Below are 121892 nucleotides of genomic sequence, written 5' to 3'. Positions count from 1 at the left end.
GGGGGGGGTGGAGAGGCAGTTCAATCATGTATTTAAGTTACAATCGGGGCAGGAGACTGGTGCTCAAGGCCGGGCACTCCGTAAATATTTAAAAAGGTTTTGGGAGGAGGGTTAGAGTACGGCCTGTGGGCCTTTGTGTTATGCTTTGGGAGGGGAGGAAGGGGATTGGCCCTCTGAGCCTTTAATTTGTTTACGAATGCCATGCATCTTTTAAACATATCCAGTTAAGTAGCATGTTATCTGGCCATGCTGCATAACTTTAGGTTGGTATATTCAGTGGGATGTTTATCCCACTGAATATATGGGACAAGTTATCAAACTAGCCAGCCTACTGAATATAGACCTCTATAAGATGTAATGGGGTAGGGAGGCCAGAGGAAGGTAAAACCAGGACCTGGAATTGGCAATGATCCAGTCTTAACCCCACGATCCCCTCCTGCTTAAGTAAGTCTTGACCAGACAGTACATTCATAGCAGGCGAGCTTGACTGAATCTGGGGCTGTGATAGCTTTTCCATTTAGTCAGGTGAATCCACTCCCTCACTCCTGCTTACCTTGCTGCTCTTTATCAATAGGTTGATGGATAACAAAAACAGAGAATGTGAGTTTATATACAATATCATTAAGTTTATTAAATCCTCTGATTGCGTTTACAGTGTCTTACTCATGCAGATCCATTCCAATTAATATATTAAGAGTTATAATAAATACAAACATATATTCCCTTAAAGTGTACAAATAATATTAAATATAGCAACAATAAAAGGAATATTTAAGAATAATTTTAAGTTAAAATAGTGCAAACTTTCTAAGTTGAGCTGATTGTATCATATGGCTTCAAGCTCCATCCTTATTAACCAATAAGAACAGACAATGATAATACAAGGCTTGGGATCCCCCAATCTGGCCAGTCCAAAGACTAAATCTATAGTGCACCACTGCCTAGGGATTCAGCTCCTTGTTGTTCATCTTACACTACATCTCGTTTGTGGAAAGGCTTTGATTGGTTTCAGGAAAGCAAGGGGCTCAGCAGAGATGGTGATAGTGTTGATTTGGAAGTTGGAGGAGTGGGAAGAGAAAGAAATACACACAGGAATAGTGGCTGGCTAGAGAAGTTACAGATGTCAAGGCTTCTAATTAAGTTATATTGGGTGTTTTTTAAATTTTTCCTTACAAATATATATAATAGTGCTCAGACCTTCTGAATGTTGGTATACGGGGTAGTGTGGATTTTAACTTCAGTTCCTCTCTTGTGGCAAGAAACTGCAATCTCAATTGGTGACTTGGCATATATTGCCAGGCATCAGGAGGTGTTAGTACTCCAGTACAGGAATTGCAGCATTTTATAGAATTAGTAATGTCATGTCTACTTCACAAGGTAAGTAATGTTATAATTGCAAAATGATTAAGGTAATGTGGACAAGTGCAAGGTGTTGCATATAGGGAAAAATAACCCTTGCTGTAGTTACATGATGTTAGGTTCCATATTAGGAGCTACCACCCAGGAAAAAGATCTAGGCATCATAGTGGATAATACTTTAAAATCGTCAGCTCAGTGTGCTGCAGCAGTCAAAAAAGCAAACAATGTTAGGAATTATTAGGAAGGGAATGGTTAATAAAACGGAAAATGTCATAATGCCTCTATATTGCTCCATGGTGAGACCGCACCTTGAATACTGCATACAATTCTGGACTATGCATCTCAAAAAAGATATAGTTGCGATGGAGAAGGTACAGAGAAGGGCAACCAAAATGATAAAGGGGATGGAACAGCTCCCCTATGAGGAAAGGCTGAAGAGGTTAGGGCTGTTCAGCTTAGAGAAGAGACGGCTGAGGGGGGATATGATAGAGGTCTTTAAGATCATGAGAGGTCTTGAACGAGTAGGTGTGACTCGGTTATTTACACTTTCGAATAATAGAAGGATTAGGGGGCATTCCATGAAGTTAGCAAGTAGCACATTTAAGACTAATCGGAGAAAATTCTTTTTCACTCAACGCACACTAAAGCTCGAATTTGTTGCCAGAGGATGTAGTTAGTGTAGCTGGGTTCAAAAAAGGTTTGGATAAGTTCTTGGAGGAGAAGCCATTAACGGCTATTAATCAAGTTGACTTAGGGAATAGCCACTGCTATTAATTGCATCAATAGCATGGGATCTTCTTAGTGTTTGGGTAATTGCCAGGTTCTTGTGGCCTGGTTTGGCCTCTGTTGGAAACAGGATGCTGGGCTTGATGGACCCTTGGTCTGACCCAGCATGGCAATTTCTTATGTTCTTATGTTCTTAACAGGGTAAAGATCCTGTAAGAGACTAAATGCACAGTAGAATAATTATGGGTAGAAATCCAATGTGTGTTGGGGAAGAATATAGCGATAAAATATTTTTATCACGCACTCCATTCGAACTGTCAGCATCTATTATAACTTCAGTGGTTAAACCAAAATCTAAATGGAGTCCGCCACCACCGGGAGATCCGGCGATAAACACTTTCCAAATGCTTGTCCTTCATGAAGTAGAGAAGATTGAAAAATCTAAATCCCATGTCTTTTACAATCTGACCCGTGAGGAGTCACAAGCCTTGCATAATTTGCAAAGTCGACAAGACATCGTCATTAAACCAGCGGATAAAGGCGGTGCTGTGGTAATCATGAACATTCAAGCATACTTGCAAGAAGCACACTGCCAGCTTTCCAACACCGCATTCTACCGTGAACTTATGATTAAGTTCATCTGGCGGCATAAACAGGCAAGAATTAAGCTGAGCCATTTATGGTTGGTTAAAGCACAGCGGGGCCTAACCTTGCCCAATCTTCGTGTACATTACGAGGCAACGTGGCTTGTTTGTATAAAAACTTGGCTCGAGAACAAAGAAATGAGTTAGCTGCCCTTAGACAAAGAGCAGGCTTCATTTGTTGAGCTCCCCATCTTGTCGTTTTTACTGCCTTGCTCCCCTTTGAGTCATTGGGGGGTCAGAGAATGTCCCATCATAGCGCACACACACTGGGAATCTAGAGGTATGTTCATAGGTTTATGAAACCTTCTAAGGAAAGACTATCACCGATTTCTCCTTTATATAAAAACCCTCTTCTGGCTACTTGTATTTTTTATCCAGTCTATAAGACTTGGACAGATGTGGGCCTAAGTACGTGGTGTAGCTTTGGGATGATAGAAGATTTAGGACTTTCCAGAGCCTTCAGCTGGAATTGGACTTACCTGCAGGCTCACATGACCCTTACTGTACTTGCAAGTGAGGGAAGTGCTGGGGAAGTCTTTTGATTTGCAAAGACCCCTGCAGCAACTGAATGGACTAGAGGAATTTCTGTGTGAGGCCGAATCTTCGGCTAAGAGCATCTCTCTATCTTATGGGAGTATAATGAATGCTGCTGCTAAAGCTGGTAAAGTTACCTTGTGAACTTTAATAGATAAATGGAATACAGGCCTTGACCTACATTTGGATGAAAACATGTAACACATGGTTAAATGTATTGGGTTAAAAATATATATTAATTATTGCTAACATAACCAGACCTCATAGTATTGGAGAGTATATTTTGTGCTGACTCTCGGTATATGTGGTATATCTGATTGTGAGAGTTAGCACAAAATATACTCTCCAATACTATGAGGTCTGGTTATGTTAGCAATAATTAATATATATTTTTAACCCAATACATTTAACCATGTGTTACATGTTTTGATGTAATAGTTTACACGGGTTAGCAGTTCAGTGGAGATTCTACATTTGGATGAGGCAGCCTGGAAAAGTATCTGGATCTCTATATGTAGCAGATGAGTAGAACCTATGATTAAGCTGCTACACAGAACTTATTATACCCCAGTTCACTTTTCTAAACTATTTTCGACCGCTAATGCCCTCTGCTGGTGAGACTGTTGTGAGCAAGGTACTTTTATATACATATGTGGAGGCATTGCCCGAGGGTGAAAGTTCTGGTCTGATTTTAACCATTTGATTGCTTATATTATTGATGCCCCAATATACCTGACTACCCTTTTGGGCTTGTTGGGGAGGGGGGAGGATTCTTTGATTCTCATTGGCAGCTGAACTCCTCTTTCAGCTGGATTCACAATTACCACTTTTTGGAAATTTCACTCAAATACAAACCTGAGACATAGCTGATCTGGAATTGTTGCGATTAAAATGAAAGGCAAGAGTTCAGGTAGGAACGTATACGGGGATGCTATCAGATGTATTATAGATTGGATACATAATATTGTCACCTGAGAGCTGTGCTTTACTCTTTGTATATTAACCTCTCTGTTGGCACATTTCTTGGTTTATTTGTATTGAGCTATACTGTTGCTTTTTTGATAAAATCTGTTTATAAATATAAAATAAAAAAAAAATAATGGAACCATTTATTTCACTTTAACTGTGAATGTGATTCCATATTATCCAGTGGTGGCTCTTAAAAATGTAAGAGCTTGTTTCTGAGAACATGTGTAGTCGTGCATATCTCTTCTTCCTTGAGAATGTAATCCTGCATGAGCCCTGGAGTGTGCTAATTATTGAGCAGCATGCAGGACACACACAGGGGTGGATTTTCAGAGCCCTGCTCGCGTAAATCCGCCCAAAACCGGGTGGATTTACGCGAGCAGGGCCCTGCGCGCCGGGAAGCCTATTTTACATAGGCCTCCCGGCGCGCGCAGAGCCCCGGGACTCGCGTAAGTCCCGGGGTTCTCGGAGGGGGGCGTGTCGGGGGGCGGGCCCGGTCGTCGCGGCGTTTCGGGGGCATGTCCGCAGCGTTTTGGGGGCGGGTATGGGGGCGTGGCTACGGCCCGGGGGCGTGGCCGCGCCCTCCGTACCCGCCCCCAGGTCGCGGCCCGGCGCGCGGGGATTTACGCCTCCCTCCGGGAGGCGTAAATCCCCCGACAAAGGTAAGGGGGGGGTTTAGACAGGGCCGGGCGGGTGGGTTAGGTAGGGGAAGGGAGGGGAAGGTGAGGGGAGGGCAAAGGAAAGTTCCCTCCGAGGCCGCTCCGATTTCGGAGCGGCCTTGGAGGGAACGGGGTAGGCTGCGCGGCTCGGCGCGCGCCGGCTATACAAAATTCATAGCCTTGCGCGCGCCGATCCAGGATTTTAGTGGATACGCGCGGCTCCGCGCGTATCTACTAAAATCCAGCGTACTTTTGTTTGCGCCTGGAGCGCAAACAAAAGTAGGCTGTTCGCGCTCGTTTTAAAATCCGCCCCACAGTGTATAGAGCCTCTTTTCCTCTTCCCCCTTCCTGAGCATCCTCCTTGGAGCCATTCTAGCCTCTGTCTTATCCGCAGGCTGAGTGAGACTGAGAGTGTGACGGAGAGTCCTGGATGTGACTCACACCGACAGTTGGGAACAGCAGCAGTGGAGGAGTCCTGGCAGCCAAGGTAATTAACCAAGCCAGCTGCCTGCATCACACTGACTTCTCCTTTTTCCTGCATTTTGTATACAGAGGGAAGTGGTCCAGTCTGACAGGTTCATGAACGTCTCTACCTCTTCTCTTCCTTTGTTTTAAAATTTGGAAGACAGAGTGAGGGTGCTTTGAGTGCTTCTCTAGCTCTTCTTTTGACCATACAAGTCCTCTATGTCTGTATTGCTTGCCTCATTGAGGCTGGTGTGCCACTCATCATTTTTGATAATACAGGTGTGCCTTGGACTTGAAAAAGCTGGGAAGTGCTGCCTTAGCATTTACTCTGGTTACTTTTGTTTTCCCTTCCTCCCAGCAGTTCCTATATCTCTGCATATTGCCTCTCTCTCTCTTCTCTCAATAGTTCTGTATCCGTGTTTACTGCTCCTGCTTTTCCCCAGTTCTCATTAGAAGTCCCTGCTTCCCCTCTTTACACTACCAGGGCATTTCATTGAGGGCTCTCTTCTTTTTACCTATAAGAATGAAGTCAGGCCAGTTCTCTCTTGTATAATGGGAACACCTGGGCAAACATGGCTGGAGAGGGAAGCATTTACTGCTGAATTGTTTGTTCAAGCTGGCTGCATTCATCCATTCACAGAATAGTCTTAATACTTAGAATCATTCAAGGATGCTTACAGCTACTCCACAACTTTTCCAAGAAAATTGGTTCCATGGTTTTCTTAGGACTTAGTTGATGATAAACAAAGATTACATTGTGTTGAAAGACGCTGGTGTACAAATAAGTCTATTGTGGCAAGAGAAGAGTATATTTCATTGCGGAATACCTTTAAAAAGGTTTTTTTGATTCTGCAAGCAAAAATGATTCCACTCTTTTGCAAGGGTCTTTAAATTGTCCTTTGGAGTTTTTTCACATTGTAAATGTGTTTATCACTTCAATTAAAGGATCCTTAGATTCAGAAGTTTTGGACTGTGATAAATTTGTCGATTATTGTCAGGATAAAGTTAAGAACTTGCAGGTTGGTTTAGCTCAGAATCCACTTTGTTCTGGTATTATAGCTCCCTTGTTGGGTTGATCTTGCCCCAGTTGCCTTTACTGAGGTTGAAAGTGTGTTGGCTGGTCTTAAAAGCTCTCGCTGTTCCCTTGACCCTTGTCCCACATGAGTCTATTGGCATTTTGGTGAGACTTTCACAACGTAGGTCAACTTTGGAGACTTTAACAGATTTGGTGTAGTTGTGGCTGAGTTTTTAAGGCATTGGATTTAAAATCCATTGGGGTTGCCCTGTACAGGCTTGAGTCCTGCTGACTACAGTTTCCAAGCTTCGACTCGCACAGCCCCAGCTTCCACAGTCCCCTGCACACTTCCAGCCTCATCACCCCTTACTATAAATTTACAACAGCCAGGTTGAAATACTAAACAGGGAATCATTTCAAAACAAGAGTCGATAAGGTCCTTCTCAATTCTTTCAACAGGTACCCGAAGCTAGCAACAACTGACCAATGGCTGGGAAACATCAAACCACCAAAGTTGTTGCTGCTCTTAAAGCTTCTATGTCCAGATAGATGTCCTGATCCATGGTGAGGAAACGGTTCAGTGGAAAACTGTCTGCAGATTGACTCCCTCAGGAAACACGTGATGGAAATTAGAAAGGAGGTGGTGAGACTGAGAAGCATTCTGGAGAATAAGGACTAAATTGATAAAATGCTTAATGAGGCATCAAAGATGGAGAACTCGAGCAGAGGGGAAGGTGTAACTGGACCACAATTACTATGGCCACTAGACCTTACACCCTGACTCCAATTTCCTTTGAGCTGAAGAACCGGTATGCAGCTCTGAAAGTTTAGGAGGAGAAACCATCCCAGGATGAGGAGGAACCTGGTGCTTACCAATGGGGACAGTATCTCTGATGTTGTAGTTGATGATCATCTGGGATCCAGTGATTACCAGATGGTGTGATTCAGTAACAGAGCACAAGAGATGAAGGGTTATTAAAAGGCAAGGGTCCTAGACTTCAGGAAAAATAATTTTGTTAAAATGGGGGAATACCTCAAGGAATTGTTAGCTGGCTGGGAAAATCTAGGGGAAGTAGACAAAACTAAAAGGAGATATTATAAGGGCAACTAACCTTTTTGTTAGGAAAGAGGAAAAAGAGGCCATTAGGGTTTTCTGAAGAAACAGCTGAAGATGTAAGGAAAAAAGTTAGTATTCATAAACTACAACAGATCACAGAAAGTGGAAGACAGACAACAATATCTGGAAAAGCTAAGAGAAGCTGGGAAAATAGGAATACAAAAAGTAAAATGGAAGAAAAAATAGTAAATGTAGTAAACGGGTGTAAGACTTTTTTTTTTTTTTTTTTAGATACATTAGTGATAGAAGGAAGTGAAAGAAAAGTGAAATTGCTTCACAAATATTTCTGTTCGGTGTTCACTGTGGAAGGGCCTGGAAAAGGACACATAAAACAAACACAATTAATGGTCAGCGGCCCAGGCCTAGTTCATCTAGTGCTTCCACCGGCTCTGAGCAGATGTGGTTTCTATTCATAAATATGGAAGTAAAAGGGAGGCTGGGAATTACAGGCTGGTTAGTCTCTTTAGTGAGCAAATTAATGGAATCACTGCTAAAACAGAGGTTAATGCAGTTTCTGGAATCTAATGGACTACATTCAAGGCAGCATGATTTTACTAGAGGTAAATCTTGTCAGACAAATCTGATCTATGTTTTTGATTGGGTGACCAAAGAGTTGGATCAAGGGAGCGCACTCAATGTAGTGTTCTTGGATTTCAGTAAGCCTTTGACATGGTTCTGCACAGGAAATTTATAAATAAATTGAGCATCCTTGGTATGGAACTTAGAGTGACTGACTGGGTTACAAACTGGCTGAGTGGGAGGCGATAAAGGTTAATGGTAAATGGAGTTTACTAAAAGGAGGGGGGACGTTATAATGCCTCAAGGATCAATCCTGGTTTTCAACATTTTCATGAGTAACATAGCAGAAAGATTGTCAGGAACGGTTTGTCTTTTTGCCGATGATCCCAAAATTGGCAAAAGGGTGGACAGCCAGAAAAGAGTGGAAAACATTAGGAGGGATCTGGCAAAGCTTGAGAAATGATCCAGAGACTGGCAGCTAAGATTTAAGACTAAAAAAATGCAGAGTAATGTATTTATAGTACAACAGCCCAAGGGAGAGGTACAGTATTGGAGGCGAAATTCTTCAAGGCACAATAGAAGAGTGGCATCTAGGCAGTGGTAATGAGGGTGTCCAGCCGCTCTAGGTGATGATATATTCCGGCTGTTATGTGATCTCTCTTGCTATTGCTCTGTGATTTACATGGCCCGTATCTCCACGTGATTCACACGGCCTGCATTTCTCTCCATACGATTCATAGCACACGCATCTCCAGAGTCCCATTTCCCTCACCTCCATGTTTCAGCGCACATGTTTTGCTTTCAAAAATCGCACCCTGCCATCCCGCTCACTTTCGGTACCTTAGGTAGCCGCCTAGTCTGCCTAATGCCTCCCATCGGCCCTGGATCTGGGCGTGGTTATATCTCATATTCTTAAGGTGTCCAAACAGGTGGATAAAGAAATGGCGAAAGCCAGAAAGTTACTTAGCTGCATAAGGAAGAGGTATGGTCAGCAGATAAACAGAGATGATATTGCCCCTGTATAGATCTGTGGTGAGCCCTCATTAGAATACTGTTTAAAATTCTGGAGACTGCACCATCAAAAGGATATAAACCAGTTGGAATCAGTCTCGTGAGTGGGTACTAAAACGATCAGTGGTCTTTGTTCTAAAGCATATGGGGATAGACAAAGATCTAATCATATATACTCTAGAGAAAAGAAAAGATAAGAGAGATATGATAGAGACATTTAAATATCTCCAAGGTTTCCAGACATAGAAGACTAACCCCTTTCAATGGAAAAAAGGTTCTAGAACAAGGGGGTCATAGAAACATAGAAATGACGGCAGAAGAAGACCAAACGGCCCATCCAGTCTGCCCAGCAAGCTTCACATTTTTTTCTCATACTTATCTGTTTCTCTTAGCTCTTTGGTTCTATTTCCCTTCCACCCCCACCATTAATGTAGAGAGCAGTGATGGAGCTGCAACCAAGTGAAATATCAAGCTTGATTAGTTATGGGTAGTAGGGGAAGTCATGGGATAAGGATGAAAGGATGTGTATACTCAGAAGTAATCTTTAGGAAATATTTCTTTACAGAGAGAGTAGTGGATGAATGGAACAGCCTCCCAGTGGAGGTAATGGACAAAAATGGTATCTGAATTCAAGAAAGCATGGGATAAATGCGGGGGATCTCTGAGGGAGTGATGGAAATTGTAAGAGTTATATAAATTGGACTGACAGGCAAACTAGATGGGCCTTATGGTTGTTTTCTACCATCATGTTTCTATGTTTCTAAGCTTTCTTTGGGAGCAAAGTTGTTGGCTTTACCTGCCTTGGGGAACTTTAGATTGCAGAAGACATGGGAGAGGGCGCTGTCTTATGTAGGTCCTAAATTATGGAACACCCTTCCATCGAGGCTTCGAGAAAGGAAAGACGTTAAAGGCCTGGTTGTTCAAGAAAGCATAATTGTAATTCTAAAATGCTGATGATTTTATGTAATGTTTTATTTGATTTGTCTTATGTTTTATGAATGTTTTTATTGTGATCTGCACTGAACTCTTATTGTGGAAGTAGTGGAATATAAGTTTACGTAAATAAACAAATAACTAATGATGGAATAGTTCCATAGTTAAAATGTGCTGTGATGCATCCTATTCCTAAGAAAGGAACTTTAGGACCTGGCAATCATACAGGTTATAGGCTTAGCTTTAATTTACCTGTTTTGAGTAAGTTCATTGAAAAGGTGGTCTTAGGTCAACTAATAGAATATTTAAAGGAAAAGGCTATTTTGACCTCTTGGAAAGGAAACAGTATGCCTACTTCATTAGTATTGATTGCTGAGGATATTGACACAAGGGTTATTATATTTTTAGATATCTTAAGGCCTTTGATATGGTCAGCCACTCCTTGCTATTAGATAGACTCTGAGGTCTGATCCTCCAGTGGCTCCAAAACCTTTTGTCCCGTTGACAGCAGCAGGTTTCATTTAATGGACAAGTTTCCACTTGGTGTAATTCTCATGCAGGGGTCCCTTGCGGTTCTGCTATTTCTCCCACTCTTTTCAATATTTATATGCTACCTCTACGTTCGTTATTAGCTAAATGGGGGTTGCAGTTTAAGGTCTAGGCTGACGATGTTCAGATAATCTGTCCGATAGGTAAACATGTTGCCAACTCGGTTACTAAATTGCAGAACTGTCTTCAGGAAGTACATGTTTGGTTGAGTCATATTTATTTAGCATTGACAGTGGCAAAATCTGAAGCTCTGCTGGTATGTCATCCCACTCTTTCTATTGCAGGGGTTTCTCTCACTTTTTCATAATGTGTTCGAGATTTGGGGTTTATCTTACGTTAAAACTTCAAATTCAGTCAGTTGTAAAATCTGTCTTCTATGTTATGATTAGTTGGGCATCTGAAATATGTACTTTCTAAGCAAGATTTTTGCTCTGTAGCTCAAGTGTTTATCATCACGTTGCTTGATTACAACAATACATTGGACTCCCTAAGTCTCAAATTCAGCTACTGCAGCTTATTCAAAATTTGACAGCTTGGTTAATTTCATCTTATTCCTATTTTGATAATTTAACTCCTCTCTTAAAAGAATTGCATTGGTTACTAGTGCATTACAGGATTATATTTAAAGTGCTGATATAGTTTTTAAGGCTGTGCATGAAGGACCATATTATTAAAAATAATGTTTTACACTATTATTCACCTGGATGAACATTATGCTGTTCAGATCAAAGTGTTTTATCTATTCCTTTTATTAAGGATGCAAGATTTACTGTCACACAGCAATGGGCCTTTTCCATCATTGGATCCCCAATGTGGAATAATCTGTCAACTGAGATTTGTGCCATTACTGATTTAAAGCTTTTCTGTAAGAGGTAGAAACATTTATTTGAATTAGCTTATGTTTGATTTTACAGTTTTGTTTTGGTTTTTTTTACTATTTTTATATGTTTATTATGCTGTTGTATTATGTTTTTTGGTTGCCTTTTTTTTATGTTTAATTATGTTTATGTGATTTTGTAAATCACCTAGAATGGTTGGAGCTGTGATAGGCAGGATAGAACTATTATGAATAAATAAATGAGGGCCTATTGCATCAAACTTGTTCCTGAAAAGTTTAGTCCCAATAAATCAGTAAAGTGATTAGTAAACACATTTACCATTTATTGAGATGATACTGAAGTGTGACCTTTGGCAGAGGAGTTTGAATGTACCAGAATTAACAAAAGCCTGAGACAACTAAAGGATCCTTGACAATGGCGGAATAAGGGTTAAACCTGGGATGAAAACAGAGGGTCCTCAGTGGTGAGAGATGAGTAAATCCTGGGATACTCACAGGATCCTCACTTGTGGGATAGCAAGTGGGAAAGCCAATGATAGGCACAGAGTATCTTCAGAGGTGGGCAAAGCCAGAGATCAAGTTGTGTCCACAGTATTTCAGCAGGAAGGGAGAATGACCCGAAGGTCGATTATCTGCTATTATAGTCTATGTTGAAGAGGACACATAGAAAAGGCTGCACTAAAGTCTAAAATGTGCTTTGAAATAAATTATTTTCAGACAGTTTGGCTTTGGACTCATCCATCATGGTACTTGGATGTAAAATGGACATAGTCTTAACTGATGATAACAGGAATGGGTGCAGGGATATGCAAAGAGTAAACTCGGCAACCAATGTTAGAAAAACTTGAAAGTGATGGAAAACATCAGCCTTCAGCCTGAAAACTCTTATTTATGTTGCTTGGTAAATGACTGGAGCTTGCCTCCAAGGTGGAATAACCAATTGACTGCAGATCATCAGGGCCAGGCCTGGGTTTGTCCCCATTGCACCTATGAACCTGAAGGCCCTACTTTTCTTGTAGAATTTGGAAGTAGGTGGGGTGGGAAAGTAGATGGACTGGGGTGGGAAAAAGCAGACTGGATTCATCTGTTCTTGATGATCTAGAGCCAACTTGTTCCCTAATGTATAGGAAATCCAGGAAACTCTGAAGCCATAAGCCCTAGACTACAGTATATTTGCAAATCATGCCATAGAAACTTACATTTTTTGGGGTTTTATGTACAGTTTAAAAGGATGTGTCCCCTCTTTCCAAGCAAGAAAAACACAGAGATAATTAAAATAATACAGAGCAGAGACATAAGTGCCAACGCCATGGATGTTTGAGCACCTCCAATATCAGATCTACCTCCTATGTCATCTTTTCATTCTCCTGAACTGTAGTAGCTAAGAGCAGAGGAGAGATTGAAAAGATTATATGGGGGGGGAGGGGGAGATCTGATATTGTGGGTGCTCAGGCACCTATGGAACTGGCTCCTATAAGCAAAGAAGAGTGTTCTAGCATCCCCCTCCTCCAGGTGATTTGCACTCATTTGTGCGTTTTTTTTGTTAATGTTTTTTTTTTATATCAGTGCTTTTGGACCGAGCACAAAACCAGGCCTTGGAATCAAAGGGTTGAGAAAAGGGCTGACCACACCATCCTTTTAAGAGTCTTCATTTAAAGGAATGAAGAGTGGGTGGCTACTGGTTTCTATCCAGCCAGACAAAGAATATGTATACTTTGCTGAAGATTTGGCAACAAACACTCTAACCTGGGAGGTGCACACTGTGGGCAAAAGCTATTATCTTACAGCGACCTTCCTTCCTTTTGGGGAGTGGTGAAAGAGAGAGAGAGAAATACTTACGAGTTTAGGGGAGATGTGAATGGAAGCCTTAGGCCATTTACATCACAGTTATTTTTGTGGAGGACAATTTTTAAAGGCATTTACCAGGTAACTACGTAAGTATATTTTCCAAGGTAGATTTCCCTGGCTGAAAACAGTTCCCCTCAAAGTGGCTAGACATGCACCTGATTTTTCACAATATACAAACTGTAGGAATTTCCAGAAAAAAACAACTCGGGTATATTTGATTTTCAAGTGTACATACACAGTTTTACCCCCAATTGACTGCTCGCTGAAACAGCAGGTGCAGAATAATCATGCCATTTACATGTGTGTACTTGCATCTCATTTTCAAAGGGAAAATTACCTGGGTAGTTTCTCTTTCAATGTTAGCTACCAGGTCCATGTGCACAAATATGCAACCACGCAAGCCACTAAAGACTGCCCCCTATGTGACTAGAGTAAGGGTTTTGAACTGATAACAGGTACTCATCAACTAGACCACCAGGCTTCAAAGAGTTAATGGGATGGGACTGGTGATGCTAACCAGATGACCCCAAGTCATTAGGCATTGGTAGAATTTAAGGTAACTTTTGCCCTAGTATGGACAGGTAGTACCACTTTCTTTTAAGAAAAACAAACATTACAAGTCCGTAGGTGCACTGGGAGTAAAGCAAGGCCCAACTCAGCCTGTCCCTGATGATACAGAGCTATCTGGGCACTTCAGATTTGCAGCTGGCTTTGTCTGGAGAGAGTAACCTCTGCATGTGATAACAGCAGGGGAGAGGTATAGGAAGAAAAAATCCAGTGAAAGAGCTGTCAACTGATCCAGTTCAAGGAGAGAGACGTATGGCCTGGTCTTGTTTTCTGAACCTAGATACCAATGTATTGTGGTATTTGTGGTTCCTGCTACCATTTGACATCAGCGCTGCAAGCACCAGGACTCAGCTACAAGAAATCCAGAACCAGCCTAAAATCTCTCTTCTTGAACATGTTTACTTGGCATCTCTGTCATAGGTTTTATTACCATGCGCTGTCAGTGTTCTCTGAAAGCTGTGCACAGGAAAACACAGCTCGCCCAAGAAGAGGAAAAGAGAACACTGCCCCAAACTGGTACACTACATACAAAAAATTAAAGGAAACATTGATTCCTGTCTACATTGTCTCTGTGGGGGCAGTTTTCAAACAGCCCGTGTTGTTGCAGAGTAGATGGCACTTGTAATATGCATAGTTTTTGCAAATTTTCAAAATGAAACTACCCACATTCGGGGTTTTTTTGTAAATTAGCAAGTACAAAGTGCACATGTTGATAATGTCCACTAATGGTGCTGTGCCTGCTATTAGTGCAGGTGGCTGAGGAGCGGCAAATAGTGTGCATACCTTGAAAATCAAATGTGCATGTGCTGTTGTCCTTTGCAATCTAAACACGTCCACTGCAGCACCTCTCTTTAATGCAGCTGAAAGTACATGTGCTGTGCAACTTGCATACTTTTAGCCATAAGAAGTCAGATCTATTTACCCAGGTAAATGCCTTTGAAAACTGCGCTCTCCCCGTGCACAGAGAATATCGGATTTGTTGATAAGATGACCCCTGACCCCCCCCCCCACACACACACATCCCTTTTCTCCTGCCTTCTTTTCCATTCATTGGCAGTAGAATAGACCCACGTCTTCCAAGATTTCTGTCAAAGAGATTTCTATTACAGTGGAGGCCAAGAGTGGTGGGAAAGTATCAATATCTGTGTTTCTGCCTTCTACCAGAAAAGTAATGGAAATCCTTTCTCTGTGCTGTTTTCCTATTTTCTCCTTTCCTCTCCATCTAGAGGTAACACTCTTCCCTGCCCTCGCCCTGCTTAAATACACAAATAAACCTCATTTCAAGTTGAGACTCAGCCAATGCAAATGGAAGTCATCTTGCTGACCTGGACTTCCTGTGTTCAAAAAATCTGCATTCAGGCCAGCTGTGAACTTGATCAGTGGCACAGCAGGAGCCCCTTTCCCATGCAAGTGTGCAGTTCATGCCAGGGGTGTTATAGTGAGGTACTGCAGTCCCTCTCTCAGCGGTTCCACTTGCATCTCTTTTCCTGCCACTCACGATCAATCCAGGAAGCTGTTGGTTGGGATGATCTTGGGGTTGCAGTAGCCAGCACAAAGGAGCAGGTATCCTTCACGGGCAACATGGGGCCTAGGAGCCTGCAGGGAGAAAGCAGCATAGGCAAGATGAGAAAGTAAATACAGCAATGGAAGAGGCTAGTTCTGGGATCAACTCCTCCACCAGAGAGTCCGCCACCAACTCCACGAGCAGGAGGGAGGGGAAACAGAAATGTATTTACAAATGCGGTACAATAATATCTTGTCCAATTGAGAAGAATCATTCACTGAGTCATGTTTGTGCAAGATGAATTCTAGTCATCACAGGGGGCTGAGCTGGGCCTGGTTTTACCTTCAGAGGATCAGTGGACTTCTTGCTTTTCATGATGGAATTGGCACTATAAGTCCACAAATGCACTAGGGTAAAATTAGGGCTGACTCAGCCTGGCTCTGGCAACCTCAAGCCATCTGATCGCCTTACAGAGATGGCAGCAGAAAAGAAAGGCTTGAGGTAGGCTAGCCTGGTTGCTCAGTGGCAGTGTTTTGTACTACCATGCAGAGGGAGTTGGGCTTTATTCTCAGATCAGATCTACTCCCTGAGTTGGCCAGGAATGGGGATGCTATAGAGGCAGCGTTCACAGGCCCTGTATGGTGAAAGAGTCATAGGCATAGCACAATGGTGGCATCTAGTGAATGGATTTTGAACCTGGAAAGAACCCAGGTGCCTGGTTCCTGGCCGAGGATTATCGCTGCAATGACAGGATTAAAATAATTTAGGAGGGGATGAAAAACGGGGGGAAAAAAATCCTTGGATAGTTGCGAGTTGAAGGCTCGTGATGCCAGATTCTGGCTCTGGTTCTTAATGAGCTGGAAGTTCAAAGGATAGGCAGAGACTTCCAGGTTAAAAAAAAAAAAGGTGAAAGGATTGAGGGATTCTAACTGCACATAACACCAATCTTTATTTAGACCAGAAGTCAATGAAAAACATGTACTAGCAGGGCATTGGCTAATGTTACTTTCTACAACCTGCAAACATACTCTATTGGCTTCATTCTATGTGACTCACATGAGTCTCGCTCAGTGCCTCTGGATAGTCTTCCCTGAACTAGGATAACAATGAGCATCAGATGATTGTTTGGATCGAGAAGCTTGAACTGTCCCTTTCCAGAAAGCTTACAATCTATGAAGGGCTATCTTAGAAAAGAGAAATGTAGTGCAGAAGAAATGCCATCACCTTTAGAAAAAAGGAAACATAATCAGGAAACCATTTTACAACCTCCAAATTCTTCCCTTTTAAAAGGGTGACTTCAATAGAACCCCAGATTGCACAGGTATGCAGGGTTAGAAAGCTGGGACTATGAGCGCCAGAATGCATTGGGATGCAGGGTTAGAAGGTCAGGGCTACAAGCCATAGAATGCATTGTGATTCAGTTAGAAAATCAAGACTCACTCATAGTTTCTAGAATGTTGTGTGGTTGCTGGGTCAAGGTCTTAAAGATTTGTTAGAGGCAAGTTCTGAAAAGCGAGGTGAGAAGAAAACTCCACTCAGCTGTATCAGCACTACAGATCCCACAATGCACCATGAGGGGGTTTCTTGGAGCTAAAGCCTCCCTCCAGGAACTGAGTCACCTGAGAGCTCTTAGCCCAGACTTTACTGGCATTCTAACATCTGTTTCCATGTCATCTGGACAGTCTGAATCTGTTCTGGTTTTGCTTCCAGTGCCTCCCTGTATTTATAGCTTCTGCTTTTCTTGGAAAAGTAAAAGGAACCATGAATTCGTAGAGGTAATGGTGTAAAACCAACCCTGTCTCAGTGTATCCAGATGGCATGAAGCCAGTTGACAGTCTGCAGGATGAGAGGAGTTTTCTGGGAGGGGGGTTGGTGAGCAGGACAGGTCAGCGTGGGCTGCAGCCTCTCACATACCCTGGAGAAGAGCAGCAAGTGCCGATGCAGTGGTATCACCAGTGGGTATTCACAGAGTGGTGTTGCCAGAGCCATGGCGCCATCTGGCTAGAGAGAGAAAGCAGATGTTACTTTCATTCCATAGCTGCCTGGGATGGTGGGGCATAGGCGTAAAAGGGCAGAAAGAGTGGCATGAAATTCTTGGTGGAAAAGTAAAGGTTATGGTAAAGTTCATGCAAATAATGAAGACATATCTACCTACTTATATTTCTATCTTCTTGTCTATCATTGTAAAAATGTCTATATCCATCGATTTCATTACAACGTATAAATATATTAATGGACTATACAGTGCACATAACGTTTTACCCCAGCAGCAACAAACCATCCATCTATCCAGTCCTTCCATCTCACCTTTTCCTTTCTCCATCCATATCACCTCTTCATCTCATCCTTCCATTTTTACAACCATCTCATCTCTCCATCTCTTCGTCCATTTCTTTTTATTAATTGTATTTATTAGATTTGTTCATAGCTATACACCCTAATAATTTTCATATTGATCATTTCTCTAATTCTTCCATTCATCATTTCATTTCTCTTTCCATCTAATCTGTCCATCATCTAATCCTTTCATTTATCCATCTACCATGTAGTATAGTAAGGAGCATATATTGTATATACAGATGTCTAGTAATAGTCTAGTAATTCCTAATGAGCATCCTCTGTTTTTATTTTCCACAGGATCAGTTAAAAATCACTGGTGGGGGAATCCCTTTGGATTGGGAGTTGGGGGAGGGTATGTACTCAAAATTCTTTACATTTCATTTCAAAATATGTTGAGGTCAATATTCCAAAGCTATGTTTAAATTATGCGACTAAGTAGCGATTTTCAAACTTACCCCCTCATTTATCAAAATGTGCTAAGGTGTTTTTGCATGTGTTAAGGGCTTATCGCATGCGAAAAGCCCCGTTAACACAGGTTTTGGTAGTTTGAAGCTTGTGGTAGTGGTAGAGAGAGAACCTAGCCATAATGCCCTCACACTAGATAGGTATTTATATCCCTATGGGAGGCCCACCTAGTAACTCGAGGTGAGGTTTAGGTATTAGTGTAGGGGTTAGGGGCCACTTTGACATTCAAAGTGAGACGTACGAACAGAACAGTGCTCTCTAGTGAAGATTTTTGATGATCCTTGGAGTGAGGACACTCACCCAAAGATGAGATTTGTGCACTGTTCTCTCAACCTAGCTTGATGGACTCTCTACCTGATAATATCAAGCTAGGTTGAGAGAAATTGCACAAATCAAGCGAGATAAGTGCCAGAATGTGGTATTTCCTACATACAACCACAAGAGAGAGAGAGAGAGAGACTAGCCATAATGCCCTCACACTAGGTAGGTATTTATATCCCTAGGTTACTAGGTGGGCCCCAGAGAAAAACCAGGTGACTAGGTGGGCCCTAGAGAAAAACTCCTAAAACACAGTAACACGAATGAAAGAGAAAAAAAACTCCTAAAAAACAGTTAAAAGTCTCCGAATAACAAATATGTTTTATTTTTCGCATACTTAAGTATTAATTTAAGAACATACAGTATATCTCATGTTTGATGGAAGTTCAATCCACTTTCCATATAGCAATATTATTTGAATCATGTAACCGAAAAATTTATTGGCACCTACTAGATAATTTAGAAACCAATACAAACTTATTTTACATGCCTATCTGTGAACCGTTGTGATGGTATATCACTATACGATGGTATAGAAAAGTTTTTAAATAAATAAATAACTCTCAGGTTTGGGTGAGTGTCCTCACTCTGAGGACACTCTCTCTCTCACTCACTCATTCTCTCTCTCTCTCTCTCTGTTGTATGTAGGAATTACCACATTCTGGCACTTATCTCAAAGTGCATTAACATGCCCCTTTTTCTATCACAGGCGATATTTAGTGCATTTTGATAAATCCAGGCCTTAGCCAGATAAGACTTATCCAGCTAAATAGCGATTTATCTGGGGATATTCAACTCCATAGCCTTGCAGCTGAATATCCCATCTAAGTTACAGGCCGATACAGTACAGTGCGCTCCAAAGAGCACATTCACTACCCCTGCTGGATACAGGGAAGAGTGGTGCTGAGAGAATTAATTTTAAACTTCTCCCGGTGCAGGCAGCTATTCAGGTGCCTCAGATCTAGGGTGGGTCTCAATCCCCCTGACTTCCTGGGAATTAGGAAATAGCAGATATAGAAGCCCTGCTCTGTCGTGTGTTTGTACCTCCATTTGAAGTTGAGGCAATCCTGGAAGGAGAGTTCTGAGAAGGGAGCTGAGAAAAATGCAAATGGTATCCATGCTGTAAAATCCTGAGGACCCACTTTTTCTTCATGATTTGGCACCACATTCCCAGGAAGGATTGTTTCTGCTTCCTACTGAGTTCCCTGGATAGCTGGGATCAGAAACTGGGCCCAGCTTTGCCATCCTTGATAGATAGGTCTGGAAGGTTATTGGGCTATAGAGTCAATATTACTAAATCGGAAATCTTTCCTATTGATCCCAAAATGCTCGTCCCAGATTGCTTTCATGAGTTTTGCAAGGTGCTAGCTGGCTTTACTATTTAGGTATTTACTTCCTGAGAAACTTTCACAATATCTTTACTTCAAATTACTTGGACATTTTGCGGAAAATTAAACGAAGTTTTCACATATGAGATGATCTCCCTATTATTTGGGTGGGTCGTATTAATTTGTTAAAAATGAATATCTTACCTAAACTTATACTTTTTTCAGCATGTTCCCTGTGTGGTCCCGGTACAGGTCTTCACGGATTTGCATTGCCTAATTGGTAAATTCATATGGCATTCTAGGCCTGCTCGTATTAAACTAAGTCAGTTGTGACTTGATTCACGGCAAGGCGGCATGGCCCTACCTAATCTTCGGGTTTATTATTGGGTGGCCAGGTTGGTCTGTTTGCAGCATTGGATTTGTGAAACTTCTAGTTCATGGTTAGCCCTGGAAAAAGAACAGGCTGATGTGATAGATTAAGCAATGCTCCCTTTTTTGCCTCCGTCTTCACTCCACATTTGTAGGAATAGTCCCATCTTAGCACACACTTTGTGAGTATGGCAGCAGGTGCTTAGGTTTCTCAATAAAACAAGGGAAGATCTTCTCCCTATTTCTTCCATATATGGCAATTTGAACATATCAAGTTCTACTTTCTCCCCGGTGATTAAGAGTTGGAAGGAGTGGGGTTTGATTACTATAGCACAGCTGTGGGGTGATGAAGGCATGGAGACTTATTCACTTGTGGAAGACTATGATCTTAGTCCTGATGGACTTGCCCTCTACTTGCAGGTGCGGCAAGCTCTGTCTGAGCGGTTGTGTTTATCTGGTCCACTATAGATGATGAATGAAAAGTTCATTAGTACTCCAGGTGTTCACAAGCGGAGGGTGGCTTTAGTCTATAAGGGTTTGCTTGTCAGTAAATTTGGGAGTCAAACTTCGCAGTCCCTTTTTGATGCTTGGAATAGTGATCTAAATCTCCATCTGATGGATAGAGACTGGAAATATATTTGGCGGGATGCACACCAAAGCTCTATCTGTGCTAAACAGGTAGCCTTAATGATCTGATTTCTACACAGAACGTACATAACCCTGGTGTCTTATGCTAAAATCTTTCCAGGGGTAGGTAATGATTGTCGGAGGGGGGTGTGGAGAAGTGGGGTCCAATTACCTATGTGATGGCACTGCCAAAGTGTACGCTATTTTTGAGGTGAGGTTACGCAAGAGGTTGCTAATATTTTAGGATATGCAGTCTTTATTGGATCTGAGTTGGGGTTGTTGGGTAAATGGTTGGGTTCTGGTGTTTCCTTGAAAACCCAAAAGTTAGTGGGACATCTTTTATTGGCTGCCAGATTCACTATAGCTACATTTTGGAAAGCTAGCCCCCTGTTGTTATTGGAGACAACAAGTGAAGGACATTGCAGATATTGAATTTTTGAGACATGACTTGCAGAATACACATTATAAATACACAGTAGTGTGGAATCCCTTCCTGGAATATTGTACTGCTAACTCTGTGTAAAGCCAATTTAACGTTGTCATTGCTGTAAGAGACTGCCTCTGTTAAATGTTCTGCACTTACCATTGCTTATGGATTCCTATGCATTATTGCTTATGATTGTTTAATGTTTGGTTAAAATTGTTAAATAAAGAGTTTAAAAAAAAAAAAGCCGGGCCCAGAATTTGGCTGAGTCTGTTGGTTTGTCTTTGGCTACCAGTGTTCACTGTTGTGAGACTTAGCTGGAAGCTGTTGGTGCTGTTCTCTTTGCACCAATAAGGGTAGAAGACAATAATGATAGAAAGAATGGTAAGGACATCGCTGATAGTAAGGTCTCTTGAATGAGAAGAAGGACCATCTGAATGTAGCCAAAGATTCTGGTACTGTGGATAAAGACCAAACGGCCACATTCTGTTTATTCTGAGAAACTCTCTCTCTAGGTTTCCCCCCCAAAAGATTATCTCCTAAGCAAGGAAGGTCTGCAAGTTTCTCATGAACATGCACCTGGATGTTGCTGCTCAAAGCCAAACTTTGCATCTGGTTATGATGAAGGCTGCCGAATTTCTTGCAACAGAATCAAATGAAAGATAAACAGAATTTATTTATTTATTTACATTTATAGGCTGCTAATATAATAAGTGACAGATAGCTTCTTCCATATCTAGTAATGGTTGTGGGAAGAAGTTTTTGCCAGTTCAGATCATATGAATGGTTTCAAGTTTTGTATGAATTCGTAAATATACTGTACCATGTAAATCTGATGATGAGCCTATTTGGGCAGTTAACATGGAGCCCTGAAATACCTTCTTTTCGAAATTATTCAGTATTCTGTGGTAGTTTCCCAGAGGGGAGTTAGATGGAAGTCTAATTTTCTTCGCTTTCTTAATCTTCGACTCCACTACCATCGATTGGAGTGGGTGCTGAATAATTCCATACCCGGGAGACTTCTGCATCCTATATTCTAGGTCCAGCTTCCTGGCTGTTGTAATTCCAGAAATGGGCATTTCTCATATTTTCTGCTATTATTATTGAAACATTGGTTAGACAAAAGTTCAACTTAGAAATGAAGTATGTTGTATTTTATGTATTTGATTTTATACCTGTGAACCACTGTGATGTTTGTTTGAGTATGCATTATAAAAGTAATTTTAATATATAAAATAAATAAATAAATAAATCTGTAGCATATCCAAGATGACATGCTTTTTTGGGATGTCCAAAATTTGTAGCAGCCCCATGACCTAAGAGCGAGCACTTTGCCCAATTTCTCGATAAACTTATAGGAAAGATCTTTCGGAGGAAACATGTGATCTGGGGAATCCAGAAGTGGATCAAAGGGAATTCCTGTTGAGCTCCTGGGTGAATACATTGGGGATGGTACTCTAGGCAAAGATCACGAAGATGACTGCAGCAATAGAGATGGCTCCTCCAGATGTCTTGGTGAAGGAAAAGGTTGATGTACAACTTCTGAACAATATTTATTTATTTAAAATTGTTTATATACTGCTTTTACAATTAGAGTTGGTCAAAACGGTTACAGAGAATATATATATAATAATAAAAGCATAAGCTAATACAAATTAAAACTAATACAATACTAATAATCAAGACAAATTTATAATACTAAAATTAAAATAAAGCCTCAACATGCCTGTGATTACTTAGTTTAAGAATTAAGTGGTTGGGTCGGAACCGAAGGCAATGGAGAACAGGTAGGTTTTTAACTTTTGCTTGAAATCTTTTGACTCTGTGGCAGATGAACCTCAAAGTGGAGATTCCAAGGAGACATGAACTGGTGGCAATGTGGGGGAAAAAAAAGGAAGCAATGGTAGAAATGATCCTGCAGGTTCTTCTGAGAGTGATGTGAAAGATTCTCACCATTTCTGTCACCTGCTTGATAGACTGTTGACTCTCTGAGCTGGTGTGGGAGAAGGACATCCTCCTCTGATACCAGGACTGGTTCCTCCTCAATGACTGAAGGCCAGAAGGAAGAAAGTGGAATAATCGAGCAGACAGGATCCGGTGTCTCCAAACACAAGCCTTGTGCCAGCAGCTGTGAGACTGGGAGAGCCCTTGTTACTGGAGGAGGCAGATGGAGCAAATCATCAGATGCCAGCAGCCTGGGCCACATAGTATAAAACTGAGTGGGCAAGGCAGCCTACAGAATTTGAAGTAGAAGACTTCTTGTAGGCCTGCGTGTCTTTGGAAGAATGTGGAGCAGAGAGGGAATGCTTTCCAGATTTGGTTAGTTTACGGCTGTGATGAGAGGAGGACCCAGAGTGCATCGATGATATCCAGAGTGGGTAGGCTTTAGACCCTTCCTGCATCACATGCTTCAATTGAAGAGGGGTAAAATGAATCACTTGTAACTGGTGAAGTGTTGGTGCATCGTGTGTTGATGCATCAGCACATCATACGTTGGGTGCGTCAATGCACTGTGTACTGTGAAGCCAGACTTCTTTTGTGCCGTTACTCAATGTATCAATGGTGCCAATGCATCTTGATGCTGTTGCTTCTTGGGCACATGGGGAGGCTCTGCTGAATGGTGCTGCTTTGACACAGGGTGGTCATTTTCACTCAACCTCATGGCTTCCATCTCCACTGAAGGGGCAGTCTTAAAGGTGTTATGGCTCAGCTTCCTACCTGGTGAGACAGGGGAAACTGCACTCTGGTATAAAGATTTGTTGCAGATTCATATTGACTGACTGGAGTGCTGAGACTGCGAGGACATCCGACCATAGGCCTGGAAATTTGCTTGCTCATGACTGGGCCTCAAGCAGCATTAACATAGTTTGTGTCCATCAGTTATGGACATAACCTGACCATAAATGCAGTTTTTGAAACCACTGATTGTGGTCTTCTTTCTTGAGCTGACAGAGACGGCAGGAAGAGGGAAAGTTGTTCCAGAAGTGTCTATCCCCTGCCTCTTCTCTTTCTTTTTTGTACTAGCAATGCCTTTGGGAGTGTTGCTGAGGCAGTGAGGCAACAAAATTGAAGAAAAAATGTTAAGAAGAGATTGAGTACATGTCCATGCTTCAGCTTGGACAAAAACAAGACCGAGGAGAGTCTCAAGGCAAAGCCTATGTGGGAACGTCCACACATGCTCAGGCGAGCTCAAAGCTTTACTAGCTTGGAGAGACAGCATTGGCTCACACTGGTTTTGTTGTGCCTCTACCAACCTACGTGCACCCTTAGATGATATAAAGAGGATTGTTGGACATCTCTTCAGTAAAGGAGTTTCAGCATGCAGACACAAGGGAGTGCACATTTTCAGTGGTAGCTCCAACATTATGGAACTCACTACCTGAGGCAATTCAGCAGACTGAGTCCCTAAAATGTTTTAAATCATTGCTTAAAACTTATTTGTGTAGACAGGTATATTTAAGATAGAATGGGGTCTTTACACTCTAATGTGTTGGCTGAGCAGATGATATGTGTGTGTTTTATGTTCAGATTGTTTTATGTTGACCTTTTATGTTAATTTTTATCCCATGCATGTCAATTTTGTACATCACTTAGGGGGTCATTTTCAAAAGGGATCGGGGAGGGTTCTGGGCGGTGTCCGCACGGGAAGGGGAGGAGTCGGGGCGGATGCCGCAAAGACATCATTGACGGCAAAAAGGTAAGGGTTCTTTTCGCCGCCAGCTTTGTGCCCAATAGCACCACTTTTTACGATGGCGCTATTGGGTGCGAAAGCCGGCAGCGATTGTACCGCGGAGGTGCGATCGCTGCCGGCTTTCGCAGGCCCGCCCCCTGCTTCGCCATCCCAGCCCCCCGTTACCACCGGATTTTCTAAGGTCTGCAACCTTAGAAAATCCAGCCTTAGTGAGTCAGCTTAAGCAATTAATAAATTTTAATACAGATAAAGATACGTAGCATGTACTCTCGCACCTGCTATTTTATAAACATCGAGTGTATGAGGGTATTTTCCATTTTGTGTGTACATTTTTCTGGCAAAGAAAGAGGGTGGTCTGAAGCATTCTGGGGTAGGGTTCAGATTCTGCGTCAGAATATATATGGTAATTTTTATAAACAAATGTCTGTACGGTAGTTACTATATTGTAAGAGATATACATATATACATTACTGAACTTATATGGAAACTTTTATACCTGCTAATTGATTTGCGCAAGTGAAATGGGACTTATCTGTTGTCTGCAACTTTTGGGTGGGAGGCCTGGGTGAATTGGTGGGGGATCAGGGTGAAGGGCTAGAGAGTCTGGGTAAACTGGAGAAGGACTGAGTGAACTGGTGGAGGGATTGGTGAACTCGTCATTTCAAATACATACACATGGAAGTATTTTCCAATCAGTATATGTCCATACTTTATAAAATACCTGCCTTCATGTATAAATCAGAATTATTATGTGTACATGTTATATTTTTTTATGCACTTAAAATATACACACATATGTCTATAAAACAAGGTAAAGTATGCATATTCTTGCTTTGGAATTATTTGTGTGTTTTGAAAAACATGCACATGCTTCTGGAGCAGAAACAAGCTCCCGTTGCACAGTTTGTAAAATACTAGCATTAATTGCCTTTTCATCTGCTTAGGCATGCAAATGCTGTACCACAGATAGACCTGAAAGTTAGGCTCCCTGGTAGCATACACAGTTTTGCTTCAGGGCATGCATTTAATATTTAACAATGCTGGAATATAACAAATTGAGATCCCAATGGGTGATGCAGATGTACAGCAGCATCCTGATATTAATTGTGTGGGTGATTTTTCAATCTTGGCAAGTATTTATTGACCCAGAAGGGATAGCGTTTTGGGACCTTTGTTGGGAGAATTACTGGTATGTGTTCTTGTTTCCTACTATGGTTCCTATTCAGATCAGCTACCCTCCCTACCCCACACACACACTGAGATATCTGTTTAGGATGCTTAAAAATATTAATTGCACGAACATTATCATGGGACTTTAATCTAGTGCTAGTCTCTTTTGTTGACAAATTTGGTTAGGTTACAGTGACATCATATTTCAAGTAGGATATTGCAAGAAATGACCATGTTAACTTTGAATTATATGTGGAGGCTGCACCACCTGACACAAAGGGAATATACCTTTTTCTCAGGGAGGCATACATCTTTTTCAAGTATTGATAAGCGTATGGCATCTGAATCAATTCTGGGGACTGGAGAGGGGATTAAAACTGAAGCAGAGGGAATATCAGATCATGCTTTGTTTCCTATGTATTGGTGTTCACATCTTCTACCTCCTACTACCAGAAGATGGTGCCTTAATACCAGTCTATTAAAAATGTCAAGTGTGCTTAGTGCAGTGACTCATTCACTAGATAATTATTTTAAAGAAAATTATTCAAAAGACTGTAGTTCATAGGCCATTTGGGAAGTAGCTAAGGCAGTCATTCGTGGAGCAGTTAATATCTCAAGCTTTAGTTATACTGCAGAAGGACAAAGGGCATATTTTAAACTTGACAAGGGAAATAAAGGATATTGAGCAAATCTATCATAGACTCCCATCTCAAGCCCACTTGACTAAGCTGATCCAACTAAAACATGAACAGAATAGAATTTCTACCATTAAAGAGCATGCAGCTTACCGCACAAAATGTAAATAAGAGTGCTTGCTTTTCTAGTTGAAGCTCAGAAGGATAGGATTATTCCGGTGATCACTGATAACTTGAAATAAAAGAAAATTGATCCTGAGCAAATTAGTGAGATTTTTTAATCAATATTTTCACACCCTGTATCAGTCAGAAGTTGGGGATTCTGAAAAACATTTTGTAAGAATCTAAATTTTGCAAGCATTTTCCTTGAGCAGAGTGCTCACCTTCCAGCTCCTTTTGATTAACTGGAGGTATGGAATGTTATTATAAGCATGCCAAATAGTAAGGGCCCAGGGGAAGAGGGTTTTGTAATTGAATATTATAAAGAGTTTGTAGATATTCTGGTTTCAGATCTAATAATGCTGTTTGATGAATGCTTAGAGAAGCAGGAACTACCTCAAGCTAGGATAACGCATGCTTATTCCTAAAGAAGTGAAGACCCCTTGCAAAGTTCTAGTTATAGACCCATTTCTCTCCTTAATGTGGATTTAAAAATCCTAACAAAAATAATAGCACAGAGGCTTCAAAAAGTAATTAGAATAATAAGATGTATTTCTTATACGCCTTACCACCAAAGGTGTCGAAAGTGTGGTACAACATAACATACAATCAATAAAAACCACAGCAAAAGATCTACCCTTATCTGCCTCACACATAAGCTCCCTCCAAAAACAAAATCTCCATTAAATCCTCATCTATTTATTCTAACCACACTCATTTTCCAAGACTAAATACAGCCTCAAAGTTATTCAAAATGGTCATTATCAGATGTAACATTACAACCAACAGATCATTAAAAACCTTCTGCAAATGAATGGACAAATAAGGCTCAGCTTTAAAAAACCCAAAATCTTGAATAGAATGCAGCTCCTTAGGCAATTTTCCAGAGGTCAGGAGCTGCAGAAAAAAAGCTCTCTTTTTGATCTTGGCTATCCTAACCTCTTTGATTGGTGGGATAACTAGCCTTGTTTCCATAAGACACAAACAGCTTTCTATGATCCTGAAGATATTTAAGTGCTTGACCTACAATTGCCCTAAATACAAATGTTAACATTTTAAACTGCACGTAATACTGTACTGGCAACCAGTGAAGAGACTATAATACGGGCCTAATATCATCAAGGCCGGCAGGAGGATTAGGCTGACTAGGCGGCCGCCTAGGGTGCTGGAAGTGGGTAGGGTGGCAGCGGCGGATGTGAGGGTGCCATTTTTTTTAACTGAGCGGAAGAGAGAGACACAACAATGGGGAGATTGAATTATAGCTGTAGTGTATTTTGCTTGGGGGGGGGGGGCACAAGGGAGAGGGCGAGAGAGAGATGTGGTGACATCATCACCGCCTAGGGCGGCTGCAGACCCTTGTACTGGCACGGAATATGCTCCCTGTATTTACAGCTGGCCACCACCCTTGCTGAGGCATGCTGGATCACTGGCAATCTTCTTAGCCTTTAAAGGCTGACCACAATAGTTTTATTAGACTAGTCTAACTGAGATAATATAAAAGCCTGGACCAAAATATGGATGCTAGCCTAATCCAAAAATACAAGCATTTGACAGATGGCATGAAGTTGGAAAAAAGCATAATTCATCCAGATTAGGTGGGTTTTATTGCAAGTTGATCTTCTGCAGATCATATTCAGAGAATGTCACATTAGGGGGATACTGGTCTCCTATCCTTGGATGCTGAGAAGGCTTTTGACAAAGTAGAATGGTCATTTATATATATAATTATGGAGAAATTTGGGTTTTCTAATCAATTTTTTACTTAAGAACATAAGACGTTGCCTTACTGGGTCAGACCAATGGTCCATCAAACGGAGCATCCTGTTTCCAACAGTGGCCAATTCGGGTTACAAGTACCTGGCAAGTACCCAAACATTAAATAGATCTCATGCTACTGATGCTGGTAATAAGCTGTGACTATTCACTAAGTCATCATGATTAATAGCAGTTTATGGACTTCTCCCCTAGGAACTTATCCAAACCTTTTTTAAACCTAGCTACACTGATTGCCTTAATCACATCTTCTGGCAATGAATTCCAGAACTTAATTGTGCATTGAGCGAAAAATAATTTGTTTTAAATGTGCTACTTGCTAACTTAATGGAGTGCCCCCTAGTCCTTGTATTATCTGAAAGAGTAAATAACTGATTCACATTTACCGGTTCAAGTCCGTTCATTATTTTATAGACCTTTATCATATCCCTTCTCAGCTGTCTCTTCTCCAAGCTGAACAGCCCTAACCTCTTTAGCCTTTCTTCATAGGGAAGCCGTTCCAAGCCCTTTATCATTTTGGTTGCCCTTCTCTGTACCTTCTCCAGTACTGTATTCAAGGTGCGGTCTCACCATGGAATGATACAGAGGCATTAAGACATTCTCCATTTTCTTCACCATTCCCTTCCTAATAATTCCTAACATTCTGTTTGCTTTTTTGACTGCCACAACACACTGTGCTGATGATTTCAATGTAATATCAACTATAACGTAAAGATCTTCTTCCTGGGGGGTAACTCCTAAAATGGAACCTAACATCGTGTAACTACAGCATGGGTTATTTTTCCCTCTATGCATCACCTTGCACTTGTCCACACTAAATTTAATCTGCCATTTGGATGCCCAATCTTCCAGTCTCGCAAGGTCCTCTTACAATTTATCACAATCCTCTTGTGATTTAACTACTCTGAATAATTTTATGTCATCTATAATCTGATTATCTCACTCATCATACCTCTTTCCAGATCATTTATATATATATATTGAAAAGCACCAGTCCAAATCCCTGAGGCACTCCACTGTTTACCTTTTTCCACTGAGAAAACTGACCATTTAATCCTACTCTTTTCTGTTTTTTTTTTCTTTTTTTCAATCCACAGAAGGACATCGTCTCCTATCCCATGGCTTTTTAGTTTTCTTTGAAGCCTCTCATGAGGGATTTTGTTAAACTTGGATTAAAACGAGTCACAGAGAGCCAACAGCGAGGGTTAAGGTGAACACAATAACTTCTCAGACTTTTAGGTTACTGTAAACCCCTCTTCATGGGATGTAGTGAATTTAGGGGGTGTCACAAAATTCCCCAGGACCTCTATGTCCCAGACTACACCTTTTCTCATGCATGCCTTGCAAGAGCCCTTGGAGGCAATGGGGCCTGTTGGGGGGGGGGGAGGGGAATTAACCTCCTGGGCCCTGGTGCAGTCATGGATACAGTCATAAAACTCACACTTACCCAATTCTGCAAGATCACTTGTCAGTGGTGTGCTCAGGCAAGAAGAAAATTAGGTAGCAAATAACCATGGAGTCCAAAGATAGTGTTCAAAGAAAAATTTACTTAGTTTGAAAATCAAAATCCAGGCCAGTATGTAAAAATAAAAAAATAGCATCAGAAAAATCATAGTAAAAAACCAATAGTCTGTTTAACCATGGTAAATCCCTTAGTTTTTTTTCTCCCAACTGAACCAGTGGCCAACTCTAGAATTCCTTCTTCTTGGAGCGTAGGAAGACCTCTCTCAAGTTCCAGCATGAAACGAGGGCTGGAAAAGATGACAAAATCTCTAGTTAAAAAAAAAATTGTTCTTCCAATAACAGATAACTCCAACAGTCTCTGAAAAAATCTCAAAGTCTCAAAAAGTTCCATAATCTCTAACCACTGCTGTAGACTGGGGGCAAAGGTCCAGAACCCAGCTCATCATGATACTGGGGTTTGCCCTTCTCAGGTAACTGGTTAAAAAAATCCAAAACACTTCCAAAAGGCCAATATTCTCTTAATCCCCAAAACTCCACTGTCCTTGGCTACAATCCACCAGCCTAGTAGAAAGACCCCTCCCGATTAATCCTTTTGGGGAGAGGCAATAATCAAGATCACATGCTCCAGGGGAAATTTTTATAGCCCACAAAAAGGTGAGGACATATACGGCAGGGGGAGGACCCCAAAAATGAAAAAACCCTAGATGAATACAGGGCAAGATATTAGTGACAGGCAAAGCCCGGTCGTACTAAGAAGTGGAATATGTCAGGGGTGTCCCTTGTCACCTCTATTGTTATGGCTATTAAACCATTACAATTAAAATTAGGTAAATAGTGCAAATTGCAAGAATCAGAATTGGAGGAAGAGAGAGAGAGCGTGCGTAAACTCCTTTATGTGGTGATTTATTATTAATGTTGGAGGATATCCAGCATCTTCTTTCCCCATATTCAAGAAATAATACAATCATTTGGAAATATCTCAGGATACACTGTTAACTGGGTGAAATCAAAATTACTAGATCTAGGAGGCTGTAGATCCCACGAGTATTTCCGGTTAAAACACTGCCAGCTTCTCTGCCATTAGAACCATAATTAGCAGGTATGGCTAGGTCCAGCGATGTCCAGTTAGCAGCCCGCTGCACCCGTCTTTCAGATGCTGTGGATAAAACTTCAGGACAGATATCCAAGCATCCCTGGCACAGGGAATCTTCTGCCAGGGCAGGCTCAGCAGGCAGCTTTCCACCACCCTGATACAAGGGTTAAATAAAGGATACGATGGTTTGTAATGTTTTGAATTTCATTGTCTTCAATCTGGGAAAAATAGGTAGACTTGCCTATCTCACCTGTGAGCTAGGGCTAATATGATAAAAATGATCCCTCAGGCACAGCTAAATTACGTGCGTCCTCGCTTTGTATATCCTGCATATGTTCTCTAATCAAATAAAGAGTATATTCTACATTTTTGTGGGGTAAGAACTGTTGTTGGCTTAGAAAAATGGTTTTGTGGGCTTCCTGGCAGGAAGGAGTCCTGGTTGCTTTTCCTGCTGAATATCCAGGATAGGACAGGTTATCCAGGATAGGAGGATAGGCTTTTGTGAATATTGGTCTCCTTGAGATTCAGATACCATAGTAATTCTGCACAAATTTCTGCACAGAGTGTATTGGAGCCCATATCAACTGCTAGGTTCAGCAACGGCCAGATGGCAGCACACTGCACCCGTCTTTTCAGATGTCGTGGATATAACTTCAGGACAGATATCCAAACAACCCTGGCATAGAGAATCCTCAGCCAGAGCAGGCCCAGCAGGCAGCTTTCCACCACCCTGGCACAGGGAATCCTCAGCCAGGGCAGGCCCAGCTTTTAGGATGACTTTGCACAGAAAACCCCGTGGAAGGGCAAACTCTCCTGTGCAGGCCTTTATTTCTAGCGATCTCATCTGGGCCTCTTGCCTGAAGGCTCCTCTGCCCAGGCCAAAGCCCAAAAACCTGGGACTGAAATGTGGTTGTCATGGATGCCAGCTGCTTGCTGGAAAGCCTGTACTGCCTCCAGGAGGGTCGAGTTCAAATTGACAGCCACCATAAGGGACGTATTCAATGTTGTTGACCACTGCCGTCAGATTGTTGAGCCCCTGGGAGAGTGTGACTGCTGCTGAGTCTGAGGCATCAGTTACATCCTGTGGTGTGAGCTTCTGAGGTCACGGCACAGTGTGCGGCCTTTCAGATGGATACCTTCTTCTATATCTGTCATTTCTAGCTGCTGTGGGGGTGCCTGTGGTTCTGCAGGAGCTATTTGCGGATGTGGATCTTGGTCGGAAAGGGTATGCAGTTTCTTGAGAAGAGGTCTGTGCAGCCAGCTCTACCGTTCCTCCTACTGGCTGGCTCTTTTCCTGCACATGATATGGTTTGCTGGTTGCTGTCACAACAGTTGGCAGTTCCGTCTCCCACTGAACATCTGGTATCAGGCTTTCTAACAAGAGATCCCCCAAATCCTGCTCATCTGTCAACTCCTCCAGCTCCTCCGGCTCTGTCTCCTGCTGGTCCGCTCCCTCTAGATGTTCCTGCTGCTCCTTTGCCACTGTCTCCTGTGTGGTCTGCCAGGGGCCGGGTCCTGTGAAAGGAAGCAGAAGAGCTTATGAATCAAGTAAGCAACACTGTAGACTTGACATATAATATAAAATGTTCACTTTTCTATTAAGAAAGGTGAAAATCTTATTACTTGTCATCAACCCTTCCCTACCCTGCCCTGATACCTCTCAAAGGCTTACCTGCCACTTCAGCATCAGTAGTTTCTAGATCCAGCAGCACTCCCTCAAAAACGTCAGTACCCAGACTTTCTCTGCTCCATTGCTGACAGGGTCATGGGGGCAATTTGCGTGTCCTCCGGTCGCCCTCTCATACTTTGCAATCTGGGTTATCTTATTTTTCAGACTGGCCTTGAGGTCTCTAAATTGGTGGGTGACCTGCTTCCAGCTGTGTCTCTCTCCACCTTTGCAGGCAATCCTGTGGGCTATCCTGCTGCAGATCATGGTTTTTGTGCCCTTAGATGTTTTGGCTGCCTGATGCCTGAAGAGCTGATCATAGTTGGCAAGGACTCCCTCTATGAGCATGTAATTTTCTTCCATGGAGATCGTGTGGGCAGATAGCTGCTGCTTGCTTTGGTGCCGCTGCCACCTGGCTGGCCAATTTCTGGGTGGTCAGTTCCCTTCCTACCTGATTCTCTGGCCCACTCCCATCTCCCATCCCTTCCTCCCCCCTTCCTGCTCCTCCACTGAGTGCTCTCCTCCCCTTTGTTCTCTGCTGTCTTGCCCTCTCCTATCTTCCTCCACCCTCCTCACTCTCCTGCCTTCCTCTCCTCTTGCTAACACTCCTTCACCCTTCTCCTCTCCTGATACTTCCTGATTCTGCTATGGCCTTCCTCTTCACTGGCCTGCCTTCCTCTCCTCTCCTCACACACCCCAGTCCACGCCTATCATGCCTGCTGAGTCCCTGGCCACTCACCTCTAGCACGCACACACAAATTACCCTTTCATACTGTAAACAAAAATGAGAGACACACAAGACAGACACAACAGATATACACATGCTTCTTTCACACAGATAAAGCCAACAGACAATGGAAAAGGTAAGCATAAATGGAAAACAGTAAAAGACAAGACAAAAAGCACTCAGGTAACTGAAATCTGAAGTCTCACCTCTCTCTCCTCTCCAACTCCTGATCAACCCACAAATGAAACAGAAAGCTGTCTTTTATGCACCTAGAAATTACCGGGCAAGGCGATAAAATATTGCTGTGCATGATATTTTCATGCCATGCTTTTTTGCCTTTCTGAATGCCGTGGTAAAGATGAGCTATTACTGCGCAGAAATACTGCAGCTAAGTACATGGAGGGCTGCAAGTACCACAACAGGTCCTCCCCAGAGTGCTCTGACCACATTTTACTCAAGAGGCAGAGGAGAATGAGACGGACGCTGGCTTCTTTGGCAAGCTCCTTGTAGCTATCCTGAGAGATGCTGGAGGTGATCCTTCGCTCTTGGAGTCTGAACGGCTTCTGTGAAGAAAGATTTCTTGTCCTGTTCGTTTGTCTTGACTAGACTGTAAGCTCTACTGAGGAAGGACTGTCTCATATGGGGGCTGTTTTCAAAGCCATTTACGCACATAAAAGCTGGCTATTTACATAAATGGATGTTCTAAAACTGACTCAGATGTGTGCATTTATAGTATACACATTCTTTTTGATTTTTGAAAATATGCCTGTAAGGGTGCACGTGTAAGCTATGCACTTTGAAGATTAGCTGTAACTTTATGTGAGGGTGTGCACATTCTGCCAATTATCTGAGTATTTTCAAAGCAAACTTACAATGTGCATGCACATATTAAGGCTATACAGGCTGTTTGAAAATGACCCTCTAGGAGCCTAACTTTAAAGTCTATCCGCGGTACAACATTTACTGTTTAAGTGGACAGGTGGAGATTGATACTAGTAGTTTATAAACTGTGCAGCGGGAGCTGAGCCACACCAGAGGCAGCTCAAGGCAGTCTGCCGCCTGAGGCAAGGGATGAGATGGTGCCCCCTCGTCCCATCCCCGCGAGCTCCGCCCCCTGCGAGCTCCACCCCCTCTCGCTTTGCCCCCCCCCCCCCCCCACTCACCCCATCCCCATCGCTCTTCCCTTCAGCTGCCACCGACCTGTCCTCCGGTGGCGGTGGCCCTCCTCCACGCTGGCAGTCTGGCCTCCGGTGGTGGCGGTCCATGGCAGCGACCCTCCTCTTTTCTGCCGCTGCCGGCCTGGGTCAGCAGCCATGGCAGGGGCAGGCAGGGTGAGACGGACGCCACAGTGGCGTTCTGAAAGGGGCATTTTTTTTCCCACCTCAAAATTCTGCCACCTGAAGCAGCCACCTCACCCTGCCTCATTATAGAACCACCCCTGAGCCGCACAATTTATTAAACAATGTGGATTTCAGCTCTGAAAGTATGAGCGAATATTTCCAATCCAAGAAAACCCACTCTTTCTTTACCTATGTTATAAACATATGTGAGTATATTTTAGGTGTATAAAAAATCCTAATTTATACATGGAGGCAGTATTTTATAACGTATGTAAGTATATCATTTTTAAAATATTCATTTGTGCGCATACTTGAAATCATCAGTTCGCTGATACCCATATATACAGCAGGATAAACTTCCCACTGAATATAATCAATCTAAGGTTATCCGGCTACCTGAAGTGGGATAACAAAAACCTAACTGGCTATGTTTGAATATAGCCGGTTATTTTTTTTGTTATCTGGCCTTGTGTGGCCAGTTAAAATGCTACTTAACCATATATCTTTAAAAGATATCCAGCTAAGGAGTGCTGTCATGACCCTACAAAATAAAAGTAAGACTAGAGGGCAGCCACTTCTCCCCCTCCCCCGCCCAAAGCATGATAATAAAGTCTTTCCAGCCCATAGTCTCCTACCCCCAACTCTCCTCTCCGCAAACTCTTTTAAAACTGAAAAAAGTGCCTCGTTCGCAATTGTTAAACACTCTAGCTGCCTCCCCACCCACCCACCCACAATGAAGAATCATAGCACGTGTCCCTCCTCCTACCCTCCCCTCCCCATTCCAGCTGATACCTTTTTTTTTTTTTTAAATTCCTGGCACTTCCAGTGCTACTCTGACAGTTTAAAGATATTCGGTTAAGTAGTGTGTTGTCTGATCACACAAGGCCAGATAACTTTAGGGCCTGCTCAGAAGCCCCTTTTTTTCCAGCTGAATTCTAGTTGGGTAATGGTTGAATATGACCATGTAAGCCATTTAGACAGATAACTATTATGTTGTGCGTCCTAAATGGATTTTGAATATGGAGCTCTCAGTTTCTAGGTTTGCATGCATGCAAATCTCACGCGTATTCATTGTAGATATCCGGAAAGCCTGATTGGCTAGGTGTGCCCTGAGGACGGGATGGAGAAGCCCTGTCCTAGGAGACATTTTTTTTTTTAACAAATTAAACAATTTGGAACATCGTGTTTGAAGCCTAGGTTTCACACCTGCTATTAGAACAGTTTGAAGTATTGATTAAAAAGTTGAAGAAAACGTAACTGAGGGAGCTAGTGCTCTGCAGAAAATGACTGACTGAGGGGGCCTTGCAGTACATGGTCATGCACTGCTGACTGCGCAAATGTGCAAAAAGCCTTCTAGGCTTTTCTATCTCAGACTAGTAAATGTTCCATTCTTGGTGCCATCGGATGACATCACTCGTACATGTGACTGATTCATGCTGCTTCATGGCGGAGAAACATGTTTAGATCCATAAAGGGGGTGCATGCTTGCTTTTATTATTGCAGCAAACCTCATGGGTTAAAATTACCCATGGAGTTTGCAGCATCATGGGAAGTTTGATTGTTTATTCCTAAATGATTACGTTAAGATCTGACCCCAGATTGAAGACATGGTCATCGGTAAATCTGAAGTAAAACTGGCAGTATTCACTAACAATTTATTATTTTAACAGAGACTGAGGGGGATCGATGTAACTTAATTCATAATATTAAACATTTCAGGATATAGCCAGCCCCTGTCTTGTGCTGTGAACACCATTCAGGGGTGCCACGAGTCTGGGTCCGAGTCCAGATGGAGGGGAGAAGTTAGTTTCCAGGGCCCCTGGCTCAGTCACTCAAAACAGAGCAAGGATGCCAAAAGTGGTGTTCAAAATAAAGTCTAAACTACAAATGAAATAAAAGTATCTGGGCCAGAATTACAAAAATAAAGATCAGCATCAAATAAATCATAGCAATGAAAAATGTGGTATACTTGTCCATCTATCTTGCACTATTATCCACAAGGCAAACACTCCATTGCCTGGAGGTTTGAATAACTGGAAAGGGACCCAGCACTTGGCTAGCAAAAAGGAAGAAAAATACAAAAATCCCCAAATGTGGGTAAAAAAAACCTCTCAACAAAATCCAAATACAAACTGTTCAGATGTCTCTAATCCAAAAGTCCAATCTTCCTTCTTTGTTGTCTCTACTACAAGAGTCCATCCGTTCTCCTTTGAAATCTCTGATACGAGAGTCCAAAAAATAATTCTCTTCACCTTTGTTTTCTTCGTCGCTTGGGCAAAAAGAAACTGTATCCAGTCTTTTGGGATAATGGGGGGGAAAGCCTGTCCTTCCAGACTGGTCATAGTTCTAGCTCCTCCACTTCAATCCAAGCTTCTTGAGTTCTCTTCTCAAAAACCTCTAAACCTCTCTTCACCCTTGCTGCCCTGGTCGCTTGGGCAAAATGATCTTTGACTCAGCCTTTTTGGGATGCCAGAAGGGATGCTCTTCCCTCTGGACTGATCAAAGTCCAAAAATCATTGGTTTTGAGATCTCCAGCTTCTCTCCTAAAATTCTTCCTCAACTGCTTCTTGCTTGAGATTCTGGGAGAAACTCTGTCGCCAATCCTCTGCAGGTCTCTCCTTCCTTCTGGCTCTTACGGCCGTGCCTCACCCTCTAAAGGACTGAGTATACTCCAAGGGATTATATACCCCAAAAAGCCTACCCCTAAAAAAGTGGGGTTTAGCAAGTGGAGGATTAAAAAATGCAATGCCTAATGATGGAAAAATACCGGGGACTGTATTAGTGTTGGACAAAGCCTCCAGTGACAAAGAGAATCTCAGAATACCTCAAATTTTGATAAGTATGAAGCCGTACCTATTTTTTATTTTCTTAAAAAGAGATGGTGTGATGAATTTCCACTCAGATGAGTGAGCACAGCTAATATGTATCTGTCTTTTTTGCCTGCCAAATTGGATCAACTTTACAGGCTCAATTATACTCTGCTGTTGCCCAAGATTAATGAAAAAAAATGGATATTTGGAAGCTATTACCTTGTCCTTTTTTGGTAAGCTTGTTTTGTCTGAAATTTACTGCTTCTTTAGAGGCTTTACCTGATTTAACTTCTCCCTCTCCAACTGCCCTCCTTGGTTTTAAAAGAAATAAATGTATTTCGGTCTTTATTTCAAAACAGAGGCAGCCTGTAGTTGGATTTAACATATGACGGGATCTATTTGCTAAGTAACATTAAGGTGTGTTAAATGCTGAATTTGGTGTTCAATGCAAATTCCATGTAAATGCACATTATCGCAAATGCCTGATTAGGTGTAAAAAAAACCCTTCATCGTAACACACAGAAAACATTAATTTGTGCGTTGTGGACATGTTTTATGATATAGTCCATTTGTAGAAGTTTTACGTCTTAAATTATATATACATAAGCTTGTTACCCACTTATCACAAAATGTATTGTGTAATCTATAAATACTTTAAATAAATAAAACACTGCAAATTATGTACAACCTTGTGATTTGCATTAAGCTACAAAATGCTAACTACACCTGAAGAGGTATAGTAAACTCTGGTCAAGATCATCGGCAGTCTAAAGCAGCTACTGATGTTTGTTTCCCCCAAACAAGAAAGGATCATACAGCCCTGAATGTGGGCCCCCCCATTGAGACCCCCCTCCCACACACAGCCTCCCCAGTAGACAAACTCCTTCAGAAACCACTGCCCCTGAAACCCCTCCAAGCAGAAATGCTTCCCCCCCGCCCCTGGAGCAGACCCTGTCCCAACCTCACACAAAGGCCCAGGATTCCTCCCCTACCAGCAGAAGCTGTTCTGCAGACCTCCCTCCCCTAGGGGTCCCCGCCCAGAACTCCATAGTTGCTAAAATCCCTCAGGTAGGAGCAATCCGCACTTGCTTCTCATGGTTGGCTTCGGTTTTAAGAGCAGGAGGATAGGGTTGGTTTGGAGGGAGGAGAGCCTGCTGGAGGTAGTTTCTTTTTGAGCTGCTGCTGGCTGTTGTAGAAGAGAGAGTGGGGGATGTACGCATGTTATAGGAGGAAGTAACCACTAAAGCAGGGGTTTCCAACTTTTCGGGGAATGTGGATTCCTTATCAGCTTCAAAAAGTCTCATGGATTCCCACATACTTCTCTTTGATTTTTGCATGCCATAACAAAAGAAATAATGAGATGCACTCCATAAGCATTCTTAATGTATTGAACTTTTATCTAAACTGAATACGTAGGTAGGGCAATTTCCAAAGCTATTTAAAAATTGCCCTTATAACTGAAGCTTGAGGCCATTCCAGCTGCAATGGAGAAAAGGAAGCAATTTCAAAATAATTCCAGGTTGGCAAATTGATAGGACCTGGCAGAAATCAGCACCGGGTACATGTAGACCTGCAATCGAATTTTCAAATGGAAACTACCTACAGAGTTTCCTTTTGAAATCTTGGGCTGGTGACAGAGAGCCAATACTTTTGTTCCTACATACTTTTCAGCTGCTTTGAAGCAGGTGCAAAGTATATTTTATTTATTTATTTAAAAACTTTTATATACCGACGTTCATAGACATATCACATCGTGAAAGAATTCATAAGAATTTCAAAATTAAATCTCTTCACATATTTTCCTTTCCCGATGTAGTTCTAATCTCTCCCCCCCCCCCCCCCCCATGCTGTTCACAGTATAGTAATTTTACCCTCAGTAATGATGAACAACAATTTCCAAAAGAGCCTTTTTACATAGGTTAACAGGTAATAAATGCGGGTCCTAGTATCATGAGCCCATGCATGATATGAATAACCCTTAGTAGTCAGGTTCAGAGTTCTCCATAAATCTACAAAACTTGGATGAGAAAATAGAAATGAAATCCCTTTGTTGGGTTACAAGGGTCTAACTGTCCCTGTTGGTTGTCTATTCACCTCAGGATCGACAATACAATTTAAATCCCCTCCCAAAACAATAAGGGTAGTTCCCAACTAAATAATATCTGATATTAGTTTACTAAAAGAACCATGATAGTATTGGTTTGGAGCTTATGCTGACACAAGGATAATCTTTTGAGTAAATAATTCACCTAGTAGAATAATGTATTTACCTTCCCCATCAACAATCGACTTTTCCAATTTAAAAGCTACATTTTTATTTATTGAAATAACTATTCCTTTACACTTAGTTGAACCCTTCACAAAATAGACTTGTGAAACCCATCATCTTTTTAATTTAAAATGTTCTTCTCTATTTAGATGGGCTTCCTGAAGCAACGCTATGGAACATTTAAGTCTTTTAATAGGCGTCCCTAAATCTGTAACTTAGGCATGGTGATCCTAGATTAATATAGATCGTCTACTTGGGGCGAGACAGAGCATCGACCCTGTTTGGAAATTTTTTTTCTTGTGAATGGCATCTAAATTTAACCATTAATCATTGAATATTATTTATTACATTATAACTTGTAAATACAGCCCGCCTGAATACGCCACTTATTAGATAGCTCTTCCCATCCACCCCCATTCCTGCCCAACTCACCCTATCCCTCCTCCTACCAACTCTCCTCCATAGTCCCCCTCCCAACCCCCTCCCCAAACTGCATAACAGCAAACAGTAATGCAAAATCAATAACAAAATAACAAAAAATTAGTAGCATCATTCATCCTACCCTGATGTGTATGGGCGCCACCCCCGCTCTCAATACATATCAAAATAATGAGAAACTTATGTGTTGAAAGTATGCTTCTACATATATAACGAGATCTGCATGACGGTCACAAAAAGCCTAAGCAGAGATCTTTAAAAACATCAACCAAAGATCAAAGTAAAACACTGCGTTTGAAAACATGGAAAGGAAAAATCAAGATAGATATCAAATTGTGATCTCTTTTCTTGCTGCATGGTATACTTCCATATCTCAAATATATTTAAGGGTTGCAAATAGGGTCTGCATATATGGGACACACTGTCGTAATAGATCGTAACGAAAGCATATGCTGCCATGTTTACTCAAAAATAAAAGTCAGAAGAGCCACAGCATTATATTTCATCTGCATCTGAATTCTGATCTTTCCGAAAAAGAAAAAAAATATCATAACAAATGCAAGAACTGCAAAGAAGTAACACACATTCAGAAGAAATCATGATGTCGTCATGTGTTACCAATGTGAAAGAAAAATAATAAAGCTGGAGTTACTCAGCATTATATTTCCTCTGTTAGGTTCCTCCAATCTCCTACTCCTGATGTCGGATTTGCAGATAAATGTTTGTTGCAGAAATGTTTTGCTTCTTGCTATCGATTAATAAAAGATATTTTTCCATCATGCTAGATTCCAAGTTTTACCGGATATTGTAACTGAAAGTGAAACTTATACTTATATAATTCTGAGCATACCGAAGCAGATTCTTTCCTTTTGAGCACGACAGTATTAGGAAAGTCTTGAAATATAAGAATTTTGTTTTCATCGAAAATGATCTCATTTTGCTTGCTTGCTGCCACCAATACCTGAGGCTTATGAACAAAGTTTAGGAATCTCGCAAGCACCACTCTTGGATGCATGATTGATTGAGATGTGGGGGCCTATGTGATCAGTATGCTCAATTTGTAGCTTACTGGCCAAGTTTGGGAGTTGTAGCACCTGTGGGAGCCATGTTTGAAGGCTTTCCACTAGTAAAACATCCTCCAAAGAGGCCGTAATGCCCACTACCTGCAGGTACTTCCTCCTAACCTGTTTTTGAGATCATCAATTTTGATTATTTGATCGGCCACTTGCTTTTCCAAAACGATCACCTTTCACTCCAGCGTAAGCGACGTGTCTTCCATTACCAAAATTCTGCCTTTGGCGTTATCCATCCGTTTGCCTATTTCTTTCATTGAATCCTTCAGCTTAGCAAAGTTTTGATTTTTTGCCTCTAATTTAGTTTCTAGAGCAGTCACCACTGCTGTTATCAAAGAGGCAATAGCTGCGTCATCTAATAAAGAAGGGCTTTGATTTTCATGTCCATTGGCCATTTTGCCGTCACTCATTTTTGGGTTTTCTTTCTCCTTTTTCTGGTCTTGGGTGGACATCTCTGATTCCATACTATATGCTAATTTGTTAAAAAAAAAACTCCTTAGAATCCCAAACCATCAGGTTTCACTCATAGTAAGGAGGGTAAAAGAGTGTTCAGAACCGGTAGATGTAGTGTATTTGGATTTTCAGAAGGCGTTTGACAAAGTTCTTCATGAGAGGCTTCTAAGAAAACTAAAAAGTCATGTGATAGGAGGTAATGTGCTTTCGTGGATTACAAACTGCTTAAAAGACAGGAAACAGAGAGTAGGATTAAATGGTCAAGTTTCTCAGTGGAAAAGGGTAAACAGTGGAGTGCCTCAGGGATCTGTACTTGGACCCGTGCTTTTCAATATATTTATAAATGATCTGGAAAGGAATACAACTCAGAGGTAGGAGTCTGTAAACTCCCTTCAAGGGAGTCAGAAAGGGAATGCAAAGCAGAAGCATTCCTTCTCAGCAGTATTTCCTAGTGTCCTAAGGTTGAGAAAAAGAGAAGCAGGAGTTTCCCAAGAGGTGAAAAAAGCTAATGCCCTAGTACTATTCAGGAAAGGAAAGTATCCTATCCTTGAAAACTGGGTTATCAAGTAGGGATCTGGGACTCTCATAGCAGTGTGCTATGATCTTAACAGAGGAAGAGGAGTATGTCCAGTTAGTATAACCAAGTGCCAGCATGGTGCTAAGCTGTGCCACTAGGTACTTAAAGAAAGGAGAGGAGGCTGTTCTGCCAAGGTGCAGAGTAACTGGATTTACAGGTATGAGGGTATCTTAGAAGGTGTAGGCATTCACTAGAAGAGTCAGTTGGAGAACCTGCCCCAGAGGAAATAAAGAGTCCTTGAGTTATTGGATGAGTGAATGGAGACTACAGATTCTTCACCATGTAGATGCACTGTTTGTCAAATTATCTCTAGTGAACATTTGTTCCAATAAAGACTTTATTTGGAACACAAACTCTGTGTGTGGAAAGTGTGTTTGTGAGCCTCAGCAAGCACACATGGAAAGGCATAGAAGTGAAGCTTCCCCTCTGCTTTGGGAACAAACAGTATCCAGTGCTCCCTTCCTAGTGAGGACACCAGAGTGGGGTTACACATGCAAACTTTCAGGTGAGTAAAAATACACTTATCTGTATATGGCTGAGTTAAATTGGTTATTGCTATTTTTACCACATAAAAGGCACCAGATTCTTTGAGAATTTGTTCTGGTATATATAACCTTGATAACATGTACAAATTGTCATATCAATAAAGTTTCCTGAATCTGAATGACACACACACCCTCACGCACGCACTCTCTGCCACAGTCACACAGATGCAGATACAGATAAATACGTTTACACAGACACACAGCAGCGTGGCTTCAGAAATGTATTAATGGGTGGGGGGGGGGGCATAAAGGGGGCACAGTGAATTTCTGGGTGGGCAAACGTCAAGTGGCTTTCCCTCCAACCAATCAAAGTGGTCCAGCCAGACAGTGTGAGCAGCTGATGGGACAACCTCCTTCTGGGGAGGGGGGTGTCAGCTTCCCCCCCCCCCTCCCGAGCTGCCCCCTGACACACAGATACTTATACAAGCTCACTTACAAAGAGACACTCAAAGAGAGAGACACAATGGCAAAGAGAAAGCGACATAATGACAGATAGATGTTCCCACAAACTTGCACAGAGACACTTTTACAGGTGCGCATATACTGACACAAAGGTAAAATAAAGACATTCATACAGAGGAAGAGAGACAATTAGGCAGACAGAGTGACTGAAACTTAGATACAAACTGACAGATTTACTAAGCCATGATAAGGTGATAGTGCATGTTAAATAGCAGGAAACGCGCACTCTCGTGGGCCTATTGCACGATATCTTCAATGTATTCTTCCCCCTATGGAAATAAGCTGCTTTGCATGCATAAAATTACAATCATATCCCTGGGGTCTAATGATTTCCCCCCCCCCCCCCCCCCCAATCCACTCCCCCATTCCCCAACCTCAAAAAAGGCCCTAGTGGTCGAGTTAAGGCAGACAGACCCCCATCCCTAACCCCCAAGTCCCCTCGTACCTCCAAAATTGTAAATTGAGGTTCAGTGGGGGCCTGGAGCACCCTTTGCTCTGGGCCCAGTCAGCGCCATATTTCAAAATGGCGCCAACTGGCCATTTCCCCTATCACATGGTGTCTGGTGAGTCATTTCCCCACTACATGGTAGGAGAAATGACCCTCCGGACTCCATGTGATAGGGGATATGGCTAGTCAGAGGCAGCAGTGGACCGGGGTTGCAATTGACCTGCTATTTTGGGGTGGGGAGGCTTTTAGACCTCAAGCCCGTTAAGTGATGGCAGTTCTAGACAAGGTGGAATGCTATCGCACGCTGAGGCACAGTTTCGCGGCACGATTGTCGTGATATTTTGTCAGAGAGGGTCAAACTATAATGGAAACCTCCCCCTCCCCCACAATAAATTGCGCCTCTCACAATAAAATATCACGGCTTGGGAAATGAACCCGTGAGAGACAGCACAGACATGCAAAGACATATATATACACAGACTTGCCTTCATCTGTACAAGATTTCATCATCTCGATGGTAGCTTCCAGTTTCTTAATCTGTGCCACCAGTTCCAGGTTTCTGTCTTCAGCCTCCTGCAACTGGCTGCAAAGAGAAAACAGCCACAAGTGTGTTAATTTCCATATGAACTGTACTTAGTCCCACAGCTGGACTGCAGAGAGAGAGGGTAGGAAAGAGTGCCATAGGCCTAAAGCAAGTGGAAAAAGGATCATTTTTGGCCCTAGAACTAGGAGGCTAACTCTGGTCCTTGAGAGCCACAAACAGGTCAAGATTTTAGGACATCCACAATGAATATGTATGAGATAGATCTGCATACAATGGAAAGTAATGCATGCAAATCTATCTCATGCATATTCCTTGTGGAAATCCTGAAAATCTGTCCCATTTGTGTCTCTCAAGGACCGGAGTTGGCCACTCCTGCTCCAGTATTTAGTACCTCCCAGTATCTGGCACCCTAGGCAATTGCCTATACCTAAATTCAGACCTGCTCAGTTCCCCTGTAAAAATTTTGTACAAAAACATGATTTTCCATTTGCATGTTGCAAACTGACCTACAAAAGATCATTCTGCCTGTTGAAAGCCTGGGGAGGGGGAGGTGAATGGGTAGATTCCCCTCAGTGGGTGGTGGTCTTGATGTCAGAACATCACTAGCGCGCAGGTTAATGCATGATTGGACGCACATTTTGGATGCACTAGACTATCACCCAATGTAAAAAGGGGATTAGCGCGTCCAAAATGTGCATCTAAACAAATGCATAGCTAATAGTGCTCGTCACATGTAAATGCCACATAGATAAGACTATTAGCTATTACCCCCCTTCCCCCAATGCAGAAAAACACCAGTCACCCATTGCACCCTTTCTAACGCCGAAAATGTAACGCCAGCCCTGGAGCTGGCGTTGTCATATCGCGAGCCTAGGGTGCATAGAAACAACAAAATACTGCTCTCTTTGTTTCCTCCTACTTAGTAGCATTGCGATACTAAGATCTACTGCTTGCGGCGATGAAAATTAAAGGAAAATGTAATGGGCTGATAAAACATTCTGGGTGCCCAATATATATGCAGAATATACATACTCCAGGGTGATGCTATTGTGCATGTAAATCAACTGTGGGGTGAGAAAATGGATGCTCGTATTGAGCACCCATTTTCTCGAAACGCGCACATCCACATCTCCTGGGTGCCCAATGCTTTTGAGCGCTAGGGATGCACAATTTCTACCTAGCGCATCCTTTTTAACGCGGCTTCTCATTTAAATATAGCATTGGGCACACCCAGGAGAGGTGGATGTACGTGCGTTAGGAAAATGGGCACTCATAAGATCTGGGTCACTGCCTGCTTAAGCAATGCAGTACAGTATAGCTGGACCAATTTAAACCTTAATTACCTGTGGATGAAATCCCCCTCCTGGCTTGGGGGGGGGGGGGGGATGGGGGTGGGGTAGGAAACAGCAAGCTGCCACTAAACTGTACTGCAATAGAAAGAGGCAATGTAATCTAAGCTGTCAGTCTTGGAAAGTCTCAAAGCTGAAAAACTGATCGGACCCCTACTGTAAAGGTGATTAGACCCCTGTTGAAGAGGTAGGAGTCAGAGTTTCAGGTTGGGGATTTGCACAAGACTAAACCCCCCCCCCCCCCCCAGCTATACTGCAGAATTACAATCAGATATCGCTTCTCAAACAAACAATAGCAACTTCCTAAATTACAGAAGTTTGACAAACAGAGGACCTTGTGTTGGGAATCATTAAAAGACAATTCCTTATCATCCTGCTAACTTCAGTGCAGACAAGTGTGTTATCACTGCTTACTAGCAAATGGAGCCAGAAATGACTGAAAAAGAGAGTGATGTCATCACTTGGTATAGGCTGGTGCCTCACATGCAATAGTCAGTGTTTGTCTGCAGCAGATGGTGGCCATGCTGGTCTGGTGCAGTAGGATTTCATGGCTCCTAGGGCCACAGTCTTTGGACCCAGACCATGGTGGAGCTTGCTCCCAGGGCAGCAGTTGAATACCGATTTCCCGAGTGGAGCAGAATCTTGGCTCCTAAGACAACTATTTTTGCGATTGTTCCCCTAGTGAAGCAAGCCGGGATCATAGCTCCCAGAATTTCCCTTGTGGGCCTGGTTGAGCAAAAGCCTGGATTGTGACTCCCGGGTTTCCATGCAAACAGAGGTCAAATGTTGTTCTCTCCAGTTCTATGGGGAGAATGTAACTGAGAAGGAAATGATTGAAAAAGCTTGACATGTGAGAATGAGGAGAGTGAATGTTTTCAAGGAAATAGGAATAAAATGGAGGGTTACAGTTAAAGTCAGGGTTTTGTGCTATGACATTTAACATTTAAAGATTTTGTTTTTGACACGACATTTGAAGATAGCAGAGCATGATGCAGTTGCATTACATAAACTAATTTTAAATGAATACATTAATGACTATTTTTTATATTTAATGCAACATAATTGGATAGCATAGGACCACTTTTGTCTGCCTCTTTTGTCAGTATGAAGTATAAATTGAAAACCCTGAGAAGGGATCTCCAGACCTGTATCATGTTCTTCTTGTATACAAGTAAAATATATACTTAACCATACATCTGTCCGAGTGCTTTTCTCTAACCAGGGAATTTGCAAGCTATTTCCCTATGAGGAAGATTAAAAGTTCCACAGTTGGTGCCAAAACTAGGGATCAGTAGAAGTGGAGGGCGCCACAGGTCTTATTTTACATATACCAGTTAGGTGTCCTTCCTCTCTACGATCCTGGGATCATTTTTTCCCCCTCTCTGGTAAATATAAAGACAGTATGTTACAATGTTTGAAGAACTGCCTACTTTTCCTTCACTTATTTTTCTCCTCCTGGTGGTGTCATTGCTGTTTTTCACTTTTATTATGTGGCTCATTTGGCATATAGTTTTATGGGTGCAGAGTGGCTCTAGCAAGTAGTTGTAGGGTAGGTTATATATCCTGGTAAAGGGGATGCCCCTATATTATAGCATAGGGGATTTCCAGGTGTAAATTGTCTTGGGGAAGCTTTGTAAGATTCCCAGTATAAAGTGTATGGAGAAGCACAAAAGGGCAAGGGAGTTAGTAAAGAATGGGGAAAGCCAAGACAGAAGGGATGGTATCCAAGCTGCCGCCCAACATGCCAGCAAAGCATACATGGCAAATCTATCGCCAGGAGGATGTGAAATATTTACAAGAATGGGTATTCTGTACTCAGATGATGTTGCATTACAGTGGCCCCATTGGGTTCTTTCGATATTGATAAATTGGTATATTTGCATAAAAATTTAGAAGCATTAGAAGTCAAGGCAGGGGAAATATTCCGGCATACATGAATTGTCAGGTTTCAGGGCGCGAGCCTAAGGACCTCTATCAGAATAGTTCAACCCAAGTCAGGGCGAGCCCAGTCCTGACAGGTGGCAGCGGACTTGTCACGAGCAGAACCGAGGCACGGGCAGAGTCCAGGGCAGGCGAGGTGCCAACAGTATCGTGGAGCAGGCTAAGGTCTGGGCTGACAGTGAACAAGCAGGGTCATAGAACAGACACGAGTTAGGGTTGGCGGAGTTCAGGCAGAAGCGTGGAACAGGCAATGGTCAATAGCAGGAAGACAGACGAAAGTAGAGGAAAAGCAGGTCAGGCAGGAATGGGCAGGGAAAGTAGGAACACAACAGGACAGGCAAGGGCTGGCAGTGCAAGCAACATAGCACCAACGAAGAACGCTGGATGACCTGTTGCAGAGGCGCCGGCTGGTTGCACAGGGGTTTTCTTTTATACCTAGTCAAGAAGTGATATCATCAGTCAGCAACACAGGACGTCCCGGCTGCAGGACCTATAAAAGGAAGTGAGGAGTGCAGAAAGTTCTAGACAGGATCCTTAGGTGCAGCACAGTGCAGGATGCTATGCCGGAGCTGCTTGGAGGTAAGGGGCATTTCGAAAAAGGAAGAGAAATAGTATTAAGAACAGCCTGGGTCATGATGTTTCAAAAATAACCAAAGAACTACAGGAGGCTAAGTATGTTGTATAGCTTTTTCTTATGGCTACTCCATGCCCCCTACCTTCTCCAAAAGTAGAAACCAAGAATATTCTGCACCCTGAAGATATTTTAGAAGATGTAGCATATTGTGTTACTAATACTCAGGGTGTTACTTATACTCAGGTGCACAAAAAGGAAGAGGAGGCAAGGGCAGATTCATCAAAGACCTTCCGCAACTCTTGGGTGAGGTAGATTCCTGGGATAAAAGAAATGATGAGGAAAAAAGACAAGAAGAGACAGCTAAGGAGGACTTAGAGGATGATTTAGGACCCATACACCAGAACTAGAGACAAAAGGAAGGAATGTTATTGGGAGCCCTGAAGGAAAAGACGTCTTTAATGCCAATCAGGGGAATGCCTGAGGGGTTGGGGGAAACTTAGTGCGAGTCCTCTGGTCAAGCTATGATTTTCTACAAGAGCTAGAAATATGCCCAACCCTAGGAAAAAAACACCGTTAAATGGAATAAGGAGCTGCGTATTTTGTTAGCCTCCTATGAACCTGATTTCCAAGATCTAAAACAATTGTTCCACGTCATTTTGCCCACTGATATAGAAAAAAAACATATTTTGAGAAAGCAGGGTGGCCCCAAAATGAGGCAAACCTGTCTGTTAAAGACAAGCACCGAGCACCCTCACTCTCGGAGAATGCAAAACCTATAATAAAACTTGTACAAATTTGTATATACTGCCAGCTCTGTTTAGAGTCCTATCTATTTTTCGGGTTTTGCTGGGGTGAAAGGAGGGAAAACCCATCCACTAACACCTTCTTCTTCTAGGGGAAGCACTAAGCGCCAAGCATACAGAGTCCTGCCAGGTTAGTTCCAGACCCAGAAACACCCCCACAGGGGGCATTGCATGGAGGTGAGCTTGTGGTAGTAAGCAGAAGTGTTTTCAAGATTTTACCTCTGTATTTGCTGGGACTAGAATAGCTGATGGAAAGAGCAAATCTCCTTTAATACTATCTACTGCTGACAGAGACAAATCTCTTTTCTTTAAAAACAAGCAGCTCCAACTAAGTGAAGGACTGCGACGTTCCAGGTTTTCTACACCAGATTCTTATGATTCCATCTACCACCCTCACCCTGCAAAGGTTTGGTTTGCCATCTTCACGGCCGTCAGCTCCTTGTGTAGCAGTTCCCGGGCATGCACCTCCTCCTCCAGGGCAGACTGCAGGTCCAGGAATGCAGAGAGATCCAGGCTCTGTCCATCTGGTAGCTTCCAAGCCTGTGGAGAAAGGCAGCGGGGTCTCTATCTGTTAGTGGAGGAGGATGTGGGGGAGGAGTACAAAGCACTATGGGTAGGCATGTTAACATTCCCCTCCCCCCACCACCACCTGAAACAAGTTTGAGATGGAAGGTGGGGCTGCAGGGCAGGAACAAGACAGGTTGATAGATTTGTGTTTCCATGTAAATAGAGTGCAAGTATGTCTTACCAGTGTTTCCCCAGATATTCTGGGAGGCTCCGGACTAGGGGTCATCCGCTGACATTCACATTCCATCGTTATGTCTTGCGTTCTCTCATCCACCTCATTCTGTCTGAGAGGAACGAAGATCAGTCACTCCCTCAACTTTAAGTCTTTCACGTCACGGTGTTGTGTGTATGACTGATCTGTGCCATCCTCATTCTGAACGCTAACTTCATGTTCTCTATACCCACGGTGATAACCATCAAACTGCCCCTTCCTATCATTTCTCACGCCCATGCTCACTACACTCCCAGTAATAACTATTAATCTGCCCCCTCCTGATATCCTCATCTTGTGTCTTCTAAACCCACAAAGGCTTAGAAGACACCTTCAAAGCCATTTAGATGGATAACTCACAAGTTGTGTAAAAAATAATCACTCCCCTAATTGAACTGCACCCGTATAACAAAAACAAGACATTCTGGGCTGTTTGAATTTTGCACGTCACTTACTTGTAGAAGTCATTCCTGGAACAGATAAGTTTTTAATTGCATTACAAAAAATGTTTTAGAAAAATGACTGTTTATGTACCAGTGTGGTACACAATGATTATACTTGTAGGCAAAAAGCTGTCATTCTAGCTTTCATTTCTTGATCCCTGTAGAACTAGGGGTCATAAAATGAAATTCCAGGAAGGGGACAATTCAGAACCAACATAAGGAAATATTTCTTCACGGAGAGGGTGATGGATGCCTGGAATGCCCTTCCAAAAGAGGTGGTGAGGATAAAAACAGTAAACAAATTCAGAAAGGCATGGGATAAACACTGTGGCTCCCTAAAGACTAGAGGTTGGAAATGAAGAAAAGGGTGCATGGAGGCAATCTGCACGGAGCAGCAGTTACTACCTACCCTTAACAGAAGGCACGGGGACTACTAACCTTAACCAATTAGTCTTGATGATTGTGATGCAACTGCAATATCTCTCTCTGCTTTGATGGCAGGGGAAAAAAGGGAATTGGATTTAGACAATAGCCAACACTGGGCCCCAAGTTTTACAGTCTGGGGTACTGATACGCAGATATTAGGGACAAAGCGCAGGACTGCTTCTATGGCCAAGTCTAAATGCAAAGCACATTCAAGCAGCATCGTCTGAATTATCATGAAGGCTGCTCACCCTGTAAAAACGCTGCTAGCAATAATTTTGAAATGGGTTTGACAGTTGCTTGGTTTGGATTATAAATATTGCTACCCTTAACATAAGACTTGGGGGTAACCTGCACGGAGCGGCAGTTGCTACCATAAGAAGCTTGCTGGGCAGACTGGAGGGACCATTTTGTCTTTTTCTGCTGTCATTACTATGTTACAATGTTACTCCTTCCTGTGAGCATTTAACAGCTGTGCCTTAGCTGAGTGAATCCACACTAGATTATGGGTGTAGTGATTATTTTTTACATTTGTGTTTTCTTCACTCTTCATGTGGTTTATAATATTTAGTATTATAACTCACAAGTTATCCATCTAAATGGCTAGTTTTGAATTTCCCTTGCTTATCTGGCTAAAAGTTAGCTGGATAAGTCATCATCTGGATAAGATTTAGACAGATAAGAAAGTGGTATGTTGGGGCATTCCAGGGCGGGGTTGAGTTAGCCAAAAACTTATCCAGCTAACTCCGATATTTGGCGTTAGCCGGATAAGTTATTTAATTAACTCTAGATGTACCTGAGAGCAAGTGGGCTCCTGGAAAAATGGCCACCACATCTCAGTCTCTCTGATAGTCCTCCAACGCTGGACCTTGAATGGCAAAGTCCCAAAAACTTTCAACAATACAACCAAACAGCTTCTATCAAAACCTTCTCCGGGCAGATGCAGAAGCCACTCCATTTTAGCTGGGTATAGGGCAAGCAACACAACCATTCCCTCAGGCAGGGAGGTTCCCTCCTGAAACTGGGATCAAATCAAATAAAAAAAAACCCATCAAGAAAAATCTCTCTTCTAAAAACTTAACTTCTCACAAAAACCTTCTTTCCGTTTCTTCTCCAGGCCAGGGAGGGCCTAGCAAGGGACCACAGCTAAAACATGCCTTCCAACTTCTACTCAACTCCAACACCCTCTGCTTTCTGCACATGCTCAGCCTCAATTTATAGGGCCAAGCTGACCAATCCCAGCCTTGGGAAAAGGAAACGTTTAGGTAGGGTCTAAAAAACTGCAAGTCCCTAGTATTGGTCAAAAGGGAAAATTTGTTAGTAAGGGATCAGAGTAGCCCATACAGACAGCACATGCTTCACTGCAACTCTGAGCTTGGGATTCCCCACAGTTCACAGCAAATTCAGCTGCTTATCAATGGAAAAGGCAAGTTTGATAACTGTGAATTGTGTTTTCTGAACATAGCAGGATGACTTAGCCATGAGATGGCTGCCCTCCTCCCTGGAGAGTTGACTAAGCTTTGACATATCTGAGGCAGCACCCATGTGGGAACTCCTGCACATGTTCAGTAGAGCTCAAAGTTCTACTAGCTTGGAGAGAGAAATCTGTTTGGTGCTGCCAGATGATTTCACCCCATAGATCATGGCTAATTCATCCTGCCATCTACGGAAAACACTGTTTACAGTAAGAAAACTTGCTGTACCTCCAATAGGCATGTGAACCCAAGCATAGAGTGATAGCAGAGCTTTGGTCAACACAGAAGAGATGACCAGCAGTTAAGGGGTAGCCTGGACCCAACTGGAATAGCATAAATTATCATTTTTAAAGTGCTCATAAGAACCTAAGAAATGCTATGGCAGACCAAAGTCCATCAAACCCAGCATCTTGTTTCTGACAGGGTCGCAGATCGGTAGATCCCATAATGTAGGTCTGTTTTCTGTTACTCCCACAATAGAAATAGCTTTCTGTATTCTACCCAGCTAATAATGTTTTATGAACTTTTCCTCCAGGAACTTGTTCAAACCTCTTTTAAACCCTGCTGTGCTAATCGCCTTGATCATATCCTCTGGTAACAGCTTAAGTATGCGCTGAGTGAAAAAGTACTTTTCTACAATTTGTTTTTAATCCACTGCTAGACATATGCAGTGCGGTACAGATTCATATAACAGAGCATTTCTGCACCTTGGCTCTGGATGAATCAAACTACCTCAGAGGAGTGTTACATGTGCATGCATTTTCCTGCTTTCCCTAGCATCATCCAGAAAAACAAAAATTCGGATTATTTTTTTTCCTTTTATTTAGGAAAAGAAGATAATATAGCCAAGGTTTTTCTTACTTGATTCCAATATAGGAATATCCCACAAAAGGCAGTTGGACCCCCAGGGGAGAACTGTCGATCACATCTGTTAGCGTCTCCTAGGTGGGGGGAAGCAGAAAAGTTTCAATACAATTCAAGAGCATGCCACAGAATTACATCAATATGTATTTCACACTCTCATAGGATCTCGTAGGGTGTTCGTTTACAGGTGCTTCCACACAGCTCTACATGGCAATGAGATGTCCCTATGTCTACCGTGATGGTGTGCTGACACATGTCACTACACTGTTCTCTGTGGTGACAGCGTGTCAGGATGACCCCGTGACCATGATGTGTCTGGTATGTGTCTCTGATGATGGCATGTTTATACCTGTAATCACGTGCCGCTCCATCACTTTCTATGACGGTGGCATCTTTGTATGAGCTATTGCACTATGTGTTTTTTCGATAACTTTAGGACTGCTCTTCAGCATGATAAGATGAATCCGGATAATGTTGAATGTTGGTATCATTGGGGTAAGTTAGCCCTGTAATGGAATGCCTCTGATTTATCTGGTTAAGGTTAATCTGACTAAAACCTTACCTGGACAGAGTGACAGGATTTTTGAATCCTGCAGTTTGTCTAAGTGCTGGACATCAGAGCTTTCAGAGGGTAATTTTCAAAGCTATTAATGCGCAGAAAACATGGTTTTTGTGAGTAGAAATTGCAGTGCTAATACTGAGGTAGACTCTGTGCATGAAAAAGTGCACATATAATCTGGTTTTGCCTGTGCTCTTAAGTGCATTAAGGAGAGGTGTTCCAGGGGTAGAGCCGGCAGTTCCGCACATAATTCTTTTTATTTTAAAAAGTGTGCACATAAGTGTGCACAAATACTCAACAACATACTTTTCTGGTAACTTCTGATGGCATGAAAAATGTGCCTTTTAAAATTCAAAGGTAGATGACTACAGCACAAAAGAAATCTTCATTTTTGGTGGAATATTTTGTGGGTTAATTTGCAAGCAACTGGCCCAAACATCACTGAACCAGTTTTTCAGAAATTTGATACAATCAAAGGAAATAAGATTCATGCAGTGTAGATCAAAATTCCAGAGAAAGGAACTTTATTTTTTGGGTAAAAACACGTGTGAGTGACAATCGCAATTTAACATAGTGCTACATACAACCATAAGTATTTTGGGTGGAAACAGGTAGAATCAAATGGAGAGCCTATCCAGTCCCTGCCTCTTCTCCCTTCCTACTATGATATCTCAGACTCCTATTTGATCGACAGGTTTACCTTTCACTCTCCAGCTGCTGAAGATTCGCTGGTGCTACCACAGGCTTTTACCACTTGCTTGCTCACACTGAGATTCCTCTGTGCATATATCCCAGGCTTTACCCCTTGCTCTTTACCACTGAGGATTCTCTGTGTCCTTGCTCCCTTACCATCTTGGATCCTCTGTGCTTTACCTCTTGCTACTCCACCATCAAAGATCCTGTTCATCTGTCCTAGGTTTTAACAATCCCTACCTCTGAGAATCCTCTGTGCTCATCCCAGTCCCCAAGGATCCTCTGTGTCAGTCCTGGGTTTTACTCTTCACATCCTTATCACTGGTTAAAACTGGCTCAGTCAGCAGTCTAGGTCTGTAACTCAATCTCTTTACGCATCAGGAACCTATGTCCTGGAAAAGAGCTTAACGTTCTCTTCTTTCTGATTTTCTTATTCTGATTTTAATCTGCTGGATGTGGATTTGAGTATCCCTTTTGCGAATCTACAAGAAGTAGAGAGAGAGTGAATGCCCTTCAAGGGGCTCTGCTCAAACAGATGGTAATGGAACCCATGAGAGCGGGTGCGATACTCGATCTAGTGCTCACTAATGGTGATAATGTCTCTAATGTTCAGGTAGGAGTTCACCTGAGCACCAGAGATCATCAGACGGTATGGTTCAATTTTGCAGATAAGATACAGAGAAAACACACGAAGACCCAAGTTTTGAATTTCAAAAATACAGACTTTGTCAAAATGGGGATGTACCTGGAGGAAGAACTGGAAGGCTGGGAGAAAATGGGTGAGATGGAACAAAAGTGGGCCAAGTTAAAAGAAGCTATTACAAAGATAGCAACTCTATATGTTAGAAAAGTAAACAAGAATAAGAGGAATAAGAAACCGAACAACATTCAAGTAGTATAAAGGATCCCAAAAAAAGGAACATAGAGAAGAATATCTGTTAAAACTGAGGGAGACAAAGAAAGAATTAAGGAAAGCAAAATGTCAAGCAGAAGAACGGATGGTCAATGAGGTAAACCAAGGAGACAAAACATTTTTCAGATATATCAGTGAAAGAAGGGAGGTCAGAAGTGGTATAGTGAAATTGAACGGTGAAAAGGAGCAATGTGTGAAGAGTAGAAGAAATAGCAGAAATATTAAACAAATACTTCAATTCGGTATTCACTAAAGAAGATCCTGGATAAGTACCATAGCTGATTATAAGACCATAGATGGGATGGAGTAGATGAAAATCTATTTACAGAAGAGAATGTATGGGAGGAGCTAGGCAAACTGAAAGTGGACAAGGCCATGGGGCCAGATGAGATATACCCCAGGATACTGAGAGAGCTCAGACATATGCTGGCGGGTCTGCTGAAGGATCTGTTCAATAGATCTCTGGAAATGGGAATGGTGCCAAGAGATTGGAAAATAGCGGTGGTGGTCCCGCTTCACAAGAGTAGTAGCAGAGAGGAGGCTAGGAGGCTGGAAATTGTAAGGTCAGTTAGCATCACCTCGGTGGTGGGAAAATTAATGAAGACTCTGCTGAAGGAAAGGATAGTTAACTACCTACAATCCGGTGGGTTGCTGGACCCGAGGCAGCATGGATTCACCAGAGGAAGGTCCTGTTAGACAAATCTGATTGGTTTTTTTTTTATTGGGTTACTAGAGAATTGGATCAAGGAAATGAGCTAGATGTGATCTACTTGGTTTTCAGCAAAGCTTTTGATACAGTCCTGTATAGGAGGCTTATGAATAAAACGAGAAGTCTGTGAGTGAGCGCCAAGGTGGTGGCGTGGATTACAAACTGGTTGACTGATAGGAGACAGAGTGTAATGATAAATGGAACCTACTCTGAAGAGAGAACTATGTTAAATGGAATGCTACAGGGATCGGTGTTGGGACTGGTTCTTTCAATATCTTTGTGAGTGACATTGCAGAAGGGATAGAAGGTAAAATTTGCCTATTTGCAGATGATACTAAGATCTGCAATAGAGTGGACACACCTAAAGGAGTAGAGAGAATGAAAAGTGATTTAAGAAAGCTGGAAGAGTGGTCGAAGTTTTGACAGCTGGGATTCAATGCCAAGAAGTGGAGAGTCATGTATCTGGGGTGTGGCAATCCAAAAGAGCTGTATGTGATGGGGGATGTAAGACTGATGTGCACGGACTAGGAGAGAGATCTTGGGGTAATAGTGTCTGGAGATCGGAAGATGATGAAACAATAGGACAAGGCGATAGCTAAAGCCAGAAGAATGCTGGGCTGCATAGAGAGAGCAATAACCAGTAAGAAAAAGGAGGTGATAATGCCCTTGTATAGGTCCTTGGTGAGGCCTCATTTAGAGTACTGAGTTCAGTTCTGGAGTCTGTATCTGAAGGGGGATAAAGACAAGATGGAGGCGGTCCAGAGAAACACGACCAAAAGGCTGAGGGATCTGAATATGTATATCCTGGAAGAGAGGACATGCAGGGGAGATATGATACAGACTTTCACATACCTGAAAGGTTTTAATGATGCACAATCATCAAACCTTTTCTGCTGGAAAGAAATCAGTAGAACTAGAGATCACGAAATGAAACTTCAGGTAGGATGACTCAGAGGCAACTTCAGGAAATATTTCTTCATGGAGAGGGTGGTGGATGCCTGGAATGCCCTTCCGGAGGAGGTGGTGAAGACGAAAACAGTGAAAGAATTCAAAAGGGCATGGGATAAACACTATGGATCCCTAAAGGCTACAGGATGGAAATGAAGAAAAGAGTGCATGGGGGTAACTTGCTGTTGTGGTGGTTACTACCCTTATCCAATGAGCCTACATACTGTTCATGCAACTTCATCAGTGCTCTCTTCTTCAGTGGCAGGGGAAAAGGGAAATGGGATTCAGACAGCAAACAACAAGGGCCCTGACTTTTATGGTTTGGCAGATACTACCATAAGCTTGTTGGGCAGACTGGATGGATCATTTGGTCTTTTTCTGCCATCATTTCTTTGTTTTGCTGAGGCTCTTGACACATCAAACAGGATGATTCCCTCCCTCTTTCTCCTTCCATATCAGAAGTTAGCCATGCTGGTTTCTTTTGGTAACACCTAACCAACTAACCTTTTCTTTCTTTGACCCAACAGTTTCTTTCTGCTTCTTTATTTCTAGCTCATTTGGAACCAGAGTTGGGATCTGGTGCTATGAGCCCCCAGGGATTTTTCCCTTATTTTATATCTCCTCCCAACTTGTGTTTTATCCAGTCATTACAGCCATGGTTATGGACCTGGGTCCATGTACCAGAAGCCTACAATCATGGGCCCCAGATCTGGCTATACGATGTTACCCTTAAGCAATAACCATAACTCCCCACTTGAGCTGACCTAGGTACCTTCTGCATAGTAATGCAAGGCACTTAGCATCTGAGCCGCCAATCTGACCCCAAGCCCATTCTTGACCTTTAACTAGGTAAGACTTTGGAAAGGAAAAAAATGAAAAGAAAAAGTGTTACCTACCCCTCCACCGCTCACCATATCAGTGAGACAGTTTTCTACCACATCAAAGTTGGAGGTGTCAGTGGCGTTGGCGACATCCGGGATGAAGGGAGGTGTGATCCCCCTCAGCCTGTCCCAGTCTGTACCACTGAAGAAGGGGTGTTTTCATGAAATCTTGGAGTCCACCTCGCCCCAGTCGCCTCTCCCGCACACAGATCAGGCCTTCAATCAGGTCCCGAGCCTCCTCAGGAACACCTGTCGCCGAGTGGGGGAATGTAAAGTGCTCCTAAAGAAGACATGCACAATTCTCAGAATACAGCATCAGGCAAGTTCAGGTGAAATGCCATTAATAAGCAGGGCTTTTGGGAATCTCCAGTTCTATGATTAGAGACATGACCCCCTCGGGGGGATATTTTCTCCTTTTTCCCGCCACTTCCAACAAAGGACACTTGCTCATGTAATTCAGCTCCCCCCTCCCCCCTTGTTGGTTGATTACCATGGTCAATAGTCAGTGACATGTTGGTTAGTAGATACAATCACAGAACCATTATCTGATGTTCAGCCACTATCGACACAGTATTGTCAACAATGGTCAGCCACCACAGTCCCAAGGGTGGGATGGGGTGAGGTTTTTTAATATTAAATTTTATTTGCAATTGTATGTGGCATGAATGGTTGTGTTTGGTGATTTACGTTTATTGTAACTCACTCTGGGCTGAAAGGTTGAAAGTATAATCCAAATGTAAATAAATAAATAAACTTGTACTGTCACATGATAGCCACCACAGTCATAATAATGTTACACAGTGGTCAACGGTCACAGTCACAGTACTGTTATATGGTGGTCAGTCACCAGTATTACACTACTGACTCATGATGTTAGTAGTCACTGACACAGTACCATCACACAGTGGTCAGCAGTCAGTCACAGCATTGTCACACAGTGGGCAGCCATCAACTACAATCATGGTGATGCCACACCATAGTCCTATATCGACACCAACTCCAAATCACAGGACTGGCCTCCATGGCCAAAAAATATGAATGTTTTACTTCTATTTTGAAAAACAAGCAACAAAGAAAAATCAGCAAAAGAAATACAAGTACCGACACAGATGTAGGCTCTCCTGTGACAGACAGACTGTGGACAGACTTCATCCAACTCCCCACACTATTTTGCTGGTAACTCCCATGGGCACTTACTTTAAAATGAATAATCTTGCCATAGGTCTCAACGACAGAATCAGCAAAGAAGGGCGTGTGCCCACAGAACATTTCAAAAGCACAGACCCCGAATGCCCACCAGTCACACTCTGTGCCATAGGACTTGGCATCATCTTCCACTGCCTGCAGAATCTCTGGGGAGAGGTAATCTGGGGTCCCAACCGCAACAGAGGAACAAATCTGGAAAGAGGGAGGAAAGAGAGTGAGAGGAGGATTATAGGGGAGAGGGAGGAATCGGGAATGGAGGCAGGGGGGAATGAAGGTTAGAAGAGGATTTTAGGGGAGAGAGGGAGAGCAAGACAGCACAGGGGATGGGAGAAGACATAAAAGACCAGAACAGAGTGAAAAATAATAAAAACAGAAAGAGAAAATTAAGGATCCTGGTACTTTAACACTGTACAAGTATTATTTACTGGAATGAAGAAATCATTTTTTGTAACTGTACAGCACTGTAAGTACATGTTACAAATAATAATCACTGTGACAGTACAGTGCTGTGTACGCTGATGGAAGAGAATGCTGTAATTGATCAAATGAGCTGGGGAAAGAAATACAAGGACAATTTTGAGTAATATGATATTCTTAAATTTGGATGAGTTAGGCAAATGTTCTTTGAAGAAAGGGTGGAAGGATATATATGGATAGGGGTGAGAAGTGCTGAGGATCTATGGGGTTGGGTTGGAGAGAAAAGGATCGTTGTGCAAGGGGGTGCCAGGCTAGACAAGATTTTAGCACCCATAGGCAGGAATTTGGAGAGAGGGGAAAGCAGGAGATGGGGGTTGAGTCAGAGTGTCACAATGGTGCCTCTTTAAAGTGACATGGTGTTCAGTCTTATAGGCTCATTTTCTACCCAAGTGTTTGGCGCCATCAAAATATGGCACCCTAGGATATTAGTTGCCTATGCCTAAATCTGGGCCTGAGTGCAGGGTTATGAAAGTAGGGGAACAGCTGTTGGAACTGGGTTGGGTAGGAAGGAGCAGGGAAGGCCTAGGAGAGAGCAGAATGAATGGTGTGGGGGGGGGGGGGGGGGGGGGGGGGAGAAAGGAAGCTCTTGGACTTACTGTGCCATCTTCACGTAGTTTGAGGCAGGAGCCGAAGTCGCCCAAACAAATGTGGCCGGAGCGGTCCAGGAGAATATTATCAGGCTTTACATCTCTGAGAAATGAAGGGAGACAAGAGGGGAAGACAGATGGGAGAGAGAGAAAGAAGGATAAGCATGAACCATAGAGAGATTTTGAGGGGCATGGGGGAGAAAGAATAAATAACATTCAAATGAGACCTGTAAGAGGGGTTGGCTTATGCACCACTTTTATGAAATCTTTTTCCATTGGAAGTACGTTTAGAGCTAAATTATCTAATGTTCCATAAAACAGTAAAGCGCTAGCTCTTTCAGCATACCTTCCCTGGGGGATCGTTTTAGATATGAGAACACTGATGGCATTTGCTTTGGATTATTGACTTGTTTTTATGGAGAAATGTAATTAAATTGGGTTTTATTATTGTATTTTTTTATTGCAGATATTATGAGATCGGTTGTAAACTGCCATGAGTCTGAATTCAGTTAAAGGTAGGAAACCTAAAACAAATGAATAAGTAATAAATGCATTTTTTCCACAGATCATGAATTCAGCATTGCGTGCAGACAGCGGGTAAAAACCAAGACCCAAGTTAGGGTCTCTTCTTAAATTCCACAGCCATCCTTGGCTTCCTGCCAGGAGTGCCATGGCTAGGATATGTGCTGATGTGATGGCTAAGGAGCCAGGGCATACTGCAGTCCTGTCAGGCGTCTCCCCAAAAGCTGAGCACTTAACAGAGATCATTTTTAAAGCCATTTCTATGCATAAAACCTGGTGTTTTACATGTAAATGGCTGGACTAAAATAGCCGGGGCTCTATGAGTCCAAAATTAAATGCGTAACGATATGCACATAAATAGCATTAGCATGTACTCGCATATATGCTATTTTATAAATGTCAAGAGCATGCATCTGTTTTCAGTTTCATGCGTACATTGTACTGGAGGAAAAAATGGTACGGTCTAGGTGCATTCCGGGACGGGGTTCAAAAGTATGCACGGGAGTTGCTATTTTGTAAGAGAGAGACACGTGTACCTTACCGAACCTTTCCTACTCTTACACCTGCTAATTGTTCACGCAAGTTTAAATGTCTGCAGTTTTTGGGTGGGAGATCTGGGTCAATGGTGGGGGTTAAGGGTGAAGTACTGGAGAGTCTAGGTAAACTGGAGAAGGACTGGGTGAACTGGTGGAGCTATAGGCTGACTTCTGGGAGATGAGGAGGGTAAGAATATTTACTCTCCCCACCCATCTTCCCCAAAGCAGAAACTCCTCTTTACGCTGTTCCCCCCACCCCCACCCTTAGATTGTGAGCCCTCTGGGAATAGGTAAATACCTACAAACCTGAATGTAATCAGCTTTTAAGTGCCAAAAAGCGGAATATAAATCAATTAAATAAACTCATGTAACATTCACTCTTTTTCATGCCATTGCCCTCTGAAGCATTCACCTCCTCTTGTACCGCTTCTCCTTCAAGCATTCAAACCTTTCTCCCCCCATAATATTAAATTTCATGCACTGATTCCCCAAGTATTCGTTAACTATATTCACCCTCCTTTCCCTTGCCTCCAATGTTTCTGCCTGGAATGTAGATCTGGGTGACTCCCTCTCCCTTTTGCTGTTGGCTGAATCTCAATTCTTGGGAGCATACAGGCCGATACAGTACAATGCGCACTGTTACCCCACGTTTGAACGCACGTTTTCGATGCGCTAGCTTTACCCCTTATTCAGTAAGGGGTAATAGCGCGTCGAAAACGCACAGCCAACCCCCCCCCCCCCCCCGAAACTAATAGCGCCAGCAACATGCAAATGCATGTTGATGACCCTATTAGTTATTCCCGCACGATTCATTAAGTAAAATGTGCAGCCAAGCCGCACATTTTACTTTCAGAAATTAGTGCCTACCCAAAGGTGGGCGCTAATTTCTGGGCGCTAGGGACGCACTAGTGTCCCTAGCGCCTCTTTTTACCGTGGGCCCTCATTTGAATACTGAATCGTGCGCACAGGAGAGTGGCCTGTGCACGCGCCGGGAGAGCGGGAGCCCGCACAGGCCACTCTCGCTCGCCCGCTCTCCCGCAACTTTTACTGTATCGGCCTGATAATGAGCTGCTGGGCCTAGAGCTGTTTACTCCATTTTCTCCCCTCCAGACAGCAGCCCAGAGAAGAACCCTCTACTCCAGGCAGCAGGAGGGATGGTAGGGTGGACAGGACGTTGAGGGCTGGAGTAAGTTGCTGACAGCCTTTTTGCTCTCCTATGCTGGTTACTAAAGTATTTATCTGTATTTAGGGAAATCCATATGTTACTATTTTGCCCTAGTATCTGCTGTTGTTTACATGGAATTTAAAAAGTCAGTAATAATGTGCAAATATTCTTTATTAGAGAGCACGGCTTTCAAAAAATAATTTATTCTAAATCCTAAAATGTTGTTCTTACTTATGTACTTCCTCTTTATATATCCCAGGCCCCTTGTGCAGGGGAACTCTGTGTGCATGCATGCACAGTATGTAGCTAATATGTGTCACAGTACTTCAACCACTACAACTCTCTCTCCCATAAGGTTGAGATCACTGACTCTATAGCATCCTCAGTCCCTGCAGACCAGCGAACAGGCTAAATACTGCATATTACCAACATATGCCAATAAAAAGTAATGTATCAAAATGATAAATATCTCGTAAGATGTAAGACAAACAACTTAATTATGCTGCAGTCTTATTCATCATCAGTTAACCGCACGGTATTATCCAAGGACTTTCCTGAGACATAACACCAAGCTAGCACCATCAGCTAGTATGACATGTTTTTATATTGCATTTAATGTTATCTGTATGCAATCCGCTTAGAATGACATTGTCAAACAAGTGGAATAAAAGTGTTTTAAATAAATAAATAAATAAACAGGGTGAAAGTAACTAAAAAATGGTCCGACCAGACAAGTCTTTCTGTGAATCAGGAAAGGATTAACCATGGCCTGTAAGAATACCAAATCAAGTCTACAACCTTTCATATGTGTGGGGGTTAATACCACTGGGTGGAGCCAAGGCCAGATATATAATTAAGGAAATTAGTAGCATTTCTATCTGAGGTGTCAGCTATATGAAGGTTGAAATCACCTAGTACAGGTATATTTTGTGTTCTAGGCATAGTTCTGTAAGCAATTGTAACAGTTACATCATTGCTGATATTGCATGATGAGGTTTTCTGTATACAAGGTTTGATATACTACCAATTTTAAGTAAGACATGTGATGGCAAGAGCAATTGAGTAGCATTTTTTAAAATAATCAATTAACTTTATTAACATAAATTAACTGGAAATATAAAGTCACACATTTATCAGAAGAACTAAAGCTGTAAATGGACTGAAAAGAATAAGATCTTGTAACTGCATATTTTCATTAATTTCCATCTTTTTTTTTAAATAAACTCTTTATTCACATAAATAGCAACACAACAAGCTACAGCAGTTTTCCCCATTTTCTCCCCATACACACACAATTGACAGTCACAGTTGTATGCTGCATGAATTTCAGACCTAATATCAATCAAAAATCCAATTAGAGATCCATATTAGTCCATTAGAATCAATCACGGCAGTAAGTAAAAATAATAGACATTACAAATCAGCAAAATGGGTAATCTAAAAGTCCACCTTCGGAACTGTTGCTGAACTACTGGACACAAAGTTCTTATTAAAAGCCCCCAAACACCTCGGAAGATCTCCTTTGCTTTGTGCTGCTCCAGAGATGCCATCCAAAACTTCATGGATAATATTTCTAACACATGTGATCTCCGCATTCCCAGATCTGGTGCTCCATTTGCAACCATGTTTTTTTTTTTAACCATTAATACAAGATTTAGCCAAAACAAATCTATGCAATTTCCTTACAAAACCTTCCTCTCTCACATGTCCCAAAAGAAAAAATGAACAATAGATAATAGCTAAATCCTGTACTATGTCCTCCCAGTACTTCAAAATCTATGGACATATCCATAAACAATGACCCAAGGTAACATCAGATTCATGGTATTTCACATTAAGTCCATCCTTTGGGCTCTTAAAGGAGAAAAAAAACGACTTTGAATTGCTTGTAAAACCAGATTCTCCGTGCTGCTATAAATCAACGCATGACAATTCCTCAGGTTCTCCTCATTTAAATTACGGCCCACATCTCTCCACCATACTTCTGCAAGTGCTTTAAAAATTGTGTGATTCTCACAATTATGTGAACATTTGTAAAGCGGAGCTAAAGAACATTTACTAGAAGAATACAACTTGACAAGGGCATTAAAGGACAGAGATGTGGTCGGAAGGTCTGCATCATGGATAACTTTTTGAAAATGTGCTTAACTCTGGAGGTATGGGAGAAAATCTACATTAGTAAAACCTAGATGTTCCATGCAATGGTCAAATGAATATTTTTGTTGAGTGCTTTATCAATAAAGTCTGTAATTATCCAAAACTTGCCTTGCCTCTGTTGTTTATATGTGGTAGTCATACCCTCAGATGGGAACTTTGGATTTCCTGAAAGAGGTAACTAAGGTAATCCTTTCCCTATTTGAAGTATATATTTCAAATTTAATGGGGAACAGATAGCCTTATCAAATCTTAAGTCCATATAATTATTCCAATCTAACAACCAGTCTCCCATTGAGGCAGATTTTATAAATCTGCGCACACGCGTACTTTTGTTCGCTCACCAGGCGCGAACAAGAGTACGCGGGATTTCAATAGATATGCGCATAGCCACTGCCCAAATCTGAAATCGGAGCGGCCTCGGAGGGAACTTTCCTTCGCCCTCTCCCCACCTTCCCCTCCCTTCCCCTACCTAACCCACCCCTCCCGGCCCTATCTAAACCTCCCCCCTACCTCTATCCCGAAAGTTACGCCTGCTGGAAGCAGGCGTAACTTTGCGCGCGCCGGGCCAGCTGCCGCGCTCCATGTTCCGGTCTGGGGGCTGGTCCAGGGGCCGCTGTCACGCCCCCGGAACACCCCCGGGCCGGAACCACGCCCCCGGACACGCCCCCGAAACGCCGGGTCACTCTGGACATGCTCCCAAAACGCCGCGTCACTCCCGGTACGCCCCCCCGACACGCCCCCGACATGCCCCTCCAAGCAAGCCCCGGGACTTACGCGCGTCCCGGGGCTTGCGCGCGCCGCCGAGCCTATGCAAAATAGGCTCAGCGTGCACAGGGGGGGGGTTTGGGGTAGGTTTTTGGGGAGGTACGCGCGTATCCCTTTGAAAATCTACCCCTTAGGGCTGGATTTTAATAGCTACGCGAGGGCGTAGATTTGTGCGTGCAACCCGGCGCGCACAAATCTACGCCTGATTTTATAACATGCGTGCGCAGCCGCGCGCATGTTATAAAATCCAGGGTTGGCGCACACAAGGGGGTGCACACTTGCGCATCTTGCGTGCGCCGAGCCCTAAGGGAGACCCAATGGCTTTCCCTGTTCCCTCCGAGGCCACTCCAAAATCGGAGCGGCCTCGGAGGGAACTTTCTTTCTGCCCCCCCACCTTCCCCTCCCTTCCCCTACCTAACCTGCCCCCCAACCCTACCTAAATCCCCCCTAACCTTTATTCCATAAGTTGCGCCTGCCGGCCAAGTGCCGGCACACGATCCCCCGGCATGGCCGCTGTGCTGGAGGCCTCAGTCCCGCTCCCCACCTCCGCCCTTTTCACAAAGCCCCGGGACATACGCGCGTCCCGGGCTTACGCACATCGCCAGGCCTATGCAAAATAGGCTCAGCTGCGTGTAGGGCTTTTAAAATCTGCCCCTTAATGTTATCTATTGTCCATTTTGAGGGGAAATTATGACAATCCGCTTGTATAGTCCCCAGTACTTCAAGAGCCTCAGTTTTGTCAGGATTCAGTTTGAATCCAGAAAATCTTCCAAGGTCCTCAAATATCTCTAGTGCTATGGGAAAGATTTTGTTTGTTATTAGATAATAACATCAAAATATCATCTGCAAACAGAAGGGTTTTCAAGTCACAGTCTCCCAATGGAATTCCTAAAAACCTCTCTCCTCTGACCCCAGTCTATCTACCAATGGTTCCAAAGAGAGTATGAACAATAGGAAAGAGACAGAAGACTCCTGTCTAGTGCCACGATGAAGACCAAACTCCTATGATAGCCATTTATTTATTTTATATTCTGCTTTTCAGGCACTTCAAAGCGGATTATATTCAGGTACTCTAAGTATTTCCCTATTCCTAGAGGGCTTACATCCATTGGTGTATACTCTTCCACCAGGACTTTTTGGACTCCATAAAGAGTCAGTAGGTCATAAGCAAAGTGCTTGAGTGCCATCCCCAAAGATAATGAAAAACAGGAAAAAAATGGATGAACCATCCATAGAACAAAGTCAATTCAAAATGGCACCTCATCAGCTACTGCCCGCTAAACAACAGGTACGCAAGAACAAAATTATCAATTCCATTCTGCTAAAATCCTCAAAGTAAAAAAGGAAAAAACCTCACCAGTCCAAAAACTGAAGGCGAAGCGAAAAATCTGGCAAATTTGCAATGTCACAATTACGTTTTTGAAAGAAAAAATATCAGTTCTTGCCAGCGCTCATCTCCCATCAAGCACAGTTGAGGTCATCATCATCCAGTTCCAGTATTAATCTCTGGCAAAGCTTGCAGAAATGAGTTGGCTTCAGCTGCTGTTTTAAAGAGCTGAACTTTACCACTGAACCAAACCTGCAATTTAATTGGACCCTGCAGTGCAAATCTGATGTCCCGTCGCACTAACTCCAAGCATACCTGGGAAACTCTTTATGCTTGAAGATTACATTGCTGGAGAAACCTTGGAATATCAATATTCCATTTTCCTGATGAGTTAAGTTTTTATGTTTTTCATAGGTTTGCAAGATTTGTACCTTGTGAATGTAATTAAGAAATTTCAGAATCACCACTCTTGATCTGTGTTGTGCCACTGGTTTTACCCCAAATTTATGGGCTCATTCCACAACATTTTTACCTAGCAGATCTTGTGTATCGAAATCCTGTAATAACCATGAGTCCAATAGGGCAGCCAGTTGAGAATCTATGAGGTTTTCTGAAATGCCAACGAACCATAGTTTGTTACACCAGGATTAGTTTTCAAGATATTCTAAATTATCAGCATAGCCAATTTGTTCACTCTTCCAGTTCCTTAATCCTGTCTTGTAAAGTCTTACTGTTTTCCTCCAGTGCTGAAATTCGAAGTTCCACTTCTTCCATGTGTTTGCTTATTTCTTGGATTGATAGTTTCACTTCACTGATTGATTTTGTCAAATCTATCTAGTGCCTTAACTATAGTGTTAGTAAAATCAGCAATTAAACAGGTGAATTTTTGAAATGTGCACATAAAAATTAGCACTTGCTCACATAATATAGCACATATGTGACAACATGCTTTTTTTTTTTTAAGCTGCAACTTAGACACATAAATGGGGGTCTATGAGTAATTTTGCATGTGTAAGAAAGGGGCATACCAGAGGCATCCTGGGACCGGGCCAACTTTTAAGCAAATAAGTTGCTATTTTAAAACCTGTCAAAGTGATGCGTGTACGTCTTTTATTTGCGTATATTTACTTCTGCTCAATATCTGGTGTAAGTGATCGTAAACATGCTTAAAGTGGAAAAATGACTGGGTAGTGGGTCTGGGTGCAATGACGGGACTTCAGGTTGAAGAGTCAGGAGGGTCTGGGCAAACTGGTAGACTAAATGGTAACACTGGTTATTTCATTGCCATGTGCATGTTATAAAATACCCTAATTTATGCGTGTAAAATTCTATTTACTGGGGGGGCGGGAGTGTGTGTGTGTGTGCTAAAAGCAACAAATTACCACGATAAAAATCTACGCGCATATCCTTGTAAAAATGAAAGTACAAATCTATGGGTATATGAGTAGCGCGCACTTTTCTGGCTAATTTCAAACTTAGTAGCACCTTTCTCAATACTTGGAAAAATTTCAACTTATCCAGCTATATTCCAATTTATCCGGCTAAGTACCAGCAGGCCTACATTTTCCTAACCCATGGCTGTGTGTGGGTTCGGAAAACAGTCGCTTGTTAATTGAGCGTCCATTTTCCTAACCCATGGCTGTGCGCACAGCTACATCTCCCGGGCACCCGATGCCAAGGACGCACTAGTGACGCACAGTTTCCCCTAGTGAGTCCTTTTTAACGCAGCTGTTCATTTGCATATCGCATTGCGTGTCCAGGAAAGGAAAACGAGCGTCCAGTTTAGATGCCTGTTTTTTTTAGCACGTCCATATTGCATCGGCCTTACTGTAAAAGAAAAAGGTATCTTGAGCCAGGGTCTGCTCAATTCAGGACTGGTGTCCTATGCACAGAGCCACAGAGTGGCTCAGAGAGCTAACTTCAGATGGCAGATAGCCTGGTGTATATTCCTGTTATACTGTGTTGTAAAGTCTGGAAGTCTTGTACTTTGTAAGTAGAAGTTTGTTTCCAGTCATGTGTTGTCTCTGAAGAGGATCTATTGTGAAATGACCCAGACTGAAAGCCTTGTCCAACTATGAGTTACCTGTTAAATGTACCTACACTGCAAAAGTTGGGAACTGTTATTTTTGTAACCGTTTCTAAATAAAACCAGTATTGGGACCAGTATTGTGTGCATGCTGCAGGGACACTCAGCCTAACAACAGGCTGAGAGGTCCTTACTCTGCATCCAGCTTTTGCTGCTAGCTGGCCAGAGAAAAAGCGTGCAGATAAATTCTTGAATGGTTGGGATTTTTTTGCTATTATAAGCTCAAATTCCTGTGGTTTTTTTTTTTCTTGTTTGTTTTCAGCCCTGGTCTGAGGTTAGCTAGAGAATTAAATCAAGTCTAGTTAGTGCTCCACTAGAGCTAGAGTTTCATTTTATGAGTTGTTTTTTGTGTGTGTGTGGTGCTGGATAAAAAAAAAACCTTCACAGGTGTGAGCTAGCAGCCGGACTTGCATTTCTGAATGCTGCCTAAACAATGTGCCACACCTTGCAAGCTAGGTTGCTTTTGAAGCTATGCAGCAACTCTGATTACAATCCACTCCTTATTTTACACTGGCGTAAAGAACTGTGGTTTCAACAGACTGTGATGTGCAGCTAATTTTCAAAGACTTTTCTGGGGCCTTGCCACTGTAAGCTGAACTGATACCATGGGATTTGGGGATGCTGTCCCTCCTGCACACTCAATCCAAACCACTACTGGTTTTATGAAGCCTTTATTGCTAAGTACTAAACTGAGACACCTAGAAGGTTCTTGGTTTGTCAGAAACTTCTAGAAGTAATAAAGGAGTTTGCTTAGGAGTTGTTCCAGACCATACCCCAAGGGAATTTAGGGCCATTCTTGGATGCCCTAGAGCAGGGGTTTGGGGAAGTGAAACCTCACCAAAGCCAGTCCATATTTTTATTTTCTACCTACACAAAGCACTGCTGCCCTTACCAAACCCCTACCATTTCCAGAGCCTTTTGATAGCACCAGACGGGAACTTCAAAAATACCCTTAATCAGTGCTACGCCTGAATGCAGAACACTCCGCCGCACTTTCAAAGTGAGGCCATCAAAGTAAAACCAGGGAGCTTCCTGCTCTGAAAGAATGCCCTGCTCTACACAGTTTTAAGGGGCATTTTACTGCCCTGGCCTGGAATTTTGGAAAACAAGAAAAGGGGACCATGCTAATCTTTGACCCTCAGTTCTGACAGCTTCTGACCCAAATCCCATTCCAACCTGACAGCCTGATCCTGATTTCAGACTGGACCCTGCTGCAAGTCCAAGTCCAGGTTCAGTGCGTTCTCCACAGGACTTACCAGCCAATGTGGAAGCCGTGCCAAAACTGGATACTCTGGGCCTAATGGGGATCACTGAGCAAATTAAGTGGATTATGCAGAAAGTCCAGATTCCTTTTGTCAGAATAAGTACATCTGCCTCTACGGAAGCTAGTACTGGAGCCATACTAGCTAAGCCTGTTCTGACCAGATCCAGTGCCTGTGGAGGGTGATTTAAGTGACTCTCCTGCCAAGCTGGATGCTGCGCTCCGCAAGGCCGAGCAGTCAGGACTGGCCAGAGAACAGTCTCCAGCCTGCCCGCTGGCAAAAATCTTTATGAGCTTCTTTATTGGTGACCAATAACCAAACAAAACAATTTAGCTGGTTTGGGCAGTTTAACAAAACAATTATAACTTACAGTTTGAAATCTCCAAGGCTTCCACCTCTCTCTGGGTCCTCTCTCATCCCTCAGGCCCTGGCCTCGTATCTCTGCCTGCAGTGATCCACTACGTGAAGGAGCTCTGCCCCTGCGGCCTTACCAGCCGGCCCACTAACCAACCTACTGAATGAGGCCTTCTTTCTTTTTTTCCATCATGTTTTTCCAAGTCAAGATTTCTTGATTTGAAAAAAAAAAAAAAGACAATATAATTTGCAGTCTCAAAGTCCATTGCCTGCAGAGAACCCATGGAGCTGCAAGCTCATTTCCAAAAGGAAACTCCCTGCGTAAAAAGCTTTGTAAATTGTCCTAAAGGTTTTTATTCTATATGATATTTTTGTTAACCTCTACCATTTGTGAGATCAGAACTGTATTATGTCAATGTTAAAAACTCCTTTTCCATAAAAAATGAAAATTAAAAATAAACTTCCAGACAAACCTCTTGATATTTTATAGATAAATACATATCTAGAAAAGAGCAAGTCACATCCTCAATGGAATTAAGGTGAAACCCAAATCATTGCACTATGTTTGTTGTAACGATGCAACAGTACGATGCACAAATCAAAAGCAATGGTGGCCTGACTGCAGCTAAGAACATAAGAAAATGCCATACTGGGTCAGACCAAGGGTCCATCAAGCCCAGCATCCTGTTTCCAACAGAGGCCAATCCAGGCCATAAGAACCTGGCAAGTACCCAAAAACTAAGTCTATTCCATGTTACCATTGCTAATGGCAGTGGCTATTCTCAAAGTGAACTTAATAGCAGGTAATGGACTTCTCCTCCAAGAACTTATCCAATCCTTTTTTAAACACAGCTATACTAACTGCACTAACCACATCCTCTGGCAACAAATTCCAGAGTTTAATTGTGCGTTGAGTAAAAAAGAACTTTCTCCGATTAGTTTTAAATGTGCCCCATGCTCCTTGACACTGCATCTTGAAAATGCCAGAGACCCACACGTAAAAGACATGAAATGGGCATGCAGCATGTTATTTATACCCAATCGCTGGATGTAATTGTATATTTGTTTAATTGTTCAATCTGTTTGATGTAATTTTTCTGTTCCTTGTTCTGTGTAAACCGAAGTGGTATGCACTAGTGCATGAACTCCGATATAAAAAAGCCTTTAAATAAATAAATAAATAATGCAGCACACAATTAAACTGTGCAATTTGTTGCTGGAGGATGAGGTCAAGGTTAATAGTAAAGCTATTGGATTTAACAAGACTTGGACAAATTTTTGGAAGATAGGTCCCTTAATAATTATTAGCCAGGTAGACATGGGGTTAATCACCTCTGGGAATGAGCAACAGAGAAAGATCCATATGGATCTGCAGGGTAATTCCAAGTGACCCAGACTGACCACTGCCAGAGACAGGATGCTGGGCTCAATGGACCATTTGTTTCACCCAGCATGACATGTCTTATGTTCTTAAGATGAAGCTCTTATCCCTTCCCCATTCCCTACAAAGTGCAAAGCTGCCTACAGAGTCAAAGAGCCCATGGAAACTCAGATGGGAGATTTCCAACACTAAAGGTTGGGATCCAGGTCTCGTGGCGGTGCTGTGCATGAGTGTACCAGACCGCTGTGATTCCAAGCACAGCACTTGAATCTGTTTGCTTACTCAGTTACAGACACAAACATTTAACATTCAGCTACTGCCTGCCTGCCTCCTGACCTTCACCAAAACAAGGACTGGATCATTCTAGTTAAATATTCTCCTCCCTCCCTCCCAACCTTCCTCTAGATTGTCACTCTGTCTGTCTTTCTCCCTCACTTTAGCTAAGAATAGTAGGCAACTCTGATCCTCGAGTGCTATGACCCAGTCAGGTTTTCAGGATATCACTGAATATTTATAAGAATATTTATTTGAATATCTATCTTATTCATATTCTTTGTAGATATCCTGAAAACCTGACCAGCTTGCAGCACTCAAGGCCTGGAGTTATCTACCTTTGCTCTATCCTGTTACTCCTCCTCTTTCTCGCCCCCTTCTAACTTGCCACTCCTCCCAGTACTCAGTCTAACCAGTTTTTCTCTCTTTCCTGCCGTGCTTCCTCACTTGCTTCCTTCTTCTAGCCTCTTGCTAGCTCCCTTTTTCTAGACTGTCACACATGCTTCCTTTAACCTATCCCGCCTCCTCTTTTTCCCCTTCTTCTATCCTGCCATTCTTCTCCTCTCCTCTAGCCTGTCACACTTCTTTTTGCTCTCTTTCATTTTCCTCCCTAGTTCTGCTCATGTATGTTGGTTCTCTTTTGTTACTCCCGTCTTCTCCACATCTCTCCCATTCTCATTCCCTTTCCCGATCCGTCTCCCTCCCCATTCTCCTTCCTTCTCTTGTTCCATTTCTGTTGCACCCTTCACTCCCTCTCATGTTCCTGCTTTCCCTCCTGCTCACCTCCCCTTCTCATGCTCCATCTCGTGTTATTTCTCTCTCATTTTCTGTCTCTGCTTTGAAAGTTCTCAGGCCAGGCTTTCTGTCTCACATGCCTTAGCACAGTTCCAGCACAAGTAAATGAGGTGACTATGAATCTAAAGCATAATGTTTATGGCTGGTGGTATCCAAGCCAGGAGGAAGGCAGATTTTGTAATGTGGCTACATTTAAGAATCCTGCCTCTTTCTAGGCAAAACTTGTATTATAAACTCAGAGAGGTCAATTTTTTAAAGACTCAGAAAATGGATAACTTATCCAGCTAAAGTTAACCGGACAAGATATTCTGGATATTCAGTGGAATAAACATCCCCTAAATATCCTCAAATAAAATTATCAGGGTAAACCTAGCCAGATAACTTTGAAACCTAACTGATTACGTTTGAATATCACCAGTTATCTCTTGCCTCTTCCAGCCTTGTCTCTCTCTCATTCCAGATAACCTCTTAAGGTCCCTACTAGTCCTAAATTCCAGTTCATCCCTGGGGTCAGTAGACCTGCACCTCAGTGCTGGCAAGATATGTCTCGGATCCTTCAAGTTTTGAAGATCTGGCTAGGAAAGACTTAAGCTTACCCTCTCTATTTTTTCTTCCAGTGATCTCAAAGTCAGCATGGCTTTACCCAGGGCAAGTCTTGCCTCACAAATCTGCTTCACTTTTTTGAAGGAGTTAATAAACATGTGGATAAAGGTGAACCGATAGATATAGTATACTTGGATTTTCAGAAGGCGTTTGACAAAGTTCCTCATGAGAGGCTTCTAGGAAAAGTAAAAAGTCATGGGATAGGTGGCGATGTCCTTTCGTGGATTGCAAACTGGCTAAAAGACAGGAAACAGAGAGTAGGATTAAATGGGCAATTTTCTCAGTGGAAGGGAGTGGACAGTGGAGTGCCTCAGGGATCTGTATTGGGACCCTTACTGTTCAATATATTTATAAATGATCTGGAAAGAAATACGAGGAGTGAGATAATCAAATTTGCAGATGACACAAAATTGTTCAGAGTAGTTAAATCACAAGCAGATTGTGATAAATTGCAGGAAGACCTTGTGAGACTGGAAAATTGGGCATCCAAAAGGCAGATGAAATTTAATGTGGATAAGTGCAAGGTGTTGCATATAGGGAAAAATAACCCATGCTATAATTACACAATGTTGGGTTCCATATTAGGTGCTACAACCCAAGAAAGAGATCTAGGTGTCATAGTGGATAACACATTGAAATCGTCGGTGCAGTGTGCTGTGGCAGTCAAAAAAGCAAACAGAATGTTGGGAATTATTAGAAAAGGAATGGTGAATAAAACGGAAAATGTCATAATGCCTCTGTATCGCTCCATGGTGAGACCGCACCTTGAATACTGTGTACAATTCTGGTCGCTGCATCTCAAAAAAGATATAATTGCGATGGAGAAGGTACAGAGAAGGGCTACCAAAATGATAAGGGGAATGGAACAACTCCCTTATGAGGAAAGACTAAAGAGGTTAGGACTTTTCAGCTTGGAGAAGAGACGACTTGAGGGGGGATATGATAGAGGTATTTAAAATCATGAGAGGTCTAGAACGGGTAGATGTGAATCGGTTATTTACTCTTTCGGATAGTAGAAAGACTAGGGGGCACTCCATGAAGTTAGCATGGGGCACATTTAAAACTAATCGGAGAAAGTTCTTTTTTACTCAACGCACAATTAAACTCTGGAATTTGTTGCCAGAGAATGTGGTTAGTGCAGTTAGTATAGCTGTGTTTAAAAAAGGATTGGATAAGTTCTTGGAGGAGAAGTCCATTACCTGCTATTAAGTTCACTTAGAGAATAGCCACTGCCATTAGCAATGGTTACATGGAATAGACTTAGTTTTTGGGTACTTGCCAGGTTCTTATGGCCTGGATTGGCCACTGTTGGAAACAGGATGCTGGGCTTGATGGACCCTTGGTCTGACCCAGTATGGCATTTTCTTTTGTTCTTATTTATTTATTTATTTTAGTTTTTTCTATACCAGCATTCGTGAGAGTATCACATCATGCCGGTTTACAATAAACAGTGGGGTGATAACAGGAACACTGAACGAAATAAATAACAGGTGCTAACATAAAATAGTTACAGTTACAATAAAACAAGGATAAGTACAACTAGGAGCAAGAAGAAAAATGATAGGAACTTTAACATAGTATATTAACCAAAGTATGACGGGGTACATTACAAAGAATTATGTGATTTACAATGACTTGTTCATTTGAACAAATTGCAGTTTTTTACAATGACTTGCTCATTTGAACAAATTGCAGTTTTTTACATAAGGGTAGTGATCAGAAGTAATGGTTTTCTGCATACGGGTAGTGCTTGGAAGTAATGGTTTTCTGCATACGGGTAGTGCTTGGAGTAGTGGTTTTCTGCCTATGGGTAGTGATCAGAAGTAATGGTTTTCTGCATATGGGTAGAGTCGAGGAGTCGAGGCTGGGATTTTATAACTTTTTTTTGTTTTTATAGATTCCAAAGGCGGGGCTATTTCAACCCTACGTTTGGTGCTCTCATTTTCTGTCTCTCATTTTCTATCTAGGAGTCGAGGCTGGGATTTTATTACTTTTTTTGTTTTTATAGATTCCAAAGGCGGGGCTATTTCAACCCTACGTTTGGTGCTGAGAGCTAGGCCTCTAACAGAACGCTAAGGCCAGGGCTCTGGTGTCTGTCCCCTGCTCTGCAGCCTGGATACTTGTTGCATGAGCCAGTGAGAGCCTGCACAGCAACTGCAAGGCAGCTGTCCATCCCAGTCTGTCGTCCATAGCCCTACATATCCAGCTGACATCAGGGAGACACCATGCCCAGTCGCCCTAAATATCTCTCTCATCAAGAATCCACTGGCACCTACATATCCAGCTCTCCTCAGGGAGTCAGCACACATAGCCTTTCTCCTTACTCTCGCTTGTCCGACTCTCATTAGAAAGACATCGTGCACAGCTTTCTGTTTACCCAAATACATCCGGTTCTCATCCGGCAGCCATTGTATTCAGTCCTTTACTTATTACATCTAGCTCTCTTCAAGGATCCAGCATGTATGGATCACTCACTAATCCATCGTATCCAGCTTGCTTTGAGAAGTCATCGTATACAACATCTCCACTTAATCCACCTCATCCAACTCTCACCAGGGAATCATCAGGCATGGCCTCTCCAGTTACACCTATACATCTGGGTCTCATCAGATATTCATTATCTGCAGCTTGCTTATTTATTTTAAAATGCTTAAAGCCTGCTTTATAAAATCCGAATTGTTTTAAGTGGATGGATAACAATAAAAATACATAAAAACAATAATTTCACAAAATCAAAAGCACTACCACATATTATATCAACAAGATAGGGAGTAAAACAAATGAGACCAGTCATGCGTGACAGTAACTCAAAGCAGAGTACTAAAAGCTTGTGCAAAATAAAAGGCTTCTCTTCTATCTGGCTCTCATCAGACAGCCATCTTCTGGACCAGATGATCTAATAGAATACAAGGCCTTCCCTCCTCCCCCATTACCTGTGCACGTATCCCAAGCGATGTACGGAGTCAATGGCCATCACCATTTCTGCCAGATAGAAATGAGCCATGTCCACTGGCATTCGTTCCCCAAATTTACTCATCAGGGTCAAAAGGTCACCGCCAACATAATAATCCATCAACAGGTACTGGAAAGAAGACAGATGCAGAATTAAAGACCCCATATTTAAAAGCGTTCTGTCACAGACAGCCCCATTCTTTCTCATTTTGCTGTCATCAGGGTGCTATCATAAACATACTCTCTACTGCTTCTTCCCATCTGGCTTTCATCAAGGAGCCTTCAGGTATAACCTCTTTTCTTAATCTTTCCAATCAGGGATCTTAGCACACATAGTCTCTCTCTCCTTTTTCCCAACAGGCTGACATCTCGGAGCCATCGTGAGTGGCTTTTAGTACATTCTCCATTTTTTTTTTACATTGTGGATGGACAGAAATAAAAGTTGTTAAAAAAAAAAACCAAACTGTATAAGGTGATACCTTTTTATTGATCACCTTAAACACTTTTTTTTTTTGTTTTTATTTGTTAACATTTATTTCTCTGCATTGACAGCCACACAACTTTAACCATTGTGGTTGACTGTAGCATTTTGAGGTCTACTTTCACTGCTGCACTGCTAGTGACCAATAGGTGGCATCCTAAGGCACAGTTCATGGCTCAATTGCGTTACAACATTTAAAAAAAAACCCTAAAAACAGCATAAAAAGACAGACAACTCACTAAACAGCAAAAATAAACTGGAGTTAAAAGTAACATAAAATCTAAATCAACAGCATCTCCCCACCTATACCTTGCCTAAGCCTCCAAAGACAGCAATGTCTTAACTGCCTTAACGAGTCCATTAACAACCTAACATCCTTTAGATATTTGCTCCATAGCCTAGGACCCATAAACTATAAATGCTTTCTTAGTAAAGTAACATAGTAAATGACGACAGATAAGGGCCAATTGTCCCCCTCAGCCTGTCCAGTTGCTTTCCTCTCTGGTTCTCTACCACGTTGGGTAAATAAGCATATAAATCCCCATACTCAGACTAATACCAGTTCCTCCTCATGCCTTCTACTGAACCTCTGAGCACTGTTTCAACTACTGTCCTCTATATCTGTTCCAAGCCTGTTTAAATTCCTTCACAGCGCTGGACTCCATCACATCCACTGTGACAGGCTTTGTCGTCTTCCTGTTTGGTTCTTACAAGTCCCATGTTTAATCCAACACCCAAGCCCCCTCTCAGCAATCCCAGACTGAGCTGGGCATGGAACCTACAGTGCAGAGCAGTTGGCACAGGCAGTGGGGCGGGCCTCCAAAACCAGTTTCCACTGACATTACAGGAGACACGATGAGATGAATAAGCTGGGGAAAACTCATCAGCTTTAGATTGTTTACAGATTTGATTTGGGGAACTTAAATCTTCTACTTGTTTCTATGACAGATGTGGGGTTTTTAGAATTTTTTGCACCATTGCGGATAAGGCCACTAACTGAGCAGAGTTAACCCTGAGAAGCTGATCTACTCTTGGCACTCACCAGGTAGTTCTCATCCTGAAAGGCAAAGTGTAAGTGGGTAATCCAACGCTTGTCCCCATTCACCAGGACATCTCTCTCCTCTCGGAAGCAGGAGACCTGAAGGACATCAACCACCCAGCAAAGACATTAAAGCAACCAGTAAAATAGTGAACTGCCAGCAAACAATGAAACAGCTTTTTTTTTTTTTAAATATTTAATTTCATTTTAAGCTTATAGACTGCCATTTTCCCAACTAGGGTCTCACAGAGTTTCACATAATAACATACCAATAGCAATAAATAGATGAAATATGCAATAAAAAATCAAATTCAATATACAAAATCCTAATACAGACCAGCGCCAACCCTATTCTCACTAAGGGAGATGCCAGGCTCCATCCCATATCTAAGCAAGAATAAATCATCCCTTTCACCCACAACTAAAACCCCAACAAACAATTCCACCCACCATAACCTATATATTGGTGGAGCAGAGACAATGAAATGACCAATGAGTGAGAAACAAAGAAACAGCTAATGGCTTTAAAGAGAAAATGCAACAACCAATAGCAGGGCAGAGAAAATAAAAGAAGCAGTGGCTGGCAGTCAATAAAACAGCCACTATAGTGAGGGGCAGGGCGGGCCAATGAAATGGGCAATGATTGGGCAGTGACCTTATCTCAGCTGCAGGTAAAACAAGGACATTAAAATAGCCAGTGGCTGTGGCGAGATACTAGAAGAACCAATGGCAGCATGGTGACACCTAACTGTCCAGTGGCTGCACCACAGTCATATACTGGAAGCTTTTCTAGCAACATAATCAGCAATTTAGGTGAAACTTTATTCATAATTATTCACAGTTCTCTCGTTCTGAGAGTAACTGGAGCTAGGTGGCTGTGGGTGAAAGAGGGTAATACTAGGAGAGGCTCAGCCAGTCCCTGCTAATCTGAAGCTCTTTACTGAGCCTAGGTGGGGATATATGGATGCACGCAGTTGGGTAGTTATATGCAGACAGCCAGAAAGTCGATTCCATGATTCGGTGCCTGTTGCCATATTATGCAGAGTTGTTTAGGGTGTAGCTTCCCAAGTTCCTACCTTCCCCCGTTTCAGCATGTCCCATTTGTTCATGATCTTCATTGCGTAGACCTGAGATGACCTCTTCATCCTCACAACAGCCACCTGAGAGGGGCAACATGCAGGGAAATGGCATGAAACTGTAATTTCCAGCAGCAGCATTATTTTCAAACCAAGTTGCGCCAGCTCTGCTCTCACCACCCCTGCATGCTAGAAATTGTAGTCCCCGCTTTTCTTTTTTTAGGAAAAGGAAAGCTGAATTTACACGCATGCAGTGGGGTAATATCAGGACCAAATCAGCCTTTCCTGCAAAAGTAGAGCAAGTTGCTAACTCTTGCAAGGCCACATTCTCATGTTACATTTGGCTTTTGAGACAGCACCTTCCCCTTGCACTGCTCTGCAGTGTCATCATTAGAAAGGCAGCGCCTCGAGCAAATTAGCAACTCCATTAGCACTGCACTGGAGTATCAGCACTGGAAGGACAGCACCTTCAGCCATGCAGATTCCTCTAACACCATCTGTGGTGCAGCATCTCCCTTAGCACTGCCCTGCAGTGTCAGCAGTGCCCTGCAGTGGAAGCAGTGCAGAACTTCTCCTAGTACTATTCTGCTGGGTCAGCAGTGTAAGGAGAGTGCCTCCAATAGTGTAGCATATGATATCCCCTGGCATTATTCTGCAGACTAAGTACTGGAAAGATAGTGCCTCCAACAGTGCAGTATCTATCTTCCTTAGCACTGCTCTGCAGTGTCAGCAATAGAAGGACAGGCCCTGTAGCAGTGCAGTGCCTCCCTGCAGTGTCAACACTGATAACAGAACTACAGAGTCCTTTATCCTTCATTGACCTTGAAAGGTGTTAATGCCACTCGGTTACTGCATCTGCATTTGATCTGGCAGAGAAGACTATCAAGGGGATTAATATTTAAGTCTCTGATTTCCTGAGACTCCCTGAGATGTTCCCCACTGTTTCTCACCTCACTGAATGCTCCACGCCCAATCACCTTCAGGATCTCAAAGTCTTCTCGTTGCAGCTGGATCTCTTTCAGCCGATGTGTAACAGGCTCCGCTGAAAGATGAACAGGAGGGGGGGTCAGAAAACAAGATGTACTACTATTCAGGAAAGGGGGGAATGAGGAGTTGTGGTATGGAGAATTTCTGCCAAGCTCTGTCTATATACACAGCTCTGCCAATGCCCCTCAATCCTGGGCTGCAATGTACCCTGTTATTCCAGTACTAAGACCCCATTTCTCCCCCCCCCCCCCCCCCCCCCACACATATCTCTGCCAATGCACCTATTCTGCAGCACCACTGCAAACACTGAAAAAAACTGAACTCCCAGTATGCGCCCCCAGCAAAACGTAGAAATGGAAGTTTCTCATTATAACATGAATTGTATAGTCACGGTACATAGAGTTGCATTTTATGAGGCTCTTGTAGATTAATAGGATTCTCCATGGCACAAGAGGAAATCTGGCAGCGCTCTGTGACAATGACAGCTGCCAAACGGAAGGAAATCTCGAAGTTTCAGGAGGGCCTTTCAGGAGCCCCCTGAAGAAGTTTTACTTACGATAAATATGGAACAACTACCACAAATTCCAAGGAGAACAAGGAATGGAAGGGGGCGACAAGAAACAGCAGCGTGGTCATTCCATGCTAATCGTGATTCACCCGGATCCTGCCAGTCACCTGTCCCCAAGCTGCGGCCCACGCCATCAGGGGAGCATGGGGGGATTGGTGTGTGTCCCCCCCCCCCCCTTCCTGGAATGCCCTGCTGCTGCCAGGGAGAAGCAAAACCCACAGGGCACGAGCCTCAGGGAGTGTGGGAGGTGGGGGGAGCAAACAAGAGAAAGAGTCTAACGCAGGCCTTCCCAAACCCTTTCGGGAGTGTGGACCCCTCCTTCTCTGCCGCCAAAGGTTTGGCACATCCCCACCTGCTTCTCTTTCATTTTTACCAGCAGTTATACTCCAGATATATAGAAGAGTTATTCAAGTAATAACAAAGAAATAATTATATGCGCACCAGACTCATTCATAACATATAAAACTTATTAAATAATGCTTACTGACATAAACGGAATAGACACATAATTGCAAAGCACAGCAGTAAATGTGCAAGAATGTACTCTTATTCAGTAACAGTATTATGTATGTTATTGTCAGCTGCTCAGAATTTTAGACAAAGCGGCATACACATCTTTATAAATCAAATAAATAGCTTACATAGCGTAACTATAGGCAGCATTACAGCTGGATCTGTCTGGATGTGGGGCGACTGGGGAGAATGGACTGATGGAGAGAGAGAACGAGAGGGTGGGAGAGAGACATATTGATGGAGACGGAGGGAGGGAGAGACAGTCTGGTGGAGAGAGAGAGAGAGAGACTGACTAGAGTGGACTGGTGGAGGAAGGAAGAGACTGGTGGGGACGGGCTGATGGAGGGAGACATAGACTGGTAGAGAGAGACACACACAAACTGATAGAAATGGACTGGTGGAGGGGGAGAGAAAGACTGGTGGGGATGCAGACCCGCAGGGATGGACTGGTGGACAGAGAGAGAGAGCCATTGGCAGAAATGAAGTAGTGCAGGGAGAAAGAGCCACTGGTAAGGTGAGGGAGGGCATCTGGTTGGCAAGCACTGTGGAGCAGAGACAGAGAGTGAGGGGCTGGTGGGGAAGCCCACATCACTAAAAGGGAGAGGTGGAGAGAGGTTTGGTGCACATATTTCCCTCCCAAATTCCCTCCCCCCTCCACGCATATACCCCTGCCTCTTACCAAATTCCATATATGCAGAGACAGGACACCCTGCTCATAAAGCAAGAGGCACTGCTACAAACATTTTGCTCCTTTATCCCAAGGTACTGGGATAAAGTCTAGAGATGTCTAGACATCTCTAGACAGAAAAGCCTTCTAAGCAACAAGAGAACCCCTGCCCAGTTTCAACCATCAAGTAAAACTACCACTGAATATTGGCATCCTTTGTGTTCATATTCTGCTTGTCTTCTTATGATCGGCGTCCTTGTTAGGAAACAGAGGATGGCGCGGCTAGGACTGGGGTGGCAGCCCTGCACAGCACTGGGAATCCTACTCCTGGAGGGCACTCTTGGCAGTGCTTAAGGTGCTATAATGCATGTAATAGAAAAAATAAATAAACAGCACCTTCGGTAGCACTGGGGGGCTTGGGCAGGAGACAGGCCCAGCACCGTGTAGGCCTTGAAGGAGTGACAGTCTATGCTCAGGGTGGGGGGTGGGCCTCCAGCATGGTTTGTGATGCTAAGGGGAGTGTCCATGGAAAAGTGGGCAGCCTCAGGACTTGGTCAATGGGATGATGTACTGGTGTGCTCCCTTGCTGACTGGCAAGGTCGGATGTTTCGGCTCTGTTCCTGGGATGGAAGAGAAGTGCACCAACCCCCATTTCTTGGGCTGTGTTTAGATGGTGGCAGCCTTATGACAGGTGTTTATCGCTGTGGCGGGAGGGCAAGTTTGTTGGTCGGCAGCAGCCATCTTTGAAGATGCAGCCATGTGTAGTACTGGCCGCCCTTGTCAGAGGGAAAGGAGTGGCGATGCTGTGCCATGTATGAAGAGGGGCTACAGCCATACTGAAAGGGGGCTAGTGCTGGCTGAGTGGTAGCTTGCCTGTTGGGTAAAGGGGCATACCTGCTGTTTGGGCTTTTCCTGGTAGCCCTCTCGAGAGAAGGCATTGTGGATGTATTTATCTGTAGTGGGTAGCCATCTTCTTAAGGTGAGGTATGTCAGACAGTGGTGGCCATCTTGATGAGGGAAATAGTGTGTATCCATGGTTGGGGCTGCATCTAGCACTCTGAGCTCTCGGTTTATAGTTGTGGTGGACATCATGAGGAGTCAACCTTCTCTTCATACTTCTGTACCAGTGTAGATATGGTTTACAAGCAGTTGCTAACTTTGAAGAGCCCCTGGTTGGTTTTCTATGTTTATCTGCATCCTCTGTTAACCAGCCTTTCTCTTAATTTCTGGGACCCCTGGGTGTCTGTAACAGACAAGGGAAGAAAGCAGCTCTGGATTTGTCAATAGGTACCTGCAATATCTGTTTCTAGGGTGGCAAACAGTTTGGGACTATGATTTGCTGCCTTCCAGCTCTGTATTGGATTACTGTGTACAATACTGAAGACTGCACTTTCAAAGTATATATACCAGTTGCAGTTGGTAGAGAGGCAGCTCTTAAAATGGTCAATGAGCTGATCTTCTGCCTAATCAACCCCCTCTCCTGCAGGTTGAGCCCTTGGGTTCTCGGGGCCAGTAGGACTTTCCTCCTAGCAAACATCATGGCTGGGAGCTGGGTACAGCCTAGGAGCTGAATACAGGTACTGACTGGGCTTGAACCAAGGACAAGGGCAAGGCCTGGAAAATAGACCGGACTGAAATGGACTGGGCAGGACAAGGACATGACTGGAATCGAAACAGGAAATAAGAAAGCCCGACAGGGCACAAGACTAAGCAAGATAACTCTAGTATGCCCAGAAGGCTACTGTGCAAGGCAGAAGAGCCTAGAAGGCCAAAGAACAAGGCAAAGAAGCCAAGGCACACTATAGAACAAGGCAGGAGGCCAAGATAGGCCAGAAGATAAGGTATAGCAAGATAAGCTGGCCAAGTCAAAGAGCCAAGGTGACTCCATGAAGAGACACTGAGGGACTGGACAGGCTGGGTTACGTAGGGCTAGGGCTGAGGCATTAGGATATCAATGAGGAGGTAACTTGCGCTGCTGGGAGCAGGGCTCACTGAGGACCTCTGCTAGTGGGGAGGCTGCATAGCAGGTGCAACCATGGCATGGAGAGACTAAATGCACTAAAGGCACAAATGTGACAATATGGCATCCTGTTACCTGCTCTTGACTCAATTCCCCTCTGACGGTAGATTGGGTGTCACTTAGTCTATGGATAGCAAGCACATGGCTGGGCCCCCAATCTTGAAACTGATTTCCAACTTCTGGTCTGTAAGTTCATCTAGTGCATTTGGGTGTGCAGTACCCAGGCCCCTATAGATCTCTATCTCTATCTATATAGGTATATATCTCTATCTATCTATCTATCTATCACTGGCTGCAGTTCAGGAAGTTGCAGCTATCTTGCCCCTGGAGAGATCGCTACTCCCCCTTGCCCATTCTTCCTTGCCTCTTTCTGAGTTATGCTGGTATTTTTGTGGATATGGACAGCTAAGCTTTTCCAGCATTTTAACTGTCCAGATTGGGTATCTATAGCCCCTTTTATCACGTGCTTGCTTCATCTTCCAGGCCGCTATGGCTTCAGTTAATGACCACTTGTCGAAGTTGCAAAATTCACCATCTCCCCTCATTTTCAGGTTGATTGCTGTGTTTGGGCATCTGGTCTGCAGTCACTGGTTCTTTGATTATTGCAGTCCGGGCATAATTGTGCATGTGTGTGTGCTCCTGTTTTGAAAGGGTTGCTGCGATGGTCTCCATGCCCCATGTGAGCAGATTCCAGTATAGTTTACTCTATTCCTGGTCTAATTGCTAGGCAGGTAAATGAGCTTGTGAGGGCCCTGACAAAATAAAGCAGTCATATGGTAGTTGTATCACCATCTCTCCAGTCTTCCCCAGACAGGTTAATCCCTCTGCGCCTGCTACAATGGCCCTAAGCCTTTGGTAGAACCATTCTGATTTTCACCGCTGCATTCTGAATAAGGGCATCCACCCTAACCCCTTGTTACTCTATTCTGGTCACTGCTACAGAGGACACTAAACCCCTATCTTCTTTTATTCTCACATGGCAGTCAATGTTAATAAGACCTGCAACTCTGCCACAATATTTTCTCAAGCTAAACATATAGGGGCCAATATTCAACTGGCAGATGAATATCTGCTGAAGTTCAGCAGCCTCTAGATAGCCGGATAAGTCACTTATCCGGCTATCTGGTTAGCCAGGTAAAAGATGGGGGGATTGAGGCAGTGCTGCTTAGCCTGATAACTTACCGGGCTAAGTAGTGACATTGGAATGCCGCTGAATATCCTTGTAACTTAGCCAGCTGGCCTTTCAATATCTACCCTATACTGTTCCCTGAACAATTCTGTGCACATCAGTTGCCCCTGTTTGCTCAGCTAATGACCATTCAGATTTCCAGGTTGGGCAGCACCAACTGCTCCACCTACAGCACTTGTATGCAGTGTTTTTTGATGTGTCCTCTTTTCTTTTTCTTCAGCAAGTCGTTTTCACATCTAGGCCCCTGTTACCTGTTGTGATTTGCCCCTTGGCAGTAACACATGCATCACTTGGCCTTCAGTCTGCACGCACATGTTGGTTCTCTATGCATTAAATGTATAAAATTCACCTTCAGCTTTCGGTCAGTAAGTTGTATTTAAGGACATCTACTCTTTGGCGCACATTCCATGGTAGTTGTGGTTCCAGCTTGAGCTGATCTGTTACATTAACTATCCTGTCTCTAGGAAAAGTACTGCATACTCTCGTCCCTCTGTGTTATACATACACTCTGGCAAATGTAAACAGTGAAGTGCTAAATAGTCAGGTGCCTGGCAGACAGCATCTTGCTACTCACCCCATTATGAGTTGGGCTAATATTCTGGCAGACAAGGATAGAGATAACTTAGTTTTGTCATTTCCTCTAATAGCGTGCTACTTGTCCAGAGCTGGTAACATATAGCATGGCACTTATTGAGTATTCAGTGATGTCCTCCATTCCTTTCCAAGTCACGGCATGCACGTACAACTGGCTAGGATTACTTGATTCTTCCACAAGCTGTTGACATCAGATAATGAACAGTGGTTTCCAGGCAGGACTTTTCTTCTATGGTGCACCTAGTGTGTTTTTTCCCCCACTCCAGTTGCTTGTTCCATAGTTATAGTCTTTCTGTCTCTTGTCTTTCCTGGACTGGCTTACCCAGTCAAACTGTGTCTAGGTGTTAGCAGATGACAGATGGTTCCCAGGTTGGGTGGTTCCTCTATGAGTGCTCTAATTTTATCAGCAGTGATATAACTCAGGCTACATCCAAGATGACTCAGGGTTGCTCTTGTTGTCTTTCAACCCCTCCTTGTCTGCAAATCGATTTATGTGTGAGTATATCCTTGCTAGGTCATGCGCCTGACTAGTAGGTACAGTATATCATAGGCTTCAGAGGATTCAAATAAACTGCAGCAAGGCTGCAGATACATAGCCATCTCTCGGGTCTAGTCATATGCACTCACAATCTCTGTGCATACTAATGCAGCAGGTTCCTAATGCAGCATACTAATGCAGCATTGGTCACATATAGCATTACACTTCTACATAGTTTCCTTGCTAGGATTGCTATATGAGTTGCAGTCCGGGCTGTATGGGGGCTGTGCCTTTGATTTTAAGTACATCTTCGTCAGTCTCTATCATGCACTCTCTCCCAGAGGCAATGCAACTCCTGGTTTGTATACAGTCTGGCATGATGTATGGGGCGTTTTTTTCTTAACAATCTAAATACCACTGGAAGCCCTGCACAAGTTTCACTTCGGTCCCTTAAGTGCCATGCGCTATTCATCTATGCGGGAAAAATGTGCTTTGTTGGTTGGGTGATGCAGGGATAGCATATTCCCCTTTGATGGTTATTGAATGCAGCACATCATGAACTGAACCTTGCTCCAGATTCCAGCCCAGGTCCTGTCACCAATAAAAACTTTTCATCTCTGCTTCAGAGATGCCCATGCACCCAGCTGATTCAAGTCTTGCACTAATAACTCCTGCATTAGCATCAGAAAAGGCAGCTCTTGTGGCTTTTACAGTCTTTTTTTTTTTTTTTTTGCCTGACCTCTCCAGCCAAGGCTACCTTGGTCTGAGCTCTAGCCAAGCCTGCTTCAGCTCTCAGGAAACTAGTACCTGGTTGGGACTTCATGTCAGACCTTGTTTCCCACCCTACTAGACCTAATCCAGTTCCAGCGGGTTTACCTTCTGTGCATTTGTTTCAGCCAGCGGGTTCCAATCCTGCTCCTGTGCCTGTATTCCAGCCAGTTTTAGTCCTGCTCCTGTGCTTGTATTCTAGCCAGCCGGTTCCAGTCCTTCTCCTGTACCAGCACCAGCAGCAGCTGTTTCACAGCTAGCTTTGGATCCTGTTTTAGCATCAGCTGCTTCACTGCTAGATCCAAATCCAGTTTTAGTATCAGCTGCTCCATAGCCTGCTTTGGATCCAGTCCAAGCATCAGCTGCTCCACAGACTGCTTTGGATCCAGATCCAGCATTAGTAGCAGCCACTTTATAGACTGGTCCAAATCCAGTCACGCCAACGGCTGCCTCCAGTTCTTCTTCAGAGGACTCACTCCAGCCAGCAGTTGTCTCCTGTCCTGCATCACAGGATCTGTTCCAGCCAGCAGCTGTCTCCACTTGCTCTAAAGGATCCATTCTAGCCAGCAGCTGTCTTCAGTCTTGCTCTTGAGGATCTGCTCCAGTTGGGCACTGACTCTGCTCCAGTCTCGGCTCCGCTCCAGTCAGGTGCTGACTCTGCTCCAGTCTTGGTTTCAATACAGTCAGGCACTGATTCCATTCCAGATGGACCCCGATGCTTAGCCAAGCACTCGGCTCCAGGCAGGTGCCAACTCCTCTCCAGGTGGACGCCGCTCCAATTCTGCTCTGTTCCAGATGCCTCCACTCTCTTTTTCAGCCAGGATCCGGGGAGATGAGGCTCCTTAGAGGATGTTTGGAATCCACTGTTTTTATGGGGAATAATGTGAGGACCCTGGTGCAGTGTGGCCCTCCTGCCTGCAGGGACCTTCAGTGGGCCACAGCCTGTACTGCACTGACTTACGCCTCAGTGGCTTAATGACTCAGCACTGCCACTCTCATAAGAACCCTCCTCACGTATGCTCCCTGCCTCATCTTAGAGTCCTTCCTTGTTGTGGCCCATGTTCTTGTCTGAACCTTAGCCTTATCCTTGGCCTTCCTACTTTTACATTGGCCTTCTATTTGTTGCCTAGGCCCCAGTATAGTGGCCTTTTCCAGTCTGTGTTTGTATTGTCTGTTTTAGAATTAATTTCCTGTTTGTTCTTTGGACTAGCCCCAGCACTGTGATCTATTTGTCTGTCCCGTTTTCTGATGCACTCCCTTGTCCAGTCTTGTGTTTCTGTATGGGCACCTTTCTGTACTCTATTTTATTGTGTGCAGCCTTGCTGCCTTAGTGGGTGCCCCCACCCTTGTTCCTGAATGCACCTCCACTCAAGTCCTGCTGACCACCAGAACCTGCGGGCTCAACCGGAGGTGGTTGCCCAAGCAGAAGACCCAGATGTCAGCAGCTCTGTTCCTGGCTCTAGCCTGCTCTGGACCCAGGGGTTACCCTATACACCATCACCAAGCCCTGACGGCAGTATTATTGCTTTACCAAACTGAACAATGACCTTGATGATCGTTAGTAATAGGCAGCATTAAAGGTTTAAATATAGCTGCAGTTGGCTTGGTGGGGAGCCCATGGCAAGTAAGGTGCCACTTGTGGTGACGTTGCCCACGCACTTAGGGCCAGCAAGTGCTATGTGGAAAGCTGATCAGGCAGAGAATACCAAGCAGGGTGGATGAGCGTGTACATGAATTTTCTGACAAGTCTTTGGCTTTGATGGCCAGGTTTGGCCTGTTTACCACCCAAATGTTGAACTGCATCTTGAATAAGTGAGTCCTGCTGTTGCTACAGACCAGGATATCGTCATACTGCAGAGATCTTCGACCCAGTAAGCAAGGATCAAATTACAGGATCATTGGAGGGGCAAGGCTTTGACATCTTTGTGTCCCCAATGGCGGAATATTGTACTAGCATGATATGTACTGAGCCTTTATGAACTGCAACTCAGGTGAGGGTGTGCCCACATTATAGGGACTGGATAATATATTTAAGAGTTGAATTGGTTACATAATTTTGCTGCAGCCATATCATCCAATAAAAAGATCTTTGTTTTTGAATAATGTTGTGCCATAGAGTTTCATTCACGGTTTAGGTAACAAAATTGGGAAGGGAGATAGGTGGGAAGAGGGGAGGGAGTGGAGATGGCAGTTATATAACATAGAGGGAGGTGAGTATGTACCTGATGCGGTGGTAGTAGTAGCAGCTTTCTTAAGAAAGAAAGGCATCATGGTACATCCATAATTAGACAACTGGTTAATCAGATCAAAGTCACTTCAAGATGGAATCAATGCCACTGCCAACGTCATAGAGATTTTAGAGAGACTGTGTTGGATAGTGCATTCCATAAAAAGCCATCTCCAACCACCAACTGAATTTTTAGGACCAATTAATTCATTGAGTTGGAAGCACCAAAAGCATGAGATTATCTGCACCTGTTAGGATTGATGGCAGCAACCGTAGATTTGGTGCCCTAGACAAGAGCATACATGAGACCGTTGCAATGTGCTCTGCTATTACACTGAAGACCCCAACAGCAAAATTATGATTATCGGCTTCCCCTTCAATTGTCAGTGAGAAAGAACCTTCAATGGTGGTCAAGCAAAAGAAAATTGACAAAACAGAGTATTTCTAGAGCCTCCAGCATGTATAGTAGTAACAATAAATACAAGCCTTTTAAGTTGGGGAGTGCACTGTCAAAATCACTATGTCCAGGGTCAGTGGAATCAAACCTGAGGCCTCTTGGTCAATCAACAGGTTGGAGATGAGCTATTTGTTTGGCTTTCTTCAGTTCCAACAAATAGTGAGGAAACAGGCTGTGCAAATATCATACGACAATGCATCTGCAGTAGCATATATCTGTGTTTCCCAGTAGCATATATCGGTGTTGCTGTGGCACACTAGTGTGCCTTTAGACCTGATCAGGTGTGCCACAGAAAAATCACCCTCCCCGATGCTCAGATCCAGGTCAGCACCTGGGCTCTCCTCTTAGCACCTTGCAGCAACAAGAGATGCTGGTGGTGGCATTTAAACATATAGGAGCTCCTTTGTGAGAGTATGTGTAATTATGCATGCCGCTTCCTAACTACAGCACGTAGCATGAGCCCAGATTGTGATAATTAATGGGCAGTGTCAGGACATGGATAGCTGGTCCCTGCTTTGTGAGCACACACATTGCACACAGCACTTCCTCATCTTCCCCATTCTGAACATCCTCCTTTGAGTCCTTCCACCCTCTGTCCAGTTTCTAGGCTGAGTGAGATGGGGAAAGCATGCACTGAGCATTGGATATGACTTATCCTGAGTGCTGGGAATAGTAGCAGTGAAGGAGCTCTAGCTGCTGCCTGCACCACACTAATTTTGCCTTTATTCTACACTTGTATATAGAGGGATCTGGTCCATTGTGATGAGGTCAAATATATTTTTTTTGTTTCCTCTCTTCCTTTGTTATAAAATTTGGAAAAAAGATTGGTGAGGCTTTCAATGCTTCCCTAGGTCTTCTTTTGGCAATATGAGTCCTCTCCATATCCTCACTGACTTCTCCATGAAGGTTGGTGTGCCACACAACAATCTGGTAAATGTAGGTGTGCCTTGGGCTTGAAAAAGTTGGGAAACACTGGCATATATAAACAAACAAGGAGGAACTTAAAGTCTAGGAATTTCAGAAGAGACAGACCTTCTGTTTTAATGGGCAGAAACCTATCTGCTTCTAATTTCTGCATTACACATAGTGGGGAAAGAAATGTGGGAAAGTGGATTTCCTAAGCAGAAATCTCCTTGATTCAGGAGAATAGGAGTTGAGAAATGTGGCCGTTCACAAAATAGTTTAGAGATGGGGAGTACCTCAGATAGACCTAATGTCAATAAGCAAGCATGGCAAGGCAAAATGGTTGTACAGCAGATACAAGGAACCCAAGGAATCAATGCATTAGTACAAACATGGCCAAAGACAGATTTAGCAGAAGTCTTCCCTCTGTGGGCCCCAATAAGCCGCATACTAAGAAAAGTTGGGAAAGAGGATGGTCAAGTGGTTCTAGTGGCACCAGATTGGCTGAGGAGACCATAGTATGCAGATTTGATGAGGTTAACATAAGAACATAAGAAGTTGCCATACTGGGTCAGACCAAGGGTCCATCAAGCCCAGCATCCTGTTTCCAACAGTGGCCAATTCAGGCTACAAGTACCTGGCAATTAACCAAACACTAAGCAGATCCCATGCTACTGATCCCAGTAATAGCAGTGGCTATTCCCTAAGTCAACTTGATTAATAGCCATTAATGGACTTCTCCTCCAGGAACTTATCCAAACCTTTTTTGAACCCAGCTACACTAACTGCACTAACCACATCCTCTGGCAATGTATTCCGCTCATTACAGTTACTACAAAACTCAGCAGCATGGCTTCTACACAACACCAAATTTCATGATCACATTTCCCTGGTCCTTCATAAACTTCACTGGCTTCCTGTTAAGTGGCGTATACAATTTAAAGCTCTAATGATTCTTCACACTATTATTTACAGTAATAATACCTCTTGGCTTTCTGCTTCACTTCACATATACACCCCATGCAGGAATCTCTGCTCTAAAAACAAACTCCTACTTCAAGTCCCGTCGCCAAAACCTACCAGACTAATCTCCACCAGAGAGCGTGCATTCTCAATTGCCGGACCCATACTTTGGAACTCAATTCCATCAGAAATTCGTTTAATTTCAGATAAAAATCTGTTCAAGAAAGCCATCAAACACTTTCTCTTTATTCAAGCCTTTTCTGATCTATGCAAAACTTGACACATGAATTAGCCCTATCTTTTAGTTCATCTCTTACTTATTTCATTGTTTCCAAGCTATGCCTGTGTTTTATATCATTTTAAGGATGTTTTGTGTTTTATTATTTATTCTATGTTTATTTTAAATGATATTATGTATGTTACATTGTAACCCGCCCTGAACTTGGGAGGGGCGGGATATAAATACTTTTAAATAAATTCATTCCAGAGATTAATTGTGTGTTGAGTGAAAAAGAATTTTCTCTGATTTGTTTTAAATCTGCTACTTGCTAAATTCATGCAGTGCCCCCTAATCCTTGTATTGTCTGAGAGTAAATTCAGATTCACATGTACTCGTTCTAGTCCTTTCATGAATGTATAGACCTCTTATCATATCCCCCCTCAGCCGTGTCTTCTCCAAGCTTAACAGCTCTAACCTTTTTAGCTTTTCCTTATAGGGGAGCCGTTCCATCCCCTTTATCATTTTGGTTGCCCTTCTCTGAACCTTTTCCAGTTCCACTATATTTGGTCCCATGATGAGACTGCACACAGTACGCAAGGTGCAGTCTCATCATGGAGTGATACAGAGGTACAATGACATTCTCCATTTTATTCACCATTTCTTTCCTAATAATTCCTAACATTCTATTTGCTTTTTTTGACCTCACTGAGCTGACAATTTCAATATAGGAGATTTGTGAGGCAAGACTTCCCTTGGGTATATCCATGTCCCCTGGTCTTTATACTTTTTGAAAGAGTAAACAATTGATTAACGTTTACTCGTTCCATTCCACTCATTATTTTATAGATCTCTATCATAACTTCCCTCAGCTTTCTCTTCTCCAAGCTGAAGGATCATAACCTCTTTAGCCTTTCTTTGTAGGAGAATTGCTCCATCTCCTTTATCATCTTTGCTTTGTCCCATTAAACTATGCCTATCTATATGTTAAGTAATTTTGTTCTACCATTTGCCTGGCACAAACATCAGACTTGCTAGTCTACAGTTTCCTGGATCACCCCTGAATCCCTTGTTCAAAGTTAGCATTACGTTGGCAACCCTGCAGTCTTCAGGTACCAGAAATGAATTTAATGATAGTTTACAAATGATCAATAGCAGGTCTGCATTTTAATTTTTCAGTTCTTTCAGCACTCTGGGATTTATACTATCTGGTCCAGGTGATTTGCTACTCTTTAGTTTGTCAATTTGCTCTATTACATCTTCTAGGTACAATGAAATTTGTTTCAGTTCCTCTGAATCATTACCTTTGAATATCAATTTTAGCATGGATGTGTCTCTTATATCTTCCTCAGTGAAAACCAAAGCAAAGAATTCATTTAGTCTCCTTGTCATCCTTAGTGCCCCTTTTACCGCTTGATCATCTAATAGACAAATGATTCCTTCACAGGCTTTTTACTTCAAATGTAACTGAAAAATATTTTATTATGAGTTTTCGCTTCTACAGCAAGCTTCTTTTCAAATTCTGTCTTTGCCTTCCTTATCAGTGCTTTGCAACTAACTTTCCAATGCAAGTTCGGATCCCTTTTCCATTGCTTGAAAGATATTCTTTTACCGCTGTGACCGTACCCTCAGTCCTTCACTCTATGCCTTAGTTCCATTTCCCTTTTCTAAAACATCTTGAACTATCCATCCCCTCTTGCCCTCCCCCCCCCCCACCCCCCACCACCACCACCACCACCACATAGGAGAGCTCATGCCCTTTTGTAACCAGCCATTTTGTGGCTAAGAAGTATGGCTAGAGTCAGTGTAGAGCAGATACCAGAGAGACAGGATGTAGATTTTGTTCCCTCCCTGGAGAGGCCTCCCTGCCTCAACAGTTTCCCTTTTTGACAAGGATTCACTGTACACAACCTGCCAGCGGATCCTAAGTATTTTAGTTACAGTAAGGGTATCTTTTTGGCCTGAATCATTTTGGAACTTATATTCCATGACTGAAGACCAGTGAGCCCATTCACCCCACTGAATGTGGCAAGCATCTGTGACAGGTTTGGCTGTGTGAGGAACGTGAAGGCTGGATGAACTCTACCACAGAAGGGACTGCATTTCACTCTGTTCCTTTGATGAAAGTCATCCTCACTGGCTGGATTCAGAGTGCAGAGGCTGACGACCTGTGAACCCATTCACCTCCTGAATGTGGCACGCACCTGTGACAGGCTTGGCTGTGTGAGGCGCTTGATGGCTGGATGAACTCTACCACAGAAGGGACTGCATTTCACTCTGTTCCTTTGATGAAAGTCATCCTCACTGGCTGGATTCAGAGTGCAGAGGCTGAAGACCAGTGAGTCCATTCCTCCATGAATGTGGCAAGCACCTGTGACAGCAGACGTCCAGTCTAGAAAGGTTTTTATAGAGGAAAGTATCTCTTTTGTTGTGAGGAGGCTTTTTGGCCAATCCTCCTCACTGGGAACTTTGCTGGGTCAGCAGGTTCTCGCTCTCATTTGGAATCCATTTGCTTTACAATCCTCTCAAGCATTCTCTCCCTCTCTGTAAATCACTTGCAGTTCTCTGATTTATGTGGTCCAGAAAATGGCTACCAAAATGGTGCAGGGTCTGCAACATAAACCATATGACACGAGACTTGCAGACCGAAATATAAACACCCTAGAAGAAAAGAGATATGGGGGAAGGTGGAATATTTTAGAGAAATTTAAATATCTCAAAGAAGGCATAAGAAGCGAACCTTTTTTCAGAGAAAAGATCAGAACAAAAGGCCATGGTATGAGGTTACAGGGCAGTAGACTCAGAAGCAACATCCCCAAAATATTTCATTAGACAATTGTATAAGAGTGTCACCAAAGTGTTCCTTACCATATGCATCAGAGTCTTCACAGATGCCGAATGCATGATGTCAGAGAGTAGGAATGCATGGTGCTCCCCAGTGAGAGGTGTTTTATAACAAAACTCATAAACCCCCTTAGGGCTCATCTTCTTTTGTTCAGCCTTCCATCCTAGGAAGTTGGATGAGGCACAAGGCCAGAGGTCTCAGGCCTTCCAAGAGGAGGGAGACTAACTGAGTCCAAGAAGAATCCCGAGATTGAGAGAACCAAAAGAGGTGAAGAATAGTGAAAGGGAAGTTGGTGCCAAACTCCTTATATTTCACTAGCGATTTTTGCCTTGAGGATTTTAGAATGGATTTCTGGTTGGAGTCTGGAGGACTGCCAGACTGGGAGATCTACTTTCAGAGTTGCTGTTTAGAAAAAAAAAAAAAATTAAGAAGCTCATCTGTTCAGGAGAATGTTCCAGTTTGGTTACTGGACTACAGAGGTCTGCATACCAGAACACAGGTTCCAATAAGGGAACAGTCCTGTAAATATCCTGTTCTCTTAAGAGTATCTCTGAGCTACTGGACAGTGGAGGAAGAAACTGGCAAGCATGTGAAGATTTTGCAGTGAGTGTAACTATTTTAATTGTGTACTGTCTTTTGTTTTGTTATATGGATTGCACTATTCTTCTGTGTGCACTCTACTGATTGTATCATCTGCATTAGTTACTGCAGTAAAGGATTCAGTATTTGAAAAACACTAGACTTTACTTAAAACATTTCTATTGCACTCATTTTCTGAAGTTCAAAGCAAAATACATTATTCACATTCATAAAATAGAAAAATCAGCATAAGAAACTAAAACCAACAAACCTACGAGCTCTACAGAAAAATACATTCTGTTGAATTTGAGATGAAAAACACACCAGAATACAGTAAATAGCTAGCCATAGACCGGGTGGCAGTGGATTATATCTACGAACTTTTCCTTCTGTCAGGAAAGAACCCAGGAGCATAGATCACAGTCTGGTCCCAGCATTTCCACAGGAACAGCTGAAGCTGACAAAGGGATGGAGCAGAGGTTACACTAAAATGGTCCCCTACAAGGGGTCTGAAGGCATTTTGGAGGTTTTGGGTGTGTGTGCCAATGTGTCCATTGCCTGAAAATTGCACTCTAAAAATTCTGGAGCTTTTGGCTTGAGAACCGCAGAGTTCGGGAGACTTAAGATGGAGCCATCATCTCTAAGCAAAAGTGAAAGCCCGCAAAACTTTCCCACCAGGGAGGCACTTGGGGCATGTGACATGCATGCAGGAGACAAGGTGATCATGCATCAACCACTGAAGAAGCTGCTGACATGACTAGAAACATGAAAATCTTGTGCTTGCCTGCACGACAGAGTGGTTGGAATCTTCTGAGGTCAAGCAGGCGAAGGCCTTGTTAGAGTTAAGGAATTGTTTATTCCACTGCTGAAATGATTTACACTGTGTGATGAGATATCAGCCAGAGGTGTGACCCAAAGCCAAAAGCTGGCACTGCACAGACACGGTGCATCTTGTGGGTTCTAACAAGAACAGAAACAGACATATTCTGCCTGCATCAACCATTTTCCCCGTGGATTGAGCCCTCAGCTGCTGGCAGTTGGCAGGACTTGGACAGGAAACATGAGGCACATGTACCAAACCTGGTCTCATGAAGGAGGCAGGAATACTGCAGGAGTGCCTGGACACACAAAGGCACCCATAGAAGCAGTGTAGGGCCACTGCAGGAGGACTGGATACTGAAGCAATCTAGGACCAAACGCAAGATCAAGTTCTGGCAAAGTGCAGATTAGAAGCCTGGAATATATGTGTGCCCAGGCAGGACAAGATGACCACCAGCAAGAAGAGGGCCATAAGGCTGAGAGATCTAACCAGAGTCTCTGGACAGGAATACTCTGGTTAGTCTGGGCCATAGAGCTGGGAGGACTGAACAGATACTCAAAGGAGCCTTCTACTGGTGGGAGGCAAGACTTCCCATCGGGGCCTCACACACTGAAATAACATGAAAACCCCAGCTAGCTATACTGCCCTAAATTCCTCAAAGATTTGGCAGCCTTGGAAAGATTGGAGACCATGGGCAGAGAAGAGTGCCCACAGTGACATCTGCTGCAGGAGCCTGCTCTGGTACAGCTTAAGTGCAGGGCTGGCGGAAGCACCAGGCAAACTAGGCAGGGGCCTAGGGCACCAGGGTCCAGGGCCAGCCGCCGTGGCAGCAAGCGAGAAGAGACAGCTGCTGCCACGGCGGCGGTAATGGCAACGCAGCCGCTGCCGGCAAGACCAATGCTGAAATATCCTGCCGGCAGCTGCTGAGTTGCCAGTACCGGCTGCCGTGGCAGCGGCTGTCTCTCCTCTCTTGCTGCTGACTGATGAGCAGCCCATCCATCTTCATCCGACCCGACTACCATCTGGAGTCAAGCTAGTTTGACTCGAGCCGGTAGGGGGCAGGGGGGGGGGGGGGGAGGGGTGCAAGGCAGCAGGTTCTCCTAGGGCGCCTAATAATCTTCCACTGGCCCTGCTTAAGTATTTTTGCAACAAATGGCACCTGTGCGAGGCCTTTGTTAACTATAGGCAGCCTTCTGCAAGAGTATCTTCATCCACTGCCAGAGAAAGTCTGCCAGCCACCGGGGAAGAACATAAAACATGCCACGCAGCGTCAGACCAAGATCCATCAAGCTCAGTGTCCTATCTCTGATGCTGGCCACTTCGCCATCACTGTCCTAGTAGATCCCAAAAAGTAGATCTATATGTTACTCATTCCCAGGGATAAGCGATGGCTTTCTCTAGTCTACCTAGCTAATAATTTGTTTATAAACTTTTCCTCCAGGAACCTGTCCAAACCTCTTGTAAACCCCACTGTGCTAATTGCCTTGACACATCCTCTGGCAACAGATTCCGCAGCTTGATTGTGCACGGAGTGAAAAAAACATTTTCTATGACTTATTTTAAATCAGTATTATTTGAAAGGGTAAATAATTGTCCTGTATTTACCCATTCCAACCTACTCATGATTTTGTAAACTTACTACTACTACTACTACTACTTATCATTCCTATAGTGCTACTTGACATATGCAGCACTATACAAAAACATATGAAAGACAGTCCCTGCTTAGAAGTGCTTGCAATCTATCCAAGACAGGGCAAAAAAGACTATCGGATTCCCTCTTAGTCATCTCTTCTCCAATCTGAAGGGCCCTAACATATGCAGCCTCTCCTTGTAAGGGAGCTTTTAAATTCCCTTTATCGTTTTTCGTTGCCCTCCTCTGCATATTTTCGAGTTCTGCTACATCTGTTATAAAAGGGGGCAGCCAGAGCTGTACGCAGTATTTAAGGTGCAGTCACACCATGGATCAGCACAAAGGTAACGGGATATTTCCTGTCTTATTCTCCTTTTCCTTTCCAAATAATTCCTAACATTCTATTTGCTTTCTCTCGCTCCTGCACAGAATTGAGGAATTTCAAAGTATTGTCCAGATTGAGCAAGAAACCTCCAGGATCTTTAAGAAGAGCAATAGCTGTCACTTCAAGGAAGAAATTAGCAAACGTGTCCCGAAACTTTTACACCTCTAGACGTTCCCTCCAAATATCTGGCTAAACCTTAAAAAAGCAGTACTTAGCCGGACAAGTTGCTACTTAGCTGCATATGTCTTAAAATGCTACTTATCCAGCTAAATTAGATAGCCAGATAAGTTTACAAAGCGCTACTTATCCAGATATCTGACTTAGCCGGATAAATAGCGCTTTTAAGATTTATCTGATATCTGACTTCTTAGCTGGATAAGATTGGGGGAATTTTTTGTTACTAAAAAACCAGATAGGTTTGGTGTACCTATTTCACTGGCTCACTATTTCACTGGTGTTACAGGTCTGGAGTGCTCGCAGGTAGCCGCAGTGTAAGACACACAGGGGATATATTACGGTTTGGCATAACTTTAATCTCCCACAGGTTAGAATTAATTTGTTGAATATTAGGGTAGGAGACCCCTTCCCACTATCAAGAGGAAAAGGCTGCTGCATTTTCATAAGAGATTGCAAGCTCAAATAACGCCATTGCAGGAGACTTCACTTTGCAGAGCTGAACATGATAAATTGAAAAGACTAGACAGGCCAACTTTGAGATGCACCATATACATCTCAGAGCTGGGGGGTCTATAACCTTATGCACAAGCATGTTATCTGGCTATAATTTAGCCAGATATAAAAGGGGTGTTCTGGGGGCATTCCGGACAGGGATCCTGTTATCTGGCTAACTTAGCTGAATATCTGGTATATCTGGCTAAGAGTCGCATAACTTTAGACCTGCTCAGAAGCAGGTCTAACGTTATCTGGCCTTGTGTGTCCAGATAACTTGCTACTTACCCGGATATCTTCAGAGGCATCTGAGTAAGTAGTCCAATGCCTCCCCCCCCCCCCCCCCCCACACACAAACATCACATATATGTACCTCCTCCGCCCTTGGAGAACATAAGAACATGCCATACTGGGTGAGACCGAAGGTCCATCAAGCCCAGCATCCTGTCTCCAACAGTGGCCAACCCAGGCCATAAGAACATGGCAAGTACCCAAACACTAAGAAGATTCCATGCTACTGATGCCAGCAGAGGCCATTCCCTAAGTCAACTTGATTAATAGTCGTTAATGGACTTCTCCTCCAAGAACTTATCCAAACCTTATTTGAACCCAGCTACTCTAACTGCACTAACCACATCCTCTGGCAACAAATTCCAGAGCTTTATGTGCATTGAGTGAAAAAGAATTTTCTTCGATTAGTGTTCTCCACAAACTGGCCCAAACCTACAAAATTTGAAAAGTTTAAAAGTTTAATCCTACAATCACCGTTGGCCTGGGAAATCCTCTTCCTTCCCCATTATAAATATTTTAATTCTCCCTCCCCCACTCCTGGCTGATATCCTCCCACCTACTCGTTACTTCCAAGTCCTGTAAAGGAGCTGGAAGACCAAGAAGAGGAAAGCAGTATAAAGAGATGAGGACCAAAGTGATTAGAAAAATAAAATATTCAGACTGCCAGGGTAGAAAAAAGCTTCTTGTATTCAGTTTAGTGAATGGAATCTGTCAACTTTGGGAAGGTGCAGCTCGTGATATCTTTTATTTTGCACAATGCAGGAGGAAATGTATTTCTGATTCTATTTCCTTGTTGTTGCAAGCTTGCAGTTTGGCTTCTGGGGGTTTCCAGTTCAGTTTTTGAATGAAGGCTCATGGCGCCAGGATCTCTGTACTGGTTCTGATTGAGTTGGAAGCCCTAAAGAAACAGAAAACTTTCTGGGTCAAAATGAAAATGAAAGCCTCCAACATTTAACAGTCTGCCAGCTCGAGGTGTTGGATGCTGTGTTCAGGGTGAGGACGCGCTTTTTTACTTGGTCATAGGTGCCAAGTGGCCTGGCCACCGCTGTGTCCTATGATGTTACCTCTTCTCTCTGGAATTTGACCTGGTTAATGTATATGGCCAAACTCGGATTCCAATTCCTTTTCTTCTGATTTAGCATATCATTAATGAATCAAATGTCTCGATATGACATTCTGTCATGTTACCTCTCTGACCACCACCCAGTATCTATCACATTACAGTGGGCTGGCCAGGGTTTGGAGGTTGAACCTGGAGTTCCTGGGAGGTGTAATGGGTCAATAAAAAAAAACAAGATGGCAGGCTATAAGGAAAACCTGGGAAGGAGATCCAGTAAGTAACAGAAGCCAGACTAGGAGTCAGACTCCAACTCCCATAATACACAGGGATTCTGGAGGGGGAGGAACTACTCAGGCTTTACCTCACCAAAGGGAGGAGAGATTCCAGGTGTGGTGGGAGAAGGTAGAGTTCATCAGAAGGAGGGGCAGGGCAGGAAGAGGAAAAAGAACTGGGAGAAGAGACAGAGGAGACAGAGGTGGTGATGTGAGCAGCCCTGAGGATGAGCTTGAGCCTGAGCCGATGGACCTAGGAGACAAGTGGTGGAGACCTCGTCCAGAAGAGGACACACTCAGGGAATCTGCAGCTCAGGAGCTTTAAGTAAACACCGCTGTGAGTGGATGTAGTTGCAGCCATAGTGAAAGGGGAAGTGCAAAACCCTAGCTGCAGATTACAGTGGGAGCTGGCTCCCCTAGAACCAGGCCCATAGAGTACAAGCCAATCCTAGGCTGTGGAGGAGCAACTGCGAGCAGCAGGTATGAGGAAAAGAGTTGCTTTATTACTACATGATTTTGGGACTACTGTTGTTTCATAAAGCAAGGTAATGGAGATTTTAAATTACCAGGACAACATGTAATATGTTTGCTTAAGCCCAGATCGCTGACTGGGGTAAGAGAACCTGAATTCATAGCTGTGACACCCTGGAAGGAATGGGGTAAAAGTAGGCAATAGAGACTGAGTACCTGGCCTGGGGAGCCTCTGAGGGGGGAACCAGGGGAAGCGGCAAGGAGAAGTCGGGCAGTGGGACCTCACATGTGCGAGGGGAGGAGGTGGGCTATCTCTGCCTTTGAGTGCACGAGGGTTGCAAATCACATTAGATGATATGGATTGGGATGAGATACTGCAGGCAGTGCATTCCATCTCTATTTCTTCAATGATTAAAATCTTGCATCTTGTATATAGGCACCCCACCTTCTTTATGCTTTCTCTAGATCTGCTCTCATTTATGCTGGCAGGAATATAGTCAGCGAAGTACATAATTTCATGTGTTGTGGTTCCTGTCCTTCAGTGTTATCCTTTTGGAGGGTTATAGAAAAGAGATCACTTTTTTGTAAAAATAATTTTTCATTAACACCTAGTTTGGGGCTGCTGGGATATTGAAGAGACATCACAGTTTCACGTTCGGCCACAGACAAAATTTTTATTAACTGATGTATACATGCAGCCAGACATACTATTGCACTATTTTGGAAAAGTGCCCCATGTATTTTATAATGGAAGATGTAATTGACAGATATAGCATTCATAGAGAAAATTGTGTATTCCTTGCAGGAGAAATTAGATAAATATGAAAAAATTGGGGGAAAATTCTGGGCATAGTTACATAGCTCAGTTTGATATTGTATGGTTTTAAGTTCCGGTTGCCATGTGTGATGGTTGCAGTAGCTTGACTCCTACTCTAGGGTATATATGCTGATGTTCTTGTGATATTATTATTTTATTTATTTATTAGCAAATATATTCTGATCTATGAGTATTTGATATGCTGTTCAATATGAGTCTTATCTGCTAAATAAAATGTTTAAAAAAAAAATGGAAGGAATGCCAACTGACTGCCAACATAGTTTAAAGGTGAGATGAACGAGGCTGTTATAGCCAAAAGATTTTCTTTCATAAAAATGGGAAAAGGATCCAAATGAAGAAAATAGGAAAGGATAAGTACTGGCAAGTTTGATTTAAAAAAAAAAATTAAAGCATACAAAAAATGAATTTGAAAAAAAGCTTGCCATAGAACAAAAACTCATAATAAAAACTTTTTCAAATACATATGAAACAGGAAGTCTGTGAGGGAGCCAGCTGGATCGTTAGATAATCAAGGGATAAAAGGGGAACTTAGGGAAGGCAAGGCTATAGCAACAAGCCTAAATTCATTCTTTGCCTCGTGTTTACAGAAGAGGATGCTGTGGAGGTGCCCGTGCTGGAAACAGTATTAAATGGTGATAATCTGGAGTAACTGAAACAAATCATGGTGAACCTGGATATTGGAATAGGGCAAATTGACAAACTAAAGTAGCAAATCACCTGGACCAGATGGTATTCACCCTAGCGTTATGAAATAACTAAAAAATGAAATTTCAGCCCTATTACTATTTATTTGGAACCTATCATTAAAATTGTCTATTGTACCTGAAGATTGGAGGGTGATCAATGTAATGCCAGTCTTTATAAAGGGCTCCAGAGTTGATCTGGGAAACTATAGACCGATGAGCCTGATGTCAATGCTGGGAAAAATCATAGAAAAAATCATAGATTTTATTCTAAAGAATAAAATTACAAAGCATATAGATAGACATGGTTTAATAAAATACAGCCAACATAGATTTGCCCAAGAGAAGTCTTGCCTCACCAATTTGCTACATTTTTTAAAGAGGTTAAAAACCGTGGATAATGGTGAGCAGTTAATATACTAAATTTGGATTCTCAAAAGGTGTTTGACTCCTGAGCACATTTATTTATACCTGTTATTCATGGTATTGATTTATATATGTTTTAACTTTGTAAACCGTTATGGTCATAGTCTGAAATGATGGTATATGATGTAAATAAGTAATTAAATAGTCTTGGGATAGGAGGCAATATCCTATTGTAAATTGTGAACTGTAAAAGGACAGGAAACAGAAAGTAGGACTAAATAGTAATTGTTCTCAGTGGAAGAAGGTAAATAGTAGAGTGCCTCAGGGATCTGTACTGGATCCAGTGCTTTTTAATATATTAATTGGTTTGGAAAAGGGAACAACTGGTAAGGTGAACAGATTTGCATACAACACAAAATTATTCAGAGTTATTAAATAACAAATGGATTGCGAGAAATTGCTAAAGGACCATGTGAGACTGGGAGACAAAGTATCCACATGGCAGATGAATTTTAACATGGACAAGTGTGAAGTGATGCACATGGAGGAAAAGTAACTCAGGCTGTAGTTGCATGATGTTAGGTTCCATATTAAGAGTCACCACCCAGGAAAAAAAATGTAGATGACACCATGAACAATATGTTGAAATCATCAGCTCAGTTTGTGGTGGTAAGCAAAACAGAATGTTAGGAATTATTAGGAAAGGAATGGAGAATAAAACAAAGAATATTTCTGTATTGCTCCATGGTGTCACCACATCTAGAGTACTGTGTGCAATACTGGTTGCTACATCTCACAAAAAGATATAGCGGAACTGGAAAGGATTGAAAGAAGGGAATCCAAAATGAAAAAGGGAATGGAATGATTCCCCTATAAGAAAAAGCTAAAGCAGTTAAGGCTCTTCATCTTGGGGAAGAAATGGCTGAGGGTAGAGATGACAGAGGTCCATAAAATCATGAGTGAAGGAGAACAGCTCAATGCAAATCTGTTTAATCTTTTAAAAAACAAAGACTTAGGGGATCCTCCATGAAGTTACAAAGTAGCACACTTAAAACAAATCTGAGAAATACTTTTTCATTTACTGCCCAGTTAACATAACTGGGTTTAAAAAAAGGTTTGGACAAGTTCCTGGAGAAAGTTAATAAACCGTTATTAACCAGGTAGACTTGAGCAAAGTCACTGCTTTATCCCTGGGCATAAGCAGTATGAGAACCTGTTAGGTACTTGTGATATGAATTATCCACTGTTGAAAACAAGATAGTAGGCTTGCTAGACCCTTGGTCTCGAGCCAGTATGGCACTTCTTATGTTCTTAAAAGTGTTACTTACCAAATGCATTTAAAGAATCAGAGGGGCACTTGATTGGTGTTCCAACATAAAATATTTACTTTAGTACTTGTGCAATAAAATGGATCTGACATAAAATACACATTTCCTTTGTTTAATCCACAATACACTCGAATCAGTAACTGTGTGGGCTCACCTTTCTGTTACTAAGGTCCCCCTTATTCCTTTCTGAAGTTTAGGGTCTCCAACGGTTATTCCAACTGGAATCTAGGGACTGTCAGGACTCTGTACCTCAGCACTCCTTTACATTTAGAGTGCCCTGTAAATGGTACCCGAGTAATGCCTGAGGTTCTCTTTGGATCCTTTCCTTTCCTTCCACTCCTCGGTTTCTTTTTTGAACCGGTTAGGTATTTATTTATTTATTTATTTAAGTTTTTTATATACCGGCATTCAAGACTGGTAGTCCCATCATGCTGGTTCACATAGAACAGGAGTGCAAATTAAACTTAAACTTAAACAATAGTGCGGAAAAGCAGTTACATGTAACAGGGATACTAGAACTTGGCGTAGGAAAGAAAAGAAAAGAACAAACCAGATAAATTACATATGGCTAAATAACTTTGTTAGAGGTAGATAACAGTGAAATAGAAGATGATGGGTTTTGAATGTTAGGAGTTAAATCAAGGTATCTCTCCTTGACTGTCTCTGGTGTATACAGAAGGATATATAACCCCAGTTCATGGCGCTTACTGAACTCTGATGGGGCCATAAAAAAAAAAATCCCAGGACTAAATCCCAAATGTAATCACCAATCCTTTGACCCCGGGGTGCAGATTCTTGATCTCTGGGAGAAAGGGTGTCCTTTAAGGCCCAAGGTGTAGGTGGAATCCCTTCCCTGTGTGTTACTATAGCTCTTCAGGGAAGGTACCCTGACAAGAGCAGGCTGGGCTCACGGGTGGAGTGTTCCAAATTAAAATTTATTGTGATTTGTTCAAAATAATCAATATAAATGATCTGGAAAGGAATACGACGAGTGAGGTTATCAAATTTGCGGATGATACAAAATTATTCAGATTAGTTAAATCACAAGCGGATTGTGAGACATTACAGGAGGACCTTGCAAGACTGGAAGATTGGGCAGCCAAATGGCAGATGAAATTTAATGTGGACAAGTGCAAGTTGTTGTATTATAGGGAAAAATAACCCTTGCTGTAGTTACACGATGTTAGGTTTCATATTAGGGGATACCACCCACGAAAAATATCTAGGCATCATAGTGGATAATACTTTAAAATCGTCGGCTCAGAGTGCTGCAGCAGTCAAAAAAGCAAACAGAATGTTAGGAATTATTAAAACGGAAAAAGTCATAATGCCTCTGTATCGCTCCATGGTGAGACCGCACATGGAATACTGTGTACAATTCTGGTCGCTGCATCTCAAAAAAGATATAGTTGCGAGGGAGAAGGTACAGAGAAGGGCAACCAAAATGATAAAGGGGGTGGAACAGCTCCCCTATGAGGAAAGGCTGAAGAGATTAGGGCTGTTCAGCGTGGAGAAGAGATGGCTGAGGGGGGATATGATAGAGGTCTTTAAGATCATGAGAGGTCTTGAACGAGTAGATGTGAATCGGTTATTTACACATTCGAATAATAGAAGGACTAGGGGGCACTCCATGAAGTTAGCAAGTAGCACATTTAAGACTAATCGGAGAAAATTCTTTTTCACTCAATGCACAATTAAGCTCTGGAATTTGTTGCCAGAGGATGTGGTTAGTGCAGTTAGTAGTACAGTTTGGATAAGTTCCTGGAGGATAAGGTTTGGATAAGTTCCTGGAGGAGAAGTCCATTAACGGCTATTAATCAAGTTTACTTAGGGAATAGCCACTGCTATTAATTGCATCAGTAGCATGGGATCTTCCTAGTGTTTGGGTAATTGCCAGGTTCTTGTGGCCTGGTTTGGCCTCTGTTGGAAACAGGATGCTGGGCCTGATGGACCCTTGGTCTGACCCAGCATGGCAATTTCTTATGTTCTTAAGGTGCATAAATAAATGGGATCCTATTACAACCAGAGGTTTAAACTGTTCTCTTGGAGTACAGGTTTGATGTCTTTCTATGGAGGTGTCCCTCAGTGCTGGGTCCTGAGAGTGGCTTACCCTCCAGGGAGTGGAAAGATAAGTGTCTCAGGTGGGCCGGCGGATTCCCTTTCCCATAGTACCTGAGGTCCAGATGCACTGCAGATCTTCAAACCCTGTCAGTGTCCTGGGATGAAGACTCCTCTGGGGGCCTCCAGTTATCAGGACTCCTTTCTGCAGATCTCCTGCCTAAATCTGCCGGAGCGGCCTCACAGTGGAAAGACAGTTCTTCAATCTTCCCAGCCTTAGGGTACGGAAGGGTAGCTCAAAACTTCCTTCCCAAAATAGAAAAATACTCCTGATCTCTCTCTCTGAACCTTCAGGTCACTGTAGCCCCCTTCTTCATCTGGACGAAAAGGTTTGCAGGACAGGGGGGAAAAAGCCTCCTAGGACAGGTACAAGTCTTAAAAAAAAACACAAAAACCTCGCAAAACTTTCTCCTTTTCCCACATTCCCTTCCAGACCTGTGAAGGAGCTGGCAAGGGCAGTGCCCACTCCCAGGCTTCAGGCGTGGAGCCTGGAATCGAAGAGAACACAAAACACCACCGACCTTTCTCAAGTGCATCTCAAAACTCCTTCTACTCCCCCCCCCCCTCCCTTATTCACACAGGCGCTCACCGTACCAGACAACCCCCGGGGAGGTGCCGTTATGAACTGGGGCACCCCCTCGGCAGGTACATGCTGCCAGTAAACACCTTGTGGCTGTCCCGTCTTCTCTCTCCCGCCTCCTCTGGATATTAGATGGGTATCCTCACCTGCTCCAAGACTTTTGCCATGTGGGCACTGGTTCTCGAGCCGAGTGCATCAGGTGTGAAAGAAACAAATTCCCAAACAAGAAAAGGAGGAGTGGAACAACTTAATTTCAACTGAGGGCCCAAAATCAAGAATCTTCTCTCACCTCAGAAGGTAAAATCAATCAGAGAATCTCATAAACCTCCACAAACCCTTGCCCAGCGGAATTGGGCCTATGACGTCTCCAGGAAAAAAGGAACTGAAAAAGCACTCCTCTTCCTTACACTTTAACTAAAAACTCCACAAACCCCTTTAGGGGGGGACTGTGTCTTGTTCAGAGACAGGAAACAATCATTGCAGGAGCCTCATAGGGATGGCACGTTCCTCTCTTCTCTGTCAGGCTCCCCGTGAGCCCTACCCTTGCCATCAGGAAGCCATTTTCAAAGGTCCTTTTTTTTTTTTTTTTTTTTTTTTAACAGGGGGAAACACCCTGTTCACCCACAGAAAATGACCCTCCCCATGTTTTTTGTTTTTTGCATATCCGAACCATAGCTACAGTCGCCACATAAAATGCCGGGCTTGCTTGTAGTCGGAGTTCCTGTTCAGGTCTGGTGTTATCAGACATCAGAGAGGAAAAAACCCGCACATAGCTTAGGAAGAAGCAGCCTGATGGACCTTTTTTTTTTTTTTTTAACCCGATTCAACCATGAGGCTTTCGCAGCAGGACGGGATTCCTGTTCAGCTTGGTCATGGGGTGGGGCAGGAGAGGGCACTGACAGTTACAACACAGCAGGCTTTTGAAGTCATCGCCCACATGTGTAAAACAATGTGCCCTATGAAATTAGGCTGAAAGCACATTATTTGTCTTTCTGCCAAAAAAAAAAAAAAAAAAGAGTCAAGGCATGGCTATATAATCATGAATTTAGTTAGCAAACACCATGACCAGCTGTGGCTAGCCGTGCTGCAGGAAACTGGGTTTTTGCCATGGGCGAATATTTATGCTCAGTAATCTGTTGGGGTATTTGAAGGTCTTTGGTTTTCTATTGGGTATTTCCAATGTATTTTTTTTTTTTTGTGTTTTTCAATTGCAACTCACTTTGAGGCCTTGGTGAGAGCTGAGATATCAAATAGAAACAAATATAATAAAATAAAATAAACAGGGCCAGCCAGTAAGAAAGCTTCTCCTTCCAGTCCCTCAGCCAACCAGGGCGTCTCAGATCCAGGAATGTAGGTGGGCAAGGGGAATAAATAAATAAAAGAAAACAAATTACACAGTTAAATTCCACTAACCTAGAAGCTGATTTAGTTGCAAGAAATAAATCGGAGGTTGATCAGCCTGAATAATGAAAGTAATAGGACATTTACATTTATACAGAAATTTTCATGCAAATGAGATCCCAGCATTTTTTCAGTTTTCATCCTTGAAAAACCCTCCCATGTGGCCACGTTTGCCATACAAGGCCTAGCTCTCCACATCTGCCAGAGGGGAAAGGGAAGGCAAATAACAATGCTGATATTATGAGTAGTCCTATTACTCAGTTACAGCGCTGCCAGCTGTAAAGAACAACTTTGTTAAAATAGGGCTGGGGACTTAATCCTTGCTACAATTACAGTTCATTGATGCATTATCGTGCTTAATAATATCAGGGTTACCCAACGCAGAGGAATATGTGAAGTGCTGGGAGAGGAGGTAGGGGGTGGGGAAGTGTATTGAGGCTTCCTTTTATGGGTCTTTTCAGAAGTAACTTACAAAACACTTCATGGCAGGAAAAGCAAGCACAGCCTCTCCTGATACATCACAGCCCCCATCCAGCTGCAGGAGGGGTTTGTTTTTTTTCCCCACAAGTGCCAGCTTGTCCAGAAAAGGCAGCACAGGCAGCGTAGGGGCTTTGGGCAGCGCTACACCGGGTGCTTTGTGACCAGGGAGGCTTTTCGGAATTGGCTTCTTGCGAGAGTGCTGGGCTTGCTTGCCACCTCCCTAGGGGCTAAGTCGGCTGCTGGCTGGCTGCACCCTATTTTGGAAAGGAAAAGGGGAGGGTGTGCTCCTGGTGGCTTTCAAATCCTGCTGTACCCGGCTTTCTCCTTGCTCCTTCACATCTGCCTCTCATCAGGGAGTCGTCTTCCTTTTCCCTTTCCCATCCTGCTCTTATCAGGGGACCATTGTGCAGGGCCTCTTTCCTTGCTCCTTTCTAAGTGGCAACCACACTGCTTTATACATCTGACATTCATCAGGGAGCTATCACATACAGCCTCTCCTTATTTCTTTCCATCGAGCTCTGAGGTTAAAACAGAGGTCACAGTCAGATTAAAGCCAGAAATTCACAAAAGAAATGAGCAATCTACTCTTTTCGCTTCTTCTGTCTTCCTTTCCCTTCAGCCTACCTCTTATTTTTTAATTCTTTCTTTCACCTTCTCTCACCTGCTCATTCTCTAGATCTTTTTCTTCCTTCCCTCGGTGCTCTCCCTTCCCTTTCTCTCTTTTCCTCTGTCCCTGTTTGGTTGGTGCTATAAAGCTTCCAACTTCGGTGGGGGAATCAACTACAGAAATTTACATAAAGTGGAAACCAGGCAGGCTGGGACAGTAAGAACAGACAAAGACTTTCATTACCCACATATTGACTGGAATAAGGGAATCGGCAAGCAATTACAGGGTTTCTACACACACACACACACACATATACATACACACATATACACACACATGCATACACACACACACACATATATACATACACACACACACATACACATACATACATACACACACACATACACATACATACATATACACACACACACTTTTATACATGTACATGTACATATATACATGTACATATATACATATACACACATATACATACATATACATACACACACACACACACTCTCTCTCTCTCTCTCTCTCTCTCTCTCTCTCCTGATTCTTTTCATCCTTTCCCTCCTCTCCTTTGTCCCTCCTCTCCCATGGCAGCACTCCAGGAGAGAGGGGGTGCCAGCATGGCCATTTGGCTAGGGCCTACAATGTTCAAGGGGCCTACTTTTGTTGGGCAAAATTTAAAAAAAAGCTAAATATATCTATTTCTAACATGTATAAATAAAAATTTCAATTGTAATTGAAGAATTTGCTAACAAAAAAGCTCGTAAAGCCTCCTTAAATAAATAAAAATTATTTGGGAAATTTAGAAAACGATTTCTCTTATTAAGTATCACATCAGAACCTTACATAGGGGCCTACTTTTCTTAGCTGGCATGGGCCTAATTCCTGCTCTCTCCCGCCCTGCATGGCAGCAATGGAAAGAACTTACCATAAGATCTCTGAGCAACAATGTACGCATAGACCCTGCGGCAGCCCCATTTCCTGTTACTATGGAAACCTGTAGGTGGGTCGGACCTGCTGCAGGGCCTATGGGTGCATGCAGGCTTTACAGGTCCTGCGTTAACTTATTTCCATTAGTGCCAGGCCAGGCTGGAGGGGAGGAGAGGTATGGCATCTTCTGGATCCTCACTGGCATGCTTCAACCTTTGGGTCAGAACCAAAAACAGGATTAACATATCTGGGAACCTTTGAGTTGTGGTCACCCTGAGATTACTGTTGGTTAGCGAGGCCAGGGTGGATGCATATCAATTTTCTCTCTTCTATCACCTCCCACCCAGCTAAACCACACTGTTATACACACGCACTTTCTCCTCCATCCCTTCTCCCCTTCACGTGATGATCCCAACATGCTCCCCTTCCCCCAGGCCTGATCCCAGCATACTTCCTCGTCACCCATCCTTGATCCTAACATTTCCCCTCTCCCCACCATATAAATCACTTACAGCTCCCACTGACTAATGCACCCACAGTTGAACCCCCAAGTCCTGGGATCACAGAGAGCTGTTGGCTTCTTGCTTCTTTCCACAAGGTGCTGGTTGACGCAGCGATGGGGAGTGAGGCTGGAGTGGACGCATCAGAGCAGAAAATAATTGCTGTGTTCCCTATTCCACCCTTGCACTTAAAGTTCCTCCCCACATGTTACCTGCAGTGTCTGCTTCAGGTTCATTCCCTCCCACCTGTGGGAGCAGGACGTCTGGAGAAGATAATTGCAGAGCAGAAAACATTGCTTTACTTTCTTCTCCAGTCCCTCCTGTCCTGTACCACACAAGCTGTCTGAAGCAGGACTTGCCAATATATTCCCCACGTTTCCAGGCATGGGATCTGATGACACCTTCAGAATTTGGCATAACAGGCAACTGCAAAATTGCCCATAAGTAAATCCAGGCCTGTTTGCAGTTACTCAGAGATTCCCCCTTTTCACCATTTTTAACTCTTTGCCCTCTGTAACTCCTTCAACTCAGTGACAGCCTTTGGATGGGGGGGTTTAAGCCCCTTGGGTAGCAGCGTGTGGGGAACCCAGTATATGTACACCTTGAATCCCACCTATGGATGTCGTAGTGGTGTAGTAGCGCTCTTGGAAGCTCTCAGTCACTGCTCCTGCAGGACCAAGAAACAGGAACTCAGCCTAGAATCAAACCTTGGTCTCATGTGTGGTGCCTTTAAGCTGGCCTATGATAGCACTGGTTGTATAAACCATTCTGAAGATCGGATTCATGGTACTCAGATGATGGTTCTTTGCCTTTGGTCAATGCTCTACATTAGTGTCCCATGGTGCCAATAACAATGAAGCAGAACCCTTCACTTTAACTGACTGGGACGGACTAAGAGTGCTTTGTTCTCTCGGCCTCTGTTGGTGCTCGATGTTGATGAAGGATGGTGCTTCCTTGATAACAATGCACCACCAGCATCTGGCACAGTTCTGGGCTCCTCAGTGTCAATGCCTCTTATGTCCATGCAAACGACTTGGACCTATCTAAGCCAAAACATTTTTCCATGAGCTGGAGATGGGTTCGACAGCCTGTGGCAGTCATCTTCTGATATGTGGAGCATCATGAGACATTGTGGTTGCCCATAGGGCTCAGCACACATTTGTCATGAGGTCTGTGGCCAACATAATGCAGCTGCACTTTGAGAAGCTGCTGGCCCTTTTCTGTTTAGAGGATATTGGATGAAAAACAGCTGATGAGAAATCAAACAATTCGATTTTGTAAAACAGAAAAATGGCCCAACCAAGGCTGCTTTGATATTTGGTGTCAGTGCAGCCATCCATAAATCAAAGAAAGAGAGAAGAAACTTTTATAAATGGGTGGAAAACGTGACCAGGGAGATAATGTGTAAGAGAACTTGCACTCGAAAGGGTCCCACATGAAAAGAATGGCTGGAGGATAGCAGAAAAAAAAAAAAAAAGAGAGAGTCAGTTTTGGGATCCTGCCAAGAACTTGTGACCTGGATTGGCCACTGTTGGAAACAGGATACTGGGCTTGATGGACCTTTGATCTGACTCAGCATGGCAAGTCTTATGTTCTTATGATCTCTGCACTGTGTGACTGACCGAAAAAAAAAAAAGGAACTGACAGGGTCCCCATGTGAGGGCTGCAAGACAGGATAGCCCCATAACATGCTCAAAAGAGCATCTGAAAGCACTAGAAGCTGTGCAGTGAAGCTTCTGACCAATGACACAGCCTGGGAGGACTGTCACATCCTGCTTCTCCTCGGAAAAAGAATTCTATCTCCATGCATGCGATGGGCCCTAAAACCGTACTGTAGCAACGGATTAGCATTCATGTTTGTTCCCTGTAATTACATAACCAATCAGGGTCAGACCTCAGTAAGAACATAAGAAGTGCCATGGTCAGACTGGGGTTCATGAAGCTCAGCATCCTGTCTGTCAGTGGCTAGTTCAGGTCACAAATCCCCATCAGTTCCCCAGTGTTGATCTGTTTCTTGTTTGTTACTCCCAGAGATTAAATGCTAGCTTTCCCAAGTTAATCAGGAGAAGACCTCTGGTATTGCAAGGCATAGAAAAGTGTTCTTCTTGCTGCTTCTACTACCGCCACTGAAAGTCTCTTCTAGTGCAGCGGTTTCTAATCCTGTCCTGGAGACATCGCTAACACTCCTTGTGACCTCAGGCAAGTCACTCCATCCTCCATTGCCTCAGGTACAAAGTTATTGCCTGATTCACTAAGCTATTATTCCATAGACACAGAATGAAAGCCCTCTGGGGATAGGGAAATGCCCACAGTACCTGCATGTAATCTGCTTTTGAAATGCCAAAAAAAAGAATATAAATCAAATAAATAAATATCTGGCTAATAACTGTTTATGGACTTTTCCTTTAGGAACTTGTCCAATCCTCTGTTTAACCCCACCACGTTACTTGCTTTGACTACTTTTTCCGGCAACAGATTCCACAGTTTGTATGCTGAGGGAAAAAAAATACTTCCTACAATTTGTTTTTAATCTGCCGGATGCTAGTTTCATGGAGTGTCCCCTAGTTTTAGTGTTTGAAAGGATAAAAATAACTGTTTCCTAGTCATCTGTTCCATCCCACTCATGATTTTATAGCTCTCAATCATATCCCCTCTCAGTCATCTCTTTTGTAAGCTAAAGAGCCCTAATCTGTTTAGCCTTTCTCCATAAGGGAGATTTTTCATGCCCTTTATCAGTTTTGTCTCCCTTCTCTGTACCTTTTCTATGTCCTCTGTCTTTTTTTTTTTGAGATGGGGGTGAGCGAACCTGCAAACAATAGTCAAAGTTCCATTGTACCAGAGAGCTATACAAAGGCATTTTGATGATCTCAGTTGTATTCTCTATTCCTTTACAACAATTCCCAACATTCCATTTGCCTTTTTGATGGCCGCCGCACACTGAGCCAAAGATTTCAAGGTACTGTCCGCAAGGTCCTTTTCCTGGGTGGTGACTCCTAACACGGAACCCAGCATCACGCACCTGTAGTTGGGATTATTTTTCTCTACCTGCATTACCACATTGAATCGCATCTGCCATTTAGAAGCCCAGTCTCCTGGTCTCACAAGGTCCTTCTGCAGTTCTTCACAAATCCACTGCTGTTTTAACAACTCAAAGCAATTTTGTATCATCTGCAAAATTGGTCACCTCACTCATCATTCTTTGGAAGGGAAACCAAAAATGCTGAGCTCCTAAATTTAGGTCTCTAAATTAGATGCCTAAGTTTTTAGCTGAAAATTGACAAGTTTAGAAACTAAAACGTTAGGCTCCTAAATGTAGAACTATTTATTTACCTAGATTTAGGCCCTAAATTAGGTGCTAGTTCTAAGCGCCTAACTTTGTTTCCCCATTCTAATTCCACCCCCATAACAACCTACTTTTTAGGTCCCTAAATTTACGGTCCTAATAAAACTAGAAGACTAAATTTAGGAAGTCAGACCTAGTAGATTTTCAAAAGGGCTAATTTATGAGCCTAACTCCAAAAGTTAGGAGCTTAAACTCTGCAAATTGGGCCCCAGGAGACTGGTTGGATCATTGGTTTCTCTAGCTAATCAGGCCAAATTCACAAATGTAAATCCTCATCATTCGGCCAAACAAGGGCTAAGTGTGTATTTAATCCCCTTTTGGGCCTCGTAAAATAATAGGGGGGGCCTCATGTCTGTTTGGGAGCTAAGAACCAGTTTCTGTGGGTCAAAATAATAAGCCCTCCCCCCAATGTTCAAGCAGATTGTGTAGTGGGGCCTAGCACAGAGGCAAGGGATATATTTCTCAAGATGAATACAGAAAACTCCACAAAACACTTCTTTCCTCTCTGTGACCCCTGTGATTGCACCTAACATCTTCCAAGAACTGACAAATGCTCTCTCGAACCCACATCTTGGTATAGAGGAGAGTCTCACTCAAAAGGTATCTTCATGCAAAAAAAAACCTTTATTTTCAAAATCTGGGTTTCCAGGAGTCAGAAATATTAAAAATGCACGGATTAATTCAGGGTTCACAGGATCTTCCAGTATCAATTTAGCAGCAACATCAACAGCAACACAAAATACTCTTCCTCCAGATGTATTTATTTAACAGCATTTATTACCTGCCCCTCTAGGAAAGTCCCCTCAAATAACAGTACAAAATATACCACTCACTCTTCCCCAGTTCAGATGAATTTTAGTACCCATATCACTCACAAAATTCTCCCATACAGTTCATTCACTTTCTAAAAGATTTCCACAAGGCTGTTGTGGTCTATAATCCTCCTAGGTTGCCATTGGTCACTACCCAGAAGCCCAGCAATAATTTACTGGTCGTCTTCTATGCCTTGGCTTTGCTTTACTAAGTAGGACCAAGGAGCTCTAAGAGTTCCCCACGCCTAAAGAAAGCAAAAGACAGCGAATGGATCCTTTTTCCTCTCTGAACACCATTTTATTTTGACTCGAGGAGACTCCCCCTCATGGTTCTCCCTCAAACAAGTCCTTTAAAGAGAGATATACCAAATCCCCTTAATAAATCTCTGCCATAATAACACATCACCATAACCCACCCATAGAGGTTAAGTGACATTCATTAACATAAGACAAATCTGGTGACCAGAACTTGATTTAGGGCCTCCGTCACAAATACGCTAAAAGAATAAATAAAGACTAGAAGTCTGGTTGACCTGTGAGATATGGTGAGTGAGGGTTACCAGATATTTTCATGTATGTTTTTCACCAAATGGATAGACGTTGGCAACAGACACACACATAGTATCATGCCAATAAAGTTGTTTTGAAATGAAAGAAAGGCCAATCTGCTTCTATGGCTAGGCCTAGTCTATATACTTCAAGCTCTAACTTTATAATTAAACTACAGCATGGAAGGGTCCTGATGCAGCATCTCCTCTCCCATTGGCACACTCCTCCCATCTTTAGCCAATGGCTGGGCAGCTTTTAATAATGCTTGCTGACATCACAAAGTGCATGTGCTTTTGCTAAACCTGAAAGTTATGCTGCAGAGTAACACCATGTAGGAGATTTTGCAGAGTAAGGTTATGTATATGGTTAGCCAGGATGTGGGGAGGAGCTAGGCAGGAATGTTAAAGAACAGACTTAGAGCATGTATGCATTAACTTATTTACTTGGTGTGACTTGATATCCTGCTTTTACAGAATGGGTTCCAGCAATAAAATCCAACTCAGACAACTGCATGATTGTTAAGAATACATGAGCATAAAATAGTAAAATATAGTAGACGCATGGTCATTTCTGGCTAGGGATGTGTATTTCTTGCATCCATTTCAACAGTTCACGAGTACCTCGCTGACTTTATAGTACACGTGAAAAAACGGATAGTATGCGTGTATTTTTAATACTGAGCTATGTGCATGCTATCCATTTTTTGCTTACCTGGGTACTATAAAGTCAGCGAGGTACGTGCGTACCACCGAAATGGATGCAGTGAATTCACATCCCTAATACTGACCCATTTATCCCAACAATAAGTCCCACAACTCTGCCCAGCTAGTCCTAAAATGACTGGCTGTACAGCGAGTCTCTTAACCATTCTCCTGAAGGTGAGATAACTCGCCTCTGGCCTTGCCTGTAATGGCATCAAATTCCAAAGGGACGGGCCAAAACCCTGAAATGCTCTGTGACAAGTCATAACAATTAGCTTTTCTCTAAAGCCGGAATGGCGAGTAGAGCTTGCTGGGAGGATTTAAGTAAGTTTGATGGCTCATATCATTGCCACTAATTTCTCAGCTAAGGTTGGACCTGTTAACATTAGATTTTTGAAAGGCACTGTGAAGATTTTGAACTTGATCCTTTTCTCAACTGAGAGCCAATGTAAATCTTTTTTAAGATTGAGGTGATATGATCATTGCCTCTCTCTTCCATTAATAGCCTTGTTGTATAGTATTCTGCAGCAGCTATAGTCTTAATTGTTTTGGGGTTTTGTTTTTGTTTTTTTGCAGCAGATCCTGGTATAGGGAAATGCAGTAATCCACCTGAATAGTTACAGAAGAATGAATGAAAGTAGCCAGATCATCTTTATCCAGAAAAGGGCATATTTGCTGCAACCACATAAATTAACACCCTACTACAGTAGTAACCTGGAGCTCCATCATTAAACAAGAGTCCAATAGGACTCCTGGACTGTGAACTACATTGCTAGACTCTAGGGTCACTCCCAAAAGTGAAGCTTTCATCAGCAAGAGGTCTGGATATTCTAGTCACCCAGTGTTAATCCGATTTGGTGGGGTTCAGTGCTACTTTATGGGACTCCAGCTAGAACTCCACTGTCTCCAAACACACATTCATTCTGGTGAATGATAATAACTGAATACACCTGACGTCAGCAGATTACTGCTGCAGGACTGACAGCCCTTGGAAGCTACTTATCTCTGCCATTTCAAACTTTCTCCCAACCTTGTGCAGTGCTGCATACGCTGTCAGTGATGCATAATGACATCTTGTACAGCGCTGTGTACACTATTGTATGTAATACCTTGCACAGTGCTACTGGTATCTAATATGTGGTCTGTATGCACTATCAGTGTATAAAGTACCTTGCATAGTGCTGCATACATTGTCAGTGCTATATAATAACATCTTGCATGACTTGCTGGTGGCTCAGTGCAGTGCTGCACACTGACATGTGTATTTGATTCCTGAGTCAGGTCTTTAGCAGCATTCACAACTCCTAAAGGGAAGTTAATCCCAGTGATCGCATGATACCTAGTGACCAGAATTAGGGCCCATGATTGCATGGATCTGGAAAGAGCCATGGTGTATAGCCCCTGGCCAAGGACTGTCGTCATGGTGACTGGGCTGGGTGAGTTGGGATGTAACTATATTTTCCCTTATTTTATCAGTGACATTTTGGCTAATGCTACTCCTGGACCAGAGATAGGCAACTCCAGTCCTGGAGTGCCACAAACAGGTCTGATTTTCAGGACATCCACAATGATTATGCATGAGGTAAATTTGCACGAACGATCTCCATTTTATGTAAATACACCTCATGCATATTCACTGTGGATGACCTGAAAATCAGACCTGTTTGTGGCCCTCCAGGACTGAAATTGCCTAACCCTGACCTAGACAAGGCAAGTGCCATGTCCCCTCTGCCCCAGACTTTGGGGAATTCACTCTAGCAGCAGTATCATCAGATTGCAGTGAGTGCACTCAGCTCTACCCCCTGCATGTAAGGTTGCCAACTCATCCCAGGTCAACAGAACAGGCTGAATCAATTTACCCCATTTCATGCATGTAGTTCTGATTGTCTGATTGAGTTCCCTTAGATAATCAAAACTATAACTCCATGCATGCAATGAGGCAAAACCAGGCCTGGATCAGGCTATGCAGCCAACCTAAGGTGAGCTGGCAACCTGCATGAAAGTGCTGAGTGAGCACAAACTGGTTTTTGCCTCCCAGGCTCACTGAAGTATGTTGAGACCATTGCTGCAGTTGAGTCCCCATGGTCTGGTGGTGGAAGGGAAGGGTTTGGAGATCTGGAGTAGGGGAGGGGAGGAGGGGAAAGGCATGAATTCTGTTCTTCCCCAAATTTTGCCATCCTAGGCACAGGCCTAGTAAGTCTGTGTGTAATTCCAGGCCTGGTACTTGTCAATGAAGACTCATAGTGCTGGATCCCAGCCATGGCTCCAATTGAGCTGGAAACCCAATAAAACAGGAAAATATTGATGAGGCCTTCCCTTCCCCCCAAAATAAATCTTGTACAGCACTATGTGCCCTGTCAGTGATATATAATAATACCTCATACAGTGCTACATACACTATCAGTTTCTATATAATACCTTTGACAGCACTGTGTACACTGCTAGTGTGATATAATTACACCTTGTCATTGCTGTGTACTCTGTCAATGCTATATAATATGCACAGCACTGTGTGTACTGTCAGTTCTATATAATAACTTGTACAGTGTTGTATACACTGTTGTTGCTATACCACCTCATACGGTGCTGCATAATACCTTGTACTTCACTATGTACACTGTAAGTGTTATATAACACCTCATTCAGCATTGTCAGCACCTTGTAAAATACTGTGTATGCTGTCGAGAGGCCAAATAATATCTTATACAGTGCTGTGTCCACTATCAGTCCTATATAATATCTTGCACAGCACCGTGTACACTGTAAGTACTAAGATAATAGCTCCTTATACAGTGCTGTGTACTGTTATACAATAATGCCTCATTAAACAGAGCATACACTGTCAGTGCCATATAATAACACCATGTAAAATGCTGCAACACTCTCAGTGCTATATTACGCATAAGAACATAAGAAATTGCCATACTGGGTCAGACCAAGGGTCCATCAAGCCCAGCATCCTGTTTCCAACAGTGACCAATCCAATTAGCAAGTACTAAAACACTAAGTAGATTCCATGCTACTGATGCCAGTAATAGCAGTGGCTATTTCCTAAGTCAACTTGATTAATAGCAGTTAATGGACTTCTCCAAGAACTTATCCAAACCTTTTTTTAAACCCAGCTACACTAACTGCACTAACCACATCCTCTGGCAACAAATTCCAGAGCTTAATTGTGCAATGAGTGAAAAAGAATTTTCTCTGATTAGTTTTAAATGTGCTACTTGCTAACTTCAAAAAGTGCCCCCTAGTCCTTCTATTATCCGAAACAGTAAATAACCTATTTACATTTACATGTTCTAGACCTCTATCATATCCCCCCTCAGCCGTCTCTTCTCCAAGCTGAAAAGTCCTAACCTCTTTAGCCTTTCCTCATAGGAGAGTTGTTCCATTCCCCTTATCATTTTGGTTGCCCTTCTCTGTACCTTCCCCATCTCAACTATATGTTTTTTGAGATGCGGTGACCAGAATTGTACACAGTACTCAAGATGCTGTCTTACCATGGAGCGATATAGAGGCATTATAACATTTTCTGTTTTATTCACCATTCCCTTCCTAATAATTCCCAACATTCTGTTTGCTTTTTTGACTGCCGCAGCACACTGAGCCCATGATTTCAATGTATTATCTACTATGATGCCTAGATCTTTTTCCTGGGTGGTAGCTCCTAATATGGAACCTAACATCGTGAACTACAGCAAGGGTTATTTTTCCATATACATCACCTTGCACTTGCCCACATTAAACTTAATCTGCCATTTGGATTCCCAGTCTTCCAGTCTCGAAAGGTCCTCCTGCAGTTTATCTAAATACGCTTGTGATTTAACTAATGTGAATAATTTTGTATCATCTGCAAATTTGATTACTTCACTTGTCTTATTGCTTTCCATATCATTTATAAATATATTGAAAAGCACTGGTCCAAGTACAGATCTCTGAGGCACTCCACCGTTTACCCTTTTCCACTGAGAAAATTGATCATTTAATCTCTGTTTCCTGTCTCTGTTTCCTGGTTAAAAGACAGGAAACTCTCTGTTTCCTGTCTTTTAACCAGTTTGTAATCCACGAAAGCACATCACCTCCTATCACAAGACTTATTTTTATTTCCTTAGAAGCCTCTCATGAGGAACTTTGACACACGCCTTCTGAAAATCCAAATACACTACACTACACTACACCTTTATCCACATGTTTATTAACTCCTTCAAAAAAATGAAGCAGATTTGTGAGGCATGACTTGCCTTGGGTAAGTTTTACAGTACTGCATACATTGTCAGTGCTATATAATAACAACTTGTATAGCACTCATTGTAGTGCTGTATACACTGGCTGTGCTATTTAATACCTCATTCAGCACCACATATACTGTCAGTACTATTATAATACCTTGTACAACTCATCCCTTTTCATTAGTAGCTCAAGGTAAGTTACCTTCAGGTGCAGTAGATATTTATTACCACAGTGCTATAAAATAAATAAATATCTGTGATAATGCTTTGTATGCTGTTGTGCTGTCTAATAAATTGTTTCTAGCTGAGTATGCCACCAGTGCTGTATAATAATACATTGTACGGCGCTGCATCGATTGTCAGTGCTGAGTACTTATAATATAAACAGAGCGATGCTTTAGTGAGAGTGTGAAGCAGGCACTTACCCCACTGCAGAAACTCTGCAATATACTTCTCCTGGGCCAGTGGCGAGGTACTTAGCTCATGGTAGACACACAGGAATAAGTCCAGTAGGGCCTCCAAGCCCAGGAAGCCTCTGTCCTGGACCAGCTCCTCCAGCCTCTTCAGTCGCACCTTGGCAGACATACTGAGACCGAAGGATAGAGCCTTTGACAGAGGGATCCGAGTGGCTGAAGTGAGGGGCATGCTCCGGCAGTCCCAGGCAGCCTTGGGTCAGTGTGGCCTCAGGGGAGGGCCTTCTCAGTCTCGTCCAGACCCTGTCTGCATTGGCAGTGCTGCCTCCCCGTCTCCCTGTGCCTCAGTAGGTCCTGCCCTGCCTCTGCCCCTCTCTTCATCCACATCCCTCAGACAAAACACGGGGTCTCTCACCGCATGTTCAGTCTTTCTCTCTCCCCTCACTTCCTTTTCTCCCTCTTTTTCCCTGTCTTGCCTTCTCTCCCTCCTCTCAAGCTGATTTTCCTTCGTGATCCTCCTGGGAGTTTAGGTGCTGGCACATCCAGGACTTCCTCCACTGAACTTTATCCGACTCTTCTCTTCGTAGGTTTCACTCACTCCTGTTTCGCTCTGAGATTCCTTCTCTCTCACTCACCCACACCCACACCTCCTTTTCTGTCTCCCCTCCCTCTGTCTGTCTGTCTTCTCCTCTTACCTCCCCTTTCCCTCCTTCTGTTACTTTCTCGTCCGGCTTCCCCCTTCTCTCCTACCTCCTTCATAAGACTGTCTAGCCCTCCTTTTCTCTGGATCTCCCCCCTCTCACACATACACACACTTTTTGTTTCTGCCGCTCTATTCCTGGCACTCCCCACTTCAGCCCGGTCCTGGATGTCTCTGCCGTAGAGCAGCTGAGAGGAGGTGGCTGTTACATTAGCTGCTGTCGGCCTCCCACCTCCCTCAGAGAGGGTTGCTCATTGTGTGTCACCCTGGTTAACACCATCGCTGCCCGCCAGAGCCCTCTCCATTCTGCTTGGCAAACCATTCCAGCTGTAACCCTTTCCTTGCCAAAAACTCGTGCCAGAAAGTAAAAAAATAAAATAAAATCTGAAAACTGCATGTGCCCCCAGCTTGCCCCACCCTCTTCCCTTATGCCCTGAGGCAGTGACAAGGGAAGGGCCACAGATAAAATAATTGCTCTGTTTAAAACAGACCAGCTTTGTTCCAGGCTTTTAAATATTCAGCTGAAAAATAAGGAAAGCTAAGCAGGGGCCCAGAAATGTAACTCTTCAAGTTCCAGCTGCTGCCTCGCCCGTGTCTTGCCAAACCTCCTCTAAATGTATTTTTTTGCTTGGCTGTGCTGCAAGGCCCTCTTATCACTGTAAACAGTCGTGAGATTTACTTCACGGAGCCAAGAGCAGAAAGGATGAGGTTAAGAGGGCCTCCTGCAGCCCCGGGGGGGGTGGCAGGCTGGGTATAACAAGGTTTGCCGTGCTGTAACTTCCCTTGCCCTTGTCACTGGCTCTGAGGGACACGATGCCAACCAGTCAGTGTGTGGAAAGGGGCAGAATCCACAGTGCCCAGCACTGA

At 43.1% G+C, this 121892-nt stretch overlaps 1 protein-coding gene across 1 annotated transcript; it reads right to left on the bottom strand.

Annotated features, from left to right (window-relative positions):
* Positions 1-30904: 30904 nt before the first annotated feature.
* Positions 30905-121291, bottom strand: DMPK (DM1 protein kinase). The gene is given in 14 exon segments (XM_029619351.1): positions 30905-32625; positions 44404-44501; positions 49527-49669; positions 49878-49980; positions 53110-53189; positions 57831-57974; positions 57976-58095; positions 59013-59213; positions 60095-60188; positions 76245-76393; positions 77787-77882; positions 78860-78943; positions 79810-79901; positions 120338-121291. Coding segments are annotated over 14 exon segments (2037 nt in total). The 5' UTR covers positions 120558-121291; the 3' UTR covers positions 30905-32212.
* Between the last annotated feature and the right edge of the window lie 601 nt (positions 121292-121892).

This window comes from Rhinatrema bivittatum, chromosome 11 (genome assembly GCF_901001135.1).
Source record: "Rhinatrema bivittatum chromosome 11, aRhiBiv1.1, whole genome shotgun sequence".
Classification (NCBI taxonomy): domain Eukaryota; kingdom Metazoa; phylum Chordata; class Amphibia; order Gymnophiona; family Rhinatrematidae; genus Rhinatrema; species Rhinatrema bivittatum.
Note: the sequence above shows the minus strand (reverse complement) of the source record. Positions and strands in the feature narration are given on the sequence as shown.